The sequence below is a fragment of the Chamaea fasciata genome, unplaced genomic scaffold (genome assembly GCF_029207755.1).
Source record: "Chamaea fasciata isolate MVZ Bird 193981 ecotype frontalis unplaced genomic scaffold, bChaFas1.0.hap1 SCAF_11, whole genome shotgun sequence".
NCBI lineage: Eukaryota > Metazoa > Chordata > Aves > Passeriformes > Sylviidae > Chamaea > Chamaea fasciata.
Window position 1 is genome coordinate 23719144 of NW_027094096.1, and position 124686 is coordinate 23843829.

The window sequence follows — 124686 nt, forward strand, 5'->3', positions numbered from 1 at the left end:
GAACAAAGCCTTAGGAGTCAATACTGGGTCAATCCAGTGCAGTAAACACCTGAACATGGACAGATCCACAGCTTGAAATGGGATTTATTGAGGACAACTGCTGCCTTAATTTGCAAGAGGTCTGGGAAGGCATTTCTTCAGTGTGCTGCAGCTTTTGAAGCAATTTAGGGATGTGCAGCCAGACCCCAAATCTTCTCCCTGCGCCGAGTTGCCAACCAGCCAAGGGAGTTACTCAGCTTGGAGGAAATGAGGCTTTGATGGATTTTTATATCTTAAGAAACCCCTGAAGCAAACTATGCATTTCAGCAATCTATCTTTGCCTGCTTTTTTCTTTTAACATATATGGTACCTGTACCAGCACATCACACTTTTCATCCTCTTTAGAGCCAGGATCCAATGGATCTGTTCATTCCAACACCAACTTGATGGTGACAGTGAAATCAAACTGCTAATTAAGAAACCAAAAAAAAAAAAAAAAAAAAGAAATTAGCATAGGCAGAGCAGAAAAATGCACTGTTATATTCAGACTCAATAAAGCAGTGAAAAAATAAAGAAAATAAAAGTTATAAGGAAAGAAAAATCAGGTGACAGCAATCAGTAGCTGCTGTGGCTACATCACACCCCTCTCACTATGGATGGATTTTTTATTTGTGTAACAGTTTTCCCTGCACTAGTCCAACATCAAGCTAAAACCCAATAAAAATAAAGTCTGTACCTTGCTCTGCACCAATATTTGCTTTTCCTAGGCTGTTTTTGGTTATTTTACAGTCTGGCTTCTGCAGATTAAAACAGCTTTTGAAAAGATGGAAACATTGGTAGCACATCTCATTTAAATGCAGTCTAATTCATGCAGTGATAATTTATATTGACAGGACTTTGAGATAGGAAGTGTTTGCCATTATAAGCTGGAATGCATTTCACCTGCTGGAATTCCAACATATGCATATTTCATGGCATGAATCGATTTCAAAGGTGTTGCATGTGTTTGTTTTATGTCTGTGAGGTGCAGCGAGGCTCCGTCTTCAAGTGTTATTTACAGGACAGGAAAAGTGAGATAAGGTATTCCCTTGCTGCACCATCCTGCTGGTTTCATTCAACCTCGGCTTTGGGACAGAAATGTAAAATTCTGACTGTTCTTAAAATTTGAATTTCCAGAATTATTCTTTTAAGAGCACCACCACTGCACTTGCTTTTTCATTATTATTTAAAGCAGGGTTATGGTTTTGTAATGAGCTTTTTCAAAGTGGAAATGGAAGGCAGGTACAATACTCAGAAGACCTGATGAGACCTAATGTTCTAAGGCAGAACTTTTGTATTTAGACAAGCCCTAATGGAGCACTAAGAGAAGCCTCTTTTCCAGGAAATGCATATTATTATTACCATTTATTAGGGCTTCTCTGAAATAACCTTCCTCTGAGAGCACTTCTAATTAGACAAAGCCAAGAGCTTAATTCACATTAACCTCAGTTCCAGCATCCTGGATAATGGGGAGAGGCAGAAGGGCACAGGCTGGATCTTTGTACGACAAAGAGAACAGAACGTTTTAAAAGAGTTTCCATTAAGGGAGAGAAGTTTCTGCCTGTGAGGCATGTCCAGAACGAGAAATGCATTAGAAACCTGTTAATTCTTGTTACCTTTTAACACACCAGCACCTGGCTGCACACAGGCAGGCGAGGCACCGCCACAGATCCCACTCCAAACCCTTCATCTTGCAGGGATAAATGTCTGAACTTGATGCCAGCTCTCTCCAGCTGAGGATTCTCCCCCCAAATCTCCTGCTGGGGTTTCCAAGAGTTCTCAAACAATGCAGGGTTTTGTGGGGGGCTGCCAAAAAAAAGGGCAGCAAAACCCACGGAGGTTTTGTGAGGTTTCTGACACAGCCTCTTTCATTTAGCTGGAAATCATGGAGTTAAAACCAACAGGATTTCTACCGTATGTCGCCCAGTCCTTGAATCGAGGATTACAGGTCATGGCTTTTTGTGAGTGACTCGGGGGTTTAGGTGAGTGACAAAATCAAACTCCGTTTCCCCAACTGCTTCTAGGTTTTCCTGAGCAAGGCAGCGGAAAACAAACCAACCCCCCGTTGTTTGGCCATTTTGTGGTACAAAATGACGAAACTGTGAGACAGGAAAACACCTCGAAAGGCTGAAGGAGAAGGAGGGGCTTTCCCCACACCTTTGCAGCTCCACCGGGGGAAGAGGGAAGAGCCTGGTCCCGCTGGCACCGAGGTGCTGACCCTCAGCATCCCCATGACAACAACTCGGATTCCCTGCCCACTGCCAGGCAGCGAAGGCGGCAGCGGCAGCAGCTCTGGGGCCGAGCTAATTACCTGGGGGACAGCAGGAACTGCTGAAATAGAGACTCTGGCTCGATACATCTTCATTAAAATCACCTCATACGTTTGTGCTCGGAACCTGGGCAAGGCTAAAAGATGAAATGCAAATCACGGAGCTCTCAGCATTGATTTTTTTTTTTTTCCTCCCCACCTTTTCAATTCATTGGAAAGATTTCTGATCCCCTTGGAAGTGTTGGAGCTTCCAAGGGGACAGCTGGGTCACTCCTTTGGAACAGCAGCAGGGGAAAGCAGGGCAGCACCACAAGTGCCGCCCCGAGAAAATGGAGTTTAAGGGTTGAATCTCAGGAATCTCAGCTGAACTGAGAATTCGCTGATGAGATCACAGTTACAAATGAAGAGAAGTTTCATTTAAAATCCACAGTCATTGTTTTTTATCTCTGTTTTGGCCCAAGGACAACAAACTCCTCCTGTTGTTTGCTGCAAGCTCCCGTCAGAGGGCTGGGTTTGCTGCTTTCCTTCAGTGCAAAGCCAAGGAATCACCATCAGAACGGGTCATTTTTGACAGCCATGATCCTGTGTTTATAAATTTAAACTGTCAGGCACTGGATACTCAAGAGCATCCCTAGAAGTGTCCAGATCCAGGCTGGATGGGGCTTGGAGCAGCCTGGGATAGTGGGAGATGTCCCTGCCCATGGCAGGGGTGGCACTGGTTGGGCTTCAAGGTCCCTTCCAACCCAAACCATCCTGGGATTCTGTCGTTACCTCCCAAATCCTCTTCACAAAAGCTTCTCACTGTTTCAAAACCAAATCCAAATGTTGCATTTCTTCCCAGCGCCAGTCAAACCTGAGAATTTATCCCGAGGTTTGCAGCCAGCACATAAAACAAATGTGCTGAAACCTCACAGCACAAACCAACATTTGCTCTTATCATTTAAAGCCATAAATATAACCCTGATCTACTCTAGCAAAAACTGGTCGAAGCCATCAGAAATCTCTTCTTGTATCCCTGTAAAACTTCATTGAAGTGAGGCAGCATGATGCTGCCCTTTAGAAATTCTTATTTAATTACTGAAGCCCATTTGAGAAGCAATACACTTCATACTTCCCCAATTACAAAGTCTGCCTCTGCTCTTAAAAATAATCTCAAGCAGAGCCAAAACTAAGCTCTGATTATAATTAAATTTCCTTTTCACATGAATGTTGGTGTTTTCTTATGCATTCTGAGCTCTCTGGTGATTATTGTAGGATACTGACAGGATACAGGGGGCTCAAAAATGAAAGGAAGAGGGGGAAAAAGAGAGAAAATCTTATTTGATATACTAAGGAATCACACACTTTTGCAAAAATATGCTGGAAAAGTTATGGGGAAAAAAGGTTATTTTAAAAAAATCATGGGAGCTAGCATGATATCACTAATTTCAGAAGGTTTAATACATGCATCTATATAGATATCAATTTTTATGAGCAACGAGCAGAATCAAGAGCATTGAAAAATACAGTTGCACAAACATGAAAGGATCAAAAATATTTTTAAATTATAAAATAATATATTAATTTCAATTAATATATTAACATATTCATTATTACACAATAATAATATATTCCATGGCATAGGAAAGCAAGAGCAAAGACAAGAGGAAAACCAGGGGGAAACGTTGGTTCTTTGGAGAAAGGTTTCAGCAACACCAAGGCCAGAATGTTCAATCCATTATTTAATTAGTCTTATTAAAGATGTCAAGCGAGGAGTTAACACCGAGGACAGGAGGGTGAGGGCTGTCCCTGGAATGGGCTGGACCGTAATGGGAGAAGACAGATGTTTGCAGAGCCTGGGCACTGAACCTCAAACCCCAACAGCTCTCCTTGAGGCATCATGGAAAACAGCCCAGGAGCAGGAAATTGAGGATGGCAATTGTTCTCCCTGCCTGCCAGCAAAGGGAGGGCAGAAGGACGTGACAGCATTATTTCCATCCAGAAAAAAAGAAAAAAAAAATCAGGAGTAACATCATGATATGAGTGGGCTGCCAGCAGAGGGGACGGGAGGTGAGCAGTGGCCAGGACACCCTCAGCGAGAACAGAACTCCTTCCACAGCCACAGGCCAGAGCAGCACAGGGAAAAATTCATAAATCTGGGCTCTAGACAGGTGTTCTCCTCGTTATTGCCAAGATTAAAGTGCCAGGAGGGCAGCAGAGCAGGGGGGGTTTATCCCCAAGGGGAGGCTGAGCTCGGATCCTCCTGCCAGGCAGGTCCCTCCAGGTGCCACCTGGGTGGCGGAAAGGGTCTGGTGACAAGGATTTGGGAGGCACCACCTGGCAGCAGAGACAAAGTTAGGGATCAGGAATATTCTAAAATGCAGTTCTTTTGCAGAACACAGAGGTTAAAGACATATTTAAATATATGAATATATAGACACACATTTTTGGATGTTTACAGTGCTGGAAAGAGTTCCAGCATATCCGTGGATCAAGGAGACCACAAGGCAGACCTGTGGGGTTCTTTTAGCTCAGAGGGGACTGAGGGAAGCTGTGACAACAATCCCCAAGTTTTTCCTGCACTGCAGGGAGGGAATTGCTCATTGTCTGTGTCCAAGAAAACTTTGGGGACCTCAAACTGCAGGAAGGAGAATTCTGGTTAGACACTGGAAGAAGCTTTTTATAACCTTTTTTTTTTTTTCTTTTAGATCATAAGTCTAGAAGAAATTATTTGAGGAATTAATGAAGTTAATTACATTATGAATTACGTTACGAAGTTTTTGATACGCTAGAATGACTTCTAATGGCCCAGGGCTGCTTCCTGAGAGCCACTTGTCCTCTGTGAGCATCCAGAGGCTGAGGGACAGCTCACCCAAGGTAATCTGAACAAGCATTCAGATTGTGTGAGAGGGAAGTTTGTATCTGGCAATGAAGAAATGGGGGAAAACAAGTAAAAAGATAAATTATAAGAACTGACGTTGAGAAATGTCAGTTGCTGTTGCAGGTAAAAGGCACAACACCCAGAAAATGTGGCTGTTCCCCAGTATAAAAGTCAAAAAGGTGGGGAAATTTATACAGGAATGGACAGTTATGGTCACAGCCCTAGATAACTTCTAGACACTAGGGTTTCATTATTGCTCTGGCAAGATTTGATTGCCAAAGCAGTAAAATCCAAGATTTTCTTGCCCTGACAAGCATTTCATAGCCAAGTTACCAGGCTGATTACTCCTGGGAAGGTTCTCCTATCCAAGCTCACACTCAGGATGCTGAAGGCAGCTTTGATTTGAGCACTAAACTCCAAACTTTTCTTCCCAGCTTGTGCAAACACCAGTTTTCTGGATCGGAGGTTACACAAGGCTTCCCCCCCACCTTCTAAGCCATTTCAAAGAGGTGTTTTTAGTAACACATTTATGGGCAATTGCCACCCATGTTCAGCGTCCAGCTGCACAGTTAAACCTTGCAGAGAGTATCCCAAGTGAAAAACCCGGACTTTGCCGGACCTGCCTGTGGAAATGGAGCACACCACCCAGCTCTGGCTGAGCTCTGAGTGTGGAGGCATTCCCAGAAATGAACTTTGATAAAACCCAGCTCTGGGTCTAACAATGGGCGGTGTTGAACTCAATAGATGGACAACAGACACTGCTCAGTTGAAGAAAATCAGCATCTAAAGTTGGAATATTAAATAGCAGAGGGGAAAATAAAACACAGGCCAGGGAATATGAAAGACCAATAGACCAGGGAGGGTGAAAAATGCCCGTTTGCTGCCCAGAAAACACAAGTTTCACAGGTACCTGCCCTAGATGTATTTATCATCTTCACAGCCATGGTTCCAGATACTAAAAAGCAAAAATAGCTTTAGTAATAAAAAAACACAGGCCACAGGGCAAGAAAATAGGTTTAAATCTAGATACTTAGAACTCTAAACCTCTGAGGGAAATAAATCTGTAATCTAAATCACATCCATTTATAGATGGGAGACAGATTTGCTCTATAGAAGGAGCTGATTCATCTAAATAAACCACCAGGCTTGTATTTACAGCTCTGCTGAGATGACTCTGTTCTCCTTCACGTGGGTATTACTTTATTACCAGCTTTCTTGGAGCAATATTTCATTTCAGAAAAATGAACTGGAACTCCAACATTTCATGTCAAACCCAGCATGCTCATTCCAGCCAGGATTAGCTGTCAGTATTTAAGCATCTCTTCCCAAACCACCATGAAGCAACACGTTACCTTGTTCCCCTGTGAACCGTGGGGCCATGGAATGGTTTGGGAGGGACCTTAAAGGTCACCCAGTGCCACCCCTGCCATGGGCAGGGACAACTTCCACTGTCCCAGGCTGCTCCAAGCTCTCTCCAACCTGGCCTTGGACACTTCCAGGGATCCAGGGGCAGCCACAGCTGCTCTGGGCACCCTGTGCAAGGGAACAATTCCTGCCCAGTCTCCCATCCATCCCAGCCCTGTGGCAGTAGAAAGCCATTCCCTGTGTCCTGTCCCTCCATCCCTTGTCCCCAGTCCCTCTCAGGCTCTCCTGGAGCCTCTTTAGGCCCTGGAAGTGGCTCTGAGCTTTCCCTGGATCCTTCTCTTCTCCAGGTGAGCACCCCCAGCTCTCCCAGCCGGGCTCCAGCCCTGGGATCCCCATTAATGAAATAACGATGTAACTCCTCATCATCACAGTTTAAAGTCATCTTTTCTTAAAGTTTTAAGAGACTTATTCAAGAAACATTTGTTTCTCTGGGCTGAGAGCACTGTGTGCAGAGGGAGCAGATTCCCAGTTGTGCTCTCAGCCAGGTGGGCACAGATGCTTTGACACCAAACTCCATCCCCGGCTGCTTTTCCCCCACTTTTTAATCAGACCATGGCACTGCTGCCGTGCTGCTGATGCCTTGGGAAGGCTGACCTGGAACAGAGACTGGACAGAGCTAAGAGAATAAAGTAGGTATTTATTCAAAGGCCTTTAGGATATATCATGGGCAGTACAAGAGTCTGACCAGGGCTGCACCCAAGGGGGACCCAAAATGGTCACAAAATGGACAAATGGTCACGAGGCCTCACACTTTTATAAGTTTTGGTCCATTTGCATATTGGGGTTTATTTATCCAGTTACAGCTTTGTGTTGTGAGGTCTCATCCTTCTTGTTCCTCCCTCCAGCCCACCCTTGTTTGTGCTTTTGGGCCTGAACATTGTCCTTGGTGTGCAGCAGGAGAAGGATTTGTTTTGTGTCCCTGCTGTGTGCAGAGCTGAGTGACACTGACTGTGAGCTCAGAGCTGCACCCCTGGGCAGCACAGGATCTGAAATAAGTGAAAGCTCAAACTTAAGGCACCACTGCCAACATTCCTTTGCACCGAAAGGGTGGAAAATCCGCGATGCCCTGTCCCTGCACGCCAGGTTTGCATCTCAGCGAGGGGAGAGGAGCCGGAGCAGCTTGGGGTGAGCATTCCCCATCCCGGTGTGAGCATTCCCCATCCCGGTGTGAGCATTCCCCGGCCGGTGTGAGCATTCCCGATCCTGGTGTGAGCATTCCCCATCCCGGTGTGAGCATTCCCCATCCCGGTGTGAGCATTCCCCATCCCGGTGTGAGCATTCCCCGGCCCGGTGTGAGCATTCCCCATCCCGGTGTCAGCATTCCCCATCCCGGTGTGAGCATTCCCTGGCCCGGTGTGAGCATTCCCCATCCCGGTGTGAGCATTCCCCATCCCGGTGTGAACATTCCCCGGTCGGTGTGAGCATTCCCTGGCCCGGTTTGAGCATTCCCCATCCCGGTGTGAGCATTCCCCATCCCGGTGTCAGCATTCCCCATCCCGGTGTGAGCATTCCCCATCCCGGTGTGAGCATTCCCCATCCCGGTGTCAGCATTCCCCATCCCGGTGTGAGCATTCCCCATCCCGGTGTCAGCATTCCCCATCCCGGTGTCAGCATTCCCCATCCCGGTGTGAGCATTCCCCATCCCGGTGTCAGCATTCCCCATCCCGGTGTGAGCATTCCCTCAGCAGCCGCCGCTGCTCCTCATTGGGATGCGCATCCCGGAGCATCGCTGCAGCCCGGCACGACAAACAGGAGCTGCCCTGCATACCAAGAGGATTTCAGGACAGGGATATCCCCAGGGACACGGAAAAGCTGGATTTTATAACCAGCAGCTCAGGGAGGCTGGTGTTCCTCAGGGATAACCTCAGGTCGGGGGGTTTGTGTCTGCTGGGGCCGTCTCTCTGGAGCACAGGGAACACCAAGATTTTGTGTGGCTCTGAAACGCAGAACCTTTCCCGAACTAAACGTCAGGCAGGCAGGAAAGGCTGGAGGGCTCCAGCTGCAGTGCCAATTCCACTGGAACTGAGGGGGAAGCTAAGTACTGGCATTCCTCTCCAGGGAGTGGCACAAAAACATCACAGTCAGGAGCTGTGGCTGCCCCTGGATCCCTGGCAGCGTCCAAGGCCAGGTCGGACACGGCTTGGAGCAGCCTGGGACAGTGGAAGGTGTCCCTGCCATGGCAGGGGTGACACTGGATGGGCTTTAAAGTCACTTTGAACCCATTCCATGATTTATTATTATGAGATAATTTCCCGTTAAAGTAAGGGCTTGTTTCTTTTCACCCCTGTGACATCTCTGAAATCCTTTCCAGTGACGCACTTTGAAACTCTTTTTTTTTTTTTTTCCAGGGAAATGCAGAAAGATCAGTTTGCCTTTTTCCCTTACTTGCTCCAAGACCGAATTGCCCAAGATCCAACCTCAGCTTTGCCTCTGACCCTGCTGCAAGTTTCCTGCTCCATTTGCAGGAACATCAGTTCATTATTAGCGGAGATAAAGGGGCACCTCTGAGCTTCATTAGGATAGGGAGAAGAATGGGATTTCAGATCTCTGGGAAGAAACCAGCAATCTTCTGGGTGCACAGCAGATGCTGAATGCCCCTGCTCCTCAACACCTGTGAACAGAACAAAGCAATCACCAATTATCTCCAGGTTTTGCCTCAGAATGGGACTCAGGAACAAATAGCTCGCACAGCTGAAGGTCTGCCTTGCTTATTATTTTCCTCATTTGCAACTAAACACATTTTGGTTGGCTCTATAAAGTGTTGTTATTTGTTTTGTGTCAACAGCCAGGGTCCTGCTGTACTATTATTCATTGCATAAACACACATTTCTTCCAGCAGTATCCCGCTCCTACTCCAGCACGTTTTATTCTCTGCTTTTCACATTCCTTTACAAAAGAAGAAGGGAGCTGCAGAGAGGTTTGTGGCTTGCAACACTTGTGCTTGTGTATCTCAGCTCATCAATCACACTCATTTCCTTCCCCACTCTCTGTGCCTTTCTCATGTGATGTGGCTGCATTAAAACATTATTGGTTTTATAATCAGGCGGATGAGAGGCAGCAAAGCCGTCGTGGCTGAAGTCTCTGGCTCATACACTCAGAAGGAAATCAGAATTATCAGAGAGAAGCTGGAACATCAGCACTGGCAGACCTGCATTTTGCAGGGGTGTCCAAAGGAGGATATTCTCCTGGGAATATCAGGCAGGAGCTGTGCAGCCACTGAGGCCCAGTGAGGAAGAGATGCAGTAAAAATCCCCTGTGGGATCATCCAGGGGCTGGTGCAGCAGGCTGAGGTGGGGATATCATGGTCTGCTGTGCACAAGAATGAACAGGCAGGCTCTGAACCAATAATTCCTGGGTGTGTTGTGAGGAGCTCTCGATGAGCTGGTGGGTCAGAGGAAATGTCCTGTTCTGCAGGTGGGATCTCTGCAGCATTCCTGGAACACAGGGATCAAAAACTGGGTGCAGACCAGGAATAAAGTTGTAATCAAAGGAATCAAACAGGGTTTGCCACTCACCTTTCCTGGATCCCATTCTGGGGTGTCCAGAAGGGAGAGATTTTACCTCCTGAAATACCCCATTTCTCAGGAAATGAGTGGATGACATCTTTCATCTATTATATAAATGTTACCAATTTTTTTTCAGTGGTAATAACATATAATTTTTTTTTTCTTTTAATTCCACCTTCAATTATGTGTAATTTCACCCGGCTTATTTTCCAAACTCCATCTTCTCTTTTCTTCAAGCTGATTTATCAGGTGAAATCACAGCCACCCTCCAACTGATGCCATAATTCACTCTGATGGGTGACACACACACACAGGTGAAAAAAAATATTGGCACAATACACGAAGTCATCTTAATAAATCATGATAAATTAGTAGGTAGAACTCATTTTCAAGCTTTTAGCATAACAATTAAGATGAGATGAGAGTGGAAAGCAAGAGCTCAGGGCCAGGTTGGATGGAGTTCTGAACAACCTGGTCTGGTGGAAGGTGTCCCTGTCCTTGGGAGGGGTGAAATGAGCTGATATTTGAGTCCTTTCCAACCCAAACCATTCTGTGATCCTGTGAAACTCCTCGGGCAATCCTGAAAAACCATTCTTGTAAACAAGGCTCTCTCCACACCAGCACGAGCACGTTATCACCGGCTGCACTTGAAATAAAGGCACTTAAGGAAGAACTGCATGCAACTAATAAAGCAATCCAAGCAATTGATCTGCACAGAAGCAGGCAGATAATTTTAAAAGATATTAAACTTCACCTGCAGGCTGGTGGCAAGGCCATTAAGGAATTTCCCTGTGACGAACTGCATTCAGTGGGAATTAGACCTGGAGATGCTGGATCCTGTGAGTTCCCCAGTGCCTGTGCTTCAGTTCCAGGCTGCTCACAGGCTGAAGTGTGTTCCTGGAGACCTGCCAGCGATTTTTGGCATGTTTTGGGTGACTGTGTAGAGAGCAATGACATGAACCTGACAATGCCCTGGGTAATGGATGCTCAGTCCTGGGAGGAGTCCAGTGGCATCACCACTCCAAGGTGTGGGAGCTCCTCTGTTTCAGAACGGACCAAGGAGGCATCCAGTGAAGGGAAACACTGCCCTGCCATGCAGGACACAGCTCCTGGAGCTGGGATAAAGAGGGAATGTCTGGGAACCACCACTTCAAACCACTCCAGATAAACACCATTCCCATTTCATGGTAAATACAGCTCTGGAGGGATTTCTCCTCAATGACCTCAGTTCTGTCCATGCTATTGCACACATCCCTCAGCACAGCAAACCTGGCACCAGTGTTTACAAACACACTTCATATTCCCCCACAAATGCACAGTTGTTCCATGTATGATCATGACAGGTTCAAAATGCACAGCTTTCCACTTAAAACCCAAGAGCTTCTGTAATTTTTGCTCTGCAGCCTGTGCAGAAAGACAAATAAGGAAGGGTTGAAGTCTGATTGTTGCTCTAGGACAGAAATCTGCAAGGCTGCGAGAGGCATTTATGAGAAGTGGTGTTTCATGAGCTTGGTAATTTGCAGTTTGTTACAAAGACAAATTCGCTTCTGACTAAATTGTATTGTAAGTCAGGCTCCTCAGGGAACATCTGACTAAAAGGTGATGTTAAAGTAATTTCCATAACACCAAACTATGAGCCAAATTATAAACTTCATAGAGGAGAAAAGTGGGGGAAAGGAGCAGGAGCTGAGATGGAACGAATTTCTTCATGGTAGGGCTCAGAATGGGGAGAACTCAGATAATGCTGTGAAAACTGCACTGAAAACAAGCACAGCCTTGGGCTTTCAGCTGTTTGACAGTGACTGACTTCATCCTTGAAATCATTTTTCAAACCCTCCAGACACCCTGCAAAGCTTTCCTCAAGGAGGGGACTCCTGGCAGGGACAGCAGCTCAGCCCCTGCTTGGGAATTGGACCTCACGGGGTCCAGCCCCCAGAGCTTTCTCGCCATAAACAAGGCAAAAAGCAGATCTCACAAACCGCACCTGCTCAGTAAAGGATTGAACCTGCAAAGGCTCCAGCAGCCATAAGTGCTCCTGAGGAACGGGCTGTTCTGAGGGGAAGGAGCATTTGATCCAGCGCAGCATTGCTCCCCAGCTGTCATCCAGAAAGGAAACCACAGCGGAGAGCACAGCTCACACCTGGCACGGGAAGGGCTGATTTAGGATCCCAGGGTGGTTTGGGTTGGGAGGGACCTTAAAGATCATCCAGTGCCAGGGCGGGGTCACCTTCCACAGTCCCAGGCTGCTCCAAGCGCCCGTGTCCAACCTGGCCTTGGACACTGCCAGGGATCCAGGGGCAGCCCCAGCTTCTCTGGGCACCCCGTGCCAGGGCCTGCCCACCCTGCCAGGGAACAATTCCTGCTCAATATCCCATCCTGGTACTGGGAAGCCATTCCCTGTGTCCTGTCCCTCCATCCCTTGTCCCCAGTCCCTCTCCAGCTCTCCTGGAGCCCCTTTAGGCCCTGCCAGGGGCTCTGAGCTCTCCCTGGAGCTTCTCCTCTCCAGGTGAACACCCCCAGCTCTCCCAGCCTGGCTGCAGAGCAGAGGGGCTCCAGCTCCAGGAGCATCTCCATGGTCTCCTCTGGACTCATTCCAGCAGCCCCAGGTCTCTGCGGTGCCTGGGGACCCAGAGCTGGAGGCAGCAGCACAGGTGGGCTCCCACCTGAGCAGAGCAGAGGGGCAGAATCCCCTCCCTCCCAGTGCCTGCTGCCCACGCTGCTTTGGACTTGAAGAGGAAAAACAGAACTTGTCAACCTTGGAATTTCCAATCAGGGCATTTATCAAGGCAGTTGCTCCAACTGCAGCACAGAGATCCCATCTCATTAACAGTCCTCAGCCGGCAGATTTTTGCATTTGAATAGTTGAATATTTGAATCTCACTGGTGTGGTTCTTTTCCTTAATGAGGCAGAGGGTGTTTCTTACAGGAGACCGAAAGAGCTCAGTGTGTCCAGCTTGGGTGTGACAAACAAGGGGGTGACAAAGTGTGGCCGCCGTTGAAGGCAGCCAACACAAATAGAAAAAGCCCTGTTTGGTGTAGTACAGTGATTCTAAATGTGAGGAAAGGTATGCAGCGAGGATGAGGGCAATTTATCCTGAATATTAGAAACAGCTCGAACAGGGAGGCTGGATTCATGTTCTGAGCGCCGAGGGAAAGGACTAAATGACACGAGAGAGTTCCTTTTCCTCCTGTAATTCCCATCACCTCATGATTCAGTGATAAATTCCCTTCCTACCTCTGCATTTCATTCAGGTCATGCACAGATACAGCAGCAGAACAAACCTCCAGTGCCACTGAAGCCTCTGATGCTGTGAGCAACCAAATACAGAGTCTTCCCCAAAAGTTAATCATCTCTCACTTTGCTCCAGCATCAACTGGATATTTGCTTGCTGTTTTCTAATTTCTATTTTCTTCTCACAGGTCCCACTGGACAGCTGTACCACTGACAAGCTGCTCTAAGAAGAATTGCATGCCTAAATTATTCAGGGCCAATTTATATTTATTTGTATAACTGTACCAGTACTGGACTTTTACCTGACTGCATTTTCCCCACGTTTTACATTTTCCCCATATTTTACCTGACTACATTTTCCCTTTATTACCCAAAAATACAAATGAATGCCATCACAACCTCCCTCAGCCTAGGAAAGGCTTGCCAAAACTCCTCTCTGTTCACAAATAATACAAGAAGAAAGGGCAAGAAGATAACTACAGTTTGTCTTCTGCTGCTCACGAAGCTAAAATTGCATTTACCAAGGAGCCAGACCAGTTTCAACTGGGAGTTGCACCCATGCCATCAGTTCCTAAAGACCCTAAAATTATCTGGATTACCATCATATTTTAAAACACCCATCTATTGTTTTTAATTGTCAGCACCAAATAAACCAAATTGAAATAATAATTACTGTCAGATTTTAAATCTAGGGAGAGAGAGAGCTTTGAAGTTGGCACAAAGGGGTTCAGTCACAGAAGCCCAGTCCTGATCTCACTGAGCCAACATTTCATAATGGTGCAACAAGATCAGTATTGGGGAAAAAAAAAAAAAAAAATTAGGAGGCACATAAATATTTAATATTTTAGACAGAACTGACAGCTCTGGAGCTGTTCCTGACTTTGAGGGATGGGTTCATGTGGCGGTGCAAGAGATTTTATAAGTTTAAAGTATTACAGTTGTTTTATGTACTTTGGTTTCATGTGTTTCAGTTCACTGTATCCCAGTTCAATCTTAGTCCCCCTCATGTCACAGCCTCCCCTCTGCCTCTCCTGGTTTTCCCCAGTCACAGTCCCTGACCGGCTACGCTTTCCCACCTTGTGGAACTGTCTGTCATCCCTCAGGGAGATTCCCCCTCCCTGCCAGTCACCCGGGGCCTGTCCCCGACGTCTGGAAGCTTCGATAGAGATTCCAGGTGACCGGCTGGCTGGAGGGCTCTCCCCTCCCTCTCCGTGGTGATAAGTCCATGCCATTGTCTATTATGTCAATGAATCCTCTCCTCTCCTACCCTCTTGGTGTGTGTGTACCCACGCCGAGTCTCCACCTCCTGGATTAAACCCCCTGCCTCCCAAGGCTCCGGGTCTCTCCGAGGCTCCGGGCTGAAGGCGAGGATCCCCCTCAATGAAGCCTGACTCCCAGATAAACCTCCGAGAGTCCCGTCTCTCATTACCCCCACCGTAGTGAAACATTAATTTTGAAGAATTAAAGATTTTAGTTGAACCAGATATTGCTGAAGTAAGACAGATAGACTTCTCTTTTGATAGGCAGAAGCCGGATTTAAGGAACTGATAAATCATGAAGCCTGTCAACTTACGTTTGTGTATTCTGACTAATCAATAAGCTTCAAGAAAGACAATGAATTCATAAATTAAATACTCTTAGGAAAACAAGATTCAGCTGTCACGCAACACTAAAAGGTTAAAAAGTCAAAGCGAAGAAGACTCACTTACTTCATCATTTTGAGACCCCGCCCCATAAAAAAGACCACCGACCCATTTCAAAGAACAAACCACGCATGCTTAATAGCTTTTGGCTAATTACCATAGGAAGCGGGGAATGGGATGTACTAAAGTCATGAATATACATTTGTGTTTTGGGTATTCAATCCTTCTGTACATAAAAAGACCCTGTGATCTTCTGTAGGGGCGCGTGTGTTTGGGAGCTATCCCGCACGCTGCCCGGCGTCGTCATTAAACATACACTTTCTAACTTTAAACTGTTAGAGAGTCCTTTGTCCGGCATAGTTAGATATCGGCATTAAGGCAATATTCGTATTTTTTAAATAATTCAGTAGCTAAGCGGCAGGACGAGGCTGGCCAAAAAGATCCCACCGATATCCTTTGGGGGCATGTCCGGGGCTAACCTGGCATCAGGAGACACCGCCGCCGCGGGTTTATCCTCCTGCAAGGGACGGAGCAGATCTGCCACTGCTCACTGGAGTCCACAGCTGGAGTGACAAGGGGGGATTTCACACATTCTCTTCAGCTCAAAAAGGGGAAATTCCAGCACTTTCCACTTCCCTGGGGAACACGCAGCGCTTGTTGCTTCCTCTGTGGGACAATCACTCCAGAAGGTGTCAATTATTTCCAGTTCTGCCCAAAGGGGTTGGGTTTTGTTTGGAGCTTTGGGCACAAACGCATTTCAGGCAATCCACTGAGCGGCTGTGGACTGCAACGAGTTTTGGTCCATCCTGGGCTGGTGAGACTGGCTGGAAACTTCTCTGGCTCTTTAGGAATGTGCTGAAGATTTTCCTTCTGCACACATTTGACCTCAAATTCTGCAGTCATTCTTTACCAACAATTTTTACTGTACTTACTTTGGGCAGAGGTCAAGGGGGGCAGTGGGGGGTGAAGTCTTGAACACAATCCCAGCTCTCCAGGACAAGTTCCTGGCTCTGCTCTTTAATGCTGACTCATTTTTCTGCTCGACAACAATGGGAAATAAAGGGAAAATCGGCTCCATAATACTAGAAAAATTACGAAAAATCACAGCTAATTCTTGCATCAATTCCATGAATATTTTCGTGTTGCTGTTTCTACCATTCTGTATTTTACATTATCATGTTAGTTTAGACTGCAAATTATATATTTGAAGAATAACTTTTTTTTTACTCATAACACTGAGGATTTCTGCTTTATAAAATGTAGCTTCACCCCGATTTTTTAAGGTGCTGAGGAATCCCTGCTAAATGCTTTGCTCTCAGTAAGAGCAGAGGGAACAACTCAGAGTCAGAAGGAAACAGATCAAAATTACTTTTCTCACCACAGTGTATCAAAAATCTTCAAGCCGGATCAGGAGTTTTTTTTCTACTAAAGATGTTTTAATTCAGATTTAAAGAAATAAAAAGCAATGCCTAAAATTTAAATTTTTTTAAAAAAGGATAAAACTTTATTTTGCAAATGTTGAGCTAAGTAATCTTGATTTTTAAATAATTTTATCCCCATACAGACACTTCTATTTTTCTAGTTAACTACAAGCTTTGATCCATTTTTAGAGCTAGATGCAATCTGTCCAAAGTGACTTTTTTTTTTTTTTAATTCCAAAAGAATTTTGTGCTGAAGAAGCTCACTCAGCTCTGCACCAGAGTGGAGCTTCAATTGATCCCTGTATTAATTATATCAGCACTCCCCCAGGTCCCAGCCCCTTTCCAGGCAATTTGCAATTTGCAGGACCTCTGTAGGGGGATGAAGGGAATTGCTGCTGTCTTACAGCACCGTGTGTACACACAAAATGAGTTTGTTTTTAAAAAATAATAAATGGTGCTTAAGCATTTGCTGCACTTGGCCCCCCCAGCCCTGGCTCCCGCAGCCAAATCTGTCACTCCGAGAGTGAGAAAAGCCCCGACATCCTCCCTGCCACACCCCTAAAATAAATAAAAAATCAATTACTGCAGTCAAGGAGGGAAGAAGCAGATTCCTGGCCCCAGCCAGTGCCCAGCTGAGGCATGTGATGGGTGCAGTGGAAATGTTTGCAGTGGCTCAGCAGCCTTTAAACCTCCTCCCTCAGGTTCAGATAAGCCCCAGGTATTTATAGACTTGATCTCATTTCCTGTCCCGGGTGAGTTACACAATGTTTCCCAAGGACTCACATTCCACCTGAAGGCCACTGGGGCTCCTTTTCCCTGCCAGGAGTCCAGCGGGACACAGAATCCTCCCTGGGAAAGGAAGATCTCTCTCCCTGTGCCGGGAGCTAACACAGCTGTGGGCATCGCCCGGCCACCCCAGCTCCATCCGACAATCCCATCAGCTCCTGGCCCCAGCAATTCTCTTTTCACCTATCCCAAATATTGAAGGAGAGCTTCATAATCTCTCTTCTGACCTTGAATAGATTTTGAATGAGCCAAAGACTTAATCTCTCATCACAGAAAGATTAATCAATGCCCCTGATCTCCTTAGCAGCACTTCTCTGGTTCCGATTCCGGTCTCTGCAATCCTGTTGAGCAGCAGGAGCCTGAACCACACATCCACTTCTCCAGCTCATCTTCCACTGCCCCTCAGAGCCAAAAAATACTTCCCTAACGCTGCTGAGGATGCTTCATCTGCTCTGTTTCAGGAGAAAACCACGGGAAGCTTTCTCCCAGCTCTCACGCCGGTGACCACGATGGTTTTTTGGTCTAAACATCCCTGAGATGTTCTCTGTGTGCCCAACCAGGTGTAGGAAAAAATCAGCCACTCTTCCAGCATGGGACTCTCAAAGTCTCATCTTGAGGTGCACCATGGTCAGGCTGCTTGGCAGTGTTACTTAGGAGTGCCTGTAGTAAAGAGAAAAATAGAGTAATTGTTAATTATTACATTAATAATTATTAATTATAAATATTAGGGCAGTGATTTGCCAAGATAGGCACCACAGTTTCATTTTTTGTGTTCAACAAACAGCATTTGAGCCTTGCTTAGGCAAACCCAAACGAGCTGGCACAGTGCAAGCACAGGTTGCCCAGAGAGGTTGTGGATTCCCATCCCTGGAAGTGTCCAAGGCCAGGTTGGACGGGGCTTGGAGCACCCTGGGACAGTGGAAGGTGTCCCTGCCACGGCAGGGATGGGCTTGAACGTCCCTCCCAACCCAAACCATCCTGGGAGTCTCTGATTCTCTGTTTAACCCCAAATTCAGGACAGCTCCAAACTTCTTAAGTCTAAATTTCAGCAGTGCTTAACGTGAAACATTTTCCTTTATCCCCTCTGTCACCACCTCTTCCTCTCACTTCCCTCTTTGGCCATTCCACACTTCTTTGGTCAAATCAGCTCAATTACAAAACGTAATTTTCAAATTAATTTGTCCAGCAGAGTTGCTGCCACAGCCTGGGAAGCCAAAGCTGTGTTGTTCTAACAGAGCCAATTTGTCCTGCTCCCAGGCAGGGATTAGGAAGAGCTGGAATATTTGGCCAGACCACAGCTGGATATCAAAGTGTTCCCCCTCACCACCACACATCAAGGGGTTCCTTTTTAATTATTAATTCTATTAAATGTGATACTTTAATGTGTATTATTAAATTTTTTATTACTTTTATTAAATGAGATAATTTTATTAGGTGTGTGTTACTTTTGCATGATTTTTCTGTGACATTCTGTCCTAACAGTCACAGAAATCAAACAAGAGGACTTTTCCCCCTTACAGGGCCAGTTTGGTCTACAAAGACAGAATTCAGTAGTTTAGACAAAAGAAACCTGGTTTCTACTTTAGATTATACCAGTGATTTGGGGCAAAACTCTTTCTGTTTTGAACTCCAAGCTCTTTCACCCTTAATCTGTCTCATATCTCTGCACAGAATAAAGTATGACATGACCCCACTCTGAGATGAAAACTTTCAGTATTACAGTACAATAAATAATCCTGTGTTTCTGGGATGAATTTGAAATGACTTCTCTAAGGAATAATTTTTCATAAAGATTACAGCTTCTACTGTAGCCTTAAAAGAAAAGAAAATAAGTTGTTGAAGTGCCTGATCTTTAAAAAAAAAAAACAACCCACAAAGCTCAGCAATTCTATCTATGATGTAAATAAAACTTATTTAACCATACAGAGGGGATGGGTAAGACCCTTTTTTGGGTTTCCATTCCTCCCTCTGGCAAAAGGGGGCTAAAACAGCACAGAGCACCTGGAATAAAGCAGCATTCCCTGGGAGCAGGATTTGTGTCCAGGTACAGATGCCACTGCCCTGGCTCAGGAGAGGAAGGAGCAGTTTAAGGTACCTGAACATTTTCCTGCTCCGGGAAGAAAACACTCAGCAGACAGATGAGTGCACCAGTTAATATTTTCACCTTCCACACAACCATTTTCTACAAATTATGACAATTTTCCTCCAGCATTTGCTTCTCTGATTTTCTCCTGGCAATATAATCCATGCAGAAAATTATCTGAGCTCTTTAGCTAAGAAGACACTGACTTATTTATTTTATCTCAATTCTGAAATATTTAGAGGATACCATCTAATTCTGGAGTGTTCCCACACTGGAAGTGATTTGCCTTTGCTCACATTAAATGTTTCTCCTTCCAAACACTGCAGCACTCTAAAATGTGACATTCCCTGCCTGCAAAGCTTTCCTTTGTGCTTGGGAAGTGCCGTTATCATCACCACTATTATTATTTTTATTATAACTTCATTATCATTGTTAATATTACTAATAATATTAGTGTTGTTGTTTTTATTATTACTGTTACTATTACAGCAATGTAGCTGAAATCAGGGCCCTGTTGAGTGCAGTCCTTAAATGAGGAGCAGGGAGGTTGAGGCACAGAAAATCCAGCAGGCTGATGGATTTCCAGGTGAAGTTTGGGATGGTTGGAACCACATTCTTGTTTGGGACAAGGTCACCTCTGTCCTCTGCCAGTGGGGGAGGACAGGTATGAAAGGAGCTGAGTATTTATTTCTAAAGTGAACACTGGAGCACAGAGAATGGATTTTTCCCAATAAGGTGACCCCTGAGAAAAGGCAAATGAATCCTCTTCAAAACTGCGAATTACAAAATGATTTTATTTTTTTTTTTTTCAACGTAGAGATGCCTTTTGAGGGATGTTGTACACATTGGGGAGGGGTGGACACAGTGCTGGCAAAACAAAGACACAGCTTTAGGCAGCACAGGCACATCAAAGCTCAGCTGGACTCCTTCCTGGGAAGGAAGTGTGGTGGGCAAGGCAAGAGCTGCAGCTGCAATCCCACCAAAACCAGTGCAGACTTCCCCCCACACCCCTCCAGGAACAGCCTCCAGCCCTGCCACAGCTGGAAATCTTTTAGGACCAACAGCAGCAGCTCTCAGGGATGATGTTCCAGTGCCACACTTGGTCTAAGGAAAATCTTAAACCTCATTTTAGTACTTAATTACATAAATTCCAACACCGTCCTTGTAGTTTTCATGCTCCATTCCCCCTAGTGTGAGTCCTTGTGTCCAGTTTGAAGTTATTTCACTGAGATAAATCAGCCTAAAAGCAGCTTTTTACCATGGAGACTGAGAGAGAATTGTAGGTGTATCCTGTGTGAGAGATGTAGACTGAGTGTTGGCTTTTCCAACTCTAATAGCTCAGGGATAAAATTCATACAAAACGATCTCTCTGCTTCCTGCTGCTAATTCAGCTACAAAAATGTGAGGGATGCAACAGCTTTTACAAGTCCTTTTTTGCTCCATGGGAAGGGGAAATTTCAGCAAAGCAGTGCCAGTCTTGCAGTGAGAAAAGCGGGAATATCATCCCAACAGCAGGACCCATACGTAATATATATATATATATAAACTCAAAATTCTTACCTAGCTTCCACTGTGGTGAGTGACCTCACATTTATAATTAATATGGAAATATCTTGAGACATTATCTAAAGGTTAAACTAATTTGCAGTCATCAGCCCCTGGCCCCCCACCAAAAAAAAATAAACAAAACCCAAAAAACCCCACAAGACCAACACTCACCACTTGGGATAGCTTTCAGAGGTCAAGAAAATAAATGTGAAGTCCATGTGTTTCATTAATTTCTACCACATAATTCTCCTCCAAATGGATTTTGGACAGAGAGAAGTAACAAGTCTTGCCTGCAAGGCACGCAAGCAGCAGGAGGTACAGGTTTTGAATTGGCTTTTAAGGAGTCAGAAAACCCACAAAGCTGCCAGCTGGTAAAATTTAGTTCCAGGTCCTCAGCTCGGAGAGAGAGACAATCTAGAGACGAACAGAAGCAACAGCAGTTTGCAGCTGAAGCGTTCCTAGCAAAATCCATTTACTTTAGGCGTTTTTGACGATGAACTTTTCCACTTGCTCCTGAAGTTGGGCTCGGAGGACAGTGACTGATGGCTCGGGGCAGAGCTGAAATTGGAGCTGGCAGGCTGAGCACAGAACACAGCCCAGTGGCTGCTGCGGTGGAAATAAATGCGTGTGGAGGAGTTCCTGTGCAAAACCAGGGCCAGCCACTCTCAGCAGCCTCAGAGGCTGCAGCACAAGGGTTTGGAAACAAGCACAAAGTCTGGGCGGGGAGTTCTCCCCTGAGCTGAGGGCAGGGACACAGGGCACTCTCCAGCCCACCTGCCCCAAACCTCAGAGCTTTACTGAGGGATACATTTGCAGCCTGTAGAAATAAAGGATGATGGTTTTGTACCAAAGTCATTAAATAAGCTGCCAGGAGGGTTTTCTGCACCTGATCCTTCTCTACCACTCAGGATTGCAGCTCACGTAACGTGGAGGAAGATGTGGATGCTGCTTGTTTTGGTCCAAGAATGGGGCAAACACAGCAACACCAGCTCACCCCGGGGGCTTTTGCTCTTCTCCCTGGCTGGGGACAGCACAAGGAATGTCTCCCTGGGCTCCACATCCTTGTGGGGCAAGCCCTGGGACAGGGTTACACATCGCACCTGACACCTCAGGAAACGAGAATTGGCCAAGGCAGCTCTGATCCTTAATTACTGCAGCGTGCCAGCCTTGCTGTTTAATTCCTGCCTGACAGACACGGGTACAACGGGAGCTTTCACACCTCAGCTCTATTTTCCTCATGCATTACTCTGCTAATGCAAGCTGCTGCCTTCTGTTGGCAGGGAATTAGAGAACCATTATTGCATGTTCATGAGAAAAAGCTCCAGATAGCAAGAGGTCAACAGGTTGAACTTCACTTACTTTGGCACCGTCAGCAGTTGGTATTGCTCGTATTTCATGATTAAAACGTCTCTCCTTATGCTGGAAGGAAAAAAAAAAAAAAAAACCAACCAAAAAAACCAACCAAAAAACCCCCCAAAGCCATACTTTGCTTTTATGCCTTGGTAATGCAGACATTTGGTTTTGAAAAGAACAGCTCAGTTCTCATTCAGATAAAAAATTCTGACTTGCACAAGGCCTTACTGTTAAACGTTTGCTTTGGGTTTTATATTTAAAGTCATGTAAAAAAGGGCAGGTAAAATTCAGCTGCAATTACGTTTTCTTTGCCCCTTACACTCTGTAATCCTTACTGAATAGAAATAAGGTGGGATTTTTTTTTTTCTCTCCCATTACCTGCAGCAACCATGGCTCTTTGTGGGGCTTCTGAGCGCATTCAGTCTGTGTCTGACAAGACTCTACCAGGGCTCCCTAAATACTGGGGCTGGGCTAAAGGATCACAGGGGAATTTTACTTAGATATGGCTGTTGCAGAGATTGTCCGGATCCAGAAGATTGAGTGGAGTCCCCATCCCTGGAGGTGGCACTCCGTGCCCTGGGCTGCTGGGGATCACTCAAAGATTGAGTCCAAACTTGGAGGTTTTTTTTTTTTCCCAACCTTATCACCTCTGTGATTCTGAGAGGTTTTCTGCTTAACCTTTCCAGGAAATATTTATTATCCTTACTGCATTACAGCCTGGAAAGGAATTCCTGCTCTCCCATTCCAAACCACTTCAGAAAATTCTGTTTGTCACTCCTTAAGCAGCTGTAGAGAACCACACGGAATTATTAATACCACACACAGCTGTGCAAACAGCAGGGAAAAAAAAATGGCTACCACATTTTCCTCAACAAGCAAGGCAAAATCCTTCCAATTAACATTTTAGTTAGGAAATTCATTCACCATGAAAGCGTCTGTATTCTCTTAAAGGTTGTAGCTCAGTCTTTTAATTTTTTTCACAGCATTTTTCACTGTGGCTCTATTGGAGATTAGATACCCAGCAGCAAGAAGGGAGACTAAGTGAATTATACTTTTAGCTCATACTTTATTCTCTTTAAAACTTCAAGAACTCAGGCATCTATTTCACCCATCATTTATCCTTGGAGACTAAGGCAGCTCCAGGGAAAAAAGCAATTACCTACTATGGAAAGTCTAAGAGTTACAATTATGAAATAATAAAATGTCAAAGACACGTCTAATTTAGATGTAGGGTTTCATACTTTTTAGCTCAGTGAAATAGTACAAAATATACTCTGAAATTTTTCTGTCCAGCAGGTGGAATTGCTCCTTTGACTGTGATCCCAAATGCAAATTCACAAGTGTTTATACAGCAGATCTGAGCGTGCATTAGAAATCAGCAATTGGAAATCTATTTTGCTTACCTTGTCACCAATCATGGATTTGCAGCACTAAAAACCAATTTTCCTCCTTGGATACACTAAGCAGAACACTTCTGTCTCCAGAGTGAGAAGAACTCAACTCCCTTTCCTCTTGGTTCTTGGAGGAATTCAGTGTCTCTTCCTCTCAGTGCTTGAAGTGGCACTGACAGAAAAAACTCAACCTCTCCCCATGGCCTCAACAAAGGAATTGTTGTGATTTACAAACTAATAGCAAGAAACAAATTCCAAAGGAACAGCAATAGCAGAGTGTAACCAAACTTTTCACTGCCGTTGTCAGTGAAAGGAAACTGATCTTTACCCAAAAATACAACGTTCTCTGGGATGGTCAATTCCTGAGCTGCCCATTCTGGCTGCTGTGCTGTCAGGAAAAGCCTTTCTGATCCTTCCACGGTCATAAGCAGCCCTGCTAGGTGGCAGAGACAGGCAAGAGATAAAACCCCCTTTATCGTGCAATCACAGACTCTGAGAGTGCCCAGGTGTGGCACTGCAGCCCAAATTCCCAGCCTTGCACCTCAAGGGCCGCTGAGCTCCGCTCCTGACCCTTAAAAATGAACATTAAAGCCATCAACTTGCCCAAATGGGGCAAAAATAACTGTGAGGATGCCATGCTAAAGTGGGGAAGAGACAGCGGGTGATCACCAAGGAGTCAGTCCTGGTGCACTGCAGGAGTCCTTGATGTGACACTGGGCTGCCCCAGCCCCTCCTGCTTCCCCAGCTGTCACAGCAGACAGGCCTGGATGGGGCAAGGGGTTAAAATAAGAAGTCAGGGAGAAAAATGCTCAGGCAATCCAGCAAGCAAACTTAGGGAGAAGCATGCTGCACTGTCTCAGACATCAAGGTCTGTATCACAGGCAGCTGTGGGGCACGAGAGGGACAGAGAAGCCAAGGGACATCCCCTCCACACACAGCTCCAGGTGAGCCAAACCCTCCTCCTCTGCCTTGGAGACACCAGCACCCATGAGTTTTGGAGCAAAATTCAAGCTCCTGTTAGAGCATGAGGAAAAAAAATTGTTGTGTCTCAGCCTCAAAGGAGCAAATTTAGCATTGCCCAACACCTTCCTCTCTTTAGAGGTCCAAACCCTTGGGATTGTGCATCTGTAAGAAGTGAAGCCCATGGTGCTACAAAATTCATCCCAGAACTAAAAAAAGAAGGAAAAAGAACAGTTGGTTATGGCCAAGGTTAGTGAATTCTTCATCATAAATTAAATTTATGCAGCATATTAAACTTCAGTATTTGAAGGGTTTTTTTTTATTCTTTCAGACCGTTCTATAATGAAATCTAACAAGAGGAATGGGGACAAAGAAGCTGGCTTTAAAACTGAGCTGGGCAGATTTAGGGCCAACATTCTACAGCACCCTCTAACTTCTGTGAGAGAAGCCAAATGACCCTCGAGCATCTTTTCAGTCCCATTTTTTAGCACTAAAACTGCTCCTGGGCCGTGGCTCTGTTCCTGAACCACGTTCCCTACTCTTCTCTTTCAGAAGCAACATCTGCCCAGATGTGTCGGAGGAAAAGCAAAGGAGTGGAGGGAGAAATGACCAAGGGCACCAATGCCCAGGGTGATCATGCACAGCTCAGCGAGTTCCCACACCTCCCAGCACCAAGTGCCTGCAGTGCTCCCCCAGGAGAGGAATCCTGGGGGAAGATGAGCCAGGCTGAGCAAGGCCAAGCAAGATTCTCAGGCAGAACTGCCTCCTGCAAAGGCAAGGGATAATCACTGCTGTGCCCAATCCAGTTCTTACTCCTGCGCACATCACTCCAGTCTGAAGGGGAAATCAAACGAATGCAGCAATTTATGGTTTAGATTTGTGGCGAGTTTGTCTTGACAACCTTCTGTTCCTTTCCCCACCCAAGTGAGAGAGGCAGAGCCTGTGTAAAATGAGGAGATAACAGCTGCACAACAAACAAGGCTTCCCTGGACACGCGGTGGGAGATGTGAAAAGCACATTAAAGAAGGAGCACTTTGTTGCTAATCTAGATAAGATCATATGGAAAGATAAAAAGTTTGATGCAGACTGACACTATCTGCTCCTGCTGGCTGGAGACAAGGAAGGTCTGACACCAGGACACCGTGAGATTTCATACTCACCACTCCCTGGCAGCTCAAGATAAACCCTGAGCACCTGGCCCGTCTCACAGACTTGCACACAAATCTGTGGATGAGTATCAGAGCTTCCAGCCACAAACAGCCCAGCCTGAGCTTTTCTTCACTTCTTTACAGGCTGAGGAAAATCAAAACAAGTGATTAAGACGGGTCTTTGCTTCATTAACAAATATACAAAGTTTTATTTTGTTTATTAGATTGGTTTTCTGTATGTTAACATTATCATAGCAGTTATAACCCACATTCACAGCAGAGATTTTTCTAAGAGCATTTTGCAACACTAACTGCTGCATCAGAAATCCTTAAGAGAAACTTATCTTTTAGCTACTCAGGTAACTTGAATAATAAAGTGCAAAACCACAATAAAATTTGACAGACATATGTCCCAGCTCATATTCAGTGGAAAAGAAAGGTTTATAAGACCACTAGATATGGATTCACTGCACGCAACAGAAGAGTGTGACCTGAAGACACCAATTTTCAAGTTTTCCCATTACCAGACATTGATTACAATGAGTAAGTTTCCATTACTTTTAAGGGTAACATATAGAAATCACAATGAGGTTAAAAATAAAACAAAAACACATTGGCCAGACAACCTGAAGCTTAGCCCTGTATTTGGTACCTTTCACCCAATCAAGGTTTTGGGAAGAACTGATGAACAGGCACAGTTCGTTTCTTGATGAAATAGCCTGTTTGGACAAGGAATCAACTGGCAGGACGTAACACAGCAGCTTGTTTGGGACACCAGTCATAAATGGATTTTTTATTTGTATTTTTTACCACCCATAGACATAAACATGGCCTCATTCAACTAATGATTGCCAGCATTAATTATTGTCCTGCACAATCCAAGAAAATAGAGAAATCTCAGAATATTATGGGAATCAGGCCAAATTGATAAAATTAACCCAAGTTTTTGTGTTTCTCTCTCTCTACAGCCACTGCTGCAGCCTCTCCAGTACCAAACACTGTTTCCAAGACAGAAGAAATATCCCGAACTCCAGGGGCCTTTCCCTTCCTTCTCCCTGACTCATGGATCTCCATGAATCCCTTTGGAGCTATGACTTAAGTGAGCATCACCCACAGGGAGACAACTCAACCCTTTTACTTACAGAATGCAAAGATGCAAATTAAACATGAATTTTGTCAGCTCCAACATTGCTGTTCTACCCCTTGCCAGAAAACGACAGTTCAGCAGGCCAAGCTTGAGGAAATAGCAGAAAGTCTGAACTCTAAATTGCTTCTGCACCCCTTTCCTAAGCTCACTTTGCTAAGGACACAAGACCCCACTGTCAGAACAGAGGACAGGCTGGCCAGCAAGCTCTGAGGACCACGTCCTGCTTACAGCTCCAAGCGTAACCAAAAAAATTGCACAACATACATTCCCAAAGAACTCAGTTTTACACAATACTCTCCTTCACATTGTTCTAGTTCACTACAGTCAGTGCTCTCATCGAGGAAACGATTCCGTGCACGAGTAGACAGCAGAACATCCAGTGCTATTGGGGAGGCTGCAGTTTGCATTCCCCCCCCCCTTTTTTGATCCTTTCAGATCAGCAAATGCAAGGAGCCAGCTGTTGTAACCTGGGATAAGGCACTTGCCCCAGATGAGCAGTACAGCACCAGGCCGGTGTGCCAGACAACCTGCAGGGACCTTTTCTTCACCATCTAGAACCAAACAGGGAAGAGTTCTGTAGCAATCGTGCTCCTCCTGCAACAGCCTGAGCAGCTTCAGCAGCTGCTTCACATTCTTCCCTAAACTTCCTAGTAATGGCCACAGATTTTGCAAACTTGCAGAGGTTTATTCTGCTTCCAAATCAGCTCGAGGTGCACTTCCAAAGGGATTCGTCAGAACTTGTGAAACATCACCAGGAAATCACCAAGAGAGAATTTTTCCACCTGTCCAGCAGCAGCTCTTAACCACCTACACAGCCAAGGTTTGTCAGTCGAGGTCTCACATGATTTCAATTCCCTGAAAAAACAAAGTTGCCTTATGGCATGCATAGTATAGATATCACTAGTGCTACCTGGAAGAGTTCTAGCTCCAATCCTCCTCCCTCCCAAAGGGGACAAATTCAAACCCACTTCTCTCAAGAGTTTAAATTCAATCTTTGCCGCATATATTTCAAATAAACCTGTGCTCCAAACCTTGGAATAGCCTAGGAGTAAAAAAAAAAACAAACCTGTTAAGTTACCACCAACAGAAGACAAAGAAAGAAGTGAGATCTAGTTTCTATCAAAAAACAAAAGCACATCTCACTTCTGGGTTTATTTATTACTTTCTCAAAGACATTTTAATGTAATTATTCTGATATTCTGGTCTAGATAACAGCCAAAAATCTCAGTTTTAAGGAAAACCCCTCATTTTACACTGATTTGAACTCCCGGTAGCTTTAAGCACCCAAATAATTTTAATATTTTATTCTTTTTTCCTACTGAACGAATGTTCTGCAGTTCTAGAAAGATGAGTTCTGCACTCCTGTTCACATACAAAAAGACAGTCTAACAGATGTAAACTATTTATTGAATATTTGCCACCAATATTGTTAAATACATAATCTTGCAGTTTTTCCGCTTTCAAGTTAAAATGTCAGAAACAGAACACCAAATATTTACAATTCTCGTAAGGAATGTTACATAATGACACATTAAGGCGTAAATTCTTTTGGCTTATAATAATTCTGAAAAGAATGATAATAGCAAAAAAGTGATGCAAAATCTTCCTCGTGAGATTATGATTAAGCTACAATGTTTTACAAAAATATGGTGTAAGATGGCAATAATCCCATTCAAAATCCTGCATTGGGCCCCTCGAGAGAGGGGCTGATAATTTATACAGTCAAAACTTTTTAAAATTTACATATAAAGGTACCCTATCCACCATTGAAAAGTACAACTCTCAACATATACAGTTTTCAGGCCACAGTTTTGAAGGTCTGGAGTATCAAGTTGGTTTGATGAATTAGTCGGTTGGCACTTATGAACACGTTTATTGCCCTGTGGAAAGAGAAGAAAATTGCTTCAGAAACTTCCAGAAACGTTGGAGAAACCCAGCAGTATTGGCATGGATGGAGGCTTTGAGAATTGGAAGCACAGGGATGTTCCCACCCTGTGCTGACCTACCTGCAGCTCCCTTCTGGAAGGCAGCCAGCCTCGTTTGCATAGCTCATCCCAAAAAGGCTGGGTTGATTTGGCAGGAATTGGAAAAGAATTTGGCTCTCTATCATCACTGACATCTCAATCCTTTCTGGGATTCACATAACCAAGGGAAAAAACGTGGAGCAGATGATTTGGGGCTTGGAACCAGATGATCTTTAAGGTCACAGCCATTTTCTGACTCTGATTGTTAAACACCTTTCCAAAGCTGAGCTCTTCACCTCCCAGGAACTCCAGAATTGGCAACTCTTCCCTCCAGGAATACTAAACGTGCACACATGTGTCAGCAGCACACTATTTTAGTACCCTTTTTGCTGAGAAAGGTGTGGGGTCACGGAATTTTTCAGCTCAGTAATGAGGTCTGAGCATGGCTTGTGTTCAGTGCTGTTCCCTTCTGGGAAGAGCAGGGATCTCACTCACTCTGCAGCTCAGACTGAAATTCCTCCTGACTTCCCAAGGATAGGAAATACAGGCCTGATGGAATTTCTTTCACTACTGCAAATCATGAACACACTTTAAGCTTAAGGCCACAACACACAGGACTTCTGTCCAGGAATCAAAGCTACCAAAGCCTGAACTTCTCATTTTGGTATCAAATTTAGCCCCAATTCCAGGAAAAGGAGAGAGAAGCAAGAATGCTTTGATGGGAGCAGGATTGTGTTCCCAGCTGGTTTTCTCTCCTTTAGTAATGCACCATCTCCTGGGTGCTCTCAGCCTTTGCCAAGCTCAGCGGAAGCTGACATCAAAGTTGGTTCCATCTTTAAAACAGAACATTTTGGCACTGTCAGAATCTGAGGGGGATCCACTCATCCTCCAAAAGAATCACTCAAGTGAATTATACAGGAATTGTGACTTCAAAACCCAAGGTGAAGGCCTGGAAAAAGCCTCAGTCTGAAGGCTGAAAATGTTCAGCTAGGAAAAGATTCAGCTGAATCATTCCAGATACTGCAGAGCACTGTGGGGGTCTATAAAGAAAGGCCAATAAAAATGTAAATCAGAGAGAACCCTGCACAGATGTTTTGTATTTGCAAATGATACTTCAAATAGGTAAATTACTTTTCTCAATAAAAAAAATCCATAATTTCTCCGTCCTTGTATATGCACTGAGAAAACCCACACAGGGCCAGGAAATTTAACTTCTCACATTCAAATTCAAAACTAACACAGCACAGGGGTGTTACATGCTGGTGTATTTAACAAATTTCCCTTTCCTCAAAGGCATTACAAAAGAAACAGCATTTTAATGCAGCCATGGTAATGAGAGGGGACATAGGTAAGGAAATAATTAGGCCACTCCTAAAAGAGGCAGCTTACACCCCAAAGCTTGTCCTATTTTCCTGTTAGTCAACAAAGCCTTTCATTATGTAAATCATCAAAACAAAAGGACAAAAGCATACTTACTTTCCATCTTTAAAATAGGTTTTCAGAGTATCACTGAAACTTTTGGAGTATTTTACAAACTCTTTCTTTTGGTGCTCAAGTGCCTACAAAAACACAAACACCAGGAGCAGAGTCTTAGTTCACATATTTCTGGGTACAGTGAGAACCTTGAGGTTCAACTGGGCAGAGGATTAACAAATGTTACATAGGGAATAATTTTTTTTTTTCTTTAGAGGAAACAAAGAAAAATCTTTTTTTTTTTTGTCTAAAACTCCTGAGACCTATCATACAACCATTTTGTTGTTAAAGCATGGTGTCATTGACCAGCTAAGCTCTCCTATTCATGCTTTGATCCAAAGGATGCCTCCTCTTTTGCCATTGGAAATATTGGATGAAGAGCTGGGGCACGTACCCGCCGGTTCTGGTACTGGTATTTCTTGAAGACATTATTTACTGTGTCAAGAAGCTCCTTTATTGCACTTGCAATGTCCCTGTTGGGCAAGAAAAAAAGAGAATTTGAATATCCTTAGGAGATCCCATGAAATGCTGGAATTTAATCCCTTTCTAGCAAGTATTTCTTAGGGCAGTCTCTAGAGAGGAAGTGTCAGACAGGATTCCCAGGAATCAGCCTTGGGACCAGCAGGTTTGGTCAAGTAACACCCTCATCATTTCTAACTGGGATCAGGCTCTCATGCAATGGGAACAGTGCTGCTACTACAGCTACAGAATTTCAACATTCAGGCCTAAATACAGGAAGTCTGACCTCTCCATCTGCAGCAAAATCCATCAGATTGTACTTACTTGATTGTCTGAAGAAACCTCACTCTGTCATTGATCTCATCTGGAATCTTACTAAGAATCTGTTTAAGTGCTCGTGCCTTTTCATTAAGATCTTGGAATTCAGGTTCAGGTCTTTCAATCATATACTCTGGCAAAAAAAAAGAACATATCCAAAACCACCATTAGTTTGTCCTCAAGTCTGCAGTGACAGCTGAAAACACGACACAAAATGCACCAGGGTGAATTTGAAGGTGAACAGCACAGAAAGAGCCACGAGCAGAGACTGGCAGTGAATAACCCCTGGGTGAGTCAGGACAGTGCAACAATCACCTTTATTACTGCGTGGTGGAGAAAAGAGCCCATCTGACTTTATTTGAGACATTAAAGTCATCAAATTCAGTATTAAAATAACTTAAAGCCTGCAGTATATTCTCCTTCTGTGACAGTGTAACTGCTGCTTTTAATTTGAAGCCGGGAAAAAAAAAAGAGGATGTTACACTCCATATTTGCCTTTTCCTGGTCGTTAGCATTGCAAAAGGTGAACTATGCAGCCATAAAAACACAGTTCTAAACATTCATTTCCTTTCTTTCCTTCTCCTATTAGTCAAGCATGGCTCTCAGGGAGAATTAATTTCTCCAGCAGTGGCATTTAAAAACAGAAATTTTCTTCTACCATGCTGAAAAAATTCTACTAAGAAACAAATAATCTCTTCGGGGGAAAAAAAAAAAAAGAGAAATAGAGAATTGCATGTTCCTAGGTAAGAGTGTAATTAAAAATACAGTTATTCAACACAGGATTTACCTTCTACATCATCAGCTGCCATACGCAGCAGAGACTCTGTGAAATTCACATCCACACTTTTCTTCTCCAGGATTTTCATGATGATGTCCTGTGTAAGACCTGGATTCTCTTTTTCAGCCTGCAGAGCAGAAAGATTTTATATTCTTAAATATGCAAGACCTGGACATTGCAGGCACAAAGATTTTCATGTAAATTGCTTCAGATACTGCAGGAGTTTGCTTGGAACTTTGAAAGTCTAATGGCTTTAGACCAATAGATTACATTAAAAACATTTTTCCCCTCCAAAACTCATTTTTCTTGGCCTACATCATTGATTTTGTATAAGTAACTTTCTCAATAAGCCCTTGCAGTCGTTTTAATTTGAGTAAGAAAGGGTTTTAATAGATGTCTCTATCCTGTTATATTTTCATAAACACCAAGCTTTGAGACAAAGATATTGTATCCCCTGGAATTTAATTCACTCCAACACAGGTGCTACTCCCCCACCTTCCCCATGACATTTATAAATGTGCCTCTCATGAATCACATCATCTGCTCAGACATCAGCTGGGAATTGCTCTTTGAGAAAAAAAAAAAACAAACCCAGCTTTTGATTGATGACATATCTAAGTACAGAGCTGGATTAACACTGGAGCTGTTCACATCACCTGTGCTTCTACCAAAAAAACTGCTCTGTGTGGAAGAAAAATGAGCCTGGCTGGGTTTTTTAGCTGGCACTACCATTTTTACCAACATCTCAGTTTAAAATTATTTACATCCAGCTTAGCTCCTCACCACCAATTGTGAAAACACACAAAACCAACCCATACTTGCAGGAGCTCAATTTGAGACTTCAGACCATCAAGGTAATTTAGATTTAAGTGCAGGAACAGGGAAGTATCCCAGAGTTGCACAGCTCAGATATGTCATGTCTGCCATTATTTTGTTTCAATATTTAAAAGATCACCACTTCAATCTATCAGTGTAAAGGAATATCTGTATTTTCACTCTTTAGGAACACAATGGAAAAGTCAGAAGAATCTTTCTTTTTTCCATTTACTGCTGGATTTCTACACAAACACTGAAGTTCATCCACAAAAAATCCCATTACCACTCACTTTGTAAACCAATTTCAAAGCCTGCTACGTGCCTATTGCTCCTGAGCACCTATTCTACAAATCTTGTGGGTTTTAGACTAAGTTTATTATTTATTCCCTGACTGTTCCCTCATTTAAGCTTTTGTTCTATAAGGACAAGAAAAGAGTCTGTTTAAAATTGCTCATTCAGATTTCTCCTCATGACATCTGCAGACACCTCAAGCTTCCAGTTCATGCAATTGTCCACTTCATTTTTAGATTACTGGAGCAAGCATGAAGTCTTTGATAAAAAGACAAGGAAACAAGAGAGCTGACCTTTTAGCTTCATCATACACAGCTTACTTTTGAAACAACCATTTTTTCAACGCAAGTTAACTTCTCACCTTAATAAAAGCTGCTCTCAGTGTCTGAGCTGCAGACAGATTTACTCTTTCTAGCTGCAATAAAAGTTTAGAATTAATTATTAGCATTCTGTTGTTATCAGAACAAAACAAGTCAAGTAATCACCCCTTGCCCTATAAAGCAGAATGGAAAGATTCAAACTGCTGGTCTCACTTCAGCGATATCATAAAGTTAATCCCAAAGGAAAGAGCTTCCCCCCCCCAAAATGAAAACAAAAATCACTGGATGTATTTTGCAGCAAAAGTCCAACAGAAGATTTTGAGAAAATCTTGGCAATCTCTGATACTCAGAGAAAAACAAATACCCTATTAAATTACCATTAGCAGTAAAATTAAAATGCATCAAGCTGTTCACAGGTTTGACTGTGTGCTATTTCCTGCCAGAGGATATCAGAGCTGGCATTTTTGTGAAAATCCTCTGCTAAAGGTAAGAGAAAAGCTCAAGACCAAGCAACCTTTGATGAGCACGAAACTATCCATGGCAGGAAGGGTGAAACAGTGCAGAGAGAGAAGACGAGCAATATGTTCCTGTGGCCACATCTCCCAAAATAAAGGGAATTCTTGCATTCCAAGGTAAACTGAAGCTCACCTCATTAAAGACAGGGTACATGACAGCATAGAGAGGCATGGAAACCATAGAAGTGGTCTCTGCTTCATTCTTCATCTCTTCCATTGTCATCCTCATTCAAAGAGCCACTTCTCCAGGAAAACACTATAGAAGCAAAGAACTCCTCATCCACTGAAATGTCTCCTCTTCTTCCTCGTTGTGCAAGAATACTTGAAGAACTTGGGAAATCTATTGTCTTTAGGGTGTGTGAGAAAAGAGAAAAGCAAACACACAATTACAAATGCTCCTGAGGGACGGGTTCTAAAAATGATAAGGCACAGATCAAGGTGAGTTTTACTGCCCAGAGACCAGGGATTCCTCATTACATCAGTCAAAGAAACACAGAATGGCCACTTGGTGTGACTTCAAAATCCCAACTGAAATCTATCAAGTGAATATTTTAAAGAAAAACGTGTTACCACAAGTGTTTCTTCCCTTCATGTTCTTATGGGTGGGATCAATTCTCCTGAAAGCAGGGATTTGATGTGATATTTACAAAAATCTTGCCACCACTCACAGGCAGCAGCACAAGGCTCCTGACAACCCCCATCCGGAAAAAGCTTGGGAAGCACGACATGCTGCAACCCCAAAGCTCATCCAGATGCATTGTGACTATTAAAACTACCTAGAAATACTCCGGATTTTTGCACATGCAAAATCAAAAGCTGTGATTCTTCTGGAGACCAGTGCCTGCTTTCCACCCATCTGAATGTGAACACTGCATCTTTGGTTTTATATAAGCTGAAGTCATGTTTCCACTCAGGGTGTGTCACCAGCTATGTGAACTCAATGGAAAATTATTGTTCCAGTAACTGAACCTCTGGTTTGGGAGTTCTCCACCCAGCCCAGCTCATCATACCCAACATGGAAGGATGTGGAAAAGAAAAAAGGTTACCCTGCAGTTGATAAAACCCCCCCTGTTCCAGCCTGCTGTTATTTTCTATTCATCAGATTCTTTTAAAATATTTTATATGACATGATTGAGTTTGAAGACCTGAAGTCCAAGTCAGAAATAAAGATAGAAAGAAAGGTACTAAGGGTTTTAATTTTTAGATTTGCTTGGAATGTTTAATGCACTAGAAGAGGGATTTTTCCTTCTACCAAGCTCCAGACAGCAGGCATTTGCATGTCTGTGTAATTTACTGAGATTTTAGTAAGAAGTGAATGGAGTGAAATGATAAGAAACAGCAGAAACTACTCCAGCAATCAACATCACTTCCTGAGAGTATGAACAGGTGAAGAACATGCCAAGACATTTCTTCCAGCCACATTCCTCATTATGCTCTGCACTGACTAAAGATCTTCAGGCTGTTTAAATATGAAAGAAGAACAGGTATTTTTTGTCCAGAGCAGATAAAGAATTGTTGGGCCATAATCCTACAAGTGAAATTCGTTCCTGATTACAGTCAGCACAGAGAAGAAACTGGATGACCACAAATATTGTGCCTATTTCACCTGAGCTTTCTCTGAAGAAAAATTAAACATGACTCCAGTAAAAACTTTATACAAAGTCTTCTAACGTGGACTGCTTACTGCAAAACCTCCCTTTGCTCCTCCTGCTGCTCCAGCCTCAAAGTGCCACAGTTGAGCTGATTCCTCCAGCCCCAGAAAAGGATTCCTGAGACGTCAGAAAGGGCCCTGGATGGATGGAACTGCAATCATCAGGGGTCTCACAGCTTTCTCACCCAGCCCTGGTGTTTTACAGCTGCCAAGAACGAGGAAGAATACAACTGAATATTCATCACTCCTCAAAAAGTCGAGTGTTTTCCCAAGAACTCCTTTCAGTGACATAAATTCATGCAAGGTCTGCTCACACGGGGGGGAGGGAACTTGTCTGAACAAGTTTTCACTCCCTGCTGCAGGTACAAGCTGTCCCATTTATTATCCCTGTGTATTCCCTGCTGCTTGCTTTGCTGGTTAATTCCTCCTTTCTGGAAGTTCAGGAAATATCCACTCACACATCTGACAAGCACCACGAGCATCCACAGATTAACTGATAGCAAGTTTTTATCTCAGTGTTCTCACTCTAAGTTTTTTAAATAGTTAAATCAGGTCACTGAACACTGTCCTACTCTACCCAAAAGATTTTTATCGCAGGAAGAAGGGCAAAAAAAGGACAAAATTGCCATTAGATATAATTACTTTGTTTTTATGGGTTAGCAGTATCCACACACGCAAAAGGAAATACTAAGTGAAATGATGGATTTTTATGATGATGAAAACCTATTACACTGTGAGCTACCATGAAGAACTCATTTTCTCCCGAAGAACCATAAGCTATTGTTACTAATCCATGCTACAGTTAAAACCCTCATATAAAAACAATTATACATTATCTATTACCCCTCTTCCAGACTCTGACACTCTTAAAAAAAACCCCCACACTTGGATTTATATTAATACAAAAGACACCAATTTTACAACTGAAGAGGTGGGTTTATATATACATGCACACAAGAAATATTTAAGAACATCAAATGCTTTTGTTGCCAAGGTATGAAAAGAAATATATTCAATTTATCACACTGCTTGTTCATTATTTCAGAAATCTCCCAGTTTTCCAGAAGACACACTGGGAAGCATCACAGCGTCTGAAGTACCTGACTGCTAAAATTCTCCAACTATTTATCTTTTCCATTAGGAATCAACCTGACATCTTTTGGGTGTAACTTATTCACTTCAGTCTTTGCCAGTGTTAAGCAGAAAGAGTCATTATCTTCACAAGAGCTCCGTGTTCATTGTGTTCCTGAGAGTCAGTTTGTCACAGCTGCACTAAACCACATCCCAATACCCTTGAGGAAAGTCTCAATCCTGATTAGGGGCCAAATCCTCCTGGAAAGTGAAGCTTCTGTTCTGTTTAGATCAACTATCAGCAAGTCCACTTAACCTCCAAAATGGCCTGACTCAAGGCAAAGTTTAATGCACATTATCACACAGCAAGGAGGAGCTTTCAGCATTTCTTTTAGGATGTGATCAAAAGCAGCTCTGCACAGCTGCCAGACTCCATGACAGTGTCTTGTAACAGCTTAACTTCACTTCCTCCAATCTCCAAAGAGCCTTTTCTTTGAGAGGAGTTTACCCTAGTTTCATCTGTCATCTGGCTTTTTTTACATCCTCAGAAAAGGTGGAATAGGATTCCACGAGAAGGTGATTTATTAGGACAGCACAGGGGAGTGGTGAGAGTTGAGAAAATCCTGGAAAACTGGAAGATGTAGAAAAGGTGTTACTCTGCTGGCAAAGCTGTTAATTGGTCTGAGGGGGCAGGTGAGGAGAGGACAGCAGGACACTGCCAAATCCCGAACTGAGTGTCAGCCTGAGCTTCCCCTTTGTCACAGTCACCCCTCAGACCCAAATCTCTGGGTGTGCAACGAGAATCCTGCAGAGAACATCCAGAATGATACAGGGAAGTTAAAGAGAGTCCCGATTTGTCAGCTGTGCTAAACCAGCAGTTAATACAACCCTGCCTGCTCAGTCCTAAGCCATCTAACACACCAGGTTGTATTCCAAGAGATCCATGGAATACCTGCGTCCACTGTCAGGATAAATCTCACATTGTAACTATTAAGTCTCAGCACTAAAATATGATCCCAGCCAGTCAGCAAACATGGAGAGAGCTGGTGTATTTTAGATGAGGAATAGATTTAGGAAGGTTCTTTGACAGACCTATTCCCCCACAGCCACCCAGTGACATTTTAAATCATTCAACTGAACTTTAGCAGAAAAAAAAAAAAAAAAACACCAAAAAAACCAAAAATCCAACCCCTGCCAAAAAGGGTGAAGACACTTCCCAAATGTACAACCACCATAGTCAGTGTCTAAGGTGACAATTTGCTTTCTCTAATTTGTGTTATTTACTGACAGACTTTTGGTCAAGCACTGAAATCAAACAGAGCTGCTTAATAAAAACACAACCAGGACCAACTACAGCAAATCCAACTCCCCCAAACCCACAGTGCTCCAGGCCAGGCTGAAGATGAGTGAGGTTTCCACCAGAGAAAGGTGTTTGTGTAACACACTCTCCTGAAGAAGCGCTGAGAGCAAACAGAGCACGCTCTCATCATTTCAACTTGTCAAGTTTTAAACCAACAGAAACATTTGGTATCCAGGGGCAGGGTTTCAGCTCTGCCATCAGCAGATCTACCTCTGCACTGATGTTGTCTCTATTGCCTTCTCCAGGCTCCATCTACCTCAGATCTCACAAGTGCTTAGACATTAATATTCTTTTTTAGAAAAGTACTACAGAGGAACAAGGCCCAAGGCAGTGATTACAATTATTATTATTATTATTATTATTATTATTTCAGTGGTTATTTCAAAATCACAGCTCCATTCCTGCTAGAAAAGACTACCTTACTGCTCCACTCTTTGCAGTGAGGATTCAAGGAGAGGTTTCACCTTTAACCTGACCTGAGATCCCTCAGTCGCCAGAAGAAGTCCAGTCATTCAAGTCCAGGAAGAGAGAATGGGGGAAGGGAAATAACAGCATAAATTCCATCTGAATTCAGAGGCAGAGCTTGAATCAAAATGTAAGACCAACGTGCATGGGAGGAGGGAGTGTAGGTAATTTGCTATTGCTGTTGTAAAGTTTATGGAAGTAAAAAAAAATGCAGAATATGCTCTTTTAACTGTATACACACCCCACACCTGTCCTGGTAACTGTTTCTGTCATTAAAGGTCACCTGAATTAAAAAACAAACCCTAACCCACATATCTTTTTGCTTTTTTGGTCAGACATTACTTTACCTGCCACTGTATTTTAATTATCAATTGCAATTATTTCCCATCGTATAACTTAGATTATTTGATACAGAGCTTCAAAGCTTTGTGTTTCAGATACAGAATTACTGTCCTTTTTAAAACTGAGTCAGGGTGGATTCACTGGGATTAGCACACAGATGAAGTATTAGGATAACAATCTGTATTTTAAAATCTGCAACGATAACAAGAGACTTAAAAGGCTGAACTCACGCCATATCCTACTGATTCCTACACCAAATAGTTTCCCTGAAGAGTTCATAAAAGGAATGATGTCACCAGCAAATAGCACTGAAGTTTTGAAAGTGTCTTCAAATGCCTCTCACTAGAACAGAAACAGCTTTCAAACATCCCCATTTCACCTGCAGTGAAATTCCCTCTGCCAAAGCAGAGCTGCTTCTGCATTTGATTACTGTAAGAGCAGTTCTATGACTAATTCAGAAATGACACAGACCTGTGATAAATCCAAGACGTCTATTTTTAGAACCGTATCAACTTAAAAAACAAAAGCCAAGCCTAGCCTGAAGTCAGGCTTATAATTAGTCCGTGTTCTTTCGGTGGACTTCAAAATGGAAGTGATTTCATGTGTCCTAATACACCCAAAGTGTGTGTCTCCCCTGAGACCCCAGAGCCTGTGCTCCAGTTCCAGCAGCACCAAAACTGTTACACAGCACAGCTGAAAGAGGCCGGGACTGCTGGAATAAATAACCACAACAACACACCCACCACCCTTTTCCTTTCTTTTTCGCCTCTTAGGGAATGTGAAAGTGAAGCCATCGCTTTATCAAACACGAGCAGGTATGACACAGCTCCAAAGGGACAAAAATACATTCCAACGTGTGAATGAATACCAAAGGAGAATTAGTTCCTCTGATAACAGGAACAGCACAAGGTTTCAGCCACCCAGGGAAAAAAAAAAAAAAACCAACACCAACCCAACTCACCAGTTCAGTGAGCAACTTAATGGGACACCCCAGCCCTGAGTGCTCAGTCCCCAAGGGGGGACCGTGCGGAGAAGGAATCACAGAATCAACCACACAGGGAAGGACCTCCAGGATCACCGAGTCCAACCTCGGAACAAACACCACCCTGTCAACCAGACCAGAATGCCACGTCCAGCCTCTCCTCAAACACCTCCAGGTTTCTGCACCACGTCCCAGGGCAGCCCATCCCCTTGTCCGATCGCCCTTTCTGTGAATAATTCCTCCCTCGTGTTCGACCCACACCTCCCCTGGCGCAGGAAGGGGGGAAGGAGCCCGGGCGCCCTTTCTCCCTGCCCGCCGCAGCCACCTGACAGCGCTCGGCTCCGAGAGGACGAGCTAAAAATAATACACGCAAAAATAAAACACATCCGGGCCTGCGCCTGCCGGGCCCGGGCCGAGGGAACCGGCACCAGGCCGGGAACCCCGGAGCGGGGCCAGGCCCCGAGCCCCGCGGCCGCGGGAAGGGCGGCGAGAAGGACGAGCCCTCGGCGGCGCCCCGGGGCCGGAGGAAAGAGGTCACCGCCCGGCCCGGGAGGGGAAGGGACAGCCCGCGCACCTTCCCCGCACGGCCGGGCCGCCCTCAGCCGCTCCCTCCGCCCGGCCGCGGTGCCGGCAGCGCCTCGGCCGCCCCTCCGGCAGCCCCGCGGGGCGCGGCGGGCCCCGCGAACAGCCCGCGGAGCGCCGGGCAGGGCCGGGCTCGGCGCCTCACCTGCCCCGGCCCGCCGAGCCCCCGCCGCTCCCCAGGGGCTTCGCCGCCGCCGCCGCGCCGGAAGCGCCCGCCAGGAGCAGGAGGAGGAGGAGGAGGAGGAGGAAGATCCGCGGTGTTACCACACACCAGGCGTTGTCCGGAACCGCGCGCGGGGCCCTGGGGCTCGTAGTCCGCCCTCCGCGACCACAAGCCCCACAATGCCGAGCGGAGCCGGGGGCGGGAGCGCTGTGCGGGGCGGGCCGGGCCGGGGCGGGGACAGTGCCCGGGCGGAGCGGGGCTCGGAGGAGCCGGGCACAGCCCAGCAGGGCACAGCCGCGGCGGAGCGCGGAGCGGCGGCAGCACCGCCGGGCAGCGGGCGGGGCGGCGGCGGCGGCAGTGCCGGTGAGTGCGCCCGTCCCTTCGCGGGGCTGGGTGACCAAATAAACCGGGCTGCTCCGGCTTGTTGCTTATACCGAGCCGAGCTCCGTGCCGGGGGAGCGGCGGTGCGGAGGAACCGCTGCCCGTGCGGGGGTCGCCGGCGTTCGGAGGGAGGGAGGGGGGGACGGGCTGCGGCGGGAGAGGAGGCGCTGGGGACCAGAGCTGCCTCCCCGAGGTGGGATGAGCGGCAGGCAGAAGCCCAGGAGCCCCCCAGGTGCTCGCTCGGCTCCTGCGGGCGGCCGGGGCACGGACGCGCTCCCTCCCCGGCCCCGCGGAGCTGCGGCGCCCTCAGCCCGCGCCCTGGCGGGAGCGCTCCAGCCGGAGTTGTGCTCCGGTGAGGAAAGTGTCGCCGTGCCGTGCCCCGGAGCCTGCCCGCGGTGTCCTGCGGGTCCCTGCGGCCGTTCCGGCTGTTCCCAGCCCGCAGCTGGGCTTCCAGAGCCCGTCACCTCGGGCTTCCAGAGCCCGTGGCAGCCCCGTGCTGGCGGCTCGCTCGGCGCGCCGCAGACCCGACTGTGCGCCCCGAGTGTTGGCCAGGAAAAGAACTAAACTTGTGCGTTATTTGTCGAGGTGATTCTGCTCCTAGCAAGCTTTGACGTTCGGAGTTTCGGATTACGTTGCGGGAAGAGCTCAGTGATTATAATTTGGTATTAAAATATTAAAGCATCAACTCCGTCCGAGGTGCGAGTTCGCATTTCTGATGTGTCGCTGTTAACACGCTCACTTTTTTTATAAAACGCTGATCGCTATTACCTGATGTCAAGGCGCACGAATTCCCCGAAGTGAACGTGGGAGCGAGCAGCTAAAGCCTTAAACTTGTCAGGCATTGGCTGTAACTTCTCGCAGTGCTGGTGGCAAGAGCTGGATGCCTGCGGAAACAGAGGGATGATGTGCAGGTGTGTTACCCATCCACATCCCCTCCTTAGGGGTGAGCAAGGGGGCTGAGTGGGGGAAAAAATAGGAGAAAAGGCACCTGGGCTGTTACACGTTACTACACATGTGAATTTTCTCCTTCCCACGCCGCCCTGTTTTGTTTTAATCAGATCGATGGATGATCTGTCACATATCAAAAACTCTACGCATCCTGCCGTTAAAGGGCTGCTTAAAACCTGCATAATGTGTGTGTGTTTTGTGCTGTTAATCACCTCTGAGCTCAGATTCTTCAATTTCCCCTCGTTTTTGATGTGATCTGGTGATTTAGTCTAATGGAAAATTACGCCCTTCTGTGTAGGAGAGAGAGGTGTTTACCAAAATGTTGTCGTGTAGATTGAGCCCAAATGTCCGTTTATTCTTTAAGTGAAACTAATATGTTTTAAATAAAGCTACAAAGCTGCAGTTGTAGAGCTGCTAAAACTTGATCTTCCATCAATTTTGTGTTACTTTTCCAGATTCTGTCAGGTCTTGGTTGGAGGTTTTGGGGTTGGACCGTGAGGCTCGGACCAGATTCACACTTTGTTATTTCACATCCGTTGTGTTTCTCAGAATTACTCTGGCTGGGTTGAGTGTGATGAGGAATAATTGCCAAGGGAAGGGAGGGGGCAGGAATGGTTGATGGTTTTTATTTTTAAGGTGTGGGTTGTCTACAGAATTACACAGGGCAGCCGAAGATGTAATAGAACGTGAAGTGTAAAGTTGCCTGTTTAAGGCAGCCATGAGTTCCAAAATTCGACCTCATGAGACTGTCTGCCCTGTATTTTCACATCCCCTAGCCCAATCTGAGTTGGGATTTTTAAATTTGCTTTGAGTTTGTCTCTTCATCTGCCATTGTCAGCGATTTGCTCACATGGAGATGAAAGTTATTCATGAACGTGTCAGTCATCTCCTTTCATATTCAGGGGTGAACAGTTCCAGGAGCACTGTTGTTGTAATAACTCTCTTGAAATTTGTTCTGTTGATGTAAATACTGTGTTTATGTGTAGCTTTAGTTCAGTTTATAACCTTCTGTATCACAACACGTAGCAATGAAAATGGGTTAGTGCTGGTAGAATTCTTCACAGCAAGATCTGACTACTCCCCGCTTCTTTAAAGGCTTCTTCGACTGGTGCTTTACTTCTCAAAATTTCAAATGTGTTTTTTGGGTTGCTCGTCATCAGTGAAAGACACATTGTTGGCATGCCTGAATACCTTTTAAAATAATTTCTAGCAATTTGTGTTCTGTGTGGGCAATACATTATTCTGTCTGTGTAAAGCACAGGCTGAATTAATATAGGGTACATCTGTCCTATACTCAGTTTTCAGGCTGTTGTTATCTGAATTAAGCTGTGTGTTCAAAATAACGTTAAAAATTGGTGTGTAAGCATGGTTTTCCAAGTTAATGTTTGGTTTTCTCTATTTTATATGTGCTTGCATATCTCTGATACGGTATAATGGGCAGATGGTGGGGAAAGATGTCTGTATAGTCAGCTGTAATTAGTGATAAATGTGTCTTTATGCATATATACATTGTATGGATGAAAAAACAGAGTGGTTTAATTTGGAATCCCTTAAAAATTTTGGGGTATTGTCTTCCCATCATGGTCTTGTGAACTGCATGACTAACTTGGGGGGGGGGGAATAACATACCATGTATTCCTGCAGGAGGAAAGGAAATGCTTTCTGAGTCTTGAATTATTGAATTGACAGAAGGACACATTTTCTGTAAACTTCTTCGAGAAGTAGTCCTGGAAATAAAGCTGCAGCCACTTCAAGACAAAAGAATTAATCCCAGAGCTCAGTAAGAACGGTGAAGTTTTTGGTGCTTGTTCTCCCTCTGTGCTTGGCATTTAAAGCAGTAGGAAATGACAGGGATGCGGGGATGCCTTGATCCCGTTAAGAATGGGTTTATTTCTGGTGTAAATGCCTGAGTGCAGTCACTACAAAGGTTATGTTGGAGAAGGGCTGTAGCTCTAAAATGCTGTGAGAACAGTTCCTTGCCTGCTTGTGGCTTGGGCAGTTCTCAGCAGCGTCTCGTTTGGTGGCCATAATGAAGTGTCTGTGATAAAGAATTGTTCTTATGTGGTGTGATTAAAACATCAGCTCTGAGGTCGTGTTCTGGTTTGTTTAATACACTTCAAAGCTGATGGTTCTGAGCACTGCAGAGCGTGGCTAATGGGATAAAAGCTGCGTGAGTTATCCGTGTCCTTTTGGAGCTTTTGGAGTCATTGCACAGCTGAGCTGTGGCTGTGAGATGGGAGAAGAGGAAATTTCTTATTCGTACAAGCTAATGAGTTAAATGTGTGCATGGCTTTTGGGTTAATGAGGTTTGACCTCGTGGGTTGTGAAAGATTTTTTTTTTTTTGGTTTAGTTCCGTTTTTGAATGTTACGATAATTCTTGAGGAATAATTTTGCAGAGCTTGAGGCTCTTCTTTCAGGAAGAATCAATAATAACAAGTCATTTGCTGTCTAGAAGAAGAAAGTTTAAACAATGTGGTTGTATTTAGTTTTAAGCAACTAACTTCCAGTTTATAGGCTGGCTGTCTTTGCACTAATTTATATACTTTGTGTGCTTCCAGCCTGAAGTCTTTCATCATTACAGCTAAAGAAATAATTGCTTAATAATGCTGTCTGTTCCTGCTCTGCTGTGTGAGTGTGACAGTTCCAGCCCCGTGATGGCTTGACAGGCCTGATGGACAATCTGCTGCTTCTGGAAAGATCTCTTCTGTCTGAATCCAAGCTGCAGCTGTGCCATATGTGCAGGAGGATGTCAGACGTACAAACCAAGCACTTGTTGGCCATCAGTGATCTCCCCAGACCACGGAAGAGCTGCAACTCCTGTGCTTTTCTCTTTCCCTCCATTTTTGTCACCAGTGTTTCTGTGTGCACAGTAGGTTTGGGGGGATTTCCTCATCTCAGAAAGAGAACTCTCATTTCCTTTTTAACTTTCTGCACAACACATGAAAGGCTTTGTTTTGCTCTTGCAGTTCTGAGAATTCTGCTCAGATACCACAGAAAACAAAGCCTTTAATTAAGAAAAAAAAACCCCAACGCAAACTCTGCTCACCAGTTGCATTTTACATCAGGTACAGTTGGAGCAGCAGTGCCATTCCGTCCTTGATTCTCCTGTGGAAGTTTGGAGCGAGCTGGAGGACTTGGACATCTACTTTTCACTGTGATGTTTTTCAGTGCCCCTGGCATGTCAGGGTGGTGTGAAGAGCGTGGGTACTTTGGCAAAGACAGCCTGTCAGGACTCCTCACATCACTGAGCCACGGGAGATTGCCTCCTTCCCTGGCACAGCAGCAAAGTGCCACCAGGGTTTGGGGACTTTCTCTGTGGCTGAGGGGATGTTTGCTGCCCTAGTTTTCCCCATACATCTCACTTATGTAAGCTGGAAAGAAAGGTCTGAAGATTTAAGACATCATTTTTTAATTGGTACACCAAAACTGCCCTTTTCTAATGCTGGGGTTTCTTTTTTCCCCGCGTTTAAATTAAAGCAGTTCCTGGAGCATTTAATGACTGTGTACTTCACACAGCAATTGGAGTTCACTGAAGCAACTCATGTTTTCTTTCTCAGATAGCTTTTTTTTTTTTTTTTCTCAAAAGAAGCATTTGCTCCAGTTTCTAAACTATTTAAAGCAATTAATCCAAACGCAAGACGACAGGAACAGCTTCTGTAATATCAGGTCCTCAACTTCAGCTGAGGTTGATGCAAAGGGAAAGTGCCCAGGTCCTCACGAGTGTGTGTAAAGCCCGTAGGTGAACGATGACCTTTTCATCTGCTAAGAGATATGAGAAGTGGGAGGAAGAAGACAGGGGAGCCGAGTTATTTTTACTGTAAATATGTCAGTTTATTGACTTGTTAATTTCAGATTTATTCCAAAAAAAAAAAAAAAAAAAGGCAGGAGGAGGAAACACTAATGTCTGCCAAAACCAAAGTAATTAGTGGGAGTCGAAAGATGTCTAATGACTCTTACAAGTGCTAAAGAGGAATAAACTAGTCTCTTATTAAACTGGATGTGGACTTTTAAAACACTGTAGTAATGCTAGTTTATCTTTAAAGCATGTGCAATTGCATATGGTAAATAAAAACCTCTTTATTCAAGTACCATTGTTTATTCACAGTAACATTACAGGCAGAAGGTGGGGTTTTGATTGGGAAAAACTGAAGCTGACTCCACACTTCTAAAATGAGGGTTCAGATAAAGCTGATGTTTGAGTTGAAGATGACAGAAGAGTTTTAGATTAATGCTTAATGTGCCTGCTACACCTCCTTGGTCTAGAGTGACAAACAAGATCTTGTTTCATGACTGCATGTGCTGTGGAGCAGCTTCTCTTCTCTGTGCCAAGGGTTGTGATTAGTCCAGTCCCAGGATTCCTCACACATCTGCTCTCCTGCGGGAGCTGCTGCTGGGGAGCTGGGGAGAAGAGACCAGCAGGCTCTGAGAACCTGGAGAGAAGCGAGCCATGGGTTAGGAAGAGCAGCAGTCCTGCAGTTGGCAATTAAACCTGGGAGATTTAGAGCTGCAGCCTTTAATTGAGCCCTGCTCTGCTCTGTGGTTGCTGTGATCTCATTTCCATCCTGCACTAACGCTGACTTCAGTGTGACAGATCAGGATTATGTGTTGTCCCCAAGTGGTAACAGTGAAAGTCTGGGAGTCTCTTTAGCCCTGGCCTGGGGTGATTGCTGTGCCTCTGAGGCACAGGGAACGTCCTGGTGTCACCAAACCCCACGGGGGTTTATTTTGGAGCTTTTGGAATCTCCACTTGCTCAGAAGCCACTTGGTGTCATCTGTAGCTGACAGTTCCCATCTCCTCTTCCTACCTCTGTGCCTCTGTTAAAACACTAAAGAAAGCAGGATATTAGATATATGAGGAGATACCAAGGGAAACAAATACTAAGGAAAAAAAAAAAAAAAAACAAAAAAAGCAAGCAGAAATATTTAATTACATGGGATGTGGAGCAGCAGGGCATACAAGATACCCATGACAGTGAGTAAGAATCAAATTGACTGTAAGTAGATCTATTTTGAGGGGATGATATGCATGAAGTGAAAAATGCCATTAGTAGTTTATCATATAGAAATGTGAGGGAGGAAAAAGGCATGCAGTATTAGAACACTGCACTGGTGGATTTGACATAACACATAGCAGGTCCCCATATATGAAGTGACAGCAAAATACCCTTTAGCTGCAAGGGGACAAGCTTTCACTCAGTCACGATGCAAACAAGTTCCTGAAGTGATGGAAGCATATTTCCCAAGAAGGACACGAGGACAGCTCGTATTTGGAAGGGGAGAAAAGCAGCAGAAGTGCAAACCTGCATCTAAGAATTGCTGCAAGGAGCTGGGTCTCACAAGGATCTTTGTTACCTTGTGGAGATGGAGGTATGGAAATGCGTTCCCACTGTTTGTCAACTCAGCATTGGTAGAGAGTAATTAAATTGATTCGCACCATCCTTTCCTAATCCTTATCCGTGTAACTATCCTATCCTGGAGTTATCACTTAATTCCTTAGGAGGTGTAGGGCTTTGGAAGAATCCCTGGAAATATTGCTGAAGTACTGAGAGAGCAAGGACAAAATGAATTTCTTGCTTTTAGAGGCTCTAGGACTGTCCCAGGAGCTCAGAGAAGGTAACACCAATGGATAGGATAGTTTTAAGGGAAGAAAGTAAAAAAACTTCCTTGTTTTTAGATCTTTTGGTAGTGGACAAACCACTTAATCTTTCCTTAAGCTACATTTCACCAATATAAAATGAAACCAGATTCTTCCTACTCTTACAAGCTCTGAATGGCTGTGAAGCTTTTGGGGTTAATTTATTAAAGATAAAGCTCTGTTTGAGTGTGATTAATACTTTTAACAACCTCAGTCTATATGAGCCATGTAAGCAGCTAGCTGGGCATTTCATCCCTCGGCCATGGTGATCTCTGCTGCCTCACAGCAGCTTGGTATAGATTTTTACAGACACTGGATCGTTCCTATTACTTACCCGAAGGATAAATTGCAGCATTTCTCATGGCATTCCCATTTTTATTTTGTAGATCTTTCAATACCGTGATTGAGGAACACTTTGAAAGCCAGTAAGTGCAAATCCCTGATATTGTTGGAATTGTAAAGGGTGTTTTGCACCCTCCTGATCAAAGTAACAAACAGCATCAACGGACTTGCCCAGCGCATAAATGTTTTCAGGAAATATTTTTAAGGAGCCCATTAGAACGCAGCATTCATTTGGAAAACATTTGGAATAATAACCCATCATTCAAGTCATAGAAAATTTCAGTGTTGGGTTGTGCTTCAGTCAGGAAAAGACTTGAGATCCTTTAGAAACAAGGAATTGTGCCATCCCTGAAGCCTTGCAAGGTTGTGCAGAGGCAGGAGGCAGCACGTTAATGTGAAATTTCCATCTTTTTCACGCCCAAGTGGAGCAGATCTGAAGTCAGTTCATTCAACAAAAATGGCAATTTGGATCTATTTTCCAGAGCTCACTTGAGGCAATGTGCTCTTCCTGGTTCACTTTAAATATGGATTCTGGGACTATGGAAGGGTTTTTTTGCATATTTCAACTGCCATCAATTGTGTTTGCTCACATTTTACCTGGTTGACTAGAGAAAGAAAGTTTTCCTGGGTATCTTTTTGGCATATACAAAAATCTAGTTAATTAAGACATGCTATACTTTCTCCCCAGAGTCAAAGTATAACGTTCAGCTGGCCGACTTGCATGAATAATCCATCACTGTGAATCATTAATTTAGAAGACAAGCTATGGTAATTGATGTCTTTATGCAAGCTATGGAAATGCTTAGGGAAATTGCTTATTTATTTTTTTTCTTGTTATTTCCTTTTTTTTTTTTTTTTCCGTTTGCTTTGGAATATTTCTAGGCCTGAGTAGTGCAGATTCTGAAATGGATTCATCTGAGATTAAGGTTCCTCTGGGAATGGGATCTCTTTCTTGGGTTTGAGGGAAAAATCTGAATATTTTTCATCTGAAAAACTGTTCAAATCATGAGACTTAACCTTGAGCTAATCTTGTGTGCATACACTGGGTGAACCACTTTCAGTTTTGGAAGTTTCTAGGGAAAGGGCCTGGCATGGTGGTGTCAGCAGTGGCTTTAATGTGGTAAAAATGCTTTTAAAAATTCCTCTCATAATTTGGTTATGCAGACAGGGATTGCAAGCACTACCTACTGGGTAAGTTGGTATTTCGACCTTCCTGTATTACGCTGAGTTGCCAGCATGTTTTCATATCAAACTAAGTATTAAAGTCTGCTGATGTGTATATTTTGTTGGAATATATATAGTTGGAATATGTACATTTGAAAATAATTTATCACGTAATTCATAAAGCTCACCTCCATGTTACATTACACTGTAACCATTATATCTCTGTGGCATGAAAAATTTACTCATTTTGTTTCCTTTCTGGGAATCCCTTCCCTTTCACTCAGAATTGAAATCTGAGGGTTTGCTACCAATTCACAATTATTTTGTCTGCCTTCAGCACAAGGAAGAGGCAGTTGGTTGGGATTGAATGGGAGCCAACAGCTTGGTGGCATTTCAAAAACTAAATATCAATAACCCATATATGACTTAAAGCATATATATATTATATAATAATGTCATATATGCAAAATATGGGATTTGGGGTGTAACTACATAGTACTATGATGTTTTTTATTCCACAGAGGAAACTTCCTAAATATTTCTTGTGTGTTTTGTTGCTGAAATGCAAAGTGGACCATCTCTACAGATAGATTTAAAATGCAACAAGCCTGAAAAGGAGCAGGCAGGCTTATTTTGTGTTCCTTTTTTTTTTTGTTGTTTTTATTTTTACCCTTGAATATTTACTTCTCATTTCGGCTTATTTGATCTCATGTGCTTGGCTGCTCCCGTTTGTTCCCAGCTGAGCCCTGATGTGCTGCACTTTGAGAAATGCAGCCCTGAATTCTGACATCTTACACAGGAGCGAAAAAAGGGACCGTGTTCCCAATAAATTCGCATTTGAGCTGAATTCCAAGAGGTTTTGCTGTTTGGGTTCGGTTTCATGAGGCAGGAGAGGGGAAATGCTGCTGATAGCTGCGGTTATTGAAAAATGGTAATCGCAACTTTCATAAAGTGAGATAAGCCATGTTTATTAATGTTTTCTGTGGACACAGAGTGACTTGGCCCTGGGACATTAAATGCCTAAATGGGTTGTGTAATTAGCTTTTTTTTTCCACTTAGGGATCAAACAGCTAAACACACAACTGTTTTTCTGAGCAGCTCAAATTATTTTTGTCGCGTTTGTTTAAGGCGAGGGAAAACAATTCCGATTTTTCCGGTTTTTTAAATAAAATCAGAGCTGGACAATGAACAGAACTGGGGTCCTGGGGAGGTTTCTGTGCCAGCCATAAAACTCATAAACCAGGGATGACTTTTGTGTCCCATCCCTGACACAGAACAAAGGTTTGAACCTCACTGGCCTGCTTTGGCAAAGAGTTCCAAAATCATTGAACCAAACCCATGGCATGTGGTGGCTGTGGGTAGGGACCTCCCAGGCAACCTTTCCCAGGGCTTTCTTGTGGTTGCCAGCAAAATTCCATTGTGTGAGTCCAGCCTGATGCTTTCTTACTACAGTTTGAAACTCAGTTTGTCCCATCCACTGTTTGTGCACAATCAGAACGAGATTTTAACGCCTTTTTTCTTCTCCCTCCATGACTGATATCAAAGAGAAGGGACTGAAATAAAACATCCCCAAACCGGCCAAGTTTGAGCTTTTAAATCCGTATTAATTTCATACTTGGCTACCTCAACTGGCATCATTGTTAGTGCAATTAAAAAATAAACACCCTTAAAGGATTTATAGCCAGGCTGTGTCACACTCAATCCCAAAGGAAAATCCCTGGGCATAGGGAATACTCCTGGTCTTTGAAAAGCACTGCTTGAGTGCCTGCCAAATGGAAGCTTTTTTCCCCACAGTAACCACCTTGACCTCTCTGACAGTATCATAAACCAAATAAATACACAGCAAAATCCCCAGTTTGATCAGGACATTACAGGAGAAAATTTCTAGTCGGGATTTCTGGCTCAAGTAATCTCAGCAGCTCCTGGAGGGAGTGACTGGGGAGTTGCCAGTGTCAAACAGGAGGTAAATATTTCTCTCCCTGAAACAATCCAGCAAAAAGAACCTCTGAAAACCTGAACGACCTGAGGACTTTGAGGTGGTTAAGCTCTAATTTTGTAATGTCGTGGTTTGACTCTTTCTGTGTAAGACAGGTGAAGCGAGTAGGACCTTTAAAATGAGAACAAGGAAATGTTTGTTTAATAAGGCCTCAGTAAAGATTTTTTTTTTCCCCCCTCATGCAAACAGGCTGAATGGGAGTGCAGAAGTGTTTGAGGTCAGGGATCAGCTGTGGCCGCTCAGGCTTGTAATTACGGCTGCGATAAGTGTGTTTTCAAGGCTTGCTGTGCTAAGAGTTTTCTGAATCCATTCTTTCACTGGGCCTTTCATGGCTCCTCCTGGTGCATTGTAACAGCCCCTGAAAACTTCTGAATCATGGGAAAACAAGTGTTAGGCTCTTAATTCCTGGCTCTATGGAGGCATCACCTTGAGCCTTGCCTGGGCAAGTGCATGGCCACGTCTGACATCAGTAATTCTGTATTTGAGGGGCACGGGGAGCACACAAATGTTACAGCTCGGTGTGGTGAGGATTGGACTGTTTAAAGTCAAGCTTTTTAGTGTAGCATTGGGGAGAAAAGCGTAGGGAACTGCTGGTCCATTATTAGCCTTGGTTACTGTGGGCTTTGGGAGCTGGAAAGGAGACGTCTCCTGGTGAAGGCTGGATGTCTTCTGCTCTTGGCTTCACTGCATTTTTATGAAAACAAGCACTGATGCCTCAGCTGGGTGCTCTTTAAATGCAGAAATTCCTGGCGCTGGGTGTCCCAGAGGTTTGGGCACTTGATCCACTGGAGCTTCCGTCACCTCTGCACAGGCACCTTACTGCTTCAAACAGCAAATCTCAGTGTTCCCCTTCACTTCAGGGTAGCAGAATTCTGTGCATTCTGCCATAGATGAATTTGAGCAAAGAAGAAATAAACCTAAAAGTAACTCCAGGTGGATGATGTCACGTTCTGAAGTGAGCCAGCCGTAATTTTAGTGTCTCGCGCGTGTCCCAGCGCTGAACGTTGATGAGGCAGAGGTGGCTGTGCTGCACAGAGGTGCGCAGCTGATCTGTGTGTGCTGCCTCAGGGGGGTGCAGAGTCTGGGTGCACTGAGGGATGAGCTGTTGCCCATTTACACCTGGGGGTGGGTTTGGATCCAGTGGAATAGCTGTCCTGTGGTGACTAACTAAAGGAATGGGTGTAATTTGGGCTCTGCTTCTCCTGCAGCTGCACCAGCTCCAGGAGGTCTGTGTGAGGCGAGGCGTTCTGCCTGCTTCTTGCCTAATGAGTTTGCTGCTGAGACAGATTGACTGAAAATTAAAATATTTTTTCTTCTGTGACTGTATTGATGGAACTGCTTGGCACAAACTGGGTCTGAATTCCTTGCTTTGAGGTGCAGCTGTCCACCTTGTCTATTTGACGGCTCAATTTAGACATAAGAACCAGATAAAGCTTGAAAATTGGCATCTTATGTACAGGCTCAAGCATTCAGGTTAACCTACTTAGTTTTGAAAGCCACGCTAATTAAAAAGATTAACCTAATTTAAAGTAAATGTTACCCACCAATGGAAAATATTGGACACACATGAATCATAGCTCCTCATACAAAAACTGGGAGTAGTGTCACAGTCTTTTCTAGCAGAAGGTAGAATTAATAATAACTTACCATAAGAAAATATCTGAGACTTCAACCTTCAGTTTTCATTCTGGGTGTTGGAAATGATTCCATTCCTTTCTTTAAGGTATATTGGAGTTTTCAGATCATAAAAATCTTAAAACAAAACCAAATCCAAACCACTCCACCAAGAAAAACCACCTCAGCCATCCTCTGAGCAGCAGAGCACAGCACGGGGGTCTGTTCCTCCGGTGCTTTGTCATTGCTCTGGTTCCTGGGCATTGCTGCAGCGTTTCCAGTCAGGTGGAACGTGATGCAGACCCCTCTGGGTGGGAGAAGAAGCAAGATTCAGACAAATGCAGCTCCCTCCGTGTGGTGGTTAAACGGCTCCTCGTGGAGTGGGGACTTGGAGCGGCGTCGGTTCCCGTAAACACAAACCTGTGAGGCTTGAACAGCGAGCGCAGGAGCGAGCTCGGGGGCCGCATCCCACCCTGCAGGCACAGCCGGAGTGCTGGGCTCCGAGCTGAGCTCTTCTGTCCGTGGTGAGCCAAGAGTGATGTTTCAATCCACCAGTCCCTCCAAGGCCAGGATGAGCGAAACTATCAGAACAAAAATGGGGATATTTTATCCCCCCCAGTAAAACGAGCCTTGTTTTTTTTTTTTTCCTCTGACTGAAAAAACTATTTGGTCGTCGTGTATCTTCTGTTGTGGATAAGATGCCTGAACAGCAGGAAGCAGTTTTTCCTCCCTGCCTTTCTGTTTCTGTTTGTAACCTTCCAGTTTATCCCTTGAAGCTGCTGTTGCTCCCGGTATTCTCTCTGAACAATTCAGAAACACATGCAGGGCACCAAGCTCACTGCTTGTGTTCATGCTCTCCCAGCTGGAGCAGCATGAGGCTGCTGCTGTCCCATTTGTTGCTTTTTGGGTTTTTTATTTCCTTGAGTTGGCAAGTTCATGGATGTTTGTGAAGAAACAAGAGGGAGGAAGGACGTGAATGATGATGTGGAGATAAAAGCATGAGGATTTTAGTGACAATGCTGTGCCATTCTGGGTGGTTCATTCCTCCTCTCTAGATCTGACTTGCTGTCTGGAGTCTTGTCTGTAAAGGGGCAGATGTCCTGGTTGCTTGGGTTTTTTTAGATATTTGCAGAGCTGCTCTCAAGTGCAAGCAATATAAAACCAGGGTTGTGGAGTTGTAGAAACCATGGAGATAAGAGAGACAATTAAAAATATTTGAGGATATATGAAAAATACCAGCAAAGTAAATAGCAGTGGTGCTGAGGCCTGAGAGGCAAGAATTGGAAGTGGCCTTAGGGTAGGAGGAAAGAGGAGTTTAATTTTCTTCTCCATGTGGAATTCCCATGCTTCTCACTCCTTTGGGAAGATCGGTGATCAACATCCTTCAGATCAAAAAGAAATTCTAATGGAACGCCTTGTTGGAGGTTTTCCACTGTGAAAAAACAGAGAGTGAACAAATCCTGCTACTGGCTGAATTTGGCATCGAGATTATTCTGTAGTTTTTAGAAAAAAAACAACGACTCTGTATTTTGGAACAGATGTTATTCTGCTATGTTAGAGAAATATTTGAAGTGGAGAGGCTTAATGCTAAATTTTCCCCTCAGTTCCTGATTTTGCTGAAATGTCCTTGCTCAGTCACTCCATTTTGCTGGTTCAGAACTGAACCCCCTCTGAGCAACTCTTCTCTCTCACCCTTTTGTCTCCGAAGGCTTTGTGCTGGAGCAGCTTGAGAGCCTTTTGTCATCCTCATTTTGTGCTTCAGCTCTGCTGGTCAGTGCACTTGCAAAGACAGTTCTTCCAGCTGGGTTTAAACCTGGGCTTTCCTAGGCCCTGCCTGGAAAACTGGCAGGAACTGCATCCGTGCATTCTGAACGGCAGACCTGGGAACGACGAATTGCTGCTGGTAATTAATCAGGGTATAACATCTACTTTGAGTGCTGGGGTTAATTGTTTTGGAGGGTCGGGTTTTTTTTTTTTTTCTAAAGCAATCTCTGTCTTATTACTGTACTGTAAGGGAGTAATTCTGATCTCAGAAGTGTTAGCAGAAGTGAATAATAACTCTCCTGGCAAGAGGGACGTTACCTAAATGTAAATGGAGGCCGGTGTTGATTGCAAGGCTGAAGCCAATATTATTTTGTAGGAAAACAAGCTGGTTGGTATGTCGTGCTTGCTTTCAGTTCATGCACTGACAGACTCCTCTTCTGAAATCCTGGTGCATTTTAATTAACTTTCTTCATCATCTTGACATAGCTACTATACCATAGCCTGGTCTCTTTTCTTCTGAAGGGAGCTGGACAGGGTATGGAAGAATTAACTTCTGCTTTGGTCTTTTGAATTGATGTTTCACACCATCGAGTTTTTCTGTTTACTTATTCTGGGATGATTTAAAGATTGTCATTGTCTCTTGTTAAGGATATTTGAAAACTTTCCCTGAGTCGGTTGATGGGGCTTTTAAAAGACGTTGAGCAAAGTCTTCTCCAGAGATGCACAATTTCCAGGTACTTCTGCAGTTTTCCCTATTCCTACAACCCTAAGGTTTCTGTTCTGTTTTTGTTTCTCCTTCATTAGTTGTGTCTTTTAGTCCTCCTACTTTGGATGGTTTAAAATTGGCTGTGAGAGCTTGTATAATGCCAGGCAAAGTACGCAGACTAATGTAATGTATCCGAGGTGACTTTATGGATAAATAGGGAGCTGCAAGAAAAATGCTTGAAACCCTGTATTCACTTGCTGTAAATGCTTCCACAGGAATGGATTATTAATATATTTTGGTGCTGCTGAAGCTGTAATATCATCCTGCATTACAGCAATATCTGTGACATAAGTGACAGCTTTCATCACTTATAAAACCACGCTCCAGTACTTGCAGGAATCTCGCCTTTAGACTCCCAACTGCAGTGATTGCATCTGGCAGTTGCATATGGTGAAACTTAGCTACTGCCCTTTTAATTAAATTATAGTGGGAGCTTGCTACTGGGAGCTTGGTGATCGACTGAGTTTCTCAGGAAAATAACAGGGATGGGACTTGCTGTAAGTAAGGAAATCCGTGGTACGTGCAAGAGCAGGCAAGGAGTTGTTCTTGTGTCTAAAATAACTGATTGCAGTGTTCTATCTCTGCTGCTTGTGATGGGAAGAGACTATTACAGAATTAGATCTCACCCTGCCTTTCCCAGATAGCCCTGAGGAGATCTGAGGGAGGAAAAGGGATGCTGGATCTTCTCTAGATGGTTGCACCTCGAGTGGAGTACTGCGTTGGCCTTTTCAGTGAAAGGAAAAGTCATTGCAGAGGTAGAATTGGTGTCGGAATTGGTTCTTGAGAGCCTCTGAGACCAAACTGGGCATTGTCCCTCCGCAGCAGTCAGGTCAGAGTCTTCACCACCAGACCAATCCCCCACTCAGAGATCTGTGCAGGACTGAGCCCTCCCTGGGACACAAATGGGTGGCAAAAACCACCAAAACCAAACAGGCTGTGTGCCTCGCTAAGATGCTCCCGTGGAACTTGCCAGGTAGATCCCCCTTTTGTCCTGCTGAAAGCAGATCCTGTGTAGTATTTCAGCCTCAGGTCAGACTGTGGTGACCTTCTCACATGAGCCACAGGCACACCCCCACTTCTGAACCTTTCACAATCCCCAGGTTCCAGAATGCTTCAATTTTTCTCCTTCACAGAGCTTGTGGGTTTTGTGTTTTCTTATTTATAGCTCTTACTTTGTGGGGCACACTGGAGCTGTCAAAAAGAAGGCACTCTGCCAAAGTATTTCTAAAAATTTGTTTCTCCTAGACAGAAGAAACAGACAGAGGAATTGCATGTGAGCCCTCCCAACTGCAGGCCTTGCAGCAGTAGATCTGGAGACAAGACCACCTTTTTTAAGTGTCTAGACATGTATTTAGATGTTTGCTTCAGGCTATTCAAATTTAAGTATTTTGGACATGGCTTCTCAGCATCCCTTTTTTATTTTTTAATTGGAGCTGAGGGAATATGCTTGAGGAAGCGCAATTAAGACAACTTTGGCTTGCATAATTGCCTCAGCAGGTTAGTGACTCAGTGCCAAGCTCCATGAAAGTTTAAAAACATTTGGGCTTCAATGGAAAAAATTGTCAATATGAGATTTTTTTTCAGTGTACCGCTTCCCTTTCAGGTTTTCTCAATGCTCCTGGTGCCGTGGGGTCATTTAAAAAACAGAAATAAAGAATCCTGAATGGCATGACTTGGCTGAGTGTTGGAGAGCAAGGTTTTAGCGTGGTCCAAACACTTCCTATGGAATGACTCTTCCTTGTCTTACTCACTCTATACTGGAGGTTTAAATGCCTCACTATTTCCTATATCATTATTGCGCTGCTCTCTAACGAAATTAACCTCCAGGTTTCCTGCTCCAGAAGGCAGTGACACCATAATTGACAGATGGTGATAAAATCCCTTCACTTATTAATAAGTGTTTGTGCAGACTGAGATAGAGATGTCATTGCACTGAGACAGGCTGATTGCAGCCAGCTCAGTGGTTCCACATGTGTCTGCAGAATCTCTGCCTGACAAGGTCAGATGCTCATACAGGCTCAGGGTAAACATTTTTTAGGGATAAACTTTTTTTTTTTTTTTTTTGCAGCGCAGAAAATGTAAGTACGTCCCCTAACATGAAGGAGCTGCCTTGCTAGCTAAATGGAACACGTGTCATAGTGAGCAGGGACGTGCCTGCCTGCTGCCCAAGGAATGTAGGATTTCCCAGGCTTGTCACCACTTCCAGGCACGACTGATACCCAAAGTACTCTGTAAATCCCTTCATGTGCTGCTTGCGCTGTCCCTGATAGCTGTGGCTTAAAACCTTTAATGAACATCTAGCTGTTTTCCCATTTCCTTGGCTGATTTCTGCTGGTTCTCAGCAGCAGCACCTCCTGAATTGTGTTATCTGCTGCTGGGAGGATTTTGGGGTGCTTGCTTTGCCTGCTGTCACCTCCAGGCAGGCTCAGTGTGCGGCCCCACGTGTGTAGGGACATCCTGCACTGGGACTGGCACATCCCAGTGTGCAGGGAGAGCTCTGCTGCCTGGGCCTTCCCCAGCAGGGTGTTTGATGCCCTTGCACTGCTCTCCCCTGGACACCTGCCTGTTCTCCTGGCTGTGGAAAAGGAATTATTTCTCAGGTGGAGCCAGCTCAGGTTGGAGCTTTATTTCTCAGTCCCTGGGCTGGGGAGGAAAAGGGAGATGGGGCACAGCGAGCAGCTGATGGGACGAAGTGTCACGTTACTTCTGTGGGGTTTTCCTGTGCTGAAACCACAACCTTCTGGAGATGGGAATGCTTTAGCTCCAGTAATGCTGGCTGGAGGTGCAATTTTCGCCCAATCTTCAAACAAAAATCTGACAGGTTGTGTTGCTGGACAGAGCAAGAGGGACTGAAAAGGCCGTTCTTGCGTACTTCCGCAGTGGATCAGGTGGGTTCCTAAGCACTTGAGGTTTCCTGTAGCAGCCCCATTCCCCTGTTGCTGTAGGGCCTGAGGCAAGCCTGAACTAGCTGGGAGCAAATCGTGGACATCCCTGGGAGCCTCCTGTGCACATCCTTCAGGGTAGCCATGACAACCATGCCTGGGCTGGGGAGCAGCTGAGGCTCTCACCGGCTGCTCCTGCATCCCCTGGGGCTCGGGGGCTGCTTCGTGGAGGGGAGCTTGGCTTCACTGCCCGAGCTGTGTTCGTTTTCTGAGCTGTTATTGTTAGTTAGGTGGTGCCTCTCTCTGATCTTTATTGGTCGGTGTGATTGCCAAGAGGAAATCATTCAGAGTCGAGGTGCCTGCAGCAATCGTCGTATTTGCCAACCCGCAAAGCAGAAGTGGCCGAATTTCACCAAGCTTACATCCATCCATGCCACAAGCATGATCCTGTTCTGGTTGGGTTTGGGGGGGAAGGAGAATCCCCCAGTTCCTCCCCGGATCCACAGTGGGTTTTTCCCCTGACCCAGCAGGTCGTGTTCCCTGAGCAAATCCATCTGTTGCTTTATCAAATTGTTCTGCCAGACTTGTGTCTGCTCCTGCGGCTGCTCCTTACAGGAGACAATGTAATCAGTGCTGTTACCACACTTGTTTTCCTCCCAGGCTTTGTGGTTTTTTTTTTAACACACTGATCAGGAATCAGCAGTTTTTCTCATTTGTACTTCCCACACCTTTGGTGTTTAGCTTGCAGGTAGCCAAGAGTAATCTTGAAGGCAACTAATCTTAGTTTAGTCTCTGTGTGCTGAGGAACCAAGGCAATGTATCACAGCTTTATTTTGTAGGTTTTTAAAGCCATAAATTAGTTTCTTTATAAAACCCTCTGTAAAGGTGTAAAAGAAAAGGAAATTATAACCCATTTTTTTCAACCTGTCTGACAAGTACAAGGTACTGGAATTCAACCCTTAATTGAATTTTTGGCACCTTCCTACACCCGGTCCAGGTCTCGCTGTTCCAAAATTCGTGGTACCTCCTGTCTGTGAACTCAGTTGGAGTTTGTTGATAGGATATCTCAAAATATCTCAGCTTCCAGAGAGCTCCTGCCCCTTTTGCATTTTACTGGAACCGAATAGTTCAGGGTTTGTGGGTGTGAGGGGGCGAATTTGTTCTGCTTCCTCTTAGTCATCCCAGCCTTATGCTGGGGAAAGGCGAGAGCTGGATAAGCAGTCCTGGATTTATCAGATGAATGTTTTTTTTCTTCAGCCATCACAAGGATGGGTGTCCCTTGTGCCCGTGCACAGGAGCACATCTGGGCTGGCCCCGGGCTGTGGCTGCTTGGGGAAATGTTGTGGGCTGAATTTTGGGACTGGTGACATCTTTCCCGGTGTTTGCTGAAATGCTGACTAAAAAAAGTTTCCTGGGAATTGCCGCACACTGGGGTGTGACCTCAGTGCCAGGACGTATTGAATTGATACCTGGAATCCTGTTGGTTTTAGTGTTCCGTGGCTGCTTTTTTCCCCCGAGAGCAGTTGCAAAGCAGAACAAAACTGATCCACTCTGACAAACCTCTGTAGCAAGTGAGGATTTGTGATACACAACTGCTTTTCAAGAAGGGGCTGTGGCAAGGAGAGTTTGTTTGCGCTGATTCCTTAATTGCCTGGTAGGAGAGAGGTGTTCATGCATCAATTGATGAAATCAAACAAAACTCAGGGTCTGACACACCCTCAAATGAGAAGTTCATACCCTTGGCCTTAATAACTGTGTGGCTGAGGAGTGAAAGGGGGTTTAACAGCTTTTTTTTTACTCTTACATTTAGCCTGTGAAAGCAAAATGTACACAGTAACATTTGAAACTGATGGTTGTTGATTTTTAAACATTGTTCAGTGGGGACCTGGACTCCTCTCCCCCTGCTGCAGGATTATTTAACCAGATTGCACTGATGCAAATCAGCAACGACAGACTGTACTGGGGATGTCTGAGGAAGACAGAAAAGACTGAGTAAAAATTTGATGATGCTCCCAGGGACTGTTTAAGTTCCTGGATGTGCATTACATAATGTTCAGCTTCATTTCCTTCACTCGAGGTGTGTTTGTGGGGAGGGTCCAGGCAATTTAAAGATGCTCTCAGTGCTGCTGCAGTGACAATCGAGGTGCCCTGGGCTCTGGCTGGAGACAGAGGCTGAGAAGATGCTGCACCACAGTCAGCCTCAGCTCTTGGTCACATCAGCCCTCCTGCCTGGGGAAGCACAAACCCCAAAGTAATCCAGCCTGAAGGGAGGCAGGATCAGAGGAGCAGGAGCTGCTCTGGCTGGAATGATAATTCAGAGCTGGATTCCCAGTTGTCAGCAGAGCAGTGTGTGCATGAGCCAGGAGTGTGAGAGGAATTGAACTGAGGAGTTTACCACGGACGTTCCCCTTTAGATGGATGAGACCATTTGCACACTGGCTGCCGAGGGTTGGTCAGGTGTCTGTGGTGTTTTACAGCCTCCTCCCCACTGACCAGCACCCACAGATCTTTAATTTGCTTTAAATCATCTTCCCTTGCGTTGGACTCATTCAGTTATTTTTGTATTTTCACTTTAGAGAGCATTGCCAGCAAAGGAGCTGAGAAATTCTCTGCCTGTATCCACGTGTCCATTCCTGCCTCCCTGTTTTCCTTTGCCCTTGGTGTCTGTAGGGGAACTTCACTGGGAACTTCGTTAGAAAACCTCTCTGGACTGACATGATGTGGAAGGGCAGGGGAGGAAATCTAAATTGTTTGGTTTTAATTCATTCCCACTGGGGACTTCTGTTCTGCGCAGTTCACCCTCCTGTGTTGCCATCAGTGGGATTTGGCTTGTAGTTAAAAACGTAAGTTTGGTACTTTGTCTTGTTGAGAGCATTTCAGTATTAATTTCATTTGTGTCCATCTATGTGCTTACTCTGTTTTCTGTCCAACTAAATAGTGAAAAGTAATACTACCTAATTATTTCACATGAGGAGCTTTTGGTGAGTGGTCACAAAGAAATACGTTTTTGATTTGTATATAATGTTGGGGTTCCAGCGTTGTCTATTAACAAATATTTTATTAGCTTTCTGACAGTCTGACCTGCATGTTAAACGCTTAATTAAGATGTGTAAATTTCTCCCCTCCTTCCCCTGTGCAGTTATTTAAGCCTGTCTGGCAGTGGTGCATAGGACAGAGATCAGTGATGGAGTGCTGAACAGCTGCCTCTGCCACTGCAAGGCTGGGGAACTTCCCTTTTTGGAAACTGCAGATTATTTCACATCTGTTTTAACCACCTCAGGTCTCCAAGTGAGCTCAAGCTGTTCTTGATCCAGGAGTGGAAAGCTTCAGCTCTCTGAATAATTACATCCACCCTGAGCTGCACAACTTGTTTGTATAGATTAGGGTGGGAGAGCTCCCAAATGTGGGCTCATCCTCAACAAAAGGAAGATGAGCTCCTGCTTACCTATTTCCTGAGTACTGTTTTTGGTCCTATAGCCCTGTGTGATGGAGGCTTGTTAAGCTTTTCTTGCCTTGTGCAGCTTTTAGGATAAGAGAATAATACCTGGGCTCAGTCTATCAGGATGATGTGCTGGCTGAAGTCTTATGTAACACTGGCAGAGGCATGCTCCAGGGCTTTTAAATAAAGAAATCTACAGTGCCCATGATCACAGTGAAGGCCACTTATTTTCTACAACAGAAACCTTCAGATCCTTAAGTCAATAATTTATAAGTGGGCAGGTTAAAAAAAAAAAAAATGAACTGCTATTAAGCAGTTGTTGGGGAGGTTTGTGGTGTGTTGGTAATGTTTGGGGTTGTAAATAGTGCCTCAATGTTTCTGAAATAAGTAATGATGGTCAGACTGATGCTTTGCACTGGGCAGCAGTGGAGGGCTGGGTAGTTCTGTCAGTGCACTGGAACGTGCGGACAGAAGGGTTAAAGCTGGTGCTTCAGGCTTCTGTGACTTACCTGTGCTGTTCCTAAATACACTAAGAGCCTTCAGTGGACATTTTTGAATCAGTGGACATTGACACTAAGAATCAGAGGAAGATCGATCAAGTAATTCACACAAGTGAAGTGATGCCACCGCAGACAGTTTATTGGAAATTTAGAAAGGGGAATATTTCTCACGTATATGGGAAGGAGATGAGGGGCAGGGGAGAGAGGCAAGGCTCTCCTTTTCCCCCGAGCCATGTGGGATTGCTGCACTGCTTCATCTCTTCCATTTTCTCAGCTCAGGACTGAACAAAAGGCTGATGGAGGTTGGGGGCCAGGAGGAATCTTAACTAGTGCTGGCCCCAGTGGCTGCCAAGGCACGTGTGTGTAGCCTGTTGTTCTTTGTGTTTTCTCAGCTATAAAATGGCAGTAATAACACTTAAATTATGGATCATTCAGTGCCGTGTGAGTGAATTAGATAATGCTACACAGGCCTTTGAGGATGAAATGCGGAATATAAATGTTTTCTACGGCTTCACTTTGTGTCATGTGGATAAAACCCTTGGTGATGGCAGCCCCAGGACTGCCGGGAAGCACAAGGAGAGGCACTTGGGCTGGCTGCCTGCAAATGGGTTCTGTGGAGCAGCAGCACTCACACCAATCTGTGCTGTGCTGTGAGCCCTGCAGCCTGGCACAACAACTTGTGAACACTTGTGGATAAACCTCACAGCCTTGTCCTGTCCAGCCCCCTGCTCCAGGAGGATTTGCTCTGCTCCATCTTGGAGACAGAGTGGCAGAGGGAAGGAACTGAAACAGGAGCTCTGCGGTTGCGGTTTCTCACCCAAGACTCGCAGCAGTAGTGGGTCTCATGCCAAGGTAGCACAGAGTTGAAAGGAAAATAAAAATGGAAGGATGAAGTTACACGTCCCCTGCTCCAGGAGCTGGAATTCTACTATCAGTAGTTGTGTGATGAGCTAAACTGGGCTAGAGTGAGAACTGTTGCTTACCCCAGAGCATTTCAGCAAAGCTTGGAGGATGGATTAGTCAGAAGCATCAGTGCTAACCCTTTTTAAATTTAGTTTCCTTCCTTTTTCCCCACTGCTGGATCTCTCTCAGTGTACACTACCTCTGTCCTCTGAGAGTCTCTGCGCTAGAGCAACCCAACTTCTCACTGTTATTTACTAACAAAAGGGGGTTTATTTGGTAACTAAGGCATGATTGATTTCTTTATTTCTTTCAAAGAATTCTTGGCTGCTTGCCACGTGTTTTGCAACTGAGCAGCATCACGGAACAGTACCTTTGTCATGGTGTCAGCCAGCTGTCTCACAGCGTTTGAAACAGTTTTACCTGTTGGGGGCTTAGAGTGACTTAGATAAATAAGTTGCATCTTACTGGAAGGTCAAATGAAAGAAATGGCAGATTTCTGGGTCCTCTTGGTGGAAAAGTGCAGAAAAGCAAACCAACTCCAGGTCAGCATTGCTACAGAGCCACAATTCCGAAGGGAAGTAGGGAAGGGGTTGCTGGTTTTGGGGTCCTTTTCTGTAGGAGCTGTGAGTGTTTTGTTGGTCTGGGGCTGGAAGATTTCACAAACGATACCATTGCATAAGGGAGGAGGTTATTTTTGTGTGAAAATACATCATTACTTCTGTTTTAATCGTGTCTCCTCCAAATAACTGCCTTGTGCAGTGAACTCTAGGGATTTTCTTCCCCCACAGACTGAAGATTAAAAAGTTGACTATTCCTCTTTCTCTCCAGTTGAACTTTATATTATTCAAACAGTCTTATTTTGTCTAAAATTTATTTTTCAGGCCTTAAAAATCTCGAGCCATGTATTTCCTTGGACTGCTGTCGTTGCTTGCCTTGCAAAGCGAAGCCTTCAAGACCAACTTTCCCGATGAAACCATTGCTGAGCTGTCTGTGAACGTTTACAACCAGCTGAGAGCCACGAGGGAGGATGAGAACATCCTGTTCTCCCCTCTGAGCATTGCCATGGCCATGGGAATGGTGGAGCTGGGAGCCCACGGAACCACCCTGAAGGAAATCCGACATTCCTTGGGCTTTGATGGCTTCAAAAACGGTGAGACCTTCTGATCATGTCTCAGAGAAACGGGAGCAAGGCTGGGAGTGGCCTGCTCATGTCCATGGGTTGTTAATCATTGAGTTTCTTGGTGTCCTTGATGGCCTGGGCAGGCTCAAACTTGTGGGTTCTGCATGAGCTGAGAGATACTGACAGAAAACCCAGCTGGGGTTCCTGAGTCTTCAACAAGTGCAGCTCACCCTGCTCATCTTGGTTTCTGCAGCAAAATAAACTTGCCTCTAGGAAGAGAAGATTTTTTTTAGGAATATCCTTTTTAGGGATTAGAGTGAAAGCTGCTAAGGGGAGCAGTAGTTCCAGCAAATTTGCTTCTGTTGATATCCAAGTAACTGGTTTGAAACCTGAATGAAATTTCTTACTCGTGCAACGTGCTGGACTTTGGAGTCTCCAGTGAAAGGATCTTGGGGAGGAATTTCTGAACACAGACATCAAACTGTGTTTGTCAAAACCACTGCAGAGCTGATTCCCCTCTGTGGAGGCTACAGCAGCACCAATTGAGTTCTACATTTTGTCTTTAAAACCATAATCAATTATCCCTTAGCTGTAATGGGGGGAGTTGTGCGGTTGGTTTTTTCTGGGCTGTTCACTGTTCTGCAATATCAGTGGCATTCAGTAAAAGCATTCCCATGATTTCTGCTTGGAATGTATCATTGCAATCAATTTTTAAGGTTTATTTTGTTGGGTTTTAATTATGATGCAGTAGTACAAGCTTCCTATTTTAAAACAGACTGCTTTAATCCTATCCAGGATTCCTCAGTACCCTCCAAGGATTCTGTACTGCCCCACTAGGGATTTTGGGAAATTCTGGACCTGCTTTTGGCATAGAAAAAAGGCTGTGGGAGGTCTTTAGTTTCAGGATTTGAAGTTCATTTTTCCTAGAACGACTGGCATTTAGGATGGAACAAAAGTTCTGTTAAGAATTTGTGGTGGCAAGTCTTAGAAATGGAACCTGTAGGAAGAATTTTTTAATTTCTCTTTTGGTGTAGAAAGGATCTGCATTGATAGCTTTGCCTCTGCTGGGACTCAAATGTCTCATTAATTAGACTAATTATAGCTAATAGAAAAAACAAGCTCTAAGTAATATGATCTTGGAGATTATTCCTTCAGCTCTGAAGGTGTGTGTAGGTTTAGAAACAAGTTTGTTTAAAAAAAGATGACTTCCCTTGGCATAAAACATTCCTGTGAATTTTCAGCAGGAAAGCCATGGAATAATTTTAATTTTTTTGAACCACTGAAGCTGTTTTTTCCCTTCCCCAGGTGAAGAATTTGCCTTCCTGAAGGACCTTTCTGACCTGGCAACAGCTGAGGAAAGTCACTACGTGCTGGACATCGCCAACTCCCTCTACGTGCAGAATGGGTTTCACGTCAGTGACAAATTCCTGCAGCTGGTGAAAAAATACTTTAAAGCTGAAGTAGAGAATGTAGATTTCAGCCAAAGTGCAGCTGTTGCTACTCAGATCAATAAATGGGTGGAGAATCACACAAATAGTAAGTCCATGTGATCCTTCTGTGCACTTCCTGCAGGAAGTTTCTGCTTCCACACTTGTGCAGTGGTGTTGGGTTGGTGCTCTGGCTTTTTTATCTCTTCTGTCTGACACTCAAGTTTCTCCTCCCAGGAAAAGAATTCTAGTATTTCTATTTTTTTCCTCTGTGGCAATGATCTGTCATAAGTAATATTAGTCATTGTTAATCATGTGGCATGCATTTGAATATTTGTTCCCTGATCTTACCATCTGTAACATTTATTGAATGAGACTGGTTTAATGGTAGGCATTTTAATAGTATTTTGAATTATTTTTTAAAAAATGATAAGTATTATTGCTAATGGCAGAAAAGTTGTCTGCAGAGAGGTTACTGGCTCATGCTTTGGATGTGTAGAGCACTACTCCTCTGAGGAGCTCATACTCACAAGATACCGAGAAATAGAATAGTAGGGAATAAAAAGCTAATTTTGAAGCACAAAATCAGAGTGTGTAATGTAATATTTTGCCGTGTGAGGAAACGAGGTAGCATGTTGAGAGGGTAGTTGATTTTAGGAACGCTGTCAACAGTTTCACAACACAAATTTGCAGCAGGGGAGTTAAGCACAAAATTACTGCTGTAAATACTCACATTGAGAGCTGCATGGTGCTGGCTTGGCTTGGCAGCTCCCAGAGAGGTGCCATTTCCTGGATCCACACAGAGTCCCAATTTCTGAGAGTCTCCTGGTGTAGGGATCAAAGCATGTTCTCATTCTGTTTCCTCTGGCCCGCTCTGAAGGTTGATATATTTGGAGAGTAATTCAGGGGAGGTCTGGCTCTGACACACTTGTACCATTGGGGATTTGAAGGGATTGGAATCACCTGGAAGGAAACTCTGAGCACTCTAGAATCCATAATGCTTTATGGGGAAGTATGGCTCCAAAGTGGAAAAGCACCTCCTGCAATGCTTTTAGTCCATGTTGAAAATGGTCTGGTTTGTTCCAAGGGAACACGCTCCTCACAAAGTGCCCTTCCTGCCAGGCTGCAGGAATAGCTGAGTGTGAGTGATGCAGCAGACTGCAGAGGGTTCCCATGGATGTGGTGTGTGTCTGGGGGAAAAGGAAAAGCAGGGCCCACCAGGGCAGCTGGGGGGCTCTTGGGGTCAGCTTGGGATGGTTCCAGCCCCTCAGCTCCTCCCTGCCCACTCCTCCTCTCTGATTTCCCCCTTAGGAAAGGGGCACAGAACAGGCAGGTTCCCAATTCCGGAGCAGAGCAGACAACAGAACCATCAAAGGTTTCTCTGGGCAGGAAAATCCTCAACATTTCATTAATGTATATAATGAGATGTGGCTGAAAAAACATAAATATGAGTACCAAAAAGAAATCTGGAAATGTTTTCCTTCGTAGTTTCCCTGTTGTTTTTTTCCCAGCTCCAAGTGAGTATTGGTCACACCTCCCTCCTTAGAACATTGGAGATAGAATGAAGTACAAAGAGCAACCCGGAAGAAATCCACTCCCTGTGATACACAAATTTCCCACCAGTTAGTCAGGATCATATGCTCCAGAAAGCAGAATTAATTTGTTTTTTAAACCATGGATTAAGGAGTAATAATCAGACTGAGGAATGTGTTTATTTTAACACTTTGCATTGCAATGTCAGCTAAAAATAGAAGTGAGCAAGAGAGCAATCCGAAGGAGGCTGTAATTCCTGAAGAGCAGTGACAGATCTGGTCAGTGCACCCGGTTTACTCAACTGGGGCTGATTTTGGTGAAATGCAAGGCTTTTGAGACGAGCTCCAGCAGGTACCAGCCTGCATTCTGATGGAAATGACTTATTCAGGAGCAGGAGCAAAGCAGCTGCCATGCTCAGCTGCTGCACCTCCCATGAATAGAGCAGATGCTAGATGGTTTTCCTCTTGCTTTTCAAGAGCTAATGTCGCTGGAACAAATGCTGGGAATTTATGTGGATTTTGGATGCTCAGTCCTGGCTTTGAATTCAACGGAACATCCCTGCAGCTCCTCCAGAGCTGGCCCAGGTGGAGCTGCAGTGGGGGCACTCAGCCCCTTTAAAGCAAGCGCCCATTTAAGTGCTGATTTGGGTTGGAGCCAGAGTTTGTACAAGTTCTGACCTTAAGATGGAAGTGCTGAGCTGTTTCACAGCAGCAGGGCCAACATTCCAGGTGTGACCCTCTGTCCACGTGGCTTCCCTTGGAGGGTATATTTAGTAGTGATCAAGAAACAGTTGCCTAACACGTAGTTGATGGAAGGCTTTCCACACCTACACTGTGATTTAGGTTTACAAAACACTGGCACTTTAATTGGAGATTTAATGAAACATCTGAATTGGAAATTACATGTTAACACTGCTTTTTATTTTCTTGCATTTTTCAAGCTGCCTTAAGTTTGGATTTAAGGCTCACTATGACATGCAGACTGACAGCTGGGTTTCTTTTTAGGCATGATCAAAGATTTTGTGTCTTCAAGAGACTTTGGTGCTCTAACTCATTTGGCTCTCATCAATGCAATCTACTTTAAAGGCAACTGGAAGTCACAGTTCAGGCCTGAAAACACCAGAACTTTTTCTTTCACTAAAGATGATGAAAGTGAAGTGCAAATCCCAATGATGTACCAACAGGGAGAGTTCTACTACGGTGAGTTAGACCTTCAGCAATTTAGAGCTACTAAATCTTCACTTAATGGCTTTGTTGCAGTAATATCCATTTGTATTGTTGTCTCTTCTTCCACCTAGAATTTTTAATGTACTGTTTGCCCAGAGAAGGGACTCAGGGTGTTTTTGGTTTTTTTTTTCCCCTAATGTGTGTATTATAACTGGTAGCAACATTTATAATGACTTGCTTGGTGTCACAGGATGAATTTCAGAATGTCTATGCATTGGATTTAAGCTCTTTGCAATTCTTGAGCCAGTTCTGCTTATCATAAAAATATTTTTCTTGTGCTGTGCTAAACATTCAAGTGAATAATGTTTGCTCATTACTGTTGGACTGGCAAAATAGAGGTTCTTTGAACAGCAGAACTAATGATCAGTTTTAGTTGGAGCTTGAGCTGCAAGTGGGTTCTAAAATGTCTGGCACTGGCAGCATTTTGCTCAGTCTCATCACTGAAAAATCCTCTCTCCTGAATAAAAATCTCTGCCCATTTCTCTGGAAGTCTAAGCAGCCTTAAATTGTAAGCTCTTCTCTGGAAGTTCTGTCCCAGAACTGTGATTATCTACAAACTGTGTGATAGCTTGAACTTGTATTCTTTAAGAAATCAAACGTAAACCTCAAATTCTGTGGTAGAGAAACCAATATAAATTTTATATAGAATAAAGAGGGTCATTTTTAGTTCCACTATCTAATAAATACTGCCTAGGATTAGGCCTATTTAAACTAAAGACAAAAGAAAATAGCTCTAACAGGGTTTTTGTTGTTTCCCTCCTCCAGGAGAATTCAGTGATGGCTCCAACGAAGCAGGAGGGATCTACCAGGTCCTGGAAATCCCTTATGAGGGGGATGAGATCAGCATGATGATTGTCCTCTCCAGGCAGGAGGTTCCCCTGGCCACTCTGGAGCCACTGGTCAAGGCCTCCTTGATTAATGAATGGGCTAATTCTGTCAAGAAGCAGAAAGTGGAAGTGTATTTGCCAAGGTGAGAGCGTGAAGGGGGAATTGCGTCCAAATTGACGGAGGAGCAGAGTAGGGGAAACTGGAGCTCCTCCTGCTCAAGGCTGGGCTGCTGCAGCACCCACAGCAGGGTGGCTTTGGCAGCCAGGCCTGGAGGGTGCAGCGCAGGGTGATGGTTATTTCTGCACCACACCAGCCCTGCATTTGCACCCCTTTCAGAGGAGACAGGAAAGTTCCCTCAGCAGGAGTACATCCACCCAGAATGATGCTCAGAACTCATTATGGAGAAGTTCCATTTAGACAGGAGCCACAGAAATATTGGAAGTCTGAGCTACCAAATGTTTCATTTAGGTGCTAATTAGGTTTCTGTGTGCTGCTATTTTCAGAAGTTCTAGTGGTGTGTGTCTGTGCAGATACAAATGGTTGAGTGTGGAGAGGTAATTCCAGTCAATTTTGGATTGGTTTTTTTTTCCCCCAGCTGTAAGAAGTGCTGCTTTTTCTCCTTAGAGCAGCAAAGGATAACAAGACATCACTACCAGAAGGGCTGAAATTTCTGTCAGTCCATTTGCAGACACAGGCTGTGTGCTCAGTGCACATTTGCCCGCGTGCACCATGAGGATCTTTCCTGGAATCCTGCTTCATCCACCTTCAGATATTTCCCATGCCTGTGCTCTGCCTGGCTTCGTAGCAGAGTTGTTTACTACTAAATGTCACTAATAATGTCCAGCTGGATCACACTGTCCTTCAAGTGATTCATGATGATTTCATGGAAGTGTTTATGTGACAATAGAGCCCATCTCTGAGAGGAATCACTTCCGCTCACTCCATTTCTGTGGCACTGTGCAGTGGCCACGTGGCTGCAGAAAAAATAAACTCGAGTGAATCCTTTCATCATTAAAACAGTTCTTTGGTTTCAGGTGACTTGGAGATCTGAGCTTGTTCCATTTCACAGGTTCAGACTCCCTTCAGTCTTTCCAATTCAGAGCCCACTGTCCAGGAGCTGAGCCCAGGGAACAAGGCCAGCCAGGATAAATTAGGTACAGATGGACTGGTACTGTCCTGATCCCAAATTGAGATGGAATCTACTCCTCTGCAGAGCTTAAAGGCGGAGTGCTGAGGGTCCAGCAGCATTTTGGGGCTGGTTTTCACTCCCCATTGTACGAGTTTCTGTCTTGTTTTAAGCCCCAGTTCCTGAAGAAGCAGGAAGAGCAGAAAAGAGCTGGTTTTATATAGACTGAACTTGCTGTTCTCTGTTCCTGGGATGTATTTCTCGTTTGTTTTCTCTTGGAGCTTCTGGTCCCAGAGGCCTCAGTAAGTCCACTAAGACACATGGGAGGGAAGTTTTCTCCTAGGCTGCTTTTCCTGCAGGCTTGGGCAAACCTAGATGTTAATGAGAAATCTGAGGATTCTTCCATCCTAAAGGTTCCCTTTTACACCTGGGACAGCAGCCTGGGCAGCAAGTGCTGAAGTTGGGCATCTTCTCCCCAAGAATGTCTAGAGTGGGAGATCCACAACAGATCATGGAGATCCTCCATTGATTATGGAGAAAATGTGTAAAAGGCAGTTTCCATATTTAAGTGTCTTGAATGGCATTGAAAACGTATTAATGATGTTCGTGACTTGGGCTCAGTTTATATTGGCGATTTGGGGTTTTGTTTGCAGCCGCTCCAGGTGCTCTGATGGGAATTTGAGGCCTGGGGTTTGTGTGATCATAAAATCTCCTTATTTATTCTGCCCTCAGGCTGCTTGGTTCTTATCCAAGAACCTCAAAGAGTGGGATAAACACCTGCAAATTCAGGTTGTACAGAGGCAAACCAGGTAGAAACACGTGCTAATCACCTTCAGTGTTTTCAGATAACGAAAGACAACGATCCTGAGCTTGGAATTCTTTGTAGGAATTCTGCAGTCTCCTCACAGAAGATCCAGAGATTAATTGCACGCTCCCAAGGTGTTGGATTTCCATTAGGGATTCAGAGGTGATCTACAGGATTTTGTCAATGCTCTAAATAAACACTTCATAAATATTGGATGCTGTGACTCAGAAAGGCATGTTATGAAATGTGGCCTCCAGGCTCTGTCCACTGAGAAATTGAAAGCAGCAGTGGAATAGAATTAAATTTTTATATCTTGAAAGATGCTATCCAATTATAAAGTGAACATTTTTTAAACTTATACATTTGTAATGGGACTGAATGACTTGCCGAAGCAGAGTTAATCACAACTTTGCAATTTCTGTCTGCATTATCTGTGTGCAAATGAAATTGTGTATTATTCCTCTTAATGGCAAAGGAGAGATTTGCACAGAATTGTTAAATCATGCTTCCTCATTTTCATTTCCAAATCATTGTTTTCAGCTTAACCCAGACTAAAACGATCAACATTTTAATCCACTTTTTGCATAGGAGTGAAACAGACCATGAATCTAATTTACAAAGCTGTCTCTCCAACATAAATTACTTGAAGAGCATGGGAGGAACTGGTACCTAATAGTGGTGCCACAGTTTGCTGATCTCCTCTTAAGGATTGTTCCAGTGTGCCCAACTCTCTGTAGCAACTTTTTTGCTTTCTTGTGCATTTAAAATAGCTTTAAAATCTTTAGATGGTGCCAGAATGATAAGTGGTGTTAGCTGAAGGTTGTTTTCTTTAAAAGAAAAGAACAGCAAGCACTAAAAACACTCCACAAAACCCAACAAAAATCCAAACCAAAACGAAAAAAAATGCTTGAGCTTTCTGGTTTTACTTTTTAACCTGTTGTCTCAAGTCCCCTTTTGATGAGGTATGGGCCAGTGCTGATTGTCCTTGAGATACAACCACAGAAGAGGCACAGAACTGTCCACTGGAACACATTCCCACCCAATTCCTGAAAACCCAGCCCTGGAAGGATGGATCTTGCCAGACAACGACCCACAACCTGCTTTGTTTCCCCTGCCCACAGCAGCTGAATGGGTTTTTTTTTTGCCTGGTTTTGCTGTTACTGGGGTGGGGTTGTTTTTTTTTTTCCTCTCTTGCTTGTTTGTTTTCAGAGTATTAAATCCTGGAGGCTGCTTCTAGCACCTGAGGACAACCTGGCTGAAATTCCAGCTGGGATGCTGGAACTGATAGCAGCTGGCAGCCTGGCACTGCAGCCTGGCTGCAAACAGTGCCCCAGTCCCCAGGGCCTGTTCTCCAGGCAGGAATATATCAATATTCCCCTCTTTGCCTGTCCTTCTGCAGGATTTCATCCATTAGAACCAACCTGAAAACCTGGGATTTTCTGGCTTTGGCTCACTCAGAGCCCTTAGGGATTTTTTTGAAATGATGGCATTTGGGATGAATCACTTCCAGACTGGATGAGTAGACCCTGTACCCTCATCCTCCTTGGCTCTGTGGATCCTGAGCATGTAAAAATCACAGAAAATTCAATGTTTTAAGGGTTGCATGACACCATAGAAGATGAACACATCTTTGTTTCTATCTAAAAGGCTCTAAAATAGAAGAGAGGTGGCCTGATGTGGAGTGTTAATGCATAACTACAGAATGTCAGGGACACAAATGCATCATTTTATTCTAATGCTTGTGCAAGTTTTAAATGTCATTAAAATGTCCTCACTCTCTGCTAAAATCTCCAGAGAACTGCTGGTTTCTCAATCTTCTCTTCAGTGTCTGTTTCTCAGACTTCTCTTTGTGGTTTTTAGAGCTCTCAGTTGCTACTATTCCATGATTTTTGACACTGAAGTGTTTAAATCAGTTTCCCAGAGTATTTTTAGCAGCGGGAGCACCCAAAAGATTTTGGGGCAAATCAAAAACTACCATCTGGTTCATTATGTGCAACAAACAGTGCAAATAACCCAAGCGTCAGGGGTAGTATCAATGGAGCTCAGCATTCCCAAAGTCAGGGAAATGAGATGGGATGTCAGTTCTGTGCTCTGGGCTGTCAGCCTTGATTTGGAATGCCATCCTCACTGTCTGTAAGGAGTGCCCAGAAATCCAAATCTGACTGAGGGGTAACTCCTGCTGAATGTTTATGTCAAACTGCAGAGCCTGAAATGAAATTGCAGAGTGTGAAGCTGCCCTGTTACTTTTGAGAAAAGGTTGGTCCTGATGTCAGCTAAAATATTGGAAATCTGATTAAGGATTGATCTGGAACTCTCACTGCTTTTCAGAGCATGTGAGGAAAGGGGGGAGATCTGTTTGGAGAGGGATTTTACCACAAGATAAAACTCCAAGAAGGGAAAATTCATTAGGTTGATTTTTGTAAAGGCGTCATTTGATATTTGTCCAGCTGCTGTGGGATTTTGGGTTGGTTTTTTGGTCGTAAAAAGCAGGAACTCACCTGTGTAGATGCTGGGCAGCCCCTCACTCACCCACCTGCTCAGGATTTGCCTTTCCAGGGGTTCCAGGCAGGGATGGAGCCTCAGTCTCCAGTGGCTGCTGCTGTCCTTCCCCCAGGCATCCTCTGGCATTATCACAAATCCCTCAGATTTCCTCAGATCCACGTTCAGTGAGGCCTCCCAGGTTTATCTTTGCCCCAAACCTCTCCTGAGCCTGCCCCTTGCTCAGTGTGCAGGAGCATCCTGTGCCCCAGCTGCTTTCTGGGTCACATTGCATTGCTGAGCAGATGTGTGTTTGCTGTCTAATGGCCCAGAGACTGAAACCCACCTGATTTCCATTCCTGTCTTGCTCTGATACTCTGCAGTTGGAAAAAGATGCTTTTATGCTGTTATTTTTCTTCTTTCTTACCTAAAAGATGTTTTTATGCAGGTTTTTTTTTTTCTTTTTACCTAGAAGATGCTTTTCTGCAGTTTTTTTTTTTTTTTTTTACCTAAAAGATGCCTTTTTTTGCAGTTATTTTTCTTATTTTTTACCTCAAAGTTTACTTCCTGTGCAGACTTTACTTGCTACATTCTTATCCTGATATTCCTTGCTAATTTGGCACTGCTGGCTCCTACATAAATTGTGTTGAAAGCTTGATGCATTTAGTATTGGGGTGAAATAAAAAACCAAAAGGGGAAACAGCACTGAAGTTTTTATAAGATGCATTTTAACATTCATTTGCATTCTCTGTAAAGTAGGTACAGTGGTTTTCAAAATGTTTTAATGTAAATATAATGCAGAAGGAAATATTTCTGAGTTTATTTCCTGTGGACTTCTTTCATGTGCACAGACAGGACCTGTGGACTGGGCTGTACTAACTCTAGCATTGGGAATCAAGTCTCAGTTCATCTTTTTTAGGGTTTTTAGAAAAGTCTCTAAAGTAGATCTGGACATGTTTTACAAGTGTGTTGTGAGAGTAAAACTGGTTTTAGAGTTGGAGCCTAAAGGTCAGGGGAGATTTGATTGAATGAGAAACTTGTAGGCTTGTTACCACAGTAACTGAGGCAGAATCTGCCAGAGCACCTTGAACACCAGAACACTACTGCAGCTTCTTCAGTACTTGAATTTTTGTTGGTCTCTTGATTCTTTTGAGAATTTCCAAGGCAAGAAAACCACAAGACTCAGTTCCTGTGGTTTTTATTCTGTGCATGCCCTGGAATTGGTCTGGACAGGGTGCATGAACATGATTCCAGCAGTGATTCATCGGTCCTGAGCTATCTCCAGATCCTATTTCAAGTCCTAAAATTCTTCTCTGGATAACGAGAATTCTGGATGATATCCATCCCACCCCAGATTTTTGGCTTCTAGTGGCGTTTCTAAGTCCATTATGACAGTAGATTATGTACTGGATTTTTTTCAGGTTTGTGCAAGTGAGGAAGATCCACTTGACTCTTACCCAGCTCTGTTTGATGTCCGGATGATTCCTTTTCAAGCTGCCAAGGCTGGTGCTTGCCAAGGTGTTGGACATCTCAGCTCTTCGTCAGCTGTGCCCTGCCCACAGCTCTGGGCCAGACTTTCCCCTGAAAAGAACATGTTGTTCTTCCATGGACTTGGGGAGTTTAATCCCAAAAAAAAAGCAGATTGCACAGAAGCACATTTATTTGGTTCTAGCACTGCTTTGGGGAGTTTCATCCCCCAAAAAGCAGATTGCACAGAAGCACATTTATTTGGTTCTAGCCCTTCTTTGCCCCATCCCCAGGGACTGAGCTGTGGCTGTGTCAGTGGCTGCAGAAACCAGAACAGTTTCCTACAGCCCATGCTTTGTGTTGGACAGTTCCACCCAGCCACTGCCAGCAAATCATAAATCACTAATAATTCATCTGCTCATTCTCCAGAGCACCCAGAAGTCGCCCCACACAAGCAGTGGTAGTCACTCTCCTGTGTTTGTCTGTTGACATCTGCTATTTGCTGCTTGGGGCTGCCATTACTAATATTTTTCTGCCATATTTCTGTGTTTCTCCAGCTGTCCATGCATAAAGGTCTTTCTGTTTTTTGTTTTACTGACACCAGGCATAGCTTTTTGCAGCGTTTGAAAATCAGTGTGTAAATGGAACAAGCTTTTGCCCAAAATTTTGCCCTCAGGATAGATCTCAGTTTGTCCTTCCAGCCTAGAACAGGGCTTTTGCCAGGTTACACTCAGTGCATTTAAACTAACAACGATTTGTTTTCCCTGCTCTTTACTCACAATCAAAACCCAATTACAATTGTGCCACCACACTCATTAGGAGCTGAATCAGAAATGCTTTATATTCATATTCATGGCTGGTCTTTCTTATAGCATCAAAGTAAAAATGGAGTATCTTTCTTACTCCTCCTTTGCCAGCAGCTCTCTGGGAAGTTCTGCTGTCCTTTGCCTCATTTGCTATTCTGTTCTAGTATCTGCACAATTAAATTCAGGTTTTAGAGAAAACCTCTTGTGTAAAAAGTAAGCGTTTCCATTAGCTGCTGCATAATTTTGCACTGCAGTTTTATGGGCAGGGGCTGCACATACCATTAGCATATTTTTGATTGCTTCTGTATTAAAAAAAAAAAAATCCAGCTGTGAGTAAACTCATTTGTTCATAAGCATTTTTTGGAAGGTGTCACCAGCCCCGGATCTCCTACTTTGCATTATTTATCTTGGTGTTTTCACCTAGAAAATTTAATCTTCTAATAACAGTAAGTAGTGCTTACATCTGGCTTTTTGTAATTTTCTCTCTCGTTCTCCAGGTTCTCAGTAGAACAGGAAATTGATCTGAAGGATGTCTGGAGAGGTCTGGGAATTACAGAGCTGTTCAGCAGCAGTGCTGACCTCACTGCCATGTCTGGTAAGAACTTCTTGTCCTGTCTCTCAAGGCACATGAGAAAACACATTTTTCACCTGGGGAAAGTTCACTCTGAGTGTTTCAGAACTGGGTCTCATTAGAAATGGAGACAAAGTGTGATCCCTGCAAGAGGCAGATGCACACTGGAGCAGTGCATGGCTGCAGTGCCTGGCTGGCAGATGGGATCCACACCCCAGGGGGATCAAAATGTGTCCCCGGTGCTGTTTGTTCCCAGCATGAGGAGCATTAAGCTGCTGCACAATTAATTCCTCTCCCCAGATACCTGGAAGCAGCACGGGAAGGAAGAGTTGGGAGATAAAAGCAATTTAGTCACAAATGCCACCTGCATTCAACAGAAGTTGAAATATCCAATACCTTTAAAAACCCCTGTGGAAATGAGATATTTATGCTTTTGATACCTCCGAAAGCTGTTCACAGGGTCACAGAATGGTTTGGGTTGGAAGAGACCTTTAAGAACATCACATTCCACTATCCTGGGTTGCTCCAAGCCCTGCCCAGCCTGGCCTTGGGCACTGCCAGGGATGGGGCAGCCACAGCTTCTCTGTGTTGAAGTTCCTCACTGCCACCTGAATGATTTTGGGGTTTTTTAGCTCCACTTGTTACTCCCCAGTCATCCAGGTAGGTCTTTAGCTGGTGGGAAATCCCTGTTCCCCATTGTCTGACCATGGGACAATCACACCTGTGTGCCTTGGGTTTGCCTTTATTACCAGTGTTTCCACTTCCTTCCTCTCACATGCACAGAGGAATATTTGTGACGTTCATATCCCTTCATTTTTGCCAAGTTTGAAATGTTCTTTATAGTGTATCACGTAGTTTATTCCTCTGGTTTGCCACTTTCACTTTCCCAGTGAAACTGGGTGAAAAGCTGGCTTTAGCTAATATGAAAAGAGTTTCAAATAAATGAAAAAAACCCTTTTCAAAGAAATAGCATTCTTTTGAAGAAAAACACCTTCAATTTCTCTGCCAGCTCAATGAAAAGTCAGCTTCCCACTAAATTCTGGTCTATTTATAGGAAATTATTTACTTGAGAAAAAGCTCCTAGGAGAATGGAAAATGCCCAGGGAACCACAAAGGCAGCACCTGGCTTTTATTTAGTTCCATGTAAAAATCATTTATGTATCAGGGACATCTATTTATCAAGAGGTTGGCAAAAAGAATCACGTGCTTGTGGCTTAATCCGTGTGACTAATGATTTGTTTAAAGTTTAATAATTCTGACAATTGTACTGTACCAAATCAAAACACCATGTTCTGCATGACTGAATTAACTCCTCTGCCATTTAAACATTTACTTGTTATTTAAGAACAGAGCAGTGTATAGAGAAAATTTCTTGAGTTTTACTGTAGCTTTATTGCTTTTCACTGAAAAGAGGTTGTTCCACCTGGGCATGAAAAGGTTATTTGTAAATTGAGCATGGAAAAAATGGTTTTGAAGTAATGTCTTTAATGCAAACCCCACAGTTAATGCTGTCTAAATGAAGTGTTAAGTAATCTAAAATACAGAATACTTTCCTTCTTTCTAATTTTCAGAATTTAAAATATGGATGGAGGAAGGGAAAAACAAGTCTTGAGGACAAATTGTTTGAAGCTGACTTTTACAGACACCTGAATGGGGCATCAGGTAGCGGGGAAGTGGAAGTTGGAAGTTTATGTGCATCTCAGGGTCAGCCCTCTGAAATATCTGGCACTTCATGAGGCCTTAAATGCAGATATTTCAACAAAAAAAAATCTTACCTGGACACTTAATTTAGGAAGATAAAAATCAAATTAAATCTAAGAGATTTTTGAGGATTTTGGTTGAGTTTAAAAATCCTCTCCTCCTCCTTTCCTGTGCCTCTGGCATTGCTGCCAGGGAAAGTCTCCTGCAATTCCAGCAGTGACCCTAATCCTGTCAATCACATTGGTGAGCTCAGCAAAATTCTGTGTGGATATAAACCAAATTGCAGGATTATTTTTCAATATTCAGAAGTTGGTTTTTTTTTGCCGTATCCCCTCAATCCGAAAAATGGAACCAGCTTTACCTTCTGGAATGTCTGGATTCTGAGCAACCAAAGAGAAAGTGCTAATCCAGGTGCACTTTTCAAATGTTACTCCCTTGCAGAAATTAAGTTCTTTGACAATTGCCACAGGTGAGTAGGAGGACATTCCTGTTGGGCTGTCAGCTCTCCTGCTTTCTGACTCTCGCTTGCAGAAAAGACTGTGACAGTGTTTACTTGCATCTGATTCCATCAGGGGTCCAAAATAATCTTGAAACGACTTTTGAGATGTTATCATAGTGATTTTATCATATCACGTAAATCTGCTGCTTGAGTGTTTTAACACCACTCAAGACTTAGCACTGAACCAATTTCAATACTAAAACTCCTTCAAATGATTATAATATTTCTGCCTGTTTTATAGAGCCTTAAAAGCAGCCGCTTTCAATGCAAGGTGACCTGGGTGACAGTGAGCAATGGAGGGATCTCAGCGACTTCCTTCCACAATCTGAAGTAGTTAGAAGAGTATCAGTGCAGTAAATAACTCTTGGAAGTCTTGACTGACATCCATATCATTTTTCTGGGACAGCCTAAGCAAGAAGAGCCAATAAACCCACATGGTATTTTTTTTTTTAAAAAAAATGAGACTTGCAGAGCAGCCAGTTGGCAGCTGAGTGGGAGTTTGCAGACATATGGAGAGTAGTGACAAATGGAGTGTGGTGCCAGCAGAGTCGTGTTCATTAGGGGGCAGCTCCAGCTCCCTCCCACTCCCCAGGGGTCAGCCCTGGGCCTGCACAAAGCTGAAACTCTGGCACCAAATCCCCAGGGGGGCTTCCCTGAGGTGTTCACAACCAAGTCAGGTTGGTTCTTACGGAAATCCGTGTTCAGAGAAGCTCCTGGAGAGAAATGAAGTGATGGTGAGTGCTCAGGTGAGCCCCACCTTGTCCCCCGTGGAAGCTGTGAGGGATAACCCTGAGGAGATGGGTGTGAGATGGGGACACTGCAGCCAGGGATGTGACAATCACAGCGTGGATCAAGGGAAAGGCTGCCTCAACTCTCAGGGACAACATTATGCTTTCCTAGGAAAATGGATTCATTCACTGCAGGGAGAGATGAATGAGAAGGATGTGATAGTGGCAATATAAAGAGAAGAACCTAGAGAAGGTAATTTGGGACGTGGAATTGCTCTTTTCATCACCCAAGGACAAAGATATCCAATGAAGTGAAAGGCAACAAATGGAAAACAAATAGAAAGTGCTTCTCTCATGAAAAACTTAACCACAGGGATCTTTGCTGGGTGTTCCTTGAGATTGGCAGGACTGAAAAAAATGGAATTGCTCCCGAGCAATCAGAACTCTCTATACTGCACTGCATAAAGGCACTCTGTGTATAGAAGCTTGGGTTAGGGTATAGGATATTTTTCTCTTGTAAGTTGTGCTGCAGTTTTCATCTACAGGGCTTTTTGTATCTTCTTGTGAAACAACAACTCCATAGCTGGTGCAGTGGGCTGGGCTAACTGGGTGTACTGCTCTCAGCTGCAGGGGCATTTTTTGTCTTCCTGTCAACTTAAATGTTGAGTTTAAAGCATTCACAAGTAGGCAACCTTCTATAGCTGATGGCAAATGTTAGTAATGTTTGTGCTCTCTCTGAGCCCGTCAGGTGGAGAGCAATCTTCTGAGGTGCCATTTCTCACCAGGAATACACCTTGGAGCTCCAGAAGCATCACCAGACTGTGCAAAAGAAAGACACTGAGAGGGGAAGTGGGGAGTATTTCTGTGAATATTACAGAGCACAGGATCAGGCTTCGGTGCTGCAGTAATAAAGAATTAATTGCAATACGTGATTGGGCTAAGTGGGCGTTGCCTTGTGATTGAACATTAAAATGTATTTGGATTTGAGATTTTTTTTTGCTTAATGTTTAAGGGAAGTGAGTGCTGCATGTGCCATGTTTTAAAGGAGCAGGGTGGAAACTCGATCCCAGCTTTCAGGACAGCACTGCTGAGGGGTTGGGACTGAAGTCTGGAACTGGAACCAGTTTGAGCAGCCTCATCCATGTTTTATTGCACACAATCCCTGAGGGGATGGTTTGGGGGGGGTTTGGTGTGATTGGAGTGCAGCAGCTGAACTGGGAGGTTTAATTCAGTGCTGAGTGTACAGAGCAGCAAATGAGATCTGCTGGGGGAAGACTTTTCCAACTGCTGCTCCTCGTGGCTTTGGGTGCTTTGGTGTTACAGCTACTGAGTGTTCCAGTAGAGCTGATCCTTCAGCACGCAACAAAAACCAGGGAAAAATTCCCTGACTTCAGCAGGAGCAGCCTGGACTGAAATTAAAATAGTGACAGAGAAGGATGGGAAACAAACAAGATTGGAAAAAAACTAGCTCTGTGGTGGTTCTTGCAATAAATATCTTCAACTTCTTGTAAATATAATAGAAGAATAAAGAATAGACCTCGTTTTCCTGGAGGAAGTCTGTGTTGTACCTAGTGCAGAAATGAATTTTTTTATGTCTAAGTATTAGCCTATAATGTAATAATCTTTTTCCCCACTGATTGTATTTAAAATCTTGATTCCAAGGGTTATTTTTGCCCTCTCTGCCACACTGAGCTCGGGGCAGTCCTGAGCTGTTTTAACATCCGTGGGGTAGGAGAGCACTACAGATCTGAGTGAGGTCAATGGTGCTGTTCAAAGGGATTGGCAGAAGGTGTTTTAATGCAAGAAAACTCTTCTCCTTCCCTGCCTGGTGTAGAAGGTGGATGATAATGTCGGGTTTTTGGCAGTGTTTGGGGAAGGGTTCTTTAAATGCTTCAGTCTTGTAGTTGAGCCACTTGAAATATGTTCCCCTTTCCTCTGCAGATAACAAGGAACTTTACCTTGCAAAGGCATTTCACAAGGCATTTCTAGAAGTTAATGAGGAAGGATCAGAAGCTGCTGCCGCCTCAGGTACCTGACTGAAAAGCAGAATTAAATCAAATGTCTGAGTATTCTGTGCTAATTAATTTTTTACAACTGGTTTGCTGTACAGCCAGGAAAGCTGAATTGCAGCATGGAGACACAGCATGGAGAGTGTGCTGCTTGCAGCAGAGAATTCTGCAAGTCAGAAGCGTTGGCATTTTTTTGAAGCCTCCTGTGAAAAACCTCTTCTTTATTTTCTTTCTGATTGTCAGCAGAGCACAGACTGCAATTTCTGTTTCCTTCATGAGGAAAGGAGCATTCATCATTTTTCACCTGCTAATTGAGGTGGTCAGGGGCATTTGATCCAGGGGAGTTAGGAGGAGATGAGGGTTGTTGTAGCAGCTGCATTTTAACAAGCTCACATCGAGAGACACAAGATGGGAAGTGCTGAATGCACAAGCAGAGCTGTCCCCTGTTAATGCTGGGGGCAGCTGCTTGGTTTACACGATTGTCACATGAAAATAAGTTTCATTTGTTGCCCATATGCGTCATTAGGTGATTTCTCACTGCCTCTGCTTTGCCAGTCTTTGAGCAAAGGAAGACTTACTTGCCAGGTCTGGGTTCAGTTGTGCCCAACTGTCTCTGTGCACATGCTTCCGTCTTTATGAACAGTGGAGTGAAAATTTAGAAGTAAATGAAACACTAGGAATTAGTAATAACATCCTGGAGAAATTGATGCACCTCCAAATAAAAACAACAAAGGGCCAAATTCTGCCTGCTTCACAGTTAATTTTACCTTCAGCTCTGCAGTATGTAAAAACACCAGCCAAAAGCTGCAGGATCAGCCTGTTGAATTTTTGCATATTTTCCCTGGTTATTAAAGGTTCCCTTTCCCTGTGCACTGTGTAAAACAGGTCAGCAGTGCTTGGTTAATGCAGTGCACTTCCCCCTGTGAGTGAGCAGCACTCGTAACTCCTCGGAAGGTTCTGGATCTTCAAATTTATATGCTGCTCCCTCAGCCTGGGGAATTGCAGCACACTCTGCATTGTTAATCATTCTTCAAGCCAGAATAGGCAATTACTCTGCAGGTCTCTTTCCTTTCCAGGGGATATTTTCCTGCTGTTTTTTGGTGTTGACTGTGGGACTTGAGGTCTCTGCTGAAGAGCAGGAGAAGGGGAAGAGCTGTTTGACAAGTTGCCTGTGTTCTGTTTCCTCTAGGAATGATTGCCATCAGCAGAATGGCAGTGCTCTATCCCCAAGTCATAGTGGACCATCCCTTCTTCTTTTTGGTCAGAAATAGAAGAACAGGTGAGATTGTTGCAGACTTCTCTTGAGTTTTTCACAGCACATCCTCCAGCAGTCAAAGGAAAAGTCCATGTTTTGACCAGAGGATTTGGCTTGTATTATGAATTTCCCTTAGTTTGCTTTAAAATACCCAATATTGAAAGACTCACCTTTTCCATGGCCCTGAATCTTTCTCCAAATAAAACTCCGAAATCTGACATAACTCCGAAAAAAGCTCACAGAAAAGAAAAATTCCCCATTTCTGCTGTGAGAACAGTGTGTTACTGCCCTGAGTATCCGTAATCATTGCACTCCCTGAGAGCTTGGCTGCACTCAGACCAGGGAAATGTGTTCCCAGTACCAAATGATTTGCATAATGGAGGGACATTACAGCTGGGAATAATTCTCTGGTGCTCTCCAAGTGCTCCGTGGCAGGTGAGGGATGAGAGCAGCACTCACCAGCAAAAGGGGGCAAAGGATTAAGTAGTTCCTGAGGCTCAGATTTGTGATTTGCTGCAATGATGTGGATGTGACTGGGTGATCAAACATTGCTGTGCCCCCACAGGGTTTTTATGGGTCTGTGTTTGTGCTCCCACCACAGGATCAGTGTTCACTAAACCGTCACCAGTGGCAGTGATGTTCAGTCTGGTTAGGCAGAGTCACTGGTGGGATTTCATTCCAGCACAGCACGGGAGAATGAACTCCATCCCAGCTGAAACCAGGCCAGCAAGGCAGGATACCAACTCTTAGGGGTTCTTTAACTGTAATGAAATGGAATATTCTTACTGTTGTAGACACATTAGACAGAAGATATATCTGGAAGAGGGTATCTGGCCTTTATTGCTACTCAATAGCCAAAAATCTGCCCCCAAAAAGAAAAGTTCAAATCAGGACAGAGTGGAACTTGGTGGCTTTGGGGCTGTTCTTAAAATTGCAGAACCCTTGTTGTCTGTAGAAAGAGGAGTTGCCAACAACTGTAGCTAAAGCCTCAAAGCTTGTTACTAATCCAGAGATCTGAGGTTCGAAACCTTTTGAAAAAAATCCTCTCGGTTGCCCTTCTTCTCCAGACGAGCCCCAGTGCTCAGGTTTGGTTTCTGTCTTCAGAAAGGGCTCTTGAGCCATTTCCCGTGTTCTGAGCCATTTGTTCCTGTAACAGTCACACAGCCCTGCTCTGCAGGTTGTTGTTGGTATTCATCATCTTAAATCCTCAGCTTCTCCTTCTGCCTCTGACACCTTTCCCTCCCTTCCTCCTTCCCCACTTTTCTCCACAGGTACCGTGTTATTCATGGGAAGGGTAATGCACCCTGAGGCAATGAATTCGAGTGGCCACGACTTTGAAAAGCTTTAACTGCCACCAGCTACAAAAAGGAGGAGATAAGCACATAAAGTTTGAAGTTAATATATTTAAGGTTTGCTGTGTTTTCCCCCAAGATACTGTTTCGAAACGCTTTCGGATCTAACTGTGTGCAAGTCAGTTCCCAGAGGAAAGCTTACAGTATTAAAGTAATGGTTCTGTTTCTGTCATTGTGATTGCTGTGTCCTTAAAATAAAGTTGTGTACATGTCAACAATTGTTTCTTGTTCTAGTGAGTTGTAAAGCAGAAAACTGCAAATCCATTATTTGTAATTTTTTTACAGTCCAAAGAGTGACTTGATCAATGAGACAGGAGCAGAGTGTGTGCAGCTCTGAATAATGCAGATGGCAGAGCTTGGTGGGCATTTCTAGAGCTGAAGAAGCACATGTGGACACTGTGATTTCAGGACATCACAGCCTGTGATGCACTGCCTGATCAGAGGGAATGGAACAGAGCTGAGTGGATTTGATCCTCTGACTGTGGTAGACTTTGTGTGAACTGTCCCACGTGATTCTCAAGTGCTGCTTTTCTGGATGCTCCTGCATGTGACTCTGCCACTGACCCCCTAAGTGTTGATGCCAATAAAAGCTGATCGCATGAATATCTCAGACTGTCAGTGTAGAAAGCTCTGTGTGTGACTCGAGTAAAGGACTTCACTAGTAATGCCATTCGTGTGGACATGTTTTTTCTCCCCCACAGCAGTTCAGTCTCTCATTTCGGGGCTCCAGAATGTTCTTTCTCAAAAAAACCCAATTAAAAAAAACCCACCCCAACTCAATTTTAAGTGTCTAAAAGTGTTCAGTTCATAAATATCTAAAGGAACAACATTATCCTTTTCATTTCCTAACTTTTTCTTGAGAACAGACTGACAGAGAGGAGAATGACATGCAGCACAAGTAAATATTAGCAGGGGAATGAGTTGCTGTTTCCATTTGGAAGAGGAAGAGCAGTACCCATTGTCAGCAGAGAGACATATAATTATTTCCTGCCTCATTGTGCAAAACACAAAAAGAACAGAGGTTATTAAAAAGGTGAGGGAGAAAAGGAGGGAGGAGCTCCTTTGAAACAGATCATAAATACAAACTTTCGGATAAGAAATGGGTTTTTCTCAGTCAATAGGAGTTTTCTCTTTGGAATTCTATGGGAACAAATGGATTTTTTTCTGAAGTGCAGTCACAGGCTTCCCTGGCATTCACTCACTTCAGAACAGCGGAGATGTTGCTCCCAAAGTTATTCGTGCAAGGAGAACTTCCAAAATGTGACACGTTGTTCACTCCTTTTCTACTGCTGGTGCAGCTCCTGCAGGTCAGACCGGGACATGGGCTGGGAATGCTCCCTTCAAGAAAAGCCTTTTGAACACATTTCCAGCCCTGCCTCCTTGAATTGTTTCCCAAATGGGGTTCCTAAGTGTGTTGCTGGTGCTCATTACCTTTCTGTATTATAGTCTGGACTTGGTAAGACAGCTTTTGTATTCAAATTTAGATGAAAATGGTAATTTTAGCTTTGTGTAGGCTCAAACTGTTGTGCTGGGGAGGGAGAAGGGAGTGCTGCTCAGAAGGAGCAGGGGCTGGTTTCACCAAGAGCAGAACTGTCTCACTGCAGGTAAAATGAGCTTTGATGTGGGTTACACAAGGGCCGGTCCCTCACATTTAAATAGTTCCGTGGACATCCCCTCGTGTCTATCCAAATGCTGAGGATATCCTGTGGGGTTAATCTTAGAGGAGCTTGTTTTTTTAAGCTTTTGAACATTTTAAACTTTTTTTTTTCAGGCAAATTTTTGTGGTGTTCACTCTGGCTGAGAAAGACGTGAGGAACCTTCAGTCACGTTTATTTTCAGTCCATCAAAAGTTCTTCCTGACCAATTTTGTCTTTTCTTTGTATCAGTTCCTTGCAACAAAAATATTCCTTACTAAGGGAACGGCTGAAAAGAGATTTGAGCTAAAGCTTTGGATTTTGGAAGGACAGCTGCCAGGCAGAAGTGTTTATGGAGGGTATCAGGCAAATGCACAGAATTCCCCTGCAGCTGGGTTGAGCAAAAGTACAATGCAATGATGCAGAATCACGGATTGTACATCAAATTCCCAGAACTGCCTGAGTGGGCACATAGGAGAACCAGCAGGAGCAGAAATGCAAACACTTGTGATTTCACTTGCTGCTCTCCCAGCCCTTACAGATGCAAAATAACCTTTTTTTTTTTTTTACTTGAAAATTGAGAATTACCTGATTTGCAACAACCTGAATTGATTTATTTCCACAGTTTTCAGTAGTAATAATATCTTAGGTATTGTTGCCAGTTAATAGGTATATGAATGCTGTTCCACGATGGTTTTCACTCCAGATTTTGTATAATGTTCCTTTCAAAGATGCTACTGCTTCTTCACTACAAAACTAGAAAAATCATTTTGTCTTGTTTGTTGGGGTGTTTGTTTGTTGGGGTGTTTGTGGGTTTTTTGGGTTTGTTTTTTGGGGTTTTTTTGGGTGGGGTTTTTTTTTTAGTAGGAGGAGTTTATCAGTTGTAACTCATCTATGAGTTCAGGTGTGTAGTCTTCAATTTAAAACTGTTTTGTCTTGGTGGCTCTGTCAGCAAATAAATCACTGAAACTTCTCTAATTGTGCTGATGAAGTGACCCATGGTGGGACAGAGCTGCAGGTGCAGTTTCCTAATGGGATCATCTCCTCCTCCTTGCACATGTCCTGGAGTCCAGGGGGGAATGCTGGAGTCCGAGGAGCCCAGCATTTCCAGAGCTGCCCTTGGAAATGTTTTCCCCAAGAATCCTTTCAGCAGTGGTGCTTCTACTGAAAATGGATTTATTTGACTGCCAGGATCCCACTTGTGCGTGACCTTGAGCACCTGAGGGGTTTTGCAGAGTCTGTTCAACCAGAAGTTGTCATGTTGTGTGAGTCAGAGTGGGTTTGTTGCTGTTCCAAGCCCGGATTTTCATTCTTCCACAAGCCTTGATGCTGGCAGAGTGAACTTCTGTGTCAGTGTGTGGGAATCAAGGACGTGAGATTCCTCAAGGAAATAAGATCTTGGTGTTATACCAGAGACAAACAAACCTCAAACTTAGTCAGGGCTCTTTTGGCTAATTTTTATTTGTCAGTGGTGGACAAAAGGAGAAACCACAAGATGTCACTCTATCCTAAGGAGCTGAGAAGGACTTTCCTTTTGACAGGAATCCTGTGGGAGTGTTGCAAAGCTGGAGATCCTGTACAGAGCTCAAGTACCGGGAGATCTCAGCACAGTTAATGGGAGATGCTGAGTTTGGAGCAGAGTTGGCCCCAGTTCCTAGGATTAATCATCAGGTGGGGGGAACAAACCCCCAGAGACCTGCTTTGTGTTGCAAACCTCACTGTGAGTTTTGGGAAGGGAGTTTTTGTCCTGCAGGATGCCTCGTGTGCTTGGTGTGGGGTGAAATGGCAGGAGTGGGTCGTTCTTGAACCTGTGCCCGTGGACAGCCCCAGAGCTGTCCTGGGGTATTTCAGAGAGCCACTGCTGCAACAGGACGAGGGATTTCTCTTCTACGAGAGAGAAATCGCTGGGATTGACTCATTGATGTGCTGGACCTATTTTGCTGTTCTCCTTTGGTTGCCTCTTCAATTTCCTCCCTTCCCTTCCCCTCTCTCTCTGCCTCGCACTGTCCCTGGAATTCCTGCACGAGCAGATTCCCTGGCACAGTGAGGTCCCACCACTGCCAGGGGTTCTCCCTTCCTGCGAAGGAGGCTGCATTGTTCCCATGAGGATTTTCTTAAAACGACCACAAGGCCAGCTCCGAAACTGTTTACAAGCTCGTTTTTGAGTTGTCCCTGTCCCTTTTACTGGACGTTCCTTGCTTTCGTCCCCGCAGTGGAAAACAGGAGTAGGTGGGTTAGAAGGAGCTGGATCAAAGCAAAGGCAAGCAGCGCCTCGGTAACTGAGATAACCCCAGCCGGGAGCTGACTTCCCTGGTGAGCTGCTCTGCCTCTCCCGGCACAGCTGCTATGGGAACTGCGGGTTCATCCACCTCGGGAGCCTGTCCGGAGCTGCCGGGGGCTTTGGGTCAGGCGGCTGCAGTTTCGGGGGCGCGGACAGACGGGAGGCTCCGGCCGCTCGCCGGGACCTCTGTGAGCTGCTCCGGCAGCTCCTCGGGCTTCCAGCTGGGCTGGCTCGGCGCTGCGAAACGAAGTTCCGCAGGAGAAACCGCCCTCGGTGCGCATCGCTGAGACTTTGGAACTCAGGAGCGCCGCGGGTCTGTCGCCCCCTCCGCAAGGGCTTCTCAAATGACGTTCTTTTTATACAGCATCCACAGGGAGATGATTTTTTTTTTCCCTCCCCCTTCATTTTACAGCACTAATTAGAAGCCCAAGTCACGGGCCAGTTGCTGTAGGCATCAGGCGAACTGCAGGAAAAGCCGGGCTGAAACGGGGGGTTGAAATGCAGCTGGAATTTGCAGTTTCCAGACAATGGCCAGGCTGAGGGGCTGGTGAAGGATATCGGGCTCAGCCGGGCACTCTGTTAAAGCCCTCAGCAAAACCCAGGCAGGTAAAAGAGGAGGCAGGAAAACGGAGAAAGGTGCAAAAGATAAATGTACCAGCCCCAGATCCAGATATTGATTGTAAAATTCTAGGCCTGCAAGAGCTGGCTGGGGAAAGAATTGGAATTGTTCCCGCAGCTCGGGAGCTGAGCCCATTGCCTGGGTTTTTATCTTTTCAGCCACACTGAATCACAATAGGAATGATGGCTCAGATATGACCCAGGCTTTACTGATAACAAGTTGTTTTACTGTCTCTCATAAACACGCATCCTCCCCGTGGAAGAGTGATCTTTTTGGACAAATCGAGGGAAAATTCCTGCAGAAAAAAAAATAAAATGATTCTGTGTTTGTGTAGAAATGCTTTTAAGAAAGGAAGGAAAAAGGTACTGAGGAAATCTGGATTGTGTCTAAATTGTGTTTTTAATGTTCTCATTGAGGGGTTGGAATTGCCCATGGGAAAAGACGAGCTTCCACCACTCCTTTAAGTATTCAAATGCTACCAAAAGAGTTTGAAGCCAGTTGTAGATTTTTACTCTATTTACAGGTATTAGTTAAAAGTCACATTTCTTTTTTTTTGTTTTAAACCCAGCCTGGAATCCTGGCAGGTGGTAACCGGGTGATCATTTTCCCTAAGCAGAGTGAATGAAATATATTAAAACATGCTAAGAAATAAAAAATACCAGGAAGTCCCTCTTGCCCTGAGACCTGTAAGGATCACACTCCGGGCAATGCCAGATCTCACCGGTCACCAACAGTGTGGCACAAATTGTTTATTTGGGGCTTTTGTCATTGTCGGTGTGTTTTGTAAAGGCATGTTTCTAAAGGCAACAGCCAAAAAGCCAGCACAGCCTGACACGGGAATAATAACATTTCTGAAGTTTATTACAAGACTGGTCTCAAAATTCTTTGGCTCTGCTGGGGAATGTTCAGCTTGGGTCAGGCTGCAGCTTGGAACCGGCAGTGTGTAGTGACAGTCTGTCATTTTCCAGGAGCAGGACCGTGTAAAGCTCTCCTGCCAACTCCAAACCAAGGAATGTCTTCATCAGCTGAGCTGCTTCTGGCAGGATGCTTGGAACGAGCTGAGCTCCAAGGTCTCTCCCAACCCAAATCATTCTGTGATTCTGTGATTCTATTAAAGCCCTCAGCAAAATCCGGCGAGGTAAAAGAGGCCGGTTCTGCTGCTGCTGCCTGGTTTACATTTGTCCCCATCGATTTTTCCTCCACAGAATTTTCTCCTTGGTCTATACAAAAGGAAAATCAGAGACAGTGTGCTCCAGTTTATACGCTCACTTCAGATTTTTTGATCCAAACTCATCCCAATATTTCAGAGCCAGTCTTACTGCCGCAGTTCCATGCGAGGTGACTGGAGTGATTTTAATTCCTTTATCTTCCAGTGTCATTCCACATTTAGTGTGCATATACTTATAGGTGAAAGTGTTCTGAGGAGGTGATCTCCTAATTACTGAGCTTTAGAATTTTAACACACGTGGGACAGAGGGTTTGGAGCCGTGAGTAGAACAGCCTCGTGTCAGCCTCACAGAGAGGCAGGGCTGTCAGCAGCTCATCCAGGCACTTGATCATCAGGGAGAGATGCAGTGAGCTCTGAACAGAAATCAGGGAATGTCTGGTTCCATAGCCTTAAACGCTTCAATCCAGCAGACAATCTTGTAGTGTCCAAAGGACTCAGAGCAAAGAGCATCAGCAGAAAAAGCTACATTGTCATCTGCAGCCTGTTCCAAATCCCTTTGTGGTCCCTCACAAAACAAGTGCCGTTACTTTCAGTCAATTCTGGACCCTGTGCAGGTTTCTCTCAGGCTGTGCCCTGAAGTTTGAGTTCAGAGGACTGGCTGGTAACTGACAAACCTGGGATTTTTTTGTGAGCAGGAAAATTTTGCCCAATTTGCAAAAATTGCTTCAGGACACTTAGCTGGAAATATGAAATTGGCTTCTAATCACAGTGTTTCTACAGAGAAAAAAAAAAAAAGAAACAAAAGAAAAAAAGAAAAGGTGAAGACTGTACTCACGCGAGGTGTCGAATTTAGAAAGTTGCATTTTGTCTGTGTACACATGCACCCATTGAATGGGGATGTATTCTGGGAACCACAAACCCTGTTATTATTTTGCTATGGAAAATAACCCAAACCTAAGCTATTACTGCATGAAACCATGAGATCACACAGTACAAACTGATGAAGCCACTCTGCGCCTCTCGCTTTAGAGGCTGGAGGACTTGGTGCAGGATGCCTGTAAGGGAATAAAAAATGTTCTTTCCCCCCTCCCTTTCTCAGTCCCTGCCTTGGCTGGGTTCCTCTCTTTCAGTGCCCCGAGTTAAATGATGAATTCTGGCCTCTTGAGACTGATGGCAGCAAATTCCTCTGCCTGCAACCACGGCACAGGGAATCCACCAGGTTAACAGGAGGAGACAGATGAAGGCAGAGGGCCCTGGGGGAATGAAGGGATATCAGTGTTTAACACCAGGGGCAGTGCCAAAGCTCCGCAGCCTCTGGTGACACCCAAGAGGAGCCACCACCCCCGTGCGAGGAGCTGGCAGAGCTCTCCTGACAGAATTGTTTTGGTATTGCTTCCTGTTTTCTGGATAGAACAGCTTCCTAGTGGATTTATTGGCAGTGCAGTAAGTGTCCTGAGCACAAGTTAATTCAGGCTCTCTTAGCCTTGATAACACTTGCTTAAAATATGCTTCCTCCTCTGGATGACAAGAGTGCAGAGATTATATTTTGATAGTTCCATGACAAGTGACATCCAAAAAGCAACAGAGAAGGCTATTTTTCAGAAGGGCCATTAACCAGCTGGCAGCCTGTTTTCCACCCTTCATGGCAAGCGTGATAATCTGAACAGCATTCGGGAGCAAGGCTGATCAAAGTCTCTGCTCTTTTCGCAGGAAATGCATCCTGAATACTCCACAGAGAAAGGTTTCCAAGTGGAAAGGTTGTTTTACGTTTCTATCTCCCTCAGTGTTGCAAAGCCTGGCTTATTTTTTAGGGTTTCTGTACAAAACCTTTTTTTTTTTTATTTTACTAGAGCTCGGGGAGTATTAATTTTGCAAGTGTGTTCACAGTCAGCACAGACATCTGAAGACACCATCTGATAAACCAGGGGGTATCTGTGACAGCCTGGTGCTTTTGTGTGTCACGGCAATGGTGACTTCAGCTGCTGTAACACTATCTAAACCTGCACAGGCACAGCAGCTCGGGCTCATCCCTGCCTAACACAGCTGGCGGAGCAGATAAAATCAGGATTTATTCCTGGTGTCAATCTCAGAACTTAACCAGCACCTTGCTGTTAAAGTTTGGCCTCAGTGGGGCAAAGGGAAATGCTCTTTTCCCAGCTGCTCACGTCGGAGAGCTGAAGGGACGTGCTGGCCCAGCCTCTGCTGTGCGGGTGGTTCCCCTCCTGTCCCCTCTGCCCCTGCCCTCCCGGGCTGGAATTTGGTTCAATCCAGGGCTTTGCCTGCCTGCCTCCGTCCCTGCAGAGGGATGGAGATGTGGATGTGGGGTTTGACTTCAGGCTGCAGCTGGGGCCGTGCCAGGGCTCTGCTCTGCCCCTTTGGCCGCATCCCAAGGGACCCATTCCTCAGGAAACAGTGGGGAACAGACAGGGTGACCCTGAGGGGGGGTGGCCAGTAGGGACGGCTGGCCAGGTGCCCTGGGGGAGAACCCAGGGACGGGAGAGCCCAGGGACGGGAGAACCCAGGGATGGGAGAACCCAGGGATGGGAGAGCCCAGGGATGGGAGAACCCAGGGATGGGAGAGCCCAGGGACGGGAGAGCCCAGGGATGGGAGAGCCCAGGGATGGGAGAGCCCAGGGATGGGAGAGCCCAGGGATGGGAGAGCCCAGGGATGGGAGAACCCAGGGATGGGAGAACTCAGGGATGGGAGAAATCAGGGACGGGAGAACCCAGGGACGGGAGAACCCAGGGATGGGAGAGCCCAGGGATGGGAGAACCCAGGGATGGGAGAACCCAGGGATGGGAGAAATCAGGGACGGGAGAACCCAGGGACGGGAGAACCCAGGGACGGGAGAGCCCAGGGATGGGAGAATCCCCTCTGGTTTGGCTCTGGGCTAAGGTCCCTGCCCTGGTGCACTGCCGTGGTGTCTCTCTAATGCTGAAAATGGGAACAATAGGATGCTGTAAATTGCTGACGGTGAAACAAGATTAAGGCGGATGTGCAGAACAGGCCCTGTCCCAACCTGTTGGAAAAACCACCCTCTGGAAAAATCACCCTCTGACCAAATCACCCTCTGACCAAATCTCCCCCCGACCAAATCCCCTCCTGACCAAATCCCCCCTGACCAAATCCCCCCGACCAAATCCCCCTGGCCAGCTTGGGTCAACGTGCCGGGGGATTTCTGCGGCAGGAAAATCCAGTGAACAACCAGAGCGTTTCAAACCGAGCTGACAGATCTGCAGCACTTGGGAGCAGCAGCTGATGCTCCCTCAGAGATGTAACACGACTCCTATAATCACAGAAATGTATTTAATTTTGTTTATTTAAACCAGGCCCGTGTTTTGCTGGGAGCATTCATCATCTGGTGTCGCACGGCGGAGTACGAAATGTCACCCCTTGAGTCACATCCCCAGCGACTCTGTTAGCAATGCTCTGGCTCTACTCCACAGCTGGAGGAAAAAAGGGCTTCATGCCTTGCTGGCTGTAGAGCAAACAGGCTCTTGCAGCTTCATTTTGCATTCAGCAGCTCTCCAAAACAGTGGAGGCAGCATGAAAAATGAGGAGGAACACGACTGAAGCTCGGCTGCTGATCTTTCACAACTCGGCGGCGAAAAATACCAGGTCTGAAAGGAGACTTTGAAGCACAGGTAGCCGCAGAAATATTAAACTGCCTTAATCAAGGAAAGAACACCTGGTCACTGAGTCATTTAATAAATGAGAACAGGGCTCTCTTCTTCCCCCAGTGCGAGGCAAAAAAGAGAATTCTGATTTCCCAACTGGGAATACAGCGTGGAGCTGGCAGCAAAGTGAAACAGCTGAAAGACGGTTTAGTTCATGGTTGAGACCGGTTCAGTGACCTGGCAGGCCTGGGACTGGGGAATACTGTGACATAAAATAGTTTAACAGCACCTTGGTAGCCCCTCCAGGCCAGCAGTGGGCTTGGAGCCCCTTTGAAGTCCAAAGATCAGGATGGATGTGCAGTGAACGGGGTTTAATCCTTTTTATTTCCCCTTAAAGAAAAGCTGCTTCTCCTATCACCTCAGCTCTGTTCAAGCAGAGACCTGAGGTGGGGAATGACCCCTGAAAAACAGGGATTTGTCCACGGAGGGGATTTGGGGCTGAAAAGAGCTAAAGCAGAGTGAGGCACTGGATGAAATCATTTCACTTCCAGCTCCTGGTTTGCCTTCACTGGGCCCTGACTGAAACCCAGCCGCGGGCAGGAAAACCTGATGCAGATGGACGGAGCCCTGCCCTGCTCAGGGATTACAGGCTGGGCTCTGGGAAGCCCCAGCAGCCGCTCTGGGATCCTGCAGTGCCAGAACTGGTGTGGAAAGGCAGCAGTGAGGAGAGTAAGGGCGACGTGAATCACCCAGATGAAGATGCTTTAAGGTCTTCTTGGCTTTTGAACATATCACAATCCAGAATCCCTTCTCCACTGAAGTCAGTGGACCTGATTTCAAATGGATACTTACAGCTGTGCCTTGTGGATGGGAAACGCTTGTAGCTGAGAAATCCCCTGCTCAGCAGGTACAGCTCCTCAGCTGTGGGACAAAGCAGAGGAAAATCATCCCAGGAATGGTTCAGTTCCCCCAGCACTGCCGGGAGGAGAACGTGGTGTAGCCCTCAGGACACAAGGATGTGATACAGCACCTGCAGTCTCTGACTTTGAGCAGGAGCACATTTTCATTCCATTTAATTTCTTTTGGCAGGCCGTGCCAGCTCCTAACTTTAAAAGCAGGAATTGTGGACAGCTACAACGTGTCTGTCTCCTGCCCATAAAAGAAGCAGTGGAGAGAAGTTCATTCTTTTTTTATGTAACACAAGGCTGCCATTTGCTCAAAACCAAAGCAAGTGGGAGCAAATTATTTGGATTTCCTGACAAAAGCTGCATGGAACACAACACCTTTAATAAAAACAGTTGATTCTTCTCATAATGCTCCTCTCCTCTTTCCCCCATGATCACAGGAGGCCCTGCTTGCTGCTCTCAGCTAGAGAACATCTTTATTATCCTTGCAGACAGTGAATAACAAGGCATTCATTTGAGCTTAATTTTTTTTGGCAATGAGACTCGGGGAAAGAATAGGGATAAAAAAAATGGGAGATGTCAGGAACAAGTTCTGCCTGTAAATACACGTTGAGAGTTCTCAGTTCCTTCTTTGATTGGAATGGGGACAGGCAGCTCTGAATTTTAAACAACTGAGTAATGTTTGTCATTCAGCTGCATTGTTTTCCCATGTTTTCCTGTCCTCTCCCTCCTTTCTAAGCCTGTGTAGAGCTGGGTACTTTTTACCACCTTGGCCCAGCAATACAATTATTTTCCCATCCCTTACTTAAAGAGATTATGTCTATTTGTCTCAAATATCTCACATTTGACAACCTGGAAAAACCACTTTAATAAAGAAGTGCTCTGGTGACTCCCAACTATTCCTGCATTTGCAAGATCTGATTTTCAGGAAGGCAGGGGTTTGATGGATGAAACAAACCGATTTTTTTTTTTTAATATATTTCAGGTAATCAATTCTAAACAAAAAAGGAAACATAACTCTTTAGCAGCTGGCAGCAGTTTCAAATAAATACAAGGAGATGATGGAAGTGTAACGGCATCTGCAGTGATGGAAGTTAGAGAGGAGAATAACCAGAGATGCTGCTTCCAACCACACGGGGGAAAAGGAGGCTTACCAGGCTGCAACAGGAAATTGTCTATCGAAATGAATTCAGAGTGATTTTCATATGATTAAAATTACCTGATGAGACTTAGGTTTGATAAATTAGGAAGTACTTAATGAATCTCGGATTCCATCAGGAATTATTAACAATTAACTCGTGAGAAGATGAAACATGAGCTCCATAACAAAGAGGTGGAAGGAGGAAATGAGGCTGATCTCACTCACACTGGAGGTCTCACCTCTGGGTGGTTCCATCAAATCCCTGATTTGTTTGTTCTGGCAGCTTCCGATGAGACGTTTTCCGTGTTGAGGATTAGACAGGAACGGCAGCTGGGGAAGTGGAGGGTGACAGGAAGCTCATTAAAATGGGTGGCAGTTTGTCACTGAGCTTCAGGGAGCTCCAAACCATGACCTGTGGGAAGGTTTCATTCTCTTTGGGGAGATCCGGCAGGTGCTTTGGGGGTTTTTCCACTTCCACACACGGGTTTGGTTCTGCTCCAGCTGAATTCCGTGGCTTTGCTCCTGAGGGCTGCAAGGTTAATCAGGATCTCATGTGCATCCGTGGGTTAGGGATGCAATGACTTCATTCAGTATAAAAGCCACATTTTTAGGTAAAAGGGAAAATACAGCTCATTTCAGTGAGGGAAATAAAGGGAGAAATCAGCAATCAGGAGTGCTGTGGGCCACCAGCTCCACTTGGGATGCAATTATGTCTTTCATACAGTCAAATGAAGAGACAGAGAGTTATGTCTTTTATTTCTTTTGGAAAGAAAGTTTTGAGAAAGAAAATCTGGAAATGCTACTTCTTTGCTGTCTTTCCTCGGTGACAGAAAAAGTTTCATTCATCCAGAAATTGTTGCCCTTCGTTTTGTTGGAAAAGACAGATTTGATACTGGAATAGGCCTCTCCTGAACCAAATAAAAATGCTTTCTTCATTCCATAAACGTCTTTTCTTATAGGTTCATCCAAGGACTATTAAATCAAGGAAAAGCTCCCTCTTCAGTGCCCAGACGTTGTCATTATGACTTGCAAGCCCATTGTTTTTCCAGAAGAGAGAACCAAATTTCAGCCCTTGTTGCTTGGTTACAGCCCCTCCAACCCTCTTGGAACCCGTGGGTTTGTAACACCTTAGAAAAGCAGACATATATAGTGTTCACTTCAATTATTTATGCAGCTAGCTGTTGATTCCTTTTTGTCTGGTGACCCCGATGAAATGTTTCACTCACTCCGCTCTCCTCCTGCCCAAGGCTTTATTCTGTTGTCCTTGGCTTTTCCCTGGGAATGCTCTCCAAGCCCTACCAGTGGGAATCAAATACTTTCCTGGAATCCTGAATGGACAGGACAAAAAGAAATGTGTTGCCTGGGTAACTCAGCAAAATAACCAGATAGTCTGAGTGAGTGTTAGCCTGCTTATCTGCCCAGGCACGGACGAGCATTTGCGCATCAAAACTCTGTTCGTTTTCTAGGGCCGTGCACCTCTGAAATATCCCAAGAAATTCTCTCATTTGAACTGACTCATCCAGCACGAATGCCCTGGATTCCTGGATGTGCCCAAACCAGGTAAGATCAATAAAAGTTAACTTTCTTCTGGTGCTGAAGTGTTGTTACGTGTTGAAGTCTGATTTTACTGGTGCCATTGGACTAATGATGGTTTGCTATCACCAATACATATCAAGTTAACACCAAAAAAAAAAAAAAAAAGGATTTTACCTAAGGAACATAAAATTATATCAACAAACTGATTTATCCCTGAATCAGAAAAAATGTTGTAATAGAGAAATGTCTTTTAAATACTCTTTAATGCTGATTAACATAATGTCAGGTCAGGAACTCTGCCAGTAATAAACGCAGACTTTCAAGCCAGACTGTTCATCCAGTCTGGTCTTAACGAAGTCAGTGGCTGGGAATCCTGTGTGAATGCTGACCCTGGGCACAGGAACAGAATTTCTGCTACCACAGTGCCAGGATTTCATGGTCTGAGCATCTCAGTTATTTCTGTATAAAAGGAGGAGGGATAATATAATTTCCTTTCTTCCTACTCTTTGTCTGTCCGCTCTGTTCAATTAAAGCATAAAGTCTCTGGAGCAAACTCTGTTTTCCTGACTTTCTGTGGTGCCCAGAACAACGGGGCCTCTGGTGGCCTACGGCAGTGAGAATAATTGGGATAGTTTCTGTCGTTAAGCAGACCTCAGGGTGAGCTGGATTCTGCCCACTTCCTACGTATTTCATGGACATGCAGGGAAAAATCCAATGGGGAAAAAAAAGACGTGAGAGGCACAGGGTTGAGACAGATGCCCACCCCCTATTTACCCAGTTTCAAAGACAAAATTACTGGGCAAAATTAGATGAAGTGGGAAAAACTATTTCTTTCTTGCAGAGCTGGGACACACTGCCGAATTTCTTGTCAGAAGCACATTTTTATGGGCAGGTTGTAAAGATCTGAAAAATAGTGTTTATAATGGAAAGGCCGACACCATGTAAAATATGTCGTTCCTCTGAAATAGCACAGAGATAATTTTTCATGGGCTTTATGAGGAATGCATTTGCCATAAAAGATCTGAAGCCCATTAGGCTGTGATGGGGACCAATACCTTCCATTTTATAGACAGAGGAAAAATGGCAAGTAGAAAGGCCCCAAATTACAATCTTGTTTGATTTAGATATTAATTTCTTTATTCTTAGCAGACAGAGGAATGATACGCTCAAGTGACCTGATGAATCTCTTAATGCCCCGTCCTCACCCACCCCGTAATAAACTCAGTTCTTAGCACATAAAGTTTTAATGAAACCTGTGTGGAATGACTACTTTGTTAAATTTCACCTAACGATCTGTCAATTCAACATTTGGAACCACAGAATGCCTGTGCACGGAGCTGAAATTCTCTAATTGCCATTATTCCCCTCTGCTTTTACTGGCACAGTGAAATTTGCCAGCAGAATCTTCTAAGAGAAGGTTTTGAAGCCTTCAGCAACCTTTGGGGAAAGCACGGACCTTGCTGTACAGAAAGGCCTTGTAATGATCAGCCTTTGTAACGACCGAAAAGAGAACAGAGAAATGTGAAGGAAAAAGGAGGGTAAGGAATAATTTTTCTGTGCAGAAGCTGAAAGGTAGAAGTCTAAACCACAGAGGTTTTGACTATATGGCATTTCCAATTGAATAGACCCAGGCAGAGGGGATTGTGTACTTTCTCCACATTGATTTTAATCTATTTATCCCCTCATTTTTTCAGTACAGAGCCCAGGAGCTCGAGCGAGGAAGGAGCTGTGCCTGTGGTGTGGGAGTCGCAGATCAATAGGGGAGGATTTACAGCTCCACTGTAACCCTCCCCTAAAACCTGGTGCCATCACTCCTGTTGGAGTTTAAAAGCTATCTGTGAACTTCAGCAGGGACTAACCAGTGCCCACAACCACCCTGGGCTGCTGCAATTCCACCCTGGAACTCTGCCAGCATCTGCACTGTGTCTGGGTGAACAAACAAAAATCAAACGCATTTTGAAGGGAATAACTCACTGGGCCGATTCTCGGAACCTGCAGCTTTAACGTTTTAAGAAAAACGTAATGTAAAAAACAGACACAAACCTGACCTGTTGGTTCCCACCAAGAGAAGAATCTCTTGTTTTCATTCCCAGCTGCACACTGGAAGAAGGAAGCCTGGAAGGTTTTCCTAAAATGGCTGAGCACGTTCACATGAGGCAAGAACGCCCAACAGAGCAAAGAGATGCTCATGAAGAACTTTCCTGAACATTACATAAAATGTGAGCCTCTTTAAGTATTTTCTTTTCATCCAATAGAGGCATTAACCAGGCATTCAACAAGCCGTTAGTGAAGCAGGAGATCTTTCAGGCAATGAAAATACCGACTTCAAGTGGGCAGAACTGCGAAAGCAATTGGTGAAAGCGAAGCCGCCGCAGCGAGCGGAGCAGAGATCCAGCTGGACGATCACGTATCCTGCTACAGGTATCACCAGCCCATCTTTAGGCACCTTCTGGAAAGACAGATCACTGATACCAGCTCGATCAGCCCAGGAATTTGTTTGATGTGCTTAAGAGATTGGTAACAATAGCTCCTAACGTGACCGCGTTGCGGGGTGACAGCGTTTCCCTGGAGACAGTGAATCCATCCAGCCCCGGCCAGGAAAGATCCCGGCAGGTTCCCCCTCTCCAGAGGCCCTGGAAGTCCCTCCCTGTGCAGGGGCAGAGATGGGAAGATAAGCTCTGCCTGTAGACAAATAGCCCCGTGCAAGATGCGAGGATTTTATGCAGCAGCCAGACATGTCTGAAAGGTAGGAGGGTGCAAGGAGACACGAACCTGTAGTCATTGCTTGACATGCTTTGACAACAAGGATAGAGTTACAGGATTGAGTGTCTTTTTTAAAATGTACCAGCCTGCATTGCTAGGGGAGATTGCTGTGCAGGGAAAGCAGGAATTCAAACAGAGTTGTTTTTCCTTGGTGTCGTTGCCTGATCGCTGAAAGAAAAAGCTGTCCCAACAAAAAACGTTGAGTTTGTTGTGAAAATGTGTGAAAGGCACGTGGATTGAGCTGTGGGCTTTGATCCATGAGGATCCATGAGGAAAGTGTTAGTTAATATGCTAAGAGTGTACCATTATGGTGATAGGACCTAATTAAGTTAATTATGTCTTTGGGGGGGCAGTTTTATGAAGCATAAAGCAAGATAATTGATGCTACAGCTATCGGCAAGGATGCTTTGTAGCCATAACTTACAGGTGTGTTTGTCACTAAATTACGCTCAAAAGAACTGCTTCAAAATGTTGCATAATGTCTCATAAAACTCCTATAAAAATAATTGAAAGGTAATAGAGCATGCAAACACTATGTCCGTATCTTCTACTCTCCTAAGTTCAGAGAGTTCTCATAATAAATGTTTGCATACAAGCAGAGCTGCTCTGGAGCAGTAAATTGTGTGCATTTGAAATGAAGCACAGCCTGAATTCTGAGTTCGCCACCTTTTAAATACTTGCACAAATTGTGTTGGTGAGTTGCCCCTGCAGTTGGTTTATGTGGGTGGCTTTGGCATTTGCCATGGACTGGGACAACATAAACAACTGGGTGTTTGGAACTTGGGAGCAAGCACTTACTGGTGCAGGTGGTTTGGGCAGGCCCAGAACTCTTAGATCCAGCCTACAAAATCAGCAGCTCTCACCCAGTGATACAAACTCTGCTTTCGGAGGATGTATTGCTCTTTTCTTAGCTTCTCTAGTCTGGATTTATTTTATTTTTTTTTTTTGTTCCTGAAAGATGATCTCAAAACACATTTGATTTGGTTCGTTCCTTTAGAATGGTCCATGTTTTTCACTTCCATATTATATCAGGACTGAATGAACTGAGAGCACTTTGCTGCCAAATAAGAACCCGACCAGACTTCACTAAGATCAACCCCATGGGAGCAGGGGCCTTTCCATCAGACGTGGGCTGTGATTCAGTGGGATGTAGCAAACACCAAGGGAATTCTGACTCTGGATATGTGAAGAGTTAGGATAAATAGCCCTACTACTTGTTCCCAAACCTTTCATCCGGGGCATTTCAGATTTAAGGGGAAAGCAGCCGTGGTTCAGCGAGCGCTAAGCCTGCTCAAGGATGCTGATTCCTGAAGAGCAGCTGGGGATAAGGCTGTGGGAAGCTAGACCAAAACTGCTCAAAAGGCTGGGACAAAAAGCCTTTCGAATCCCAAATGCAAGAGTTTGCTCATAACCCCCTTTATCTTTACTCCTCTTTAGCTGAGCTTCCCATTTTCTGTGCAGCAGAGCTGAGCCTGTGCTGTAGAGTCTCAGATGTTTGTTTGTCGAGGCTGCTGTTTCATCAGGAGAAAGGAGCCCTTTGACTGACGCTCCTTTTTTAACAGCCAAATATCTAAAATATACACAGGAGGGACTTTTCACTCCCTTTCTCCCTCAATACCTTTCAGCGGTGTCGTTTCAGAAGTAGCTCAGCTTTAGCTCTTCAAAGTCTTCTCGTGGGCTTTTAATGTTTCCAACACTTAAAGGCAGCTGGACTCAAATGTACTTGCACTGCAGTCAGGAGACCTGGAGCGTTCTGGGCTCTGGGGAAACCTGGCCAAGGTGTCAGTGAGAGGAGAACGTTTCACAGCCACACAGCTGGCACTGACATCTGGATGAGGTGGGACTTTGATCAGGGAGCTCAGAAGTTTCCCATGGTTTTCCATGGTTTTCCAAGGAATGGCCATGTATCCCCTCAGTCTTGTTCTGAAAAAGGCAGGAACCATTCTGTTCTCATTGCTGACAGTTTGCAAAACTCTTCAGGCACTGAATTCCTCACGGGGACTTCCACTGAGGAGACTAATGTGAAATACAAGGTGTTAGCCGTGAGTGCTTCCAGTTACCCCACAGCCTGCGCTCCCTCTTGTCAGCTCACACGGAGCACTCCTGACTTCAAGGTGCCTGCAAAGAACTGCTTGGTACAATTTTGTGGGGTTTTGTTTATTATTGAGATGGAAAAAAAAAAAAAAAAAATAAAGTTGTACCTGGATTTGGTGTCGGTGGCAAAGATGTAGCCGTGATAGAAACTGGACTGAGGGCCAGCCTCAGAAATTAGAAGCTGGTCACACACAAGATTTTTTTTTCCCCCCATTACCTTTTGAAGTTTCCTTTCCAAACCTCTATTATAGAATTCTTAAAATATAGTCAAGTACCTCTGCTTAAAAGACATCATAAATACTCCCCCACACCCCCCAAAAAAGAGGGGGAATGGAGGAATGCAATTGCCACAGAGGGTTTCCATTAGTGAAATTAATTCTTCTCTCATAAGAATTTAGGCCCATGATTTATGATAACCACCAATTTCTCACTGCAGGCGAAGTGAGAGGAAATGACTCAGCCTGGACAGACATCATGAATCTAATTTTTTTCCCCTTAATGCTTGACATAATCTAGTGTGCTGCTCCCTGAGGTGCCATTGGAGATTCATATCCAGCCGAAGGGCCTCACAATCAAGGCAGGAAATTTTGTTCCTTTCATGTATTGTGGGACCTGTAATTGCTTGGAATTGCATCCTGCCTCGTCCATTGCCACTCCTTTCGCATCAGTTTTGCAGCAAAATAGGAAGGTAAACAAAGCAAGGGAGAGAAAAGCTGTGTGGCACTGGCTCCTCCAGAAAGATGTGACATAATGTGGGGGTCCAGCTGGTGCTTATTAAACTCAGGCAGTTTTGAGATGAAAGGTGTTTCTTTCTGTCACTCTTTCCCATGGAAATCTCACTACCCACCTGATTGGGGAAGTCGTATCCATCACTTTTTAAAAAATTTTTTTTGGAACTTTATGTTTTATTTGCCATCACCGATAGAGAATTTTGTGAGTGGGTTTCCTGCCAGGAGATCAGAACAGATATCATGGTAAATGGTTCAGCTAAAATGTTTTATCCCACATTTCCAGGGAATGGGAGTGTATATTCCTGTCTCAGCAGAGGAGGTAGTATCTAGCTGAGAGGAAGGTAGGTTTTGAAAAGTCTTGCAGTTATAAATAGTCATTTGAACACATCCTAAAAGATCACTTCCAAACCGAGAAAAATAACAGATCTTTTTCTTAAACACAAAAGATTTTCCACAAATTTCTTTGGTCTGATCTCATTTAACATACAAGGAGGTGAAAGCGGAACAAACACCGAGATAGAGCTACACAAGAATTCCCATCACTTTTTTTTATTTTCTGGGTTTTTTTTTTTTCCTACTTACCCAATGTAAATCCTCTTTTCTCAGGGTTGCTGTGTGTGAACTCCTGCTGCTCTGCAACACACACACCCCACGAGGAGCTGTTTGCCTCCAGGTGACCTCCAAGAGTGTCTCAGTAAATAGCTGCTATTTCCCAAACTGCTGAGCTCACACAGCTTCCTGGAAGTCACCTACAGTTCACTGGGGCTGGTCTGACCCCATTAAAACCCCACCAGAAAGCAGAAGGGAGGAGAGCTGGTTTGTCAGAGCTGCTCCTGCACTGGGGTCACCAGGCCACGTCTCTCCATGAGGGTTTGGCAATAATCTGTAATTGCCCATTTTAAGCAATGTTCTATTTAGCCTGTCTGTCACTCCCAGTACGAGCCCTTCTTTGCCTTCCTCCCCAAACCATCTTAAAGCTGCATTTTTATTCTGTATTTCTGCTCCTGACTCCAGTTGTTTCATGATGCTGACTGACAGCTGAGGCTCCCTGGCAAGAGCTCCCTGAGCCTGTAGAGTAAATGTCAAATTACAGTGCTGGATGCACACCCTGACTAAATTAAATCGTTGTTTTTCAAGTGTTCTGTGGTAAATTCCTGAACTGCAGCTGCCGGTCTGCAAGTTCTTCAATCCCTCTGAGGCACAACGGGAGGAATCGCCCCATTTGGGGTTTATAAAATGTGACTTTTGGAAGTGTTCTTAGGCAAGGGACTAAGAGAGCACACGAACACACGACTGCAAGCTGAAGATTGACTTGGTAACCTTGGAGGTCTTTCCCAGTACTAATGATTCTGGGATTTGAAGACTCTGTTGAACAAAGTTCAGCTTTTCTCCAGAGCTCTGAGAATCCCCATGAACATATCCAAGAGATTAAAATAAATATACTAATACTAGTAAAAGAACGAGTTAAAACACCTGTCCAATGGAATAAAGTAAATAACTGAGTTATCTTTCCATCCAACCCAGATCCATGAGAGCACGGCTCTCCTGGGTACAAGGGAACAAACACATCATGCTGTTGAACAAGTTCAGCTCTCAATTTTCTCCAAGACTCAGTTTTTTCTAACAAACTGCCAGTAAATTCCTCTTTCTGATGTTTGGACACATCTGTGAAAGGCTCCTGTGCGTGAGGAAATGCAGCTCAGGTGAGGGATGAGGGGGTTGCCCATGGTTTGGCCTCAGGATGTGCCTGTTGCCTGCTGGTAAGTCCTACCCCCAGCTATTCTGTATTTTCTGTAATTATTTGCTGTAATTATAAAGCAAAACCAATAAAACTTGCATTTCTCTGGGCAGAATCTACACTGGCTCAACATCTCCTCTCTAGCTCCTCAGGTCTGACTACCAGCAATCAAAAGTTCTTTAAATCCTATTCCTCCTGCTGCTCCATCCTTGGTGATGCACACAACGTTCTGCCCGTTTTACCCCAAAACACAGGAATCCTCGGGCACAGCTGGGACTCCAGGCTGCCTTTTCCAGTAAGTGTGGCGTTTTCCAGTTTCATTGCAGGTTTGTAGGAAAGGGTCATTGACGAAGGGGAGCTAAGGCAGAAATCTCCTCCTCAGCTTTGAAGCGGATTTTGTTTACCTCCTTTTATCTTCCAAAACCGGAGCAGGATAAAAATAAGATTCTGTTCTTTGGGGCCAGGGGATTTCCCTCAACCTTTGAGCCCCGAGCACCAAACTGATGCCATGGGCAGGTGGACAACGAGCCCCGAGAAGGCACTCTCCGATATTTGAGCCAATTTATTGGAGTCAACCAGGATGAGCCGTGGCAAACTCCACCTCAGTGTGAATTCCCACAGCATTTACCAGCTCCTGCTTATGGCCCTGACCGGGGGGATTTCCGCTGTAATAAGGCCAGAAACAAGAGAAAGCACAATGTCAAAACCTCGAGAGCTTTCACTGATCTTTTTATCCCTTTATTTTGCCTTATTTTTAAGCTTCCTTCTGACTCCTTCAAGTACCTCGGCTGGTGTGACCTAGAAGAACACGGCGTTCGAGGAAATCAGCTCCGCTGTCCCCGAGTGAGGGAAGGTAAAGACCAAAAAGACACTTTTTGACATCTCAGCCCCAGCTCTACTGAGTCAAAAAGTACATCCTCAAGAGTGCTGAGCTTCCATCACGCAGCTTACGATTCTTTTGAAAAGGGGCACCTCATAGTGCCCATGCTTGCTTTTTTTTTTTGTTTTTAATTGTTAGGAAATCGTCCTTTGTAATTTCCAAAATGAAAAGCAACCGCCTGAACTGCAAATTGAAATTTTTTTAGTATTAATGTGGTGCTGATTACTTCTCTCAAAAGTTCGTTAACATTTGACTGGTCAGAATGCAAGAAAGAAAGAGGGAATCCCAGTCCTGCAAACAGTGGCACGTGTATTGCATTTTAAGACTAAATTGGCTCAATTACAACCTATAGACACACTCAAGAACAGATGAGTTTTTAAATTCCAGTATTTGCATGTTTGGGAGTAAACAGTGGAAAACTTCCAGCCTTTAATCAGGAATTTGAAGACGTCCATAGCTCTAAACATTTCATTAAGACTTGAAGTCTCCAGTGTGAGTCTGTCCCGATACAAATGAGGTTTGGAGTGGGGCTGCTGATCCTGGTAACTGCTCTGGAAGTTGCGAACATTTTCCTTTCTCATGACAATCAAAGTCTAACTCACAGCGTGGCAAGGAATAAGAAGGATTTCAGAACTCAGATCCCTATGAACAACCCTTCAGAAATAGTTTTCATTCCGAGCTGTAGCAGATCTGTACCAGCCGTGCACAAAATCATCACCACTGTGGATTGCTGCCTGAATTATGGGCCTGGAAATGGTAGAAAAATTTTTCCATTAATTTATATCTCAGAAGCCTGGAAACTTACACACCTATAATATTATATATATTTCTTCATTCCAGAGCCTTCCCAGCAATATATACATTTATTCTTCCAGGAAGTGACTAAGTGCCACTTCTGTATCACATCCTCAACTGTAAATCTTTTTCTCTGACCAGGGCCCTCAGAAGAGGAGCTGTTTTTCAGAAAAGAAGAGCATACCCTGAAAAGAAGAAAACGAGTAACTGACACAGAGAAATGGGAAAAGAGGCTGCAAGAGAACTGGGAAAACTGTGCTGTAAAACTTTCTCATTAACACTTTGGACTGTAGCTGTAAAGAAGCCAAATAATGATGTGCTGGCTGCTCACTGCACTGAATAGGTTAAAACCTGTTATAAGGAAGGTGTCCCTGGCTATGGCAGGGGGTGGAATTGGATGAATTTTAGATTCCCTGCCAACCCAGACCATTCTGTGAGGACTCTGTGAATATTCATACCTGGCTGCTGCACAGCACTTTGGTGCCAGATGAGTTTAGAAGCCAAACCAATAAGCCACAATCACTTAGTCCTGCTCCCTCCCCACGCGCTCGTAACCCCACCCCTAGAGGAAGGAGGAGATGGACACTAAAATTCATGCTTGACAGATGGTTTCTTTCTTCCTTCCAAAGAATTAAGGAGTCCATCACTATGAGGTGATTCATCTGAGGTGAATTTGGCTCTTGGTACCAGCAGTTATTATAAGAGCAGCAGCACAAAATCTATTCCCATTTTAACTACCTCTGACTAATTCTATATTTAAGAGAATTATAGAGCTGTTACAAAGCAAGAAAGAAAGAAAAAAGAAAAAAGGTGATTTCTCTTATTTTTCCCTTCTCAGGAGTTGAACCTTTCCTTCCAGGACCTGGGTGATCTTTACCAGGTGGAAAACTTCAAAAGAATCCTCCGAAGGTTAATTCGGGTGGAGAAGCTTTGGTTGGTGGACAATTCTTTGACAGACCTAAGTGCCATAAGGTTGCCAAGGTAGACAAAATGTCCTGTTTCTATTTTTGTGTAATGTCACAGAAATCAAAATTTTACTGAAGGGACAGCTGGAGCAGGCTCTTGAGAGCTGCCAAATCTGCTCTTGGGGGGGACTGGGTTGAGGATCCATCAGTTTATTGCTGTTCTGAGTTCTTGTCATCCCCAGGCTGGAAATATCCACTGAGGAGATCAGATGACGTCCCCTTTATTCCTGGGGAATAATTAATGAGTCCTGTCAGCTTCAGGGAGATTTGTGCCAAAAGGGGAAGGTGCTGAACACAGAAGGAATCTCTGTGAAGAGACAGTGGAACATAACCCAAGCAGAGAGGCCAAGCATGACCATGACAACTATAAATTTTATTTTACCATCCATCTGTTGCTACTCTGCTGTGGTGTATTTAGGTGCATGGAGAGCTGTAGTATTGAGGACAGAAATTATGATGCATCTGTTGTACAATAGAAAGGAATTAGGGAATATAAAGTGTAGGGATCTGATCTGGCAGCCCACGAGTAGGCAAAAATAGCACAAATGTAAAACCAGTGTAAAAAACCCATCCCTGCTGGAGGGATTCTGTCCCAGATATGATAGTGATGCCATACACTTTGTACTTTACAGATGCAGAGAGCTAAATGCAAATAAAAACCACTTTGCATCCTTCAAACAGCTGCCAAAGATCCCTCAGATTCAGCACTTATCTCTCGCTGAAAATAACATCACGACCCTGAGTGGGATTTCAGCCTTCAGGCACACTCCACTTGAATCCCTCATCCTCAAGAGGAATCCCTGTGAGTTCCAGGAAAGATACAGACAGCTGTAAGTCTGACCCCCTCGTGGCTAACACAAGCGATAAACACAAAAAATCTGTTTGTCGGAGTTTCAAAGGAACAGGATCTGAAATGCAACAAGCTTTCTAAAGAAGCTTTTCAATTTCCCACAGTTTCGATGCTCCGGGAATGTGGGTTAGTGAGCTATTATGTGACAAAAGCCCCAAAATATTCAGAAACTGCCTAAGATGCTTTTTAATGGCATGACTGGCAGTTCTGGGACTGAGCTGAGCCCATGGATCAAGTGTAGAGACAGTGAGCAGGGCAGATAAATTAGATTCCCTTTTATTAATAGAAACTACCTATTACTCAAACTCTCTTCAGTCTCATTGTATCCTTGGTGGGTTCTGCAAGGAGCCTAAACTGCATTACATGTCAGGGATGGAATCAGGAGGATGTCTTGAAAGATGGGAGCGAAAGCAGGGGAAAATTAAGTTCCCTTCATTTGATTTTTCTGGATTCCCCCTGTCCCTGTGGCAGGGCTGGGGAAACTGCTCTGCCTTGAGCAGCCCCTCAGTGAAAGTCGTGCTGCAGGTTTTGGGATGTGCTGGAGATTTAACAGAGCAGCCTCAGAACTTCCACTGGAAATGGAAATTCTAATCCAAGACATTGGAATCCAAGAAAATCCAGGAGAATATAATCTATTCTAAGTCTCACTCTTAGGAAATCTGTATGGTTGCATGTTTTTCCCCACTACAAACACAGCCAGGTGTTGATATTTTAAAGATGAACCTTGCAGAGTGTGTCTGGAATGGGACACATCTCCTCCCATCGCTTCCTGGGAAGGGGAAAAAAGAAAAGAGAAGTTAAAAAGAAGTTTTTAAAACCTTCCTGAGTTTCCAGTATGTTTTCCCTTGAGTCTTGCGGGCATCCCTTTGGCAGTGGGGTGGTGATGCTGGTGCTTTCCAAAGGCAGGGAGGCAGATATCAGCATGGAGGCAGATATCAGCATGGACCGGGAAAAGTAAATTTTAAATGATGGATTTCACATCTTATTTGCATGTCTAAAAGTCCAGGAGAACAAAAGCGGAAAATCACCTTTTAACAATTCCTCATTGTGTTTCTGCTCTCAATCTGCCAGTTCTGAGGGCAATTAAATATTACAGTTTGGTATAACTCTGGTATTATGTTCATTCTCAGTGTTGGAAGACAGATTCTTGAAGTGCTTTATCTTTATTGAGTCTGAGGATATAAAAGAGGTGCAATAGAGAGAAATCTGAGAGTTTCAATTAGCTCCCTTATCAGATAAATTCTGCAACAAATGACAAATCAAGATTTCCAACAACCCAAATCTATTTCAGATATGTCTGAATCCACTGTTTCTTTTTTATCAGCGTCTCTTTTGTTCTCACCATTTCCCAGGATTTTTTTTCTCAATTTCTATTTTCCCTTTTGTCTCTCTTTAAGTGTGTTCTCCAATTTGCCAAACCTGAAAATGCTGGATGGTATCCCAAAACTGCCAGAGGACTGCTCACCCCCTGCTGTCAGGTTTTTTTACAGAATGTGTACTATTCTCTAGCAGTGTATTTTTGTAGGATCACAACTGTGCTACAACCACCTTGCTTAAAAGAGACAATAAATTCTGCTTATGGAAGTTCTAATTTTTTTTTTTTTTTACTGGTCAAAGAGATATCGAAACAGAAATAAAACATTTTTGAGTGCATTTGTGGATTTGGGGGTGTAAATAAGACACAATGTTGTACTGAATATCATGAGTTTGGTGCATTAAAAATAGTGTGTGATTTTCTAATCTAGGAACTCTGTGTCCACAACAGCTCACAATTATTGACTCCCACTGCATTTAATCAAAACATATCCAAGCTCGGACCCCAAGTTCATTGCAGGAAAATGACACAGGGATGAACATCCAAACTAAAAGGAAAACAAATCCCACAACTGAATGAAAAAGCCCCACCAATGTCCAAGTGCTCTTTAATGAGCTTTGTACGTGGGAAAAGCTGAGCCACCCCAATCATTTTGACCCTTAGAAATAAAAAAAAAAAAATAATGATCAAAAAAGATCTTTGGGGAGGCAAATCATGAAAAGGAGAGGAGACTTTTGTCTCGCTGCTGGCATTGTTTGGGGATGTCCTGTTGCTTAATAGAGGCTCCTCAAAGCAAAGCCACGGGAGGGAAAGACCTGTGGAAGCTGACAAGGGATTTGTAAGAGCTCTCAGGATATCTGGATGCAATTATATTTGAGAGGGATGTGTCCTTGGCTTTGATTGCTCTGCTGTCCAGTCCCGGGGGTTCTGCTCCCAACCGGCGCAAATTGCTGTGCCACCAACGGTGCAGGGGAAGAATGACAGAGCCCTGAAAATGAAGCCAATTAAGAGAATTGCCCAACTCCAGAGCCAGTCAATAAATTCTCCGCTGTGTGCTGGCTGCAGGGGCAGGAGGGAGGAGAGCTCAGCCCTGCAGGGCTCTGCAGTGCCGTGACTTAGGAGCAGAAAGGTCTGTTCAACATCTGTACTGCACCCAGGCATGAGAAATCACCAGCCTGGAAAGTTTCCAGGCTCTCCCTTAGGGCTGTCCTTGCCTCTCCCACAGCTTAGCAGCCAAAAACTGGTTCTCAAAATACTGCACCAACGAAATCATAAGATTTTAAATGTATCAGAGGGTCTGGCTTCAGAGGATTTCCTACAGCAGTGACAGGAAAAGGCAGTGGAGCACTGCAGAGAGGTGTCAGCTTGATGGTCACCCTCAGGAAATATTGAATTTTGGAGAAGCAAAGCAGTATTGACATGCTCACAGGGCTGGATCAGCAGATCCAGTCAGGGGGATCCACCCCAGCACCGGGAACGGAGCAGACTGTGACAAAGCCTCCCATAAACGCACCCCAGGATCAGGAGGGGAAATTCAACAACACACAGCAAAGAGCTTTTCCAGGTTCAGAGAGAGACGATGTGGTTTACACAGAGACAACGACACAGCCAGGGCTTCGAAACAGGAAAACGGAACACTGTGTGCTGCACACGGCAGAGAACAGGAACCTTTGCTGTGGAGGGGATAAGGACAGAAAACATGAAGGCTTTCTGCGGGCTGAGCATAGTGGTCTACCTCAGGACTAGGAATGAATCCAGATACCCTATAACGCATTATCATTGTAAAGAGCCCCTGTTGTGTCTGGGAGTGGAAGGTCGAACACAAAGGATTAAACATATTCCTTTTAGCTGGGGATGTGTGTGAGAGAACACCGCGTTCTTGGAAATGAGGCTGGGAGCTAGAGCAGAGGGGAAACAGAGCCTGAGGGATCAACTTTGGTGAGCACCTCACCTTTCCTGAGCACCTCACCCTCACTGACCACCTTCCTGACCCTGACCTGGCCAAGCCAAGAGCAGAGAGCAGCTGGGCACTGCTGTGGGTCTGTGCCTGGAAATAGGAAAGGCCAACAGGCTTTTCCCAAAGAATCAGACCCCAAGGAGCGTTGAGACCAGCAGTGCTGAAATCACAACACGAAGCACTCGAGGGCCAGGCTCTCCTCCCAGAATTCAGCATCACAAAGTGAGGCTGAGATGGGAAATCGCTCCAGTCAGTCGTGGGCAGACGTCTCAGTTACCAGCTCCTGGTAAAGTTACCACCCACCTCTTGCAGATGTAATTAGGAGCTGCTCGAGTCTCTCCTGGGAACAGGCTCAGAGGCTGCGCTGCTTAGACCTGAGTGCCGGGTCAGTCACGAGAGAAAGGCACAGACACTGATTTATTCTTTCTGAACGGGAAGTTGGTTCTGCTCCCATAATTTTTCATTTCATTATTTTAATGCTCTGGCTCGGGGATCCCAGGGAAGTATGAGGTAATTCTGGGGAGCCTTGCTGATTTTATTTAAAGTGCATCCAGGAGCAAGAACGTGCTGGTGATGTTTTGAGTCGTTTTGCTGCGAAGAGATTTAAAGGAGATCACAGAACCACAGAATGGTTTAGGGCAGAAGGGACAGAAAAGCCCCTCTAACCCAACCCCCTGCCATGGATTACCCAAAGCTCCATCCAGCCTGGCCTTGGACACTTCCAGGGATCCAGGGGCAGCCACAGCTTCTCTGGAAAACCTGTGCCAGGGCCTGCCCACACTCACAGGGAAGAATTTCTTCCATCCATTCTGAAATGTGAAATAACAGCTGCCAGCAGGGAGCTCAGTATCAAAGTGTCATGAAATCAATTTCCAATTACTTACAACGATTCCTTTGAACCTGACATTTCATGAAAATTTAGCAAAGTGTTCCCAAAGCCTTGCTTAACATCCTAGGACAGGTCCAGGGCTGATGAGCCCAAAACTCTCATTTAGCTGTCTCTTCACTTCTCATTTTGTCTAGATCAATACAAATTAGAAAAGTTTGAATAGAAAAATTTGAGCAATACCAAATTAAAGAAAAAAAAAAAAAAACCCAGATTAACTAAATGAACAGAAAGAAAAGAAGATTTTTTTTTTTCTTTAAAATCCTTATTATGATCCCAGGAGTTTCAGAGCAGGGTTTAAAAGATCTGTAATTGTTACAGTTCATGGGTCACGGAAGCAAAGCTGTTGCAGAGAAGAAACCATCAAGTACTGATGAGCATTCCAAAAACCATCTGCTCATATACACCTCACCTTGCAGAACATGAAGGACAAACACTCCGTGTTCCTACTGGTCCAAATGATTTAAATCCCTCAGGAAATAAAGGCTTTGAGCCAACATCCTTCCCCAGGACTGGTCACTGCAGCCCCGACTGGGTGTGAAAACAAAGAGGAAAGCGGTGGATTCCCTCAAGAACTGAGCTCTTTTAGTGCCTTACACTGGGCTTCAGGCGATGGGAGAGTGCACCAGAGGCAAAGCAGAGCTGATCAGGATTTCACCATCCGGAATTTTAATGCACATCCTTCCACCCCAGATTTCCACACAGCTACGGATTAAATAACTTGCCCGTGAGTCCCTTGAGTGCTGGAGCACAGAGCAGTTATAGGGACAACACGGGGGACTCCTCGAGGTCCTTGTCAGCTCTCGGGTTGTTGTATCCATGAGAATTTTGCCTGGCACACCCTTTGGAATGTGCTGTGGGTGCAGCGGTCAGTCCACAGCCCAGCTGTCCCACCTGCCACCTTCCCATGGCCAGGAAGAACATCCCCCCTTTCCTTTTCCTGTCCTGGCATTGTAGCGCTGGCAATGCCAGGACAGGGGTGATTTGGTGTTGTTTTTCACCCTGGCCCAGCACCCAATTCCTGCCCACGTTGGATTCACCAGCACAACTTCCAGGGATTTCAGAGCTGCAGGAGCACATCTCTGTTCTGCTGCAGGGATGGAAGGGAGAAAGGCCCTCACAAAGCAGGGATCAGGTCACCAAAAAGGGCACTGTGAGGCTGTTAACCTTGGAGCAGCAGAACACTCTCCCTTTTCCCCAGAGAACTTACAGTCTGAATATATCAGACTGCGGTCGTTCATTTCACCATTTCCTTCCTGGCTGATGAAAATCAAATACCTCCTGGTCTGCGTAAGGCAGCCTTCAATCATCACCACTTTATTCTTGCTGTTCAATAAGGCATCTTCGGCGTTTTTCATGATTTCCTTGCTATCAACATAAAAAAAAAAGTATTGGATGTGTTGACTGACACTTTGATCCATTTGGATGCATGTACAGGACATGCAGAGGCACATGGCAGGAAGCACGGTGGAAATAAGATATCCCAGATCGCTCATTTTTCGTTTGTAATCTATCACGCCAGACAGATTCGTTTTGGAATTGCCAGGTACACACTACATTGTGCAATTGAAAGCCCTGAAGGTGAGGAAAGCAGCCCATCAACAACAAGTGCTTTGGATAAAAATGGCCTTAAACATAAATGTGAAAACCTAAACAGGGGTGAGAGAAGCTTGGACAGTAATAAACTGGGAATGACCAGAAGGTTCATGATACAGTCAAGCTGCAGGACACGTTCCAGTCAGCCTTGGGGAGTGAAATCCTAGCCAAATCCATTTCCCACAGGAAGTCCACAACTCCTCTGGGCAACCTGTGCCAGGGCCTCACCACCTTCACTTCCTCCCGATGTCTAATCTAAAGCTGCTCTTTTTAAGTTGTACTCCAGCCCTCCTCGTCCTGTAACTCCTGCCAGCTTGCCCAAAATCGCTCTCCATCTTTCCTGTGGCTCCCCTCCGGTCCTGGAAGACCCCAGTCAGACCTTCCCAAAGCCTTTCTTTTCCAGCCTGGACAAACCCAATTCCCTCGGCCTTTCCTTGCAGGAGAGATGCAGAACAAGGTAACCTGATTATCACTCACTTTTTGTAGGCCACAAACATTGGGTAATTAATTACTGAGTGTAATTTGGCTGTTGAAAACCAGCTCCTAAGCAAGTTCTTGGTGAGACTCTCTGTGCTGCTGAAGGCTGACACTCTCTTTGCTTTTATCCACTTTCCAGCACGGACATTGTGCTTTTCCCTAGGGGAAAAGCAGGTAAGAAAACAGATAAGAGATGGAAAACAGATAAGGAAAGTAAGGTAAGGAAAACAGATAAAGAAGGGAGCACGGTGGAACTCGTGAGTTGAGTTATCTCAGCCTTGTTTGGGAACAGGCTGTGGTGCTGAGAGACCACAGACAAGAAAAAGAGCCAGGAAGAGAGCTGCACATGTAACTGTCAAGGTCTTTAAAACTGTGTAACTTTGTAAAAGCTGCCAAATAATGTGAACAATAGGCTGTCAGTGGTTTGTGGGAAAAATCTTGTGACTGTTTAGGGCTGCGGCTTATTTTGAGCTGTGAAAAGTACGTAACACTGTACTGTGAGAATAATATCTGACTTCAATGGCTTCAATAGCCCCAACTCAGACTCCAACTCCTTTTACCCTGACTTCAGCCGAGACTTCAATAAACTTTAAGTTCAGCTCAGACTCTGACCTATTTTTGCTCAAGCTTTGACTTAAGGCTCTGTGCTTGGATTACTTTTGCACCCCCTTTTTGAAGTCCCGTCTCTCAGTGCTGGGCTGGGGGTCAGGGTTGCCTTTCCTGCCGTGTACGTGGCACATCTTGTTCCCTCTGCTGCCACTGAAATCCCCCAGGAGCTGCTGCTGCTGTGCTCCCAGCCAATCTTTGTCCCTTTTTTTTTTTTTTGTTTGTTTGTTTCTGATACAAACTGGCTTTGGAGTGAGTGAATTCTGTGTGCTGTGGAGGAAAAGGTGTCTTTGTGAAGCTGTGAACCTGAAGAGAGCCGTGCCCCCTGGGAATAACTGATGGAAATTCCTGTGCTCCTGATGTATGGTACCTCAATGCCTCCTTCCTGCAAGGACTGTGGAGCTCCCTTAGGACTGAGCTGAACTCAGCCTTCCTCCTCCAGCCTCCTTATGTTGTTTTAATCAAGTTGTAACTCATCTCTTTCCTTCAAACAAATTGTTTTCCTCATTTACTTGGAGGTGCAGCCTTTAATTTGCACTGGGGCTGCACGGGCAGTGTGCTGCTTGCAGGAGAGCCAAGGTGTGATTCCAGAGAGGAGGAATCACTTCCCAGATATCCTCAGCTCTTGTCCTTTCCTGGAGGTGAAGGGAACTCTGCTGTCACCAGCTGGGACAAGGCTCATTCTGAGCCACAGGGATCTGCAGCTCCCTCAGCACCAATTTTCGCTGCTCCCCAGAGCCTCCTTTTCTTCATTCCACCGTATAATCCTGTTTGAACAAACCCCGTTGATTGGGAGAGAAGACATTCACGGAACTAGGGGCTTATCAATTTGATAGATGTCTCTCTGAGCACTGGGAACTGTCACAGCCATTAATATTGTCTCGGGTGAGATAATATGACCTGAACAATCCAACAATGAGAACTGGAGAGAGCAGAGCAGCCACAAAACCCTGGCCAATGAACTGAAGTGCAGCTGCCAGAAGTTCAAATGGATTAGGAAAAAAAACCGTGTTTTATTCAGTGGAATGAACTACAGCCACAAGAAACACAGATTTCACAGAGAAACGCTGAACTTTCTGACAATAATAACCAGCTGCAATTTGCCACTCTTTCTTCCTTAAGCCATTCTGGGTCTCTTGGTTGTTGAGGTTTTGCTCAAAGATGTACCCAGCATGCCTGAAAGAGCCCACCTGAGGGAGCTGGCACTAGGTCTTGGCTTTAAAGTGCCTTTTTTCCTCTTTGTGCTAATTTCTGGGGTTGTGCAAATTATTCTCCAGTGCTTCCTGCAGGCCTCAAAGAATTCCATTTCACAGGATTTCTAAAAGGATAACATCCCCCTTATTATGGAGCTCCTTAAAATTGCCTAGATGTTCATGTCAGAGGTCTCTTTTAGAGTCACAATGTGCTGGCTCTGCGCAGAGAGACTCCCAAACCCCCCTGTGGGGCTGAGCACACTCACATATCTCTCCCCAGGCTGTTTCTGCTGGGCACTGTTTAACCATTTCTTCCTAAGGATGATGAAATTGAAGTTTCCTCACCTATGATTTCACCATCAGATGAAGCCCACTGGATATTTTCACTCCCTGGTTTGGGGGGATGTTTCCAGGGAACCCCAGGTGCTGCCTGTGCTGTTATCAGACATCACTCCTTGTGGCCAAGGGCACTTGGGGGGCTGAGCTGCTCTCCCAGGTGTGATCTCCTGGCTGGAATTTATTGTGGTGGTAACTCAGGTCCAGGTAACTCAGTGCTGGCTCAGGGGTGGAAAGGCTGGACATCACCTCGTGGGACACTCCAGGTTGGGATGGATCCATCTGGAGGCCACCTGGACCAGCCTCACCCAGGTAAAAGGAGATCCTGCACCCAAAGGTGTTGTCCCACAGGCTGCTGGAGCTCACCAATGCTCCAGGACCAGTGCCAGTGGCACCAGGAGCTGTTTCCACATCCCCTCTGTCCTAATGGGTGTGCTGGAAGTGCTGGGATTCGGGAGCAGCATTTGGGCTGCAGTGTCCCAGCAATGCCAGGCTCTGCTTTGCTCAGGGAACAGAAAGGGGCTTTACTCAACAGGTATTTATTTACCCAGCATTCTTCCCAGACAGAATCATGTCCAGTTCAGCTTTTGCATCCCCTCAGCTGCCAGTGGGGTTTGGGCTGTTATACTCAGAGGGAAATTGTTCTCATAATCAGTTTTTGAGGGCTTTTGTTGCTAAGTTTTTATTGTGTGATGGAGAGTCTATGCTGCTTTAACATCACACAGTGTCTCAGCTCCTAATCCTTTCGCAATGAAGCAAATATAGTTTCTTTTCCTGAGAGACGACAGAAATCCTGCTTAAAACACAAGGCCAAGCCAAAAAACAACAACAAAACCCTTGGACAATGAAATTGCATGAGTAACACTAAAGGAAGCTTTACTAAGGCAGAGAAACCTCTCCACAAAGGTAACTCCAGCCAGAAACCGCTGTCTGCAGGAGTGGGTTTAAAGTATTTCCACATTTTTCGTGCTCTTTTTTTTGACTTTTAGTGCAAGGCCATCTGTGCTGAGCAGCTGATCCTTGTGGTCCCTTGAGTGGCTGCCACAGATAGGCTTCAGAGTGTATAATAAGGACTGAAAACCTGCTGGAAGAATAAATTCTTAAACCTTCCCCCTTCCAGATAAAGTTTGCCGTAACGAATTTAGCCCCTGAAGGAACAAGTCTATTAGCCCTTTGATAGCTAATTTAATTCCTGGTAATTTATTGTGCTGGATGGGTTGGGAAAACAGATTTAAATGCCTTTTGGAGGCTAATAAGAAATCATCGGGGGATCTAAAACACTGTGGAAAAGGAAAATAGTTGAAAGATGAGGCTGAGAGAGCTGGAAGTGCCTCCCTGGCGTGGGCTGTGGGAGGAAATTGGCCGCTTGAAGGGGGATCTGAGGGCAAGTGCAGGGTCTGGGGAGAGGATAAGGTGAAGAAGCTGGCCTGAGGGAAAAATAAAGCTTTTTAGGCTGGTTTGTCCTCTCAGTGTTTAGGCAGCTCCTGCTTTTTGCTGTTAGACAAAAAGGTGCGTGATGAAGTAGGGGGCAAGGGTTAAATCTGAGGTTTCTTCTCCTTAACCTCAGGGATTTATGTCACACATTTGATTTGATTTGTTGTTCCCATAGACCTTTATCTGTAGGTAAGGCCACAAGGTGCTGATTTGTGCAGATCCCCTGCTGGATTCTGTTCTTGACTCTGGAGCTGGCACTGAGCTCCCCAGGTGCCCAGCCAGCAGCAAAGCAAGTTCTGTGTACGGAAATCCAAAAGGGGATAATTTATTGGCACTTGCTGTGTTTCTGGCATACCAGGGTAGGGAAAGGTTCTGCCGGGGAGCTCAGGGAGAAGCAAAGCTGCTCCTCTCTGCAGGACATCCTGCATTTTAACCTGCAGTGCCCTCAGGCTTGGCCATCCCACTTCAGCAGGCACAGCACAGCTCCACCTCACCAAAACCCGCCTCTGAACTCTGTGTCTGCTCCTGCCCTGAGGAGTTTTGTAGCACCACAGCTGCTGCCAGTCTGATTTGATGACTGCCATGCGTGAGCAACCTCCCTGCCATAAACCCAGCTAGCAAGCACTGCAGCTTCCTGCTCTGCTTAGGCCTGGAACAGGACAAAATTTCAAACCTTTTTCCTGTTTCCTTCCGGAGCCTTGTCACAGGATTTTTTTCGTGGCAGTTTTCAGGCAGGCTTCTTCTTCTCTCTGTCCCTCCTTAAGATGCAGCCATAACATCATTGGGGAATAACTTGTCTGCCTGAAGCAGAAGGTGCTCAGAGGGCAGAGCACACAGAAACAAACCCCACACTCTAGAGGAGTGTTTGCACAGCTCAGTCAGTCACTGCAGGTTTCAGGGGGATGAGCCCTGTGAGGCTTCAGAGGCTTTCTGCCACCTCCGAGTGCACTGAAACCCTTGATGCCTTAGGAAGGCTGATCTGGAACAGAAACTGGACAGAGCTAAGAGAATAAAGTCGAGATGTATTGAAAGGTCTTTAAGGTACTCCTTGGGCTACACCCAAGGTGGACCCAAAATGGGCACAAAATGGACAAACAGTCACGAGGTCTCACACTATTGTAAGCTTTGGTTCATTTGCATTTCGGGATTAATTGTCCAGTTACAGCTTCAGGTTATGAAGTCCCATCCTTCTTGTTTTCTCTCTTCAGCCCACCAGTGTTTCTGCTTTTGGGCCAGAAAGTTGCAACAGTTGTCCTTGGTGTGCAGCAGGAAAAGGATTTGTTTTGTGTCCCTGCTGTGTGCAGAGCTGAGTGACACTGACTGTGAGCTCAGAGCCGCACCCCTGGGCAGCACAGGACCTGAAACACATGGAAGATCAAACTGAAGGCATCACCTTGTGGGGGATATCCCTTCCCCTGGATGATTCTCCCTGTTGGAGAGGAGCTGCTGCCCACAGGAGCCAGTCCAGGCACGGAGGCAACTCCCAAACCTCCAGACCTTGCAGAGGCACAGCTGTCAGGGCTGACAGGTTGTTAGAGATTCATGTTCACTTATGAGCCATGAAATAAAGCTCATCTCCCCTGCAATTTACTGCCATGCAGTGCCATTGATTTTTATGGGAGCTGCCTGGTGTTTCATAGCAGAGTGTAATTCTGCTCCTTTTTTCTTGGACATTTCCAATTTGCCCATCGTTCACCTAATGGCTCAGTCAAGAGCCCACTGAGCTTTTTATAGCATTTAAATGGGAGGCATTAGCATAGCATTTCTATCTATATATCTGTTATATATAGATACAGATATATTATAGAGATATATATAATGTCATTATATATCATATATGTATTTTATATATATATATATATAATATCATATATATATCCTATATATCTATTATATGGTAATAGAGAACTGTCCTCCCTGTTTACACAGACAGGAAACTCAGGCACAGAAGGGAAAATTATTCAAAAGTCACGTGAAGGATTTAGCATCAAAGGACCCAAATCCACTTACCCTAAGCTGTAGAATCCCAGAATGGTTTGGGTTGGAAGGGACCTTTAAAATCATCCCGTTCCAACACCTTCCACTGTCCCAGGCTGCTCCAAGCCCCCATCCAACCTGGCCTCAGACACTTCCAGGGATGAGGCAGCCACAGCTTCTCTGGGCACCCTGTGCCAGGGTTTCCCCACCCTCAGAGGGAAGAATTTCCTCTCAATATCCCCTCTAACCCTTCCCTTGGCCAGTTTAAAGCCATTCCCATTGCCCTGTCACTCCACTCCTTCCTAAACAGTTCCTGTCCATCCTTCTTGAAGTTCCCCTCAGGTACTGGAAGGTCACAGTTGGGTCACCCCAAACTCTTTTCCAGGCTGAACAACCCCAGCTCTCCCAACCTTTCCTCACAGCAGCCACGCTCCATCCCTCTGCCCTGACTCCTGGATCCTTTTAGAAGGTTTTTGCTGCTGTTTTTGTTGGAGTTTTTGTGCCCAGGAGCAGCCTCGTGTCTCTGCCTCTCTGTTACTGGTTTTGCCCGGCTCTGTTTGGGCTGGTGAGGTTTAACCCTGCTCTGCCCTGAGCCTTGATTTACAATTAGATGAGGACTGTTGCAAAGGAGCTAAAACAGGTCACAGGGTTTAAAAGGCCCGAAAGGAAATAATTAATTTACGACGGTAAATCGTTGGTAAGATGATGTGAGCGTGTGGAAACAGCTCTTGGGGTCATTAAAATACAAGAACAGATTTATTGACTGATCAGATGTCAGTAAGCTTCCCTTACAAGCGTGGACATTGTATCCTGTGAGGGAGCTGGAACGGGCAGGGAAGGGATCTGCCATGGCTAATGCAATATTAAACAGAATTCCTCTCTACTTAATCCTCTTATTAGGTATTGCATTACTGGGGCTGTCAGTGCTGGGGAGGGCGAGGCAGGCAGGGAGCTGTCACCTCCCGAGCACATTTTAAAATGGTTTGTGCACAAGGGGATGCTCCAGCCACCCATCTGCATCAGTGCCCTGCAGGAGGTGAGACACAAATGGGCCCAAACCTTGTGAGGAATGGGGAAAATTCACTGAGGGTTTGCCATTCCCCAGGCCTGGCAGTGGGATGGGTGTCCTGCCCTGCAGAGGATGGACGTGCTTTGCCCACTGGTGGCTCAGTTATTGAGAGTGAGCCTGACACTGAGGATGGCCTTTCCCTCCCTATCCACAAGGAACCCAACAAACCAAGCTCTTCCCGTGAGGCCTGGAGACTTGATCCCTTATTTTTTTCTGTGTTTTCCTTGCCTGAATTCTCTGAGATGAGGTCTGCGGGCTTTGGAGGTCGGGGGGAGGTTCCAAACCCCACTGCCCACACCAGAGAGGGTCAATGTCACACCTGAGGGGTCAGTCAGCACAAGCAGGGACTTGTGCAGCTCCCCTGGAATCTGAGTGCCAGCGCCTTTGGGTCTGAGCACGATTATCCCAACGCAGTCAGAAGGCAAAATGCAGCTTTATGGAGGCAAGGAAACAAAACTGGAAGCTGACTCTGTGCTTTTACCCAGGTTGGAAGCTGCTTCCCACAGGAGGCACCTTCAGCAAAGTCCAGCTGCTGGGAACAGGAAGAGGTGATGGGGGATAAGCAAATCACAGATCAGGTTATTCACCAACAATTAGCAGTTGTGGGATTACCCTGTAAGGGAAAAAAAAAAAATACTGATTTTTATTTAATTTTTATCTTTTTGTCCTCTGCTGCTTAAAATACCAGCAACCCAAGCTAGAGCTTAATCTGTGATGCTGTACCCGGAATGAAAAACACCACATCTGTTGCACACCAAAGAGATTTAAAGCACCTCTCTGGCAAGCCAGGGCTCTTTGAAATATTCATGAATCCTCAGCAGTTTCCTAAGATACAGAGGAATGTCAAATAATCTCCTCTTCTATTTCCACACTGTAACGTTTAATAGCTTGAGCTGGGAAGCCTTTGCTACCCAGCAAGATGGAAATGTCCCTTTCCTTGTCTCCTCAGGACACTGATTGCAATTCCTGTGATGCAGACGGTCCCCTCAGAACAGGGGGCAGCTCAGGCGTGGACTGAGGTTAATTTATTGGGGATGTTACCTGCAAAGGCTTTGATCCGAGAGGCTCAACAAAGCAGTTTTTTAGGGCTGAGGGGAAGACCTGAGGTGTCAGTGCCATTCATGGGGATCCACATGGAGCACTGGAAAGCCAGAACAGCTGCTGGAGGCAGGAACGCTGAACAGGAGGAATAAAACAGGGTGAGAAAGGCTAGAACTGAGCTTTGTGTTGCATTCAGGCAGCACTAGACCGGAGGTTTCTTTGAGGCAATCTGACAGGATGGGGAATGCAGCAGGCACTGAGGTAAATTGCAAATTTAATGATGTTTGCTGTGAGGACAAGCCCTGAGGGGGATGTCTGACAGTGTGGAACCACCATGCAGAATAACCTGGAGAGCTGCTAATTACAGCACAGCCCAAATCCATGCGGAAAGCCAGGCAGGCTGAAAGCTCTGGCCTGTTCTTTCCTCATCCTTGCACTGAGTCCCCCTGCTTTGCAACAGGGCCCTCAAATAATCCACAGGAACTCAGGTTTTTGGGCTTGGGGATCTCCTGGTTGGGTTCCTGAAGCTCTGTACAAAAACACCAGTGAGAAACTCCATTCTGAACAACTTCTCAATTTTGAAACTGCAGAAGAATTTTCCAGTATTCTAATTTTAAACTTTCTCCAGAATAGAACTCAATGTCCCTTCAGGAACAACATGGATTGAGGCTTTGCAGATCTGTCACTGTGAATTATAACACTTCCACAAAGACTTCCTTCAAATCGCAGCATTATTTTCAACAAATTTATTTTCAAACCCATTAAAATATTGATTTTGAGGTTGGAAACAACTCAGCATTTTTCATTATTGCACCACATCCCTTCATTTTGCAACCAAATCAATCCGTTAACACAGCCATCTGGCATGGCATGCAACAGGGAGGGGAACCCTTTCCATTTCCAATTTGCCTTTGTTTCCTAGAGCATTTGGCAGCCCAAGGAGTGCAGCTGGCTCTTCTGTGCCACATCATGCTCATGTTCCTCAGGGAAAGAGGTCAGTGGGATATTCATAAAGATATTCCTAAAGGTCTGTCTTGGGTTGCAGGAGAGTCTGGAAAGTCAGAACTGAGCTCATCTACAAGAGCCTTTTGCCCAAGGCTCAGGTAAATAGAAATCTGCACAAATTACTTCATGCAATAGATATTTCTGTATATCTGTGTATTCAGAGGTGTAGAATTCCGGGATGTTTTGGGTTGGAAGAGACCTTAAAGCTCAGCCAGTTCCACCCCCTGCCATGGGCAGGGACAACTTCCACTATTCCAGGATGCTCAAGGTCTTATCCAACCTGGCCTTGGACACTTCCGGGGATGGGGAGTCCACAACCTCCCTGGGACACCTGTTTCTAATTGCCCTCACAGCAAAGAATTTCTTTTAACAACCAGCCTAAATTTTCCCTCTTCCAACTTACATATATATTTATGTGAGTGTACATATATATATATGTATATTAAACCACCTCAGCTTAATGCATGGGAGCTGTCACATTCCTCACCTGTCACAACAAATGACTGCAAAATTGGCTGCCTGAAATGCTGGAATTCCATTGGAATGCCTGCTGTCCACAAAGAGCTCGTGGATTGTGCAGCCAGGTGTGTCCTGCACTGGGCTGCCCTGGGCCCCTCACCACGGCTGCAGCTTTCCAGGGGAAACTTTGCATCCCTTGCTGGGAAAGACTGAGCTTGGCTTTTCCACAGGTCGGGAAGACCCTGCAGGTCTTGCCCTTCTCTCTGACACCAGTGGGATAGCGGATCCCACACAGTCTGGGAATTAATTCCATAATCTCATTTTCACAGAAGGGACAACTTTGTTCTGCTGAGCACCCAGCAGTACCATTTGTTCATTAATTAGAGGCTGCTGTCCTTTCCAAAGTGCCATCCATGACCGTTTTCTGTTCTCTTGGTACATGAGAGTAGATAGAACTCCCTGGGAAATTTAACTTTTCATTAAAGCTCACCTTTGTGTCTACTTCAACTCACTGTTACTCTCATAACTGCACTAAAGGCAGCTCATTGATGCTGTGGCAGCTTTTCCAGGCTCTGGGATGGGCTGTCATGGAGGGGGTGCTCCTGCAGCTCCCAGGGCAGCAGGAACATGTTCCAGATATCTTTGGGGTGCTGTGGTGAAGTAAGTGGCTGATAAATGGAGCATTTATGATGGAAGAATCGTTCTGATAGTTTTGTCACATCTGAAACTTTGGTGGAGTGTTAATTTGTGCAGTGGGAATGCAGATGTGGAGCTCAGGAAACAGCTAGCAGCAGAGGGGAGGTGAAGAAAGGCCAGGAACTTGCACACACGAGGGCTGGGGACTAAACAGTGAGAGATCACCCCAGTTCAAAGCTCCGTTACAAAACAGTTTTTTAAACTGACAAAACCATTTGCTATGTGGTTGAAAACATGCAGAAGATCCAGTCTTATATTGGTGATCGTGATCAGGTGGTTCAGCAGGACTCTGGGGCTAAACTTGGGCTCAGTCTGCAGGTTTCCTTTCAAAATCCTTGTCCAGATCCCTGTGCTGGCTTCTCTCTGCACCTCTCACTGCAAGAGAACAAAACATGCAATAAAGTCCAGTGATTGTGTTTCAAGGAATGATAAGTTATTGATCCCAGAGTGCCTGTGGATTTCCTGTGGTGTGTTTCAGCACACAGGAACAAGTGAAGCTGTTGTTCTTCTCATCGTCTGAGTCCCTGACTGCAACAAGGCTGATGGATACCTAGAACATGCTGAACTTCTAAGGAAAAAAAAACCCCAAACTTTACTAGCAGATATAGCAACATTATCTGGGGTTTTTTAATTCTCTTCAGTTGTGATGATGATGACGATGAACACTTCTGCATTTGAACCAGCAAGAAGGGAACTCTGTTTGTGGGCTGCTGTGTCAGGTGTACCAAACTTTTCCCCATGCTCTGGATGCACAGCTTTGGTTTCTGGTCTCCTGCAACTTTTTCTCGTGCTGGGGATGCACAGCTTTGTTTTCTGGCTGCCCTCAGCCCGCAGACGCTGCATGTGTGTTTATCCCCGACGCAGCAGAGCGAGCAGCTCCGGGAGCTCTGTAAACACGGGTTTTACGTGCTCAGACTCGCAAAGCCGAGGGAAGGTCGTGTTCAGCAGCGAGCGCCCTGCGGCTCCTTCGCGTGGAAACCTGAGCAGAGGTGGGTACAACGTGTCAGCCCCGAATCTCGGTGACAAATGGATTTGCGGGCTGCGTTCCCCAGCCACAGCCTTTCCTGCGGGCTTCTCGGTGCCACACGGAGCAGCCTCACCGAGGCTGGAGCATTCTTTGAGCCATGCAATGAATTCCACTGGGTTTATTTTTTGCGTTGCGTTATTTTTTCACGTGTTCATGGCTAAAGCAACTCTCACCATGCTCTTGACTGACCTTTCAGCTTGTGGTGAGCAGGATCCTCTGGTGATGCTGAACCAGAGAAGCTTTTCAAAGTTGTCTCGTGATCAACAATTCGTCACGACCTTTCAATTA

The 124686-nt window shown here is 44.9% G+C and overlaps 2 protein-coding genes and 1 long non-coding RNA gene across 5 annotated transcripts; 2 read left to right on the forward strand and 1 right to left on the reverse strand.

Moving 5' to 3' along the window:
- Window positions 1-25823: 25823 nt before the first annotated feature.
- PDCD10 (programmed cell death 10) lies at window positions 25824-40472 on the reverse strand. Of its 2 annotated transcripts, none has more exons than XM_066193699.1 (8): window positions 40323-40472; window positions 33858-34071; window positions 33251-33304; window positions 31792-31909; window positions 31011-31137; window positions 30622-30700; window positions 30231-30313; window positions 25824-28670 (listed from the first exon to the last, which is right to left on the reverse strand). In XM_066193699.1, the coding sequence occupies exons 2-8, from the start codon at window positions 33951-33953 to the stop codon at window positions 28589-28591; spliced, it is 639 nt and encodes a 212-aa protein (XP_066049796.1). In that variant the 5' UTR covers window positions 33954-34071; window positions 40323-40472; the 3' UTR covers window positions 25824-28588. The 2 variants fall into 2 exon arrangements, with proteins under 2 accessions (XP_066049796.1, XP_066049797.1); XM_066193700.1 differs by having other exon boundaries at window positions 40449-40470.
- A 127-nt stretch (window positions 40473-40599) lies between these two features.
- On the forward strand, window positions 40600-84276 carry SERPINI1 (serpin family I member 1). The gene is made up of 9 exons (XM_066193701.1): window positions 40600-40703; window positions 63557-63825; window positions 65101-65331; window positions 67760-67954; window positions 68747-68951; window positions 75989-76086; window positions 80932-81018; window positions 82189-82278; window positions 83526-84276. The coding sequence occupies exons 2-9, from the start codon at window positions 63576-63578 to the stop codon at window positions 83600-83602; spliced, it is 1233 nt and encodes a 410-aa protein (XP_066049798.1). The 5' UTR covers window positions 40600-40703; window positions 63557-63575; the 3' UTR covers window positions 83603-84276.
- Window positions 84277-96407: 12131 nt separating this feature from the next.
- LOC136295411 (uncharacterized) lies at window positions 96408-108984 on the forward strand. Of its 2 annotated transcripts, none has more exons than XR_010722661.1 (7): window positions 96408-96532; window positions 98203-99254; window positions 103979-104129; window positions 104594-104687; window positions 105651-106490; window positions 107107-107304; window positions 108722-108984. It is a non-coding gene; the product is annotated as an uncharacterized lncRNA (long non-coding RNA). The 2 variants fall into 2 exon arrangements; XR_010722662.1 differs by having other exon boundaries at window positions 107156-107304.
- The last annotated feature ends 15702 nt before the right edge of the window (window positions 108985-124686 follow it).

Coding starts and splice junctions, on each gene's coding strand:
- PDCD10 (XM_066193699.1), bottom strand. CDS start 33,953: ATGAGGATGACAATGGAAGAGATGAAGAATGAAGCAGAGACCACTTCT. Junction 31,910..33,250: donor TGAGAGCAGCTTTTATTAAG/GTGAGAAGTTAA, acceptor TCTGCTCTGCAG/GCTGAAAAAGAGAATCCAGG. Junction 31,138..31,791: donor GGCAGCTGATGATGTAGAAG/GTAAATCCTGTG, acceptor TTTTTTTGCCAG/AGTATATGATTGAAAGACCT.
- SERPINI1 (XM_066193701.1), top strand. CDS start 63,576: ATGTATTTCCTTGGACTGCTGTCGTTGCTTGCCTTGCAAAGCGAAGCC. Junction 68,952..75,988: donor GTGGAAGTGTATTTGCCAAG/GTGAGAGCGTGA, acceptor CTCGTTCTCCAG/GTTCTCAGTAGAACAGGAAA. Junction 76,087..80,931: donor TGACCTCACTGCCATGTCTG/GTAAGAACTTCT, acceptor TTTCCTCTGCAG/ATAACAAGGAACTTTACCTT.